Source organism: Oryctolagus cuniculus, chromosome 1 (assembly GCF_051225735.1).
Source record: "Oryctolagus cuniculus isolate XC-2025 breed Fujian yellow rabbit chromosome 1, ASM5122573v1, whole genome shotgun sequence".
NCBI classification, from domain to species: domain Eukaryota; kingdom Metazoa; phylum Chordata; class Mammalia; order Lagomorpha; family Leporidae; genus Oryctolagus; species Oryctolagus cuniculus.
The window spans coordinates 104,266,996-104,409,499 of record NC_142867.1 but is presented as its reverse complement, the minus strand read 5'-3'; the positions used below and the strand labels follow the sequence as shown (position 1 = coordinate 104,409,499).

General features: G+C 46.0%; 4 protein-coding genes and 1 long non-coding RNA gene across 10 annotated transcripts in view; 2 read left to right on the top strand and 3 right to left on the bottom strand.

The window, feature by feature from the left end:
* Positions 1 to 33,140: 33,140 nt before the first annotated feature.
* On the top strand, positions 33,141 to 35,446 carry LOC149128533 (uncharacterized). 2 transcript variants are annotated; one of them, XR_016213196.1, is made up of 3 exons: positions 33,141 to 33,209; positions 34,031 to 34,492; positions 34,649 to 35,446. It is a non-coding gene; the product is annotated as an uncharacterized LOC149128533 (long non-coding RNA). The 2 variants fall into 2 exon arrangements; XR_016213192.1 differs by lacking the exon at positions 33,141 to 33,209 and adding an exon at positions 33,223 to 33,511.
* Positions 35,447 to 50,547: 15,101 nt separating this feature from the next.
* PLET1 (placenta expressed transcript 1) lies at positions 50,548 to 62,059 on the top strand. Its single transcript, XM_008261353.5, has 4 exons — positions 50,548 to 50,789; positions 55,977 to 56,178; positions 58,055 to 58,116; positions 61,050 to 62,059. Exons 1-4 carry the CDS (start codon positions 50,603 to 50,605, stop codon positions 61,331 to 61,333), a joined length of 735 nt encoding a protein of 244 aa, XP_008259575.3. The 5' UTR covers positions 50,548 to 50,602; the 3' UTR covers positions 61,334 to 62,059.
* Positions 62,060 to 77,195: 15,136 nt separating this feature from the next.
* PTS (6-pyruvoyltetrahydropterin synthase) lies at positions 77,196 to 86,177 on the bottom strand. Of its 3 annotated transcripts, XM_070078329.2 has the most exons (7): positions 85,933 to 86,167; positions 83,190 to 83,269; positions 82,465 to 82,494; positions 81,772 to 81,794; positions 81,339 to 81,395; positions 79,101 to 79,171; positions 77,196 to 78,917 (listed from the first exon to the last, which is right to left on the bottom strand). In XM_070078329.2, the coding sequence occupies exons 1-7, from the start codon at positions 86,013 to 86,015 to the stop codon at positions 78,794 to 78,796; spliced, it is 468 nt and encodes a 155-aa protein (XP_069934430.2). In that variant the 5' UTR covers positions 86,016 to 86,167; the 3' UTR covers positions 77,196 to 78,793. The 3 variants fall into 3 exon arrangements, with proteins under 3 accessions (XP_069934430.2, XP_008259579.3, XP_089190231.1); XM_008261357.5 differs by lacking the exon at positions 82,465 to 82,494 and having other exon boundaries at positions 85,933 to 86,177; XM_089334105.1 differs by lacking the exons at positions 81,772 to 81,794; positions 82,465 to 82,494 and having other exon boundaries at positions 85,933 to 86,124.
* A 2,643-nt stretch (positions 86,178 to 88,820) lies between these two features.
* Positions 88,821 to 124,672, bottom strand: BCO2 (beta-carotene oxygenase 2). Its single transcript, XM_008261401.5, has 12 exons — positions 124,488 to 124,672; positions 118,662 to 118,872; positions 106,769 to 106,980; positions 106,442 to 106,557; positions 105,334 to 105,436; positions 98,143 to 98,268; positions 95,384 to 95,544; positions 93,919 to 94,086; positions 91,737 to 91,874; positions 90,692 to 90,874; positions 90,136 to 90,246; positions 88,821 to 89,057 (listed from the first exon to the last, which is right to left on the bottom strand). Exons 1-12 carry the CDS (start codon positions 124,573 to 124,575, stop codon positions 88,944 to 88,946), a joined length of 1,731 nt encoding a protein of 576 aa, XP_008259623.4. The 5' UTR covers positions 124,576 to 124,672; the 3' UTR covers positions 88,821 to 88,943.
* Positions 124,673 to 135,900: 11,228 nt separating this feature from the next.
* Positions 135,901 to 142,504, bottom strand: part of TEX12 (testis expressed 12) — a 7,182-nt gene continuing 578 nt past the window's right edge. For 2 of the 3 annotated variants that reach the window (XM_089334065.1, XM_089334074.1), the window contains exons 2-4: positions 141,075 to 141,153; positions 137,732 to 137,843; positions 136,671 to 137,632 (exon numbers count right to left, since the gene is read on the bottom strand). In XM_089334065.1, coding sequence (XP_089190191.1) covers positions 137,541 to 137,632; positions 137,732 to 137,843; positions 141,075 to 141,137 — 267 coding nt within the window. In that variant the 5' untranslated portion in view covers positions 141,138 to 141,153 and the 3' untranslated portion in view covers positions 136,671 to 137,540. Of the gene's footprint in view, positions 136,494 to 136,670; positions 137,633 to 137,731; positions 137,844 to 141,074; positions 141,154 to 142,504 lie in introns of those variants that run through there. The other variant, XM_051849408.3, reaches the window with a different exon arrangement.

Here is a 142,504-nt window from a genome sequence, read left to right as displayed (position 1 = left end):
GATTTCCTCATCCTGCTGCGGGAGACCTGGGATGGGCGAGGGTCCCCTGTTGAGACTCCGAGCTGCCAGCTCCTGCAGCCGCTCCAATCCACCTCTGCTTCCCCAACAGCATGCTCCCAGCTGTCAGCAGCTTTGTTAGAGGCATAATTTACATTTTCTGTCGACAACCTGCTGCCACATGTGGCAAAGGCAGAGGCTCAGCGGGCAGGTGCTCGCGTCTGGCAGGAGAGGATGGTGGGGAGGGGAGCAGGAACCCCACAGGACTCCTTTGCATGGGGACTGGGAGTGAGCCTGCCAGGGGCGCCAGGCAGAGGGAGAGCTCCTTCATTCTCCCCTCACTGTACTCAGGCCTGTCTCCGCCAGCTCATTCTCAACCCCCTAGGGCACAAAAATAAATTGCTTTTTGCTCGTGAGAAGGCCTCAGCAGCTTACTGTTCCTGCAGACCCCAGACTCCCTAGCGCACAAAGCAGGGGCCAGGCAGGCAGTGTTTGTCCACGGAAGCCACTCTAACCCTGCCCTTCATCACCCAGCCCCTGCCCCTACCCACCAGCCTGCCTGTCCTCCAAGCACAAACAGGCAGCAGCAAGGCTGCTTCTCAAACCACTGCGGGGCTGTGCTCCATCCCCCAAAACAGCTGAGTCTAAGAGTGTTGACCAAGCCCCTCCTGTCCACCAAGCAGCCATAACTCTGTGTCAAAAAGGATCTGCAAAAGGCTTCCAAGTCAGACCAATCAGAATGTGGCCCTTAACTCGCAGTGCATCCTTGGATGAGTCAGGACCCTTGCTGTCTTCAGCAGCCCCAGGACCCTTGCTGTCTTCAGCAGCCCCATCTGCACTACAGAGAGAATCGTGTGGACCTTGCAGAGTTGTTCTACAGTTCCAATGGGGTTGGGTCTATAGATCGCCCAATGCAGGGCATGGCACATGCTGGGTATTCAATAAATGCTTAGGCTCAGCTGTTTATTGAGATATGGCCTGGGATGTGAGCACCTTGCCTACCTCATCTCTCTCCCTGGCAACCTATGCGGTAGCAATCTTCATCATTTATGTGCAAAGAAAATAAGGCTCAGAGAGGTCAAGTAATCTGCTCACAGTCTCACAGCCAGGAAGCAGCAGAGCCAGACTCAACTCTTCTGATTCCAAAAACACCGGGCTTTCTGGTCGGCAAGCATGGCCTCCCCCTGCATAGTCACACCGCAGCACTGGGTGGAAAATGACAAATGAGACAAGTGGGAACCACCGGATTCTGGAGCCTGCACCAGCTATGGAAGGAAGCCCCGTCCAGGACCCAAAGGATCAGCCCCAGTAACGGAAGGGAAAGGGCCGCAGAGCTCAAAGTGCGGCTGCAGACTGGTGGAGTCTCACACCAGCTTGGGGACGGCACAGGTGGTGTGGGAAGGGTGGATCCACCTGGAAGACTGAGCTCGGGTGACACCAGCAGCAGGTGGTCAGCATCAGGGAGGTGCACTGGTCAAATGATCTTGCCATGCGGTTCCATACCCAGCTGCATCATCTGAGAGCTGGTCTGAAATGCAGGTTCTCGGGCTCCCAGCCCTGCTGAGTCAGGGTCTGATGTATGACAATACCCACAGGGGTTTCTTAGGTGCAATCAAGTTTGAGAAACTCTGAATCGGAAGGCAGCTGGTCCCATAGCTCTTCACCTTGGCTCTACCTTGGTGAATCACCAGGGAAACTTAAAATCCCAGTGCCCAGGCTTCCCCTCTGAAGATCACTTCAACCAAAATCTGTGGGAGTGCAATGCAGGCATCAGTATCTTAAAGGGCCCCAATGGACGCTAGAGTGTGGCTGTAAGGAAGAAACCTGTACTCAGGTGGGCCCAGGTGCAGCTCCTGACTCCACGTGCTGACCACGTCACCTTGGGCTCATCACTGCCTGTCTCTGAGCTCCAGGGTCCTCCCCTGGATGACAGTGACAGGAGCGACTTCGAGCCCACAAGGTTGTCAGTGAGGACAGAAGGCCCAGGAACCACGAATGCCCTCCTGAACTGGAGAGTGCATCGCAGCGGGCCCCACGCATTTTGCTTTTCAAGTCCCGTAGGCTCTGTGGTTTCAAAACCAAAGGAAGCGAAGCCACATTTCTTTTGGTTTTGTCATTTAATTTAACCCCGTTTCACCCTCACCAAGTCCCTTGAAGGCACAGAAAGAGAAAATCACCCACTGGATTTGCCTTACTTAGTATTAATGAGCCTCCTGCCCAGGGCGGTGCTTGTCACCTCCCTCCCAACACCCACAGTGCGCGTGACACACTGAAGGAGGAGGAGAAAGGCCATCAGGTCCCACCTCACAGGCTCTGCGGTCTCACGAACCACTCAGCACTTCCAGTTACAGTGCCTTGTGCAGGACACAGGTGCACCCAGTCATACTCACCAGGTGGGCCAAGGCCAAGAATTCTAATCCCACCCAACGTGGACCCTCTTCCTCTTGGCCAAGTCAGGAGGAGCCAACTGCAAACTGAGACAGGAGGGCTTTGGAAAGAACAGGCACAGGGAGGAGCTGTGCTCAAGTGCGAGCCCTCAGCAGGGCGAGAATCAGGGTCAGAATTCAATGCTCAATCCTGGCTCTGTCTCCAACTTATCTTGTGCCATTTGATGAATTGTTTAACCACTCTAAGTTCTCTGTCTCCTCCTAAAGTCAGGCTACAACTCCGTTAACCACTTGAGTGTTATTGGAAAGTTAAGAAAAGTTCATCTAACATCAAGTGAGAAAGAATGTTTTCTATGTATTTTTAACCATATTTAAAATTTTATTTATTTCTTTATCTGAAAGGCAGAGAGAGACCTCCCATTTGCTGTTGCATTTCCCAAATGCCCACAAGAGCCAAGGCTGGGCTAGGCCTAAGCCAGGTGCTGAGAACTCAACCCTGGTCTCCCATGTGGGCAGCAGGGAGCCAAGTAATTGTGCATTAACAGAAAACTGGAATCCAAAGCAGAGCCACAACTCGAATCCAGACACTCCAATATAGGATGTGGGTGGCCCCAGCAGCATTTGTCCTCTAAGTCTAACAATGGTCAACAAAGAAAATAGTATCCCTGAGGCCAGCACTGTAGCATAATAAGCCTCTGCCTTCAGCATTGGCATTCCATATGAGCACTGGCTCGTGTCTCAGCTGCTCCTCTTTTGATCCAGCTCTCTGCTACGGCCCTGGGAAAGCAGTAAGCTGCTTTCCAAGTAATTGGGCCCCTGCACCCATGTTGAGAGCCCTGGAAGAAACTCCTGGCTTCAGATCGGCCCTGCTCCAGCCATTGCAGCCATTTGGGGAGTGAACCAGTGGATGGAAGACTCTCTCTGTCTCTCCCACTCTCTGTCTGCAACTCTGCCTCTCAAATAAGTAAATAAATAAATATTATCCCCATTTTATAAGTTTAAACATTCAGATTTGGTTCATTTATAAAATTGTCCCCCCAAAAATAAAAATAAATCAAAATAAAATTTCCCAGAGTCTTACAGTTTTATATGAAAGAACAAGTGTCAAGAACCAAGTTCAGGACCTCTGATTCCTAGGCCAGTGCGCTCCCAACACTGCGAACTTCAGCTGAATCCAATCCTAATGTATTATGAGAAATACATTTCCATTTCTGTCACCATAGAAAACAGTAGTGGTGGCCGGAGCCGCGGCTCATTAGGCTAATCCTCCACCTTGCGGCGCCGGCACACCAGGTTCTAGTCCCGGTCGGGGCACCGGATTCTGTCCCGGTTGCCTCTCTTCCAGGCCAGCTCTCTGCTGTGGCCCGGGAGTGCAGTGGAGGATGGCCCAAGTCCTTGGGCCCTGCACCCCATGGGAGACCAGGAGAAGCACCTGGCTCCTGCCTTTGAATTAGTGTGGTGCGCAGGCCGAAGCGCGCTGGCCGCAGCGGCCTGGCCGTGGCAGCCATTGGAGGGTGAACCAACGGCAAAGGAAGACCTTTCTCTCTCTCTCTCTCTCTCACTGTCCACTCTGCCTGTCAAAAAAAAAAAAAAAAAAAAAGTAGTGGTGGCAGCAGTACCATATCCACTTGTGTTTGGTCCTGCTTTAGAACTGAAGGAAGATTTCCTTTCCAAATAAAGTCACTCCCAGAAAGAAAGTTTGCAAAATGTGGATTTCCTGTTAAAGAGTCTTTCTGATTAGTGGGAACAACTCCAAGGAAACGTAATGGGAGTCAGCTGGAGATGCAGGTGTGCAGATGTAGAAATGACTCAACAGTGATTCACAAGAGCCTCCCCGAGACCCGGCAGCACAATGGGAAAGATTGGTGCTCCACTCTACCTGAGTAACTGCACACGCCTGACTGGAGTTGTGGCCAGGAATCCCAGCTCCCCTCAGGACTGGGGCTCATGGGCTTATTTCAAAAGCCAAGTATGGTACGTACCTTCAGAAACCTGCTGCACTCATGATAAGCCTTTCTCTGAGAAGTGTTCTCCAGCTTTTGGTCGATCCAGCAATTGGCCTGCTACCACCTCTCTCTCTCTCTCTCTCTCTCTCTCTCTCTTTCTCTGTGTGTGTGTGTGTGTGTGTGTCTGTGAGAGAGAGAGAGAGACTAAAGGGGTCACCCAAGTCAAATTCTAGCTCTTCCTGGAGTCTGGAACCAGGAGGTAGAAGCATCCAGGCCATCTAAGCCAGGTTATTGAATGGAGAAGAAAACTCAGGAGCTGTGGGGCATGCACTTTGCACACACACATGAAGAAGCAGAGAGTCACAGGGACGTCCTGAACAGGCCTTTGTCTACAGTGACTGTTTCTTTATAAGGGGATCAGAGGAAGAGAATGAACCAGGGGTTTAGGTTTCTAATAGCTTCAGAGCTATTTTCATTTAAATTATTTAAATATTAAAAGTATTTCCAGCCCCAACTCTTAAAAGGCCCACATATCCTAACATTCTGTGAAATATTTTAGTGTCCCAATATTTTTTTCTGTATTGATATAGGATATTTCTGTTATTAAAAGCCCAAAGAGGCCGGCGCCGCGGCTCACTAGGCTAATCCTCCACCTTGCGGCGCCCGCCGGCACACCGGGTTCTAGTCCCGGTCGGGGTGCCAGATTCTGTCCCGGTTGCCTCTCTTCCAGGCCAGCTCTCTGCTGTGGCCAGGGAGTGCAGTGGAGGATGGCCCAAGTGCTTGGGCCCTGCACCCCATGGGAGACCAGGAGAAGCACCTGGCTTCTGCCATCGGATCAGCGCGGTGCGCTGGCCGCAGCGCGCCAGCCGCGGCGGCCATTGGAGGACAAAGGAAGACCTTTCTCTCTCTCTCTCTCTCTCACTGTCCACTCTGCCTGTCAAAAACAAACAAACAAACAAACAAACAAAAACAAAAAACAAAGAACCTTGAGTAAACTTGCAGGCAAGAAGAATTACCCACTCATTGATGACTAACATGATTACGTGCTACCAAAACTCACTCCCGTGCCCTCTTGGAGACTCGTGCAATGAGATTTTGCAAAGTATCAGAAGGTAATTTTGGATCCAGTGGACATTTCATGAAGTGGTTTTAGGTAACAAAGCACAGCAAATAAACTGCACTAGTTCCTTAGATTAATTTTAAATAGCACATAAAAATTTGAAGAAAAAAAATACGACCCACTTACAGTTTAAAATAGCACCTGGTTAGGAGTAGCTGATGAAATACCTCCAAACTTCTCCCTAAATTACTTATTATGAAGAAAAAAAGACAAAACATCACAGCAGGGGCTGGTGCTGTGGTGCAGTGTAGGCTAAGCCTCCACCTGAGGCACTGGCGTTCCATATGGGCGCCTGTTTGAGACCGGCTGCTCCACTTCCAATCCAGCTCTCTGCCATGGCCTAGGAAAGCAGTAGAAGATGACCCAAGCTCTTGGGCCCCTGTACCCATGTGGGAGACCTGAAAGAAGCTCCTGGCCCCTGACTTCAGATAGGCCAGCTCTGACCACTGAGGCCAGTTGGGGAGTGAACCAGCAGATGGAAGACCTTTCTCTTTATCTCTCCCTCTCTTTAAATCTGCCTCTCAAGTAAATAAACAAACAAATCTTTTTTTTTTTTTTTTTGACAGGCAGAGTGGACAGTGAGAGAGAGAGAGAGAGAGAGAAAGGTCTTCCTTTGCCGTTGGTTCACCCTCCAATGGCCGCCATGGCCAGCGCGCTGTGGCCGGCACACCGCACTGATACAATGGCAGGAGCCAGGTGCTTCTCCTGGTCTCCCATGGGGTGCAGGGCCCAAGCACTTGGGCCATCCTCCACTGCACTCCCTGGCCACAGCAGAGAACTGGCCTGGAAGAGGGGCAACCGGGACAGAATCCAGCGCCCCGACCGGGACTAGAACCCGGTGTGCCGGCGCCGCAAGGCGGAGGATTAGCCTAGTGAGCCGCGGTGCCGGCCAACAAACAAATCTTTAAAAACATTTCACAACAACACGAAAATGAAGACTAATCAACAATCTGTCACCAGAATCTGAAAAAGGACTTTTATTAAACTAAATAAAGCTAATAAAGCTTATATACACTAAGGCAAACAACTCGTGATGCACTCACCTTGCAAAATAGTGTCCCAGGGAAGGCGCTGTGGTGCAGCAGGTTAAGCTGCTGCCTGCAGTGCCAGCATCCTATATGGACACCAGTTTGAGTCCCAGCTGCTCCACTTCCAATCTAGCTCCCTGCTATGGTGCTATGGCCTGAGAAAGCAGTAGAAGATGGCCCAAATCCTTGGAACCCAGCACCCACGTGAGAGACCTGGAAGAAGCTCCTGGCTCCTGCCTTCGGATCAGTGCAGCTCCAGCCATTGCAGCCACCTGGGGAGTGAACCAGCAGATGGAAGACCTCTCTCTCTCTCTCTGCCTCTGCCTCTTTCTAATCTGCCTTTCAAATAAAAAAAAAAAATCTTAAAAAAAAAAAAAAGGAGTGTCCTCCACCCACCTGCCTGCTGACAGAAGACTTTCCCTTTCTGTCCTGCTGTCTACCCCAACTCAGAGAGAGACCCAAGACCAAAAACGCCTGGGCCTCTACCATCAGCGCTACTCTGGACGGGCCAGAGACCTGGTCTCTCCCCCAGTCTACCTACAGCCGTTCACAGAATGCAATGACCGGCAAACCTAAAGCAGGAAGAAGAGCACATCATATTCTGGACGATATTTGTTAGGCGGGAAAAAGGGCGGTTTGTGTCAGAGATTTTCACATACTCTATCAGTTCTCAGTGTTCGAGAACAGGCAGAAGAAGTAGGACGAGATGCCCTATCAGTTCAGCGGGGCTGCGCAAGAGGACCGCCCACCAAGCCAGGGAGGTGCTTAGGAGCTGTGACGCACCACTGGCCCTGCAGTGGCAGACCTAGAAACAGGACAGCGTGCAAAGCCACGGACAACCCACACTTCCCCTCCAGAGCTCTGCTTAAGGGTCACGAGGGAGGCGAGTAGGGTGAGGGTTAATCCTCAGGGGGCCTAAAACACACTGCCACGTACCGGGAAGGGAGCATCACCTGAAGACCAAGAGAGACAGCCCACCTCTGAAGATGATTTATGCTAGAAACCAGAAGACACTGTTAAGAAATCGGCATCTAGAATGCAACAAATGTAATATGGTCCCATGAAACTGAAACTGAAAGCCATCTAGAAAACAAACTGAGATAAACTGATAGCAGGATAAGCTTCAATGACTGTCACTGAAGACGACATTTTAGCTTGTTATAAAAAATACCATGGGAGAAGAGCTCCCTTGTACAGACACATGGGCTGAAATATAGTAAGAGCTTATCTCTCCCTTACAAAACAGCCCAAGGCAAATGTGTGCAGCTGACAAGAGAAGTCACCCAACCTTGGACACCCAGGCTAGCAAAGCTTCCGCCATCTTCATTGTGAGGTCTCCAGGGCTGTCAACGTCATTTGCTACTGCTCAGCTGGAAGGGAGGGAAGAGCATGATGGACAGCTCGTGGAAGGCCCTTGGGGGGAGTCCTGTAAGCCGCACACATTACGTGGATGCTATTGACATTCTATTGATACAGTAAATGTTAGGGGCCCAGACCTTTTGGGGAGATCAATGGTCACCACTAGGATACATGGAAAGGAAGCTGGTGTGATAAGAGAAAATATTTCCAAGCAAATAAAACTACTCAACAATGATTTATTTTTTTAAAAGATTGAAAGAGAGAGAGAAAGTCCTCCATCCTCTGGTTCACTCCCCAGATGGCCGCAACAGCCAGAGCTGGGCCAATCCCAAGTCAGGAGCCAGGAGCTTCTTCAAGGTCTCCCACACAGGTACAGGGGCTCAAGGACTTGGGTTATCTTCCACTGCTTTCCCAGGCCATAACAGAGAACTGGACCAGAAGTGGAGCAGCTGGGCCACGAACCGGTGCCCATATGGGATGCCAGCACTGCAGGTGGCAGCTTTATCTGCTACACCACAGTGCCGGCCCCTAAACAATTATTTAAAAGCATGTGTAAGAGCAGTAGTAAATGAATAAAATGGACAGAGCAGAAAATAAAAGAAGTATGACAGTTGGCAAACTTGAGAAAGGCTCTCAGAATGAGAAGAAAGAGGACAAAGAATTGAAACTCTGATTTCACCCATTCCAAGAGGTCTCGTTTTCCACACACTAACACTTCTGAAGCAGACTGAGTCTGACGCTCGGTGGATTGTCACAGTTGCGTGGGCCGGAGTCCCTGCCACTCATGTGGGAGCTGAGGTTGTCACCGTGAACTTGGGTAAGGGTGACCTTGGACTCAGCTGCTCATGCTGTACACACTTTGATTGAGTTGTGTACACTGTTGTGATTACATGTGATTTAACTGCCATTTAAAATGTCTTTTAAAACATTACATTACGGTTTGGCATTGAAACAAGAAGTTATTGTGCATGCAGAAAGGCAGGGGGATTAGAGCAGCAGGGTGTAATTTGATATTTCAGCAGCAAATACGCGTTATTGGAGCAGTGACTCAACTGCTTTTTATTGTTGTTGTTTTCAAGAAAAATCAAGTGCTTTGTGGGTCCCAAGAAAGGAAAGTGTCCTTAGTAGAAACTGTGTTATGTCTTATAACTGAGACGCACACAAATAAGTAACTAAATAATGGCCTATCCCCTACCAAACAGTGCAACCAGAGGTAGGAAACAAGAGAGGAAACATCAAAATAAGAGAGACGCTGCCATGGTCCCCTTACCAGTTTCGCAGGGCTATGATTATGGCATTATGTCACAGCTTAACTGGCAGCATTTTTTTCTTCCTTAGTTGTCCGTAAATAATAGTGCTCCCGAGAATCACTACTGGCTTAGAGTCACAAAAATGCATCTAAAGCAGCAGCTATGGAAGAACACGAATAGAGATTCAGCCTGCCTAAGAATGGTGTTGCTGAAGAAGAATCCCGAACAAACAAAAAGGGAGCAGTAATTGAAGATATAATTAAAACTTTCCACAAAGGAATGGAATAGGTTCACAAGTTCAAGGTAAAAGTCACCAAAAGAGACTCAAACCCAGGCCGGCGCCGCAGCTCAATAGGCTAATCCTCCGCCTTGCGGCGCCAGCACACCGGGTTCTAGTCCCGGTCGGGGTGCCGGATTCTGTCCCAGTTGCCCCTCTTCCAGGCCAGCTCTCTGCTGTGGCTAGGGAAGGCAGTGGAGGATGGCCCAAGTGCTTGGGCCCTGCACCCCATGGGAGACCAGGAGAAGCACCTGGCTCCTGCCATCGGATCAGCGCGGTGCGCTGGCAGCAGCGCGCCGGCCGTGGTGGCCATTGGAGGGTGAACCAATGGCAAAGGAAGACCTTTCTCCCTGTCTCTCTCTCTCACTGTCCACTCTGCCTGTCAAAAAAAAAAAAAAAAGACTCATACCCAGAAATAGCCTAACAAATCTGAAATTATCAACAAGCTAAAGATGCTAAAGATGTTGTCTACGTGCATCTAGAATAGAAAGAAAGGAAGGAGATGGAAAATCTACAAAGGAACAAAAATCCTGCTGGCCCCCTTATGCTTTTCTACAACAGCAATGGCTACAGAGTTTTGATGTGGAAAAAAATGTAGACTCAGGGATTTTACTTACCAATTGGTTTTCATTTTTTGACAGAAGACAACAAAAGAGTTCAGAATGCTTGCCACTCACATATTCTTCTTTAAATCACTTTAATACTATATATTCCAATTGCCCAAGTGAGGAGTTAAAATTAGAAGGCTCAAGAATGGGAGAATGGGAGAATAGGGCTGGCACTGTGGCATAGCAGATAAAGCTGCCACCTGCAGTGCCAGCATCCCATATGGGTGCCGGTTTGGTTTGTTTCACATCCAGCTCTCTGCTATGGCCTGGGAAAGCAGTAGAAGATGGCTCATGTCCTTGGGCCCATGCACCCACGTGGGAGACCTGGGAGAAACTTCAGGCTCCTGGCTTCAGATTGGCCCATATCCAGCCATTGCGGCCATTTGGGGAGTGAACCAGTGGATGGAAGACCTCTCTCTCTCTCTCTCTCTCTACCTTTGCCTCTCTAACTCTGCCTTTCAAATAAATAAACAAAAAATATTAAAAAAAAAAATGGGAGAATGAAGTACAAAAGGACAGGCAGTAAGCATTTAAGCCACTAAACAAAACAATGGATCTAAAATTATTAAAATAAAAAATAAAACAGAAGCATCAAAAATAGTCTAGTTCCAAAAGTCGTGCAACATCAAGAAAACCACTTAAGCTGTGGGCATCTGGTGCCACAGCAAGGTGCCTCTGGAAGGTCCACAGCTCTGTCCGAGGGCCTGGGCTCCAGTGTTGGCTCTGTGGCTGAGTCCAGCATCTTGCTAACGTGTGCCCTGGGGGAACGCAGATGATAGCCCAGACACCTGTGTCTCCATTACTCTCATGAGAGTCCTGCGCTGAGCTCCAGGCTCCTGGCTCCAGCCTGGCCCAGGCCCCATTATCACAGGCATTTGGAGTGTGAACCAGCAGATGGACAATACCATTCTCTTTCTGTCTCTCCTCTCAAATAAAATGAAAACAAATATTTCTAAATGATGCTACCAGTGTAGTCTGCTCCCTTCTGGTACAGGTTCCTAATACCCGGTGTGAAGGAACAGAGAGTTCCTCTGCACACAGGGGCAGCATCTCCCTGCTACCCACGGGACTCACGACAATCCACAAACCGCACTGGCCTGGTGCAGTCGCGTCTCTGATGCCGCTGAAAAGACGTGAATGTCCAGACCACGAAGAAGCCGTCTGTGGTGACTGCTGGCATGCACGCAGAGCACCGGGGCCTGAACTCAGTACATCCCTCTCATTGGACGCTCACAACCACCATCCCAAGAGGCACCACTTTCCGAGTTTTACACATAAGGAGACTGGGACTTGGGAAGATTATTTTCCAGGATTACACAGCCAGTGAACAGGTGGCAGGGAGGAATCTCCAGGCCAGAGATTCCTGGCTCAGAAGTTCATTGGACTGGCCGGCACCACAGCTTAATAGGCTAATCCTCCGCCTTGTGGCACCGGCACACCGGGTTCTAGTCCCGGTCGGGGCACCGGATTCTGTCCCGGTTGCCCCTCTTCCAGGCCAGCTCTCTGCTGTGGCCAGGGAGTGCAGTGGAGGATGGCCCAAGTGCTTGGGCCCTGCACCCCATGGGAGACCAGGATAAGTACCTGGCTCCTGCCATCGGATCAGCGCGGTGCGCCGGCTGCAGCACACCGGCCGCGGTGGCCATTGGAGGGTGAACCAACGGCAAAGGAAGACCTTTCTCTCTGTCTCTCTCTCTCACTGTCCACTTTGCCTGTCAAAAAAAAAAAAAAAAAAAAAAGAAGAAGAAGAAGAAGTTCATTGGACCTTACTCCACCACTCCCCTAATCCAAAGAGGCAGAAGCCACAAAGAAAGGAAGTGAAGAGGATGCTTTTGTAATGGATTAAAGTATTAATACAGGGGTAGGTACTTGGAGCCAAGTCACCACTTGGGATGCCCACTCTGATATCAGAGCGCCTAGGTTTAAGCCCTGGCTCTACTTCTGGTCCAGCTTCCTGCTGATGTGCACCCTGGGAGGCAGCAGGTGATGGCTTAAGTACTTGAGTCCCTGCCGCTCATGTGGGAGACCCGGATTGAGTTTTGCCCTCCTGACTTCAGCCTGGTCCAGCTCCAGCTATTGCAGGCATTTGGGGAGCGGACCAGCCAATGGAAGATATCTAGCTTGCTGGTTAGCCGGCTGTCCATCTGTGTGCATGTTTGTGTGTGTGTGTGCGTGTGTGTGTGTGTCTGCCTTTCAAATAAAATGTACATGACTTTAAAATTTTTTAAATAAAGTGTGAGTACAGATGCTGCCTCTTTCACAAATGGATACTAGCAGTGATGATGATGGTGATGACACAAACACAGAACAGATCACTCTCATCCAGACCCCCATAACCCCTCTCTACAACAGCCACGACGTAGACAGGGGCTGCTCCAGGACCCTGGGGATGCTCTGTGAGGCTTAATTAGCAAGTCCCAATCAATGCACCTTCAGCTCTCCTTGTCTTGAGTACCCTGAGCTAATCCTTCCTCTTGCCAAGAAGCAAGATCAGGGTAAGTCGCTGATTCAGCCCACGGGATCTAGTTCTAATGCAGGGCTCCTTCCCAGGGCCTTGAGGAAAGTACTGAAGCCAGAGGAATGCATCTCTAATAGTGGAATTGTAGGCGTCAGCCAGGGAAATATTTTTAATCCCATCCCCTCCCCAAAGTCTTCAGATCAGCCCTTACTGAGACAGTGGTTCCTCTGTGTGCTGAGAACCCTGACCAGCCCTGCTGTTACCCAGCTCACTATCTTTTCTCCGTCCCCCAGACCAGGTGGACCGACCAGAGGAAGGCGTCTCCAGCCCTGGAGGCTGGGCCAACCCCCCGGGAGGCAGCGGGTGGCCACCAGCTCAGAGCCCCCAGGGTCCACTGCGCATCCCCGCCCTCCGGGAGGTACCGCAGCTGCGGGCGGGCGGCTGCTGCCACCTTCTGGCCGCTCCCTCCCTGCGGCTGTCTCCTGGCCACTCAGCTGCCCCGCCCCAAAAAATCCTCACCATGGAGTCTCGGGTCCGTGAGAGCCCTGCCGGCCTCAGAGAGCTGGCGACTCTCCCTGCAGGTGCTTCCTACAGAGAGAAACGGCTTCCCTGGGGGTCACTCCCGCCGCCCACACAGCCTGGAAGAAGGCATGCGTGCATCCCGCACCGAACTAACCCCTGGGGGCCGCGGGATAGAAGCCCGGTGTCTTGTCCCAGCCTGGGGACAGTCTGACCCCCAAGCACACCGCATAACATCCAGGACCCCCAAACCTGGGCAGGCCTGCTCCCCCTGAGCCACGCCGGCTACCTGGAGGAATGCCCATTGGAGCAGAGATCCTTAAGCCCGGATTCAACGTCCCAGCCCCTGAGCTAGCACATCCAGGCTTAGGCCAGGAAAGCAGTCTTTGCCAAGTTCCCGCGGGCAATTCTGAGGGTCCGGCAGGTTGGAGGTCCACCCAGTTATAACATCCAGGAACAGGGCCCGCCTGCCCACGCCACAGCCATACACACTAATGAGCTGGGGACAAGATGGACTTGAGTGAGAAAGATGTCCCTGGGTCCGTCACCCCACCCAGTCCCTGCAACCTCCTTTTTCATAGTAGCCCTAGACCCCCAAAGCGACACCTGCTTGGTTTATTAAGTAGCTAGGCCCAGCAGAAGTGACTTGTGGGGCTGGCTCTGTGGGATAGTAGGCTGAGCCTTTGCCTGCTGCACTGGCATCCCACATGGCCGCTGGCTTGAGTCCTAGCTTTCCACTTCCGATCCAGCTCCCTGCTAATGTGCCTGGGAATACACAGGAAGATGGCCCAGGTGCTTGGGCCTCTGTACCCACGTGGGAGAACCAAAAGAAGATCCAGGCTCCTGGCTCTGGATTGGCCCAGCTCTGGCCATTGCAGCCATTTGGGGAGTGAACCAGCAGATGGAAGACCTCTTTCTCCTTCTCTTGCTCTCTCTGTAACTCTGCCTCTCAAATAAATAAATCTTTTACAAAAAATACTTAAAAAATAAAAAGAAGTGATTTGTGTCCTTAACAATTTAGTACTCACTGGAAAAAATAATGCATATGAGCTGGGAAAAATATTTTTAATTCATTCTTAAAGAACCACACTTTTTACTAATGGGAGCTGTGTATGTATGTGCATGTGTGTGTTGGGCACTGCACAGCTTGTCAAACTTTGTCTCAGACCCTGTCGCCTCCTCTCCTGCTCTGTGTTGATTTTCACATACTACTTATTTCTGTCACAGCAACTATGGAAAACCCAGCTTCGTTAGGATACAATGTTATCAAAAGACAGGGAAGGCAACCTATTGCTGGAACCACAAGCTATCCCACCCTAGTTAGTAGCTTGCACAGGGCCCAGGCACTGTCAAACATCACAGGAAGCCTTGAAACCACCCCCACGGAGCCCCCTCTGAAGCCCCTGTGGCACCCCAATCACCTAGGCTCCTCTCCCCATCTCAGCTCCTCCCATGTCACTAGGGTTCATGATGCTCCTGCCTGGGGACCTTCTCTCTTCCCTCGAATCTGCCCAGTGCTTCCTCCCCGCAGCACTTGTCCCCGCTGTCTTCTCTGCCAGGGGTGGCCCATCACAGCCCTGCTCAGCCCCCAGGGCTCGGGGTAAACACCACTGCTCTCCCTAAAGCCTCCCAGGCCTCAGGCCATGTCATTCGGTGCCATCAGCTTCTGTCCTTGTCCTAGCTATTAACACCACTGGGAAGGACAGTAGTTAGCTTGCTTATTTTCGGGCTTCCCACCAGAGCACAAACTTTATAAGAGCAAAGACTTGTTCATCACTGTTCCTTCAGAACCCAGAACAAATGCTGAGCCATAGTAGACAAGTGGGTCCAGCTGCTACACGCAGGGCAGAGATGGAATGGGGGCAGGTTGGGTTTTTCATGGCCCTTCTGCAGATAGTACAGGAGCAGGCGCTGTTGTGCAGTGAATTAAGCCACCACTTGAGCTGCCTGTATCCCATATCTGAGTGCCTGGAACAAACCCCAGCTATTCAGCAATTCCAACCCAGCTTACCGCTAAGGTGCCTGGGAGGCAGCAGATGATAGCCCAGGTGCTTAGGTCCCTATCACCCACATGGGAGACGGGATGGCATCCCAGATTCCTGGCTTTATCCTGGCCCAGCCCTGGCTACTCTGGACATTTTGAGACATGAACTAGTGGATGAAAGATATCTCTCTCTCTCCCTCTGCCTTTCAAATAAAAAAGTTAGAGTTCAGAACTATATAGTCTCCTCATTTAATAGAAGAAGAAATCGAGATTCAGAGAAATTAAGGCCATACCGCTTAAAGTGACAGAGCTAAGATTCAAATTCACGCCCACCTGGCCCGAGAGTCTACCTTTTATAAAACCACATTTGTCGCTCCCCCATTCGCAGAGGAACGACACCGGACCCTGCGCTATTCTTTTGTCTGCTCGGCTCTTCCCGGGTTAGCTGCCGTTCCCTCATTCGTGGAGGAACGATGCTATCCCGGGTTAGCTGCCGGCCCCTCCACCTCCGTGGAGGGGCGGCACCCCACGCCGCTTTCCCCGCTTCCGCGGGGGAGCGGCACACCGCCGGCCGGCTCTCTCGGGGGCTGCTCAGATGTTCCTGGTGCATGTTGTCTCTCTCCTCCTATATAGTCCTCTTCCACCAATCCCAACTCTGCTGCCCACACGCTGAGCACGCTGCTCTCCTCCAATCAGGAGCAGGATCAGCTCCTGCAGCTTATCAAACTGATGAGGCAGCTGCGTAGAGGTTGTTTGCTCCCTCAGCGCCATATCGTGGGAGAGCAGATGCATAGAATAAGTCTTAATTCCAGTAACTTAGTCTAGTCTCAGTTGCTCCCCACACACATTAATGTCATGTTGTCCACCTTAAACATACATAATAAAATTTACTTTAAAAAATAATGTTTTAAACCATATTACATCCTCTAGACTTCTTATCTGCCTAGAAAAGCTGAGACCAGAGGCCAAGTCCGGAGCAGAGACTGAAGACAATCTCTAGAGTCCTCCAGGGGGCGCCAGCAGAGGGGTTCCTCCTGGGAATGTCCTCACAGGCCGATTCCTCCACTTGAGGCTGGAACCATGGAGGCCTCACTCGCCCCAGCTTCTGGCCTGGCCCATGATTGTGGGCAGCCACAGGCAGTCGCCCCTTTTGTTTACACTTAAACATATGGATGGAGACATCCTGGCACAGACAAAAGGCTAAGGAGATTCCAGGAAGAGGCAGGAAGAACCTTATTGGGAACTCTCTGTAACCCCAAAAGTCTTTTGGATATGTAAATCTTTTGTGCGCCTTCTTGTATACAACTGGTCATGTTTAAATACTACTGGATTTGTTGAATAAATGAGCCTTGATCAGGATTTGTCTTGGCTCCATTCTTTGTGTCCTTGTCCCCGCATTCCCACTCTCTTGTTTCAGGAAACCCGGTTCATTGTGCTGCAGGCCGGCACACATGAACGACACATGTAACTGCCACACACCCATGGATCATCCTGACCAGCAGGGGAGAACCCTCATGCAGAAGCGACCAAGGACTTGACACGCCGCGCTATGTGCTGTGCGCTGCGCTGCTGTGAAGGGAGCACCCTGTTTCAGACAGTGCCTGCAGTTCCTGGGGAATTTGAGGGTGCCTAGCCCCCTGGGAAGAACCGTGCAGGGGACACACAGGCCACAGGTCGGGTGGCTGGACGCTAGGTTAAGAACCTTGTACACAGGAGAGGCAGTCAAAGGTTGAGGTGGAAAGTCGAGGGCCTGTGCTTGTCATTTCCACCTCCTAGAGCTTGGTTTTACCAGGACACCATCACTATTAAGTAAGGCGGCTGAAGCCAGAAGACAATCCACCCCTACTCCTCAGCCACCTTCCCCTTTGCCTGGTCCAAGCAACTCCTGCTTATTATTTTTTTTAAGGTTTATTTTATTTATTTGGAAGACAGAGTTACAGAGAGAAGTAAAGACAAAGAAAGAGAGAGACCACAGACCACAATAGCTGGAGCTGGACCGATCCAAAGCCAGGGGCCAGGAGCCTCTTCTGGGTCTCCCACATGGGTGCAGGGACCCAAGGACTTGGGCCATCCTCTGGGGCTTTAATCCACTGCACTGCCACGTCATCCCCTCCTGCTTACTCTTTAAGATCCACTTTTGTGGGGCCGATACTGTGGCCCAGCAGGCAGAGCTGCTGCCTGCAGTGCTGGCATCCCATATGGGCATCCGTTCAAATCCAGGCTGCTCCTTGCTAATGCACCTGGGAAAGCAGCAGAAGATGGCCCAAGTGCTTGGGCCCTGCACCCACTTGGAAGACACAGAAGAAGCTCCTGGCTCCTGACTTCGGCCTGGCCCAGCCCTGGCTGTTGCGGCCATCTGGAGAGTGAACCAGTGGATGGAAGATCTCTCTCTCTCTCTCTCTGTAACTCTTTCAAATTAATAAATACATATTTAAAATAAAATAAGACCCACTTTTGTGGTTCCTCCCTCAGGAAACCTGCCCTGATACTTCCCCTGTGTGCTCAAAATAACCTCACCTGCAAGTGGATCCCGGCACCTGCCACTGTGCCTTGTGACCATGCGGAGGAGGCCGTGGCTGCTCTGTGGTGGGAGCTGGGACCCTGACCCCCACACCTGGCATACAGGAGCTGAATACATATTTGGGAGCAGCGAGTTACTGCATTGCCAGGCCACATGATCTGACAGGCAGCCGGGACGCCAGCACCACCATAGTTGAAGTGTCAGTGCTGCTGACGTTTCCAAGAGCCTGAAAAAGACTACAGAGTTCGCCTAGCCTAGCACACAGGTGCCCGCATCCGGAGGTCCCTGCACTGAGAAGGGTGGCCCCCCAAAAGGTGACAAAGGCCAAGAGAATGACAGTCCGTGATGTCACTGGCCCCAAGCTGCTTCCATTTCTGAAGGCTCCAAGCCTGCATCACTGACTGTGTAGGATGAACCGTAGATGACTCACCTTCATTATCTTGTTCGCAGCCCTGACCCCCACTCCTCTCAGTTCTGCCTCTGTGCTCGCCTCCCCATGGGCTTGTGACATCTGCTGCATGCAGCAGCCCCAGATTCCTTTACAGCAAAATAGCTAGCCAGAAAAGAAACTGTCAGAAAACCAATTAACAAGCGGCTGGGTAGCAAGAAAGTCGTCACAGGCAAGATCAAAGGAGATGGTTCCTAAAGGCAGTATTTGCAATTGCCTGTCTGGGACCCGGCACTTTGACACTAAGAGACCTGAGGATGGGGCCTTTGCCACAGGCCAGTGCCCCTGGGGCTTCCCGGAGAGGTTCAGGGCACCCCCTTTAATCATGAGCAGGAACCGTGGCTGGTGGGAGCCCGCAGGGACCACCCGGAGCCGCTGATGAGAGAGAAAGGCAGACCGCATCTCCCCACGGCCTACAGAGGCGGCGGCTTGTGTGAGGCTGAACTTGGAGGCTGGAGAAGCGCGAGGGGAGCCAGCGTCTGCTGAGGAGCATCAGTGCAAGGTCACGGCGAGACAGGAGAGGCAGCGAACCAGGAGAGAGGCGGAGACAGAGCCAGGAGCACAGACAGACAGGCACAGGCCAAAAACTTAGAGAGGCATTTTTTTTTAAAGAATGCATTTCCACGATCCGTGAGAGTCATGAGCTGGCCCTGGAGAGGAGGGAGGATTAGGAAAGCGTGGCCAGAATGTTCTCGACCTCATCCCTGGCCACGACAAGGCCAGACCGCATTTCCTTCCACACCCAAATCATGAGCACCTAAGGCTGAGGTTCTAAGGGCCCCAAGGAGCCCCAGCAGCCTCCTCAGTGAGGTCCCACGCCTGCCGCATCAGGAACCAGCCCCTTAGGCAAAGTCCTGCCCTGCATGGCACAGCTGCCGCTGCGCGAGGGGACACCCGGCTTCAGACCCTGGTTCTCAGTTCTCCTTCCTGTGGGACCTGCGCCTTCCTTGTCTGCCTCTCACCCACACCCACCGCCCTCCAGGAGCCAAGTGTTGGTTACTGCAGAGGCAGCCGGACGCCCCCACGCGCCGCAGCCTGAGGCTGAGAGACGTTGCCTCACCCCACGCTAAGACCTATCCCAACAAACCAATATACGCCCTGGGTGGGCCCCTTCCAGACCACTTCCCTTCCAGAGAACACCACTTCCTCCCGCCCCAGATGAGTCCAGATGGGCTCAAGCCAGCAGCCCTGAGGTCTTACAACAGGATGTTACCCAAAGTCTGGTCGGTGCCGTCCAGAATCGACTTGCAGGGTCGGAACACCAAAGCTCAGCTCAGGTGAGCTCTCCCAAACTCAGTCCAGGGCCTTTGGGTCTCCTTTAACCAAAGGTCAAAATGTGGGGTCTCCATCCCAAGGTGGGCTTCCCTTTCACATGCAGAGGCCAAGGGATGTGCCTCCCCATTCACAGGAAGACACACCAGGACCCCTCTCTCTACCCCCTCCCCATCACAGTCAACCCTCCCCACCCCCCACGCCCCACCTCTAGGTCTGGAGCACCCTTCCCTGGCATGCCACTCACTCCCACACTTTGGTGCAGACATTTGGTCTCTGGCGAACGTGCCCACCCTCAATCAGCCAGGCCAGCCTCTGCTGTGTGCTGCACCCTACACCTGCGTGGCCTGCGTGGCACAGGAGAGGCGCGAGACGGCTTCTGGACCGGGAGAGTGCCTGAGGTGGGGCGCAGGGAGATAAATCCCACCCCGCGCTAGGGCGGCGATCCGCTTTAGTCACCACATCTCTCTCTTTGGTCAGAACGGGATTTTGTAGCTGGGCACTGGCTGTACAGGGCGACACCACACTCCCCAGTGTCCACTGGAAAAACGAGCACAAGCGACACCCACTTAACACACCTATGGGTGCGTCCTAGAACCGGAAGTGCCTGCTCCCCTGCTGCGGTCGGCAGCGCTGACACCCTGGGGGACGGCTTCCTGAGGGACGCTGGGAATCTACTCACCAGAGTGAAACAACCTTCCTTAAACCCTGAGGAATAACCCAGTAGGAATTTCCTGGCAGGAGCCACATGTGGTCTCACGCAGTGGGACAAGACCTGGGGATCAGTTTCACGCACTATAGAGGTTCTGCGCATGCGCTGAGCACTCCTCCTGCCAGCCAGGGGAGTGCTGTGGGCTGGAAGGCTAAGCCGCCTCCTGCAGTGTCAACATCCCATGTAGCCTCTAGTTGGAGTCCCAGCTGCTGCGTTTCCCATCCCGCTCCCTGCTCATGCACCTGGGAAAGCAGCCGGAAGGTGGCCTAAGTTCCTGGACCCCTGCACCCACATGGGTGACCCGGGAGAAACTCCTGGCTTTGGCCTGGCCCAGCCACAGCTGTTGCAGCCATCTGGGGAGTGAACCAGTGGATGGAAGACCTCTCTCCCTCTTGCTCGCTCGCTTGTTCTCGCTCGCTCTCTCCTTCTCTATCTCTGCCTTTAAAAAGGAAAGAGGTATTGCCTCTCTCTCCCAGCACCCTTAGTGACTTGTTTTGTATCTCCCCTTCTCCCTGCCCCCCTCAAGGCTCAAGAGAGAATGCAGGGGCTGGCCCTATGGCATAGGAGGTTAAGCCTCTGCCTGTGGCACCAGCATCCCACATGGACACAGTTCGAGTCCCCATTGCTCCACTTCCAATCCAGCTCTCTGCTAATGGACTAGGAAAGCAGTGGAAGATGGCCCAAGTCCTTGGACCCCTGCACCGGAGTGGGAGACCTGGAAGAAGCTCCTGGCTCCTAATCAGCACAGCTCTGGTCATTGCAGCCATTTGGGGAGTGAATCAACAGATGGAAGACCTTTCTCTCTCTGTCACTCCCCCTTTCCGTCTGTAACTCTGCCTCTCAAGTAAATAAATAAATCTTTTAAAAGAGACAGATGGGGGTGGGGGGATGCAGTAAGGACCAGCCCACAAGCAGTAGCAACACTAATCTGCTAACCCTCTGAGTGATCTTGAGACATTTGCCTTCTCAGAGAATGTTCTGCAAAATGATGAGCTGGATTAGACCAGGGGGTCTCAACCATGACTGGGAATCACCCAGGGAGCTTTTTCTTGAAAGATGTATTTATTTATTTGAAAGACAGAGTTATATATATATATATATATATAGAGAGAGAGAGAGAGAGATCTTCCATCCTCTGGTTCACTCTCCAAATGGCCACAATGGCCAGGTCTGGGGCAGGCAGATGTCAGGAGCCAGGAGCTTTATCCGGGTCTCCCATGTGGGTGCAGGGGCCAGGAACTTGGGCCATCCTCTGCTGCTTTCCCAGGCACATCAACAGAGAGTTAAATCAGAAGTGGAGCAACTGGGTTTGGAACAGGTGCCCATATGGGATGCCGGCACTGCTGATGGCGGCTTAATCCACTATGCCACAAGGCCAGCCCCACCCAGGGAGTTTTAAAAATCAAGATGGATCTGAATCATGTCAGACCCATTAAAATGAAACATCTGTGGGGTGGAGAGCCTCTAACTTGGGACTATATGCACTTAGATTGACTTCATCACACCATGTTGTTCTCATCGTAATTCAGCCCAAAGTAGCCTCTGCTGGACTTCGTGTCTTATATATAGCCCAACACCTACTACTCTAGCAGGCGTCACATACAGGACATGCTCACTTTTCCTTCTTAGAATACATAAATGGAACTTTCTCTAAGGGGGAGGGGAGACCTCTGTTTAGGGGCAAGGGTTGTGGGCCAGTGGGTTAAGCCACTGCTTGGGAAACCCGCATCCCATATCAAAGTGCCAGTTGTAGTCCTGCCTCCTTTTCTGAACCAGCTCCCTGCTAATGCACCTGGGAGGCATCGGGTGATGGCCCAAGTACTTGGGTTCCTGCCACCCACATGGGAGACCCTGATGGAGTTCCTGGCTCCTGACTTCAGCCTGGTCCAACCCTGACTATTGCAGGAATTTGGTGAGTGGTGAGTGAATTAGTGAATGGGCAATCTCCCCCAACCCCCACCCTCACACACACACTATCACTCAGCTTTTCAAATAAATTAAATAAAAGTTTCAGGGCTGGTGCTGTGACACAAAGGGTAAAGCTGCCACCTTGGGTGCCAGCATCCTATTGGGTACCAGGTCGAATACCATCTGCTCCACTTCTGATCCAGCTCCCTACTAATGTGCCTGGGAAAAGTAGTGGAAGATGCCTCAAGTACTTGGGCCCCTGCACCTGCATGGGAGACCCAGATGAAGCTCCTGGCTTCACATCAGCCCAGCTCCAGCTGTTGCAGCCATTTGGGGAGTGAACCGGCAGATAGAAGATCTCTCTCTCACTCTTGCTCTTGCTCTTTCTATAACTCTGCCTTTCAAATAAATAAATAAATCTTTTTTTAAAAAAGTTTCAATTAAAAAAAACTCAGTTTAGTTGATTTTTATGGCTCTAGGATGTTGAGGGGATTCATGTGGCAGAAAGAACATGGGCTCAGGAATCACTCAGTGGGTCTGAACCCCAGCTCTGCTCCCTCCTTCTCTGAGCTTCCTCTGGGAAAAGGGGAAGTTGCGGCACCTTCACCCCTCAGGCCCTGCCTTGAAGGCCTCCCCCAGCTCTGCTCAGTGCCACCAACCCTCCCTGACTCCCCTCCACCACCACCAGCTGATAGCCACAGGGAACAGACTCCCAAAGGGCCCAAGCAAGGCTCTAGATGTGGCCGCCGAGTGCAAGAGGGAGGGGTGAGTGTCAGATTTCTCTCTCAGGACACAGAACTGGGAGGTGACAAGAAAGCAAACCAGAGGGGAGGTGGGAACTGAGGCTGGCAAGTGCAGAGGAAAGAATGGAGAGACCACAGTGAGCTGGGGTCAAGGGAGGCTGCAAATCAGCAGAAGCTGTGATGCACTGAAAAGGCAAGAGTAGGACCCAGCCACTAGCAGAGACCGGAGGAGGCCTGCCTGGAGAGCTGGCCACCTTCCTGGCAGAGAACTAGAGCACAGATCCAGGGCTCCTGCTGCAGGGAGGCCGCAGGGCCACACTGCAGGCTCTGTGGGCATTCCTGCTCCCTTCTGCTCCCCGTCCTGTCACCTGCCTCCCCAGCTTCCCTTGAACTTGAGTGAAATGTGTAAACAGTTACATCACTGAAAGATGTTAACCCAACCTCTTAGCAAGTAGAAATGGACAGAGAGAGGATCCAATTAGTAAGGAAGCCACCTAAAAGAAGAATAGCTAGAGATTCTGAGAATAATACGAGTTGACATACAAGAAATCCTTTGCAAATGCTGGCTTAGGAAAAGTAGGCAAGACTTGGAAATGGAAGCCAAACACACTGTCTCATCAGCCATCACGGCATAAATCAGGGAGGGGAGCACTTTGAAGTACATGCTGCTGGCCACTAGAGGGAGCGGCTTCCTCGTGCAACATTGCCCAGCCAGTTCCCTTCCCACCTGAGTCACCGGATGCAAAGGGCCCGCTGTCTTTCTTCCTCTTTCAGACAGGTTGAGGCAGCAACCTCTCTGGAACCAAATGGCTCTTCCTCCTCCATTTTAGTCATGACAAGGCCATGTTTGGCAAAGTCCACGCCATCACCCAGAGTCCCTACACACGCAGACAACAGCCGTGTACATCTTAGGGCAGGGAAAGGTTGAAAGAGGGAGAACTAGGAGAAGAGAAATCCAATGCTGCCCTCAAGCTACAGCCAGGATCTGGGCAGGGACCGCCTGCAGCAGCAGAAGTAATTCATTTGTGGCTCAGGACAAGAAGAGCTCCTGGGAACCACAGCTGTCCACTGGCGGGTGGGTTGCTGGACAGAACACTGATGAAGCTGACCTTGACCATCTTTTGCGTGTGGTTCAGATGGGACACCCATAACGTCCCTTGCATCTCTGAGTGTCTGCAGACAGGAAAGGAGCCTGTGTCCCAGTCCCTCTGGGTGGGTCTTTGCTAGCCACAGCATCACGTGCCTGCAGGGGGTGGGGCTGCTCAGGAAGAAGCCACAAGTTTGAGGTTTCAGAACCTTACCCTGAGTGGTCAGAGCCCACCCTGTAAGGTCAGAGGACACCATGAGTCCAGTTTGGGTGCCCCTTGCTGTTCCAAACACATGGCTGTGGTAGGCAGTATATGAAATGGGCAAACCAAAGCTGGGCTGAAAAAATATGTTCAAACATCCTTCTAGATGGGCAATGGGAGAGAAGCCCAAAGCAGCGAGCAGCGCTGACGCCATGGGACCACCAGATGCAGGTCTGAAAGCTGGGAACAGAGCCGGGGAACCTCCATCTCAACATCACAGCAGGAGCACATAGAATAAAAATGCTGTACTGTTTAAGCTCAACCTGGACAAGTTTCCCCCAGTGCAGAGGGGAGGTGGAAAATACCAGCACAAGGCCAAGACGCTGTGGGCCTGGAGAGGTGGGGGACATGGTCACCCATGGAGCTACCCCCACCCCCACCCCAGTGTCTGTCACCACCATCTACCACTGTGTGACCTATTTCCAGACCACAAGCTCAGGGAGCTGAAAAGGAGCAACAGCAAAACCGGTCAACAGCTACAGTTGAACACCTAGGAAGAGAAGCGGGAAAAATTGCAAAAGTCTCCTGTTCTGCACGGCCTGAAAATCCAAAATTACAAAACACACTTTTAAAAACCTGATGCTAAGTGTGACAGCCAACAATATCAACAATCGGAGCATGAATCAGCCCAGATAAAATTGGTTTCAGGAAGCAGTCACAAACATACATCAGCACATCTAGGATATTCCAGAGATAGATGCAGGCACGGAGGCCGGCCCGTGCAAACAGGACTAACGGCTGCGGCAGCACCCACTGGGGTAACAGGGCCCCATGGCGCGCTACTCCTAGGGAAGCACACAGAGGTTTGGCACGGCCGCAAGGCAGACTCTTGGAGGGGACCCTGACTCATCTGAGGGACTCTGCTGCTATTGACGGGAACCGCTGGCTTCTGGCTAGAGCGGTCAGCGGCAGGGTTGCAACAGCAGGCTGATGTGGCAGAAGCTGGGCCGGCTGTTCTCAGCAGGAGGGGGACGAGCACGGCTCCGTGGGGTGGAGACTGGGGGCCCAGCTTGGTGGCTGCAGCTGTGTGACACAGCACCAGCCCGCAACTCGGGGAAGCGAGCAGGCCGTGCATGAGAGGCTCGGTGATGCCTGAGTGGTTCTCACCCTGCTTGCTCATTCTCCATCTCATGCCAGGCGCACCCAGCAGGTATGGGACCTGAAGCTTACATGGTACAGAGGGCCCCGCTTCCAGGAAAAGATTCCAGGGGGCCAGAATTGAGCCTAGCAGTTTAGACACCCACACTCCACAATCCCACATCAGAGTACCTAGTTCAAATCCCGACTCCAGCTCCTGAGTCCAGCTTCCTACCAATAGAGATTCTGGGAGGCAGTAGTGATGGCTGTAGCAGCTCGGTTCCTGCCACCTGCCAGATTTTGTTCCAGGCTCCTGGCTCCACCTTCAACCTAACCCCAGTCCCTGCTGGCATTTGTGAGTGAATCAGCAGATGGAGCTCTCTCTCACTCTCTGCCTCTCAAATTATAAAAATAAAATAAAGATTCCAGTACCGTATATCTATCTATGTATAAGTACAATTAATATGTGTCAACTTTTTAATATTTAAAAATGAATTAATTAATTAAAAACAAGAGTACCAAAAGAAAAAATTCCAAAATCACAAATTCAAAATAGCCCGGGACCAGTGTTGTCATATGGGGTTAAGCTGCCATTTGAAATGCCAGCATCCCATATCAGAATACCAGTTCAAGTCCCAGCTCCTCCACTTCCAATCCAGCTTCCTGTTAATGCATCTGGGAAAGCACAGAAGATAGCCATAGTACTTGGGTACCTGCCACTCATGTGAGAGACCTGGATGGAGTTCTGGGCTCCTGGTTTCAGGCTGGCCCAGCCCTAGCCATTGCAGGAGAAATGAGAATGATCTCTCTTCCCCTACATTGTTACTCTGCCTTTCAAATAAATAAATAAATATTTTTCAAAAAAGAAATCTAAGCCCTGGGCAAGTGAGGGCCCTTAAAGATTAAGCACAATTAGCTCCTTGACAACTCTGCTTCTTCCTGTACATGTCATGGTTTGCAACAGATGTGGTTCCTTTTCCATTGCTGTCCGTCTCGCTGGACTGGATGGCGCATGGAGGCTGAGGCCATGTTGGTCTCCACCTGGCCTGGTGCTCTCACATACCAGGTCCTCAATGAGTGCTCATGGGATGAATTAAATACTCATGAAAAAGCATCTGCCAGGGGCTGGCACTGTGGTGTAGTGGGCTAAGCCTCTCCCTGCAGCACCGGCACCCCATATGGGCACTGGTTCATATCCCAACTGTTCCTCTTCTGATCCAGCTCTCTACTATGGCCTGGGAAAGCAGTAGAAGATGGCCCAAGCATTTGGGCTCCTGCACCTGTGTGGGAGACCTGGAAGAAGCTCCTGGCTTCCGGTCGGCCCAGCGATGGGCCTTGTGGCCATTTGAGGAATGAATCAGTGGATGGAAAACTTTTCTGTCTGTAACTCTACCTCTCAAATAAATAAATAAGTAATCTTTTAAAAAAATGCATCCACCAGCCCCAAGGAGCATCGACAATGCCCCTGGTACCGGTCTCTGCTCTGTGGCTCAGACCTTCGGTCCCTCTGGCCCTGGGCTCTGGAGTCAGGAAGCTTAGGAATGGAGCTCAGGCCTCCCCTTGCACACCCGAGCCCTGCATCCCTTCTCCGCCTCCCTCACGCTCCCTCCACACTCCCTTCCCTCTCCACCAAGGCTCAGCTCCTACCTGAACATTCCCTGGGCCTTTTCACCTCTGTGACTCTGTGGCTGGCATTTTCCTCCCCAAACCACATGTCCACACCCAGCAGGGTCTGCTCAAATAGGTCCTCATTCCCCCCCACCAAGCACACACCAGAAGGAATCTCCCCTACATCTCAACTCCCATAATTAGAGTCTGGGTTTTTTTTTTTGCTTATGGCAACCATAACTCTGATTTATTGCTGATTTTATTGCTTTCTGTGTTCCTTAAACCCTCCCTGAAAGATCAGCTCCTTGAGAAAGGTCTGGCTCAGCTTCAGTTCCCTCCCACTCACCCATTCCCCAGGCAGAGAGCACCTCATGCTAGCTCATACTGGTTAAATGGAAGAAAGAAAGGAAGAATAAATGGCTACAAGTCTGTTCCAACAGACTGGTCATGCATTTGCTCCACAAAGCTTTATTGAGCATCTCTTATGTGCAGAGCATGGTGCTGGAAAATACAACAAGCACACGAGATACCGTGTTGCGCGGAGGCCTCGGAAAGATTCCCAGAGGCACTAAACCCAGTGGCACCGGTGGGCTCCCATGAAGGTGGGGAAGGCTCGGACAGCAGGGGTGGGGGATGCTGCACCGCAGGACTGCAGAACGCCACGCTGGGCTGCAGGAGAGGCCAGCCGCAGCGGAGGCCCCGCACCTCCCATCTCCTCCCTCCCTTCCGCCTTCCACACTCACCTCCCCACCAGCGCCGCAGACTGATCCAGACCCCAGAGCGTTGTGATGGGCCCTGTGCCTCCCCTCGCCATTCCTCAGGGTCACCGGCTGAGAGCGCCAGTGCCGCCTGCTCAGGGCATCCCGAGGCCTCAGCTCCCTCACCCACCCATCTCGTGACTTCTTTGACTGCCTTCTGCTGCATGCAGGACTAGGACGCCCAAACCAGGCACATTTCAGATCACAGTGAATTCTGCTTTGCCTACAGGTTGGCCTCAGGGTCCTGGCCACCAGAGCACCCTTCTGTGAACATTTTGCCAAATGCTTTGGCTGCCACTGCCTGTGACTGCTGAGGCAGGCCAGAGCCTTGAAGAACATCTCCTGGCAGGAGGCAGTGCAGGCCGGTCCCCACCTCTGGAGCTTGGTACCATCAGGAGAATGTTTTTCTTTCCACCTCTGATGCACACCAGGAGCTTGGCCACACCCATCCTTTGTTCAGAACACTGTGTTTGTAGGAGTTTGCCTTAAAGCACATGTTGGCTATGAAAGAAGTCAGCTCATGGCAGGTGTCATGGGCCACGCAGTGCCACCGGCCAACAAGCAGCATCTGGCTTGAGGGAGGAGGTGGAGGAAGCTGCTGTCTTCCCCCGGAGCGACAGCTCACTGACTCTGGAAATTCTGCATTCTCATTTCTCAATTTCTGCCCCAGAGTGTGACTCTGCTTTCTCTCTTCTGGGAGGAACCGTCAGGGATAAGGAGCCGGGGGGACGCTGGTGCAGGCAGCAGTGCGTGCTGCTCGCCGCTGCCTGATCAGACCCCTCGGGAGCTCAGGGATGGGGGTGGGGAGAAGCTGGCAAGGGCGGATTCCTGCAGGCATGTGTGCACCCCGTTCCTGCGTCTGCATCTTGTCAAGCAGCTAATCAGCTCAGCATTGGAGAATCCCCTCCGGGTCTGGATGCAGAGGGCGCAGAGAGAGACTCTCCCTGGAGACTGAGTTAGAAATGTCACGAGCTGGAACCAGACAGCAAGAGGAGGTGCAGAGAGAGAGGCGGTAGCAGCCACAAGATTTCATAACTAATCCATAAGGGGTTAGGAGGAGGAAGTGTAGGGTTTCTGCTGCTGCTGCCGTTTTCCAAGGAGGTGAAAGCAGTCTGGGAGGGAAGACAATAGCTGCCTCTAGGTGTGCAATGGGACACGCCTGGGGTCATCCCATGCAGATAAATACATGGTGTGGCACCAGGGGACAGGACAGGGCTGGGCTGGGGACAATGCAGGGGATTTCCAGGGACCTGCTTTCTCCACCCAATGGAATACAAATACAGAGTTTGGAGGGGCAGGTGTTTGCAGCCACTTGGGGCACCCACATCCTATATCACTGTGCCTGGATTTGAGTCCTGCCTCTGCTTCTGATCCAGCTCCCTACCAGTGTGCACCCTGGGAAGCAGCAGATGATGCTTCAAGTACTTGTATTCCTGCCACCTGCGTGTGAAGCCCGAATGGAGTCCCAGGCTCCTGCCTTTGGCTAGCCCAGCCTTGGCCGTTGCAAGTATTTGGGGAGCGAGACGGCAGGTGAGAGATCTCTGTCTCTCTCTCCTTCTCTTTCTAATAAATGAATCAATTGTAGAAAGCAGGATTTGAAGAAGTAGCTTGCTCAGACTTGTACAGTGGAAAGAACTGGGCTCAGCAGTGGGTTCTGTCTGGCGCTGGACTGCCTGGGGAGGTTGAAGAGGCAGAAGCTGCCTCCTGGGAGAAGCAGGGAGGATAGCCTACTGGTGACGCCAGTGGTCTGGGGACCATCCAGGCCTAAAGCAGCCCCCCTTCTCAGCCCCTAGTGTAGCTGAGCAAGCACTGGCTGAAGACACGTGAATCCTGCCATGAGTCCACTTATTATCTTGGACAAATCCCTTTTCCACCCAGCACCTGCTTCCTCAGTGGAAACAGACAACCCCCGAGGCCCACTAAAATTCTAACACAGGTGCATCAGCGACTAAGCTCTTTAGTTCTTTTATTTTTTTAACATAAGCCTTTTTTTTTTAACATAAACAAAGGATTCTTTCCTAAATGCTTGGTCTGTAGTTATGATATTAATAAACGTCTAAGGCAGCAAAACTGGAAAAACCCAGAGAAGGAAACACAAATCCCTACCACACCAGCACTTCAGGGCAGCACTGCTAGTGTTGTGCTGTAATTTCCCCCTTGTCTTTCTTTTACTATGAAAATATCTTTTTTTTTTTTTGTTTTTTGGACAGTAATTGAATAACATCGTCCTCTACCAACTCAACCTCGACTCCCTGCCAGGAATAGGACCAAGTGCTCTATAAACACATCACCCATCTTTATAGCAACCCTACAAGGGAGATGGCAATGTCCCCACTTAAAAATAAATAAATAAATGAAGTTCAAGAGTAGATTAAAGGGGCTGGCGCCGCGGCTCACTAGGCTAATCCTCCACCTTGCGGCGCCGGCACACCAGGTTCTAGTCCTGGTCGGGGCGCCGGATTCTGTCCCGGTTGCCCCTCTTCCAGGCCAGCCCTCTGCTGTGGCCCGGGAGTGCAGTGGAGGATGGCCCAAGTGCTTGGGCCCTGCACCCCATGGGAGACCAGGAGGAAGCACCTGGCTCCTGCCATCGGATCAGCGCAGTGCGCCGGCCGCAGCGCGCCGGCCGCAGCGCGCCGGCCGCGGCGGCCATTGGAGGATGAACCAACGGCAAAGGAAGACCTTTCTCTCTGTCTCTCTCTCTCACTGTCCACTCTGCCTGTCAAAAAAAATAAAAAATAAAAATAAAAATAAAAGAATAGATTAAAGGACCTACCTGTGGTCATATAACTAACAAGGAGCAACCCAGAATTCTTACCACCTGCTATAACTAAATTTTTATTTAGTTTTTAACATGTTCCCATTTTCAGAAACTTTTTTACCACATTATTATATATGGCGTCAGGGCCACACAGTCCCTCACTGGTTAACATTTAAGATGTTTCCAGTTTGCACTCTTATGGACAACACTGTACTTATCTTCCTTCTGTAGCATTCTTTCTACTCAGCAGCCATTATTTCTTCAGAGTAAATTTGTAGAGGGCAAATATCTTAGGCAAAGGTTATATGCATTCTTCTTTTAAATTTTTTAATTAGTCATTTGATAGAGAGAGAGAGAGAGAGACAAAGCTCCCTTCTTCTGCTTCACTCCACAGATGTCTGCAACGACCAGGGCTGGGCCAAGCCAGTGGAGAACCAGGAACACAGTCAAGGTGTCCCATGTGCATGGCACAGACCAAATTACCTGAGTCATCACAGCAGCCTCCCAGGGACTGTACAAGCAGGAAGCTGGAGTCAGGAGCCGGAGGCGGGAACGGAACCCAGGTACGCCTAGGTGGGATGCAGGTGTCAAACACAAGGCTAAATGCCTCTTCCTAAAGGGTATATATTTTCTTAAGGCTATTGACAGGCCCAGGCATTGTGGCACAGCAGGTTAATCCACCACTTGGGATGTCTTCGTCTCATATTGGAGTGCTGGTTTGAGGCCTGGCTGATCCAGCTCCCTGCTAATGTGCCTGTGAAGCAGAGGATGACAGCTCAAGTATTTAAGTTGCTGCCACCCACATAGGAGACACAGATGGAGTTTCTGGCTCCCAGCTTTGGCCTGGCCCAGCCCTAGCTGTTGCAGACATTTGGGGAGTGAACCAGCAAGTGGAAAGTCAGTCAGTCTGTCTCTGTCTCTATCTCTTATCTCCCTCTCTCTCTCTCTGCCTTTCAAATAAATAAATAAATTTTTTTAAAAAAAAGCTATTGATAAACACTGTCAAATTGCCTTCTCCATAAATTGAACAATTATTCTGCCTCAAACACATTTGCTTACAACCCTGTTAATATTGGAAATGATCTATTTATTAATCTTCTCTGATTTTATAAATGAAATTTCTTGATTATAAATGAAGGTGAACTCTTTTCTAAAGTCATTGGCCATTTCATAGTTCATTTAGTAAATCCTTGAGAGATAGGAGAGAAATAAAAGACTAAGATCCAAAAGAGAGAACATTAATTTCATTCCTTTAACGAAAACAAAGTACTTGACATAGGCTCATTATAGGCCCTGCAGGCATTAAAATGAAAAAAGAACAGGGCCGTGCTGTGGTATAGTAGGTTAAGCCTCCGCCTGCAGCACCAGCATCCCATATGGGTGCTAGCTCAAGTCCTGGCTGCTCCTCTTCCGATCCAGCTCTCTGCTATAGCCTGGGAAAGCAGTAGAAGATCGTCCAAGTCCTTGGGCCTCTGTATCCACATGGGAGACACAGAAGAAGCCCCTGGCTCCTGGCTTCAGATAGGCCTAGCCCTGGCCATTATGGCCATTTGGAGAGTGAACCAGCAGAAAAGAAGACCTCTCCCCCACCTCTTTCTGTCTGTAATGCTGCTTCTCAAATAAATAAATCTTGGAAGGAGGGAGGGAGGGAAGATGGGAGAGAGGGAGGGAGGGAGGGAGGGAGGGAAGGAACAAGCAAATATTGAGCACCCAGCTTACATCCAACATTAGACATCCTAACTCTCAAAGGAGTCACAGAAGGTAAACATGTATCCTCCCAGAAATGGAAGGGAAAGAGAAGACATTCAAGAAGATTGATTTGATTTGATTTGAAGCCAGAGCGAGACAGACACACACACAGGAACAGAGGTCTACCATCTTCTGATTTATTCCTTCAAATGACCACAGCACCCTGGGGGAAGGCCGGGTGGAAGCCAGGAGGGTGGAACCCTATCCGGGTCTCCCATATGGGTGGCAGTGACTCAAGTACTTGAGCCATCAACTGCTGCCTCCCAGGGCGTGCACCAGCAGGAAGCTGGAATCAGGAGCAGAGGCAGGACTTGAACCCAGGCACTCCGATATGGGATGTGGGTGTCCCAAGCAGTGCCTTAACTATTGCCCCAAATGCCTGCCCCAAGAAGATAATTTGAACTCACTTCCTCCCTTACCTTTTCTTTGGTGTAATTAAGTTCTGTCTCAATGGGTTGGTTGGGTCCACCTTCAACCCTAGTTGTTTGTCCACACACCCCTGTTTCCGGATCACCTGGGAGCTCCAGGGCAGGCATGATTCTTACTCATCGTCCTGTCACATCGTGTCAGTGAATGATTTCATAATCCCGACCTAATTATTCAGTGATGTAAATTATGACAGGTTGCCATGTCCTCTACCCACTCCCTACCGCCCACCCCTGCATGAGTCCACTGCATGCCTGAGAGCACCAGAAACCCAGAGCAGGAGATACCGGGGAGATAGGAATACACATTAAGTTAGCACCCACAGTCTTCAGCTATCGGCTTGATTAAATAACCAGCCACTCTCAGACTGCCGGAACACCAGGGACTTTACATGGCTGATTACGTGTGCATTCAGGGATGTTGTTGTTTGCTTTGTACTCTTTCTCATCACTTGCTGATGTACACATCACCCCCCTCCCACCTCCCAGAACCCCCAGACTTCACGATCATCACCTGCGCCTCATCTGGGTGTGTGGCTTAGAGGACCAGCAGCTCACACACAGGCGGATCAAGTTTGTCTCACCTGCAGCTGCTGTCTCATTGCTCCTCTTTCACCTGCTGTGCTTGCTCCAGCAATCTCCAGCCCAGTGCCTCTGGGCCAGCTCAGAGCAGTTTCACCCTCACCCCCTGCACGGCCTGCTTTTTTCCCTAAAGCCTATCTCCTAACACCAGGGACATTCCCTGAGTTTTCCATTTACTGTTCACTGATGTATTTTATCTGTGTTGCCCAAAGCATCTAGGATCAACACAGCTAAGTAAACGTTTGCTTAATTCACACTCTGATGAGGGCACACTGCTGATTAGAATTTCAAGAGAGCTTCAGATGAGTGGGGCTGGGGGAGCTGGGCGGGACAGGCTGCCAATAGCCAGATTTGAACCTGACTTGAAGCGTAAGTAAGATCCAAATCAAAATGGAAATGTGGGCAGGAGGGGCTGTGTTCCTCCCACTGCTTTCTTTCCTTTCCCCGTCCACCCACTTCTGAGGGGTCTTCAGCTGGACAGAGAAAAGAGATACCTGGACAGATGCTGCAGCAGGCCAAGAAGGGCCCGAGCTCCCGCAGGCGCACACAGGCCTCGCCGCTGACCCTGCCCCTTGCAGAGGAAGGAGCCTGAGAGGCCAGCAGGCAGACACAGCTGAGTAGGCTGAGCAAGAGGACAGGGGAGGATCGGAGCAAGAAGGGGGTTTCCAGAGGTGCGACATGGAAGTAACACCCAAGGAAAAGGGAAGAAACACTTTGCCCCATGCTCTGGGTGCCATATGCAGCAGCTGGTGTTACAATGCTTGGTGTAATGGGCTGCACTTGCACACCTTCCTAGAAGCCACAGGCATAGGCAGTGGGCTGCAGTGGGTATCCTGGAGCCCGCAGGCCCCTGTACCAGGTACCATATCCATGTGACCTTGCTGAATGCCACCAGGCACTGTGTGCCCGAGACCACCAGCTGGGGGTTCTTAAACTAGAGCGTACATAAGGACCTCCGTAGAGCTTCTTGTCTAGTTTCACCAGTGTGCAGTGGGGCCCAGGAGCATGTGTTGTTAACAAGCACCCCCGTGCATGGTGCAGATCTAGGCCCCACACTGACCTGTGGAACCAGAACCGTGTGTGTTCAGCCTGACCCTGGGGGGCTAGGAGCTACCCATTGGGCCTATGGGCTCCACCCGCCCCTAGGCCCCTGTCCCTACTGAGAGTCTCTCCTGCCATTGCCTCCACAGGACATGCCTCCTGCTGCTCCAGCCTCTCTCTCGCCGTCTCTCCTGAAAACCTCCCCTCCACTCCAGCTGAAACCTCTCTCCATAAGTTCCTCTATGTCTTCGTTCTTCTACCTGTGCCCTATGACCTTCAATGAAACCCAACTTTCTTGTGGAGTACACGGGGCCACCACTAGCCTCTCGGGACATTTTTAAAAGGTGACCCCTTCGGGTGAAGAGGTCACCTCCGTTGAAAATGTCCCTATGGGCAACCCAGCCATCGTGGACCCAAAGCATGGTGAATGCTTGGATTGCAGCCCCTCTCCTCCACAGGGCACAGACACCAGCTGCAGCCGCAAGCACCACTCCTTGTTACCCTCCCTGGGGACTGCCTGTTCGCCCACCCCCACTGGCCCCAGGCCCGGGAAGTGGGTTGATGTCCTCTTCACTCCAGTGCTAGCCCAAACCTTGACTCCACCTCTTCCGGTAAAAACCTCCGTCACTCTGCGCCTCGGTCAATAGGCAAATCAGCCTTGAATGTTCTTCATGACAGGGAGGCAGTGAAGACTGACAGCCTCTCTCTCTCCCTCTCTCTCTCTCTCTCTCTCCGCCCCCCCCCCCATATCCGCCATCTTGCTACAGAACTTCAGCATCCACAGCTTCTCCAACGCTGGAGCCGCACAGCTGACAAACGCCCTCAATCTGGCAAACGTCAGACCTCCACTCCTCCAATTGCCCCAGTCCCGCCACCTTGTCAGAATTGTCCCACACAGGAAATCTCGCGCTCCAGTGGCCCTGCCCTCAAAGCCATGCTCTTCCCACGCAGCCGTCTCCTGCCTCCTCACTTCTGCGCCTTTTCTAGGCGTCACAGACACCGCAGGCCCCCAGAGTCCTCCTTGTCTGGACCACACCGTTGACGACCCCAGCCGTTTTCTCACAGGCAGCTACCTTTACCTTCCACCTCACTCTTCTGAGCAAGTCCCGGGACCCCTCCCGTCCTCCTCCCTGCAGAGAACACCACAGAACTCCGCGCTGCCCGGGCGCCGCGGGGCGCAGACGCAGCCAGGCTCTCGGCACCTCCAGGCGAGGATTCCGGAGCCCGTCCAACCCCTCCAGCCCGCTTCGAGCCCCTCCCCCGCTCCAAACTGCCTCCATCTCCACAGACGAGTCTCTTGGTACTTTCATGAGAAAATTGAAGCTCTAAGATGAGAGCTACCTTAACTCGCCAGCTGCCATCTCCACCCTTGTCAAGCTCGGCTCAGCCCGTTCGTCCAGCTCTGCGGTGTCCCGGGACAAGGGTCCGAACTCCCGCCTGAGGCCGGGCCCGCCACCAGGTCTCCTCTCTTGGAACCTGACTCCGTCCCTTTCCACGCCTTGTCTTCCAGCATCTCCTTCTCTAGGGTTTCCTGCCTCTTAGTCTCAAAATATGAGAGGACTGCAAAGAGTTCATGGGAAATATGTATTATGAAAAAAAAAAAAACAACTATGCTTAGATCTCAAAATGTTTGTGCACTAAAAGTTATCTTTTAATCCCCTTGTTCCACAAACTTTTTGAAGTACCCTCATGTGCTCAAGTTTTGCAACATTTACAAATTAGCACCTCCCTTTCCATAGGCTTCCCACCCCCTCTCCACTTGCCTTCTCCACTTCCTCATCCCCCCTTCCCAACTCAATCCCCTTCCAGGGAGTAGCTGATATTGGCCACTCCTCAGTCACAAATCCCCTGGATGGCTTCTAGGCTGTTCGTGCTGTTGCGTTTGACTCTATTGCTCCCTCTCTGTCTTGAAACTGTCTACTCCCCTGTGACTGTGATGCTACCCTCTCTCTGTCACTGTGGATCCCACCTTGGACACTTCTTCCACCCACCCCTTAATCATTGGGATTCTCTGCCAGTCAGTCCTGGGCCCGCTTTTCACAATCCACACATTGCTCCTGGATAATAGAATCCATGGTTGATGTTTTCCTTGTGATCTATATTCTGATAACTCCCAGATCTATCCTCTCAGCCTGGACTTCCTTCCAGAATGTCGGATTTGCACATACACCTGCAGCTAGACATCTCCACTTTTTTTTTTTTTTTTTTTTTTTGAGGTGTTTCCACAAACACCTCAAACTAAACCTGTTTCGGCTGAATTCATCCCCACTCTAGCCCCAACTCCATTCCTCCTGTGATCCCTGTCTTAGTCAGCAACACCATCATCCACTCACGCAGGCAAGCCAGGGACCTGGAGTCATCCTTATCGCCACCCTCTCCTCAGCAATCTACCTCGAAGATCTGCTTTTTATTACCTTAATTTTCTAAATATGTCCTTTCCCCTTCAGCTCTACACCTGCTGGCCAGTTTGTGATAACTTATCGTCGCTGACCTGGACCAATGTCCCAGCCTCCTAACTCAACTCCTGGTTCCAGATTTTTTTTGCTTTCACATCCATTCCCCCGCATAAGCACGAAAGTGATCTATCTGAACCCAGATCTTGCCACGTCACTCTCTTGCTTTAGAATCCTGCTGCCTACAGGGTTTCGAATTCTTGGCATGATCTGTAAGATCTCCTATGACTTGGTCCCTATTCATTCAGCAGCAGCAGCAGCAGCATCTGTCACTTTGTCTAGAATACTACCTGTTAGTCATACCCGGCTCGCTCTGTGCTGTTCTTAGGCAACCAGTTTTCTCGCCCAGAAATACCCACAGCCAACCTCTCCCATCCTTCAAAACAGCGCCTCAGCCATTGACTCCATTCTTGCACTTCTTTTGCATTGCAAAGGCTTTCAGCACTTAACCTCTACCTTATCATTTATCCAGCATTTTGAAATTATCCCTCTATGGATCTATATCCCAACACAAAGCCAAAAGCTTTGCAAAGGGAGGGATCAAGCACTGGTCTCTGTGCCCCTCCTCTTATCCGGGCTCAACACAATATCTGACGTGTATTAGGCCGCCAGGAAAAATTGCTGATTTGATTAATTTTCAGAGCAAAGTGACAAAGTAGGGATTGCAGATGGAAAAGCTGAGACTCATACAGCAGGGAACACACTAGTAGGTGGGAGAGCACCAACTTGAAGCCGACTTTAAAAACCTAGGCTCTAGCCGGCGCCGTGCCTCACTAGGCTAATCCTCTGCCTTGCGGCGCCGGCACACCGGGTTCTAGTCCCGGTCGGGGCGCCGGATTCTGTCCCGGTTGCACCTCTTCCAGGCCAGCTCTCTGTTGTGGCCAGGGAGTGCAGTGGAGGATGGCCCAAGTGCTTGGGCCCTGCACCCCATGGGAGACTAGGAGAAGTACCTGGCTCCTGCCATTGGATCAGCATGGTGTGCCGGCTGCAGTACACTGGCCGTGGCAGCCATTGGAGGGTGAACCAATGGCAAAGGAAGACCTTTCTCTCTCTATCTCTCTCACTGTCCACTCTGCCTGTCAAAAAAATAAAAATAAAAAAAAATCTAAAAAAAAAAACAAAACAACAACAAAAAAACCTAGGTTCTTTCAAGTCTGAACTGGAAGACAGGAGTGAAGCCTAGAGGTGGAGGTGAGGATGAGACATTGAGACAGCAGCCCAGGTGCTGGTATGTGTGAGGATGCGAGGGAAACAAAAGGGGGTGAGAGTCTGGAGGTCAGAGGTCATGGACAGAGGTTTTGGCCTTGTTGGTTCTGAGCAGAACCATGATTTGCAGGCCTGTAGAGTAGCTGAATTCAGGTGCTGGGCCTAAGACAGCCTACATCCCCACAAATGCCCATGACTCTGCTCCACAATCATCTTCTAAGTCCTGTACTTCCTCAGCCACCTCTCCAGGGCACAGGCCTCCAAGAAATCCCTAATATAGGTAAGACAGGAAATATCCACAGAATTTCCAAGTGATATTAGAAGATAAATAATTATGGACCCATGGAGATAAGAGCTGCCCATATCTGAGCTCTGTGAGGTCCCTCTCCTCCTAGCCATCTTCCAGGGCCTCCCCTACACCTTGAAACAAAAAAGGCAGCCAATGAAAGAGGTTGAGAGGCAGAGGCAGCAGACAAGCCAAGGAAAATCCAGGCCCAGGAACACACAGAATGAAGAGAGCCTTCTGAGACAGTAGCAAAGAGGGGGCCTGCTAGACATCGCTAAAGGGCCCAAGCCCACGAGCATCACACAGGGGTCTCCCCTGCCACCTTTCTGCTGAGCTGGAATGTGTCTTCTCCCCTCCACCTCCTAGGCTGGGAGATGATTACTCCAGGACAAGGAAGACACAAGGACATAGGCTTGGAGAAATGCCAGGGAGTGACAACTAAAAATACCATCTCATGTTTACAAAACACAGGAGAAGGCAACACGGGTGCAGATACCAAGGGATAAAGAGAGGGTGCCCTCCCCTGGAAACCCCCATGGCAATGGTGAGGAGCCAGAATGAGCTCAGTAACAGGGAATCTGGCAGGTGCACAGGACGAGAACACCCCTGGCCTCACCTGGATTTCTGGGCACCAAGCCAACCGATCACCTCCCCCAGGGGGTTCTGGGAACAGAAGAGCTTGTATCCTGCCTAGGGGAAGGGGCCAGAGCAAGAGATTCCTGGAGTCTTCCAGTAGCCTCTGCTGTCCTCTCCTGCCTTCACAAGGGGAGACAGTCAGGCACCTGTTCTCCACCCTGTTTCTCCTCTGAATACTGAGATAAGGGCCTTGCATTCACCAAGTTCCACAGGAGATGGAATTCACTGTCCTCCTTTTCCGTCTCCCCCGGCCAGCTCCACCCCAGCTCAGCTGCAGTGGAGGGCCCCTAACCAGCTGGACAGGTCACATGCTGGAGGCCCAAGCAAAGCACCAGCAGCCCTGAGTCACCCTCCATTGTTCAAGGAGGGACAGCAGCCTGGGAAACTTGGAGTTTTCCCCCCCAGGGCGGGTGTGGGCAGCTCCCAGGCACCACCTCAGTGGAATCTTGCCAATAATAATAAAAAGGAAACAAGTACCAATTGAGTGCTTTCTCCATGCCAACCACTGTGCTTGCGTGTATTATCTCATTAAACTCTCCCAACAACCTTAGGAGGTGGGTGCTACCATTATCTCCATTGTATGGTATGAGGTCACAGATAGCAAGCAGAACACAGTTTTTCCTTAGGTGTTAGGCGATCTGGCCAAAGCCCACCACTCACAGGAGCCGCCCTCCTGGCCGCCACACAGACCCTCCTCCTTGCTGTATGGGCTCTGGCGATTCCCTTTGGATGCTGCTCACATTTAGCAAACTCTCCTGGTTTCCCTTTGACGTGTAAGCCTCCTGAGGTTAGGGCATCACATCAGCAGTGCTTTGGGAGTGACAGCAAGAGCATAAATGCTAACCGAACGATTGAAGTTTTCGAAACCCCATGAGTCATTTTTAAAACCATTAATATTTCCCATCCCAGGAAATTCCTACCCTCTAGAGCAGGGCTTTATGACCTCAGCACTACTGATGTTTTGAGCCAGAATCCCCACTGCCATGGGGATTCTCCTGTGCATGGTAGGGTGTTTAGCTGTACCCTTGGTCTCTACCCACCAGATGCCAGTAGCACCTCCTACTGGGTCGTGACAGCCAAAAATGCCTCCAGGCACTGCCAGATGTCCTCTGGGTAGCAAAGTTACCCCCAATTGAGCACTACTTCTCCAGAGTAAGCAAATAAAATAATAGTGTTTATTCCCTCAGAGTGAAACAGCAAGGAAGCTTATTTCTACTTACAATAAAACAGCATTCTTAAACCTCATAGTTAATAAAAGAGTCTGAAAATTACTTATAGAAGTCCCAAAGCACCAATTGCAAAGATCAAGATCATGTCTGTTATGCCTGAATTAAACCCCATTCTGCTTATAGAGTCTTTCGCAGCTGCATGTCACAGGCTAGTGGGAACCCACAGTCCAGAAGCTTGGGTTCAGGCGTAGACGTTGTGCCACAGCAGGTTAAGCCACTGCTTGGGACACCCCCGTCCTATATGGGAGTGCCTAGGTTCAAGTCCCACCTCTGTTTCCAATCCAACTTCCTGCTAATGCACACCCTAGGAGGTAGCTGGGGATAGCTCAAGTACTCCCTGGGGCTCTGCCACCCACATGGGAGACCCAAATGGAGTTCCTGGCTTTGTCCTGACCCAGCCCCAGCTGTTGCTAGCATTTGGGGAGTGAACTAGTGGGTGGAAGATCCCCTCCCTCCCACTTTTCTTTTCCTCTCCTTTCTCTCCCTTTCAAATAAATACAAAGATATAAATAAACTATTTTTTAAAGGCCTAGGTTCAAATTCTATCTTGCAGTCCCAAATCATCTATGTAACAAGGTGGAGTTGCATGAATATGCTAAAGTCTCAGCTCCTTTATCTACTAGTGTTGGGTCAATTTACTGAATATTGCCTAGTCCCAGTTCTAGAAAACAGGAGTGATCTCTCCTAACTACCAGAGTTTTTGTAGGGAGTCAATATAATAGATAGGAAACCACTGCCTAGGAAGGTTTGGCTGAAGAGGCTAAAAAGTAGTCACTTCTTTCCCTTCCCCACTTGGCTGCAGGCCCTTGAGGGCATCATACACATCTGATTTTTGTTCACCACACCTTCAGCAAAGCAGTTCTCGACCTGGCTGTTCCCATGAATACTTGTGGAGCTGGTATCCAGGCCCCACTAAATATCCACTAAATCAGAATCTCTGGCTTGACAGTATATATCGCAAGTGCTTAAATATTTATTCATTAAAAAGGTAAAATATTATCTTTCACATAATTTTATTGATGTCAGAAACATCATAGTAACATCTGTATTAATTCTAAAAATATATCCTACCTGCATCCATATCAGAGTGCCTGGCTCTGCTTTCCATCCAGCTTCCTGCTAGTGTGCATCCTGGGAGGCAGTGGTGATGGTTCAAGTACTCGGGTCCCTGCCACACCTGTAGGAGACCTGGATTGAGTTCCTGACTCCTGGCTTCACCCTGACCCAGTGCATTTGGGGAATCAGCTTTCTTCCTGTCTGTGTCTTTGTATCTATACCTTCCAAATAAAATTATTAATTTCAAAAGATACACTGTAAATAAATTAATCAAAATCTCCTCAAATGGCATGTATTATATTCTTAGGATATACATGTTTTATTAGTATTTTTAAATTTTATGTTTTAATTTAATAATAATTTAAAAATATATTTTATGTATTATCAAAAAACTTATCTTTAAAGTGATAATTCTGAATTGAATTGCTTGTTGATAGAATAAGAGTTGCATTAACTCACTGTTTCTCAATGTTTAAGGAAACAGTACTACAAATATTTCTGAAGTTAATATAACAATAGCAAATTACATAAGCAATAATTGCATTGCTACACAGGCCAGAAATAGAACCTCTTTCTTTTTTTTAAATATGTATTTATTTATTTGAAAGTCAGAGTTACACAAAGAAAGAGGTCTTCCATCCGCTGGTTCACATCTGCAATGGCCGGAGCTGCGCTGATCCAAAGCCAGGAGCCAGGAGCTTATTCCAGGTCTCCTACATGGGTGCAGGGGCCCAAGGACTTGGGCCATCTTCTACTGCTTTCCCAGGCCATAGCAGAGGGCTGGATCAGAAGTGGAGCAGCTGGGACTTGAACCGGTGCCCACATGGGATGCCAGCACTGTAGGCAGTAGCCTAACCCACTACACCACAGCGTTGGCCCCGAGCCTGTTTCTTATCAGGTGAGGATATACTGTCACTTGTTTCTGTTGATAGGAAAGGTGAGTTCTTATAGTATGCAATAATGATATCTAAATACTGCTTCATAGGATCAAATCAGTACAAGAGGAAAAAAATCACAGTTCACAATTAATAGCATAAAAGTTAACAAAATTTAAAGCAATTAAATGAATTAAGAGGTGTTACTATGGCTCAGCAAATAGAATGACATTGAATGCAAAGGTATGGGTCTGGATTGAGGGCTGGTTTTCACCAGCCATGCTGTGTATAATTAGGCCACCTGTTGGAAATGTCCATGACATCAGCACCTTGTAAAGTCCATGGGAGCAGGATTTGTCATCTTCTCCCAGAGCCTCCAACACACAGACACACTCAGAATCCAGTTTGAGACTATGAACCCTATGTATCTTTAAAAAAAGAAATATTAATGTGATTTAGTTTTCTTTTTTTTTTAAGATTTATTTTATTTATTTGAAAAGTAAAGCTACAGAGATAGGTAGAGACAGAGAGAGATAGGTCTTTCATCCACTAGTTCACTCCCCAAATGGCTGCAACAGCCGGAGCTGAGCTGATCCGAAGGTAGGAGCCAGGAGCTTCTTTTGGGTCTTCCACATGGGTGCTGGGGTCTAAGGACTTGGGCCATCTTCTGCTGCTTTCCCAGGTGCATTAGCAGGGAGCTGGATCAGACGTGAAGCAGCCAGGACTCGAAGCAGCACCCATATGGGATGCTGGCACTGCAGGGTGGGTTTTAACTCACTGCCAGCCCCACCCCCATCTGTACCTTTCTTTTCCCTAGATCCTTGATTTCTTACTTTTTTGAAACTTGTATTTCTGTAAGCTACTTCAAGTCCTACCTGAAAACCATTACACTTTTCAAGAATTGTTCAAAAAAAAAAAAAAAAAAAAAGAATTGCACATGGGGCTAGCACCGTGGCGTAGTGGGTTAAGCTGCTGCCTACCAACACCAGCATCCCATATGGCAATGGTTCTAGTCCCTGTTGTTCCTCTTCCCATCCAGCTCCCTGGTAACGCACCTGGGAAAGCAGCGGAGGATGGCTCAAGTGCTTGGACCCCTGCACTCACGTGGGAGACCTGGAAGATACTTCTGACTCCTGGTTTAGGCCCGGCCCGGCCCATTCCCCAGCCATTTCAGCCATTTTAGTGGTGAGCCAGCAGATAGAAGCTCCCTCTCGCTCTCTCTCTCTCTCTCTCTCTCTCCCTCTTTCTCCTCTGTAACTCTGCCTCCCAAATAAAATCAAATAAAAAGAACTGCACAGCAGGGAATCCCTGTGAGTGGCACATTCCCTTGACTGTGCCCGTGGAGTGATGTCTGTGTCACACGCTCGTCAGACGCCCACGCTCACTCGCAGCTCATCCTGTCTGTCCCGAGGCTCGCCCCGCTGATTAGTCAGTCCTGCAAACGTTTTCACTCCTGAGCTCTGTGAGTGAGCGGCAGGGACAGCGTGGTTAACTTTCTTGATAAACTCCCACCCCTTTCAAGGAACTAAGAAGAGTCCTTCATTCTGGCTTAGCTGTCTGCAGGGGCTTTCAACTGGCTTCCTCTCAGACGGAACGTTCTCGCCTCTCCAGGGAGGAAGCCAGATGGACTTGTCGAGACCGAGCCTGGCCTTTGGCCTCTTCTGCTGGGATGCCTTTCCCAGTTCCTCTTCTGTTGGGGATGGGGAAGCCCTGAGCCCTGACTTCCCTCCTTAGCTCATCTCACTTACCCCACCAACGCAGTCCCTCCCCAGACCAAAAAAAAAAAAAAAGGATGAGATCAATTTCCAATGGCGGGGAGCGTGGGGGGACTATGGATGTTAACGCTGGGAAGAGACGTTTAAAAGATCCAGCTTCCCACTCAGTGAGAACGAGGTCCTCACACACCCTCTGGAAACATCACTCTCCAGCACCCACTGCAGTGCCAGCCATCCCTGCTTTGTGGCACGGCGAAACGAGGCATTTCTGAAAGTCACCACGCAAAGTACATCTTCTTAGATCCCTGGTTTCCAGACCTTGGATATCAGGGACATAGAGGGTGTGCCAATATTTCATTTTTGCCAAATAGGAACATTAAGGAAACAGTTAAAAGGGGGCACATCAACGAAGCACACTCCAAGAAAGAAACCAAAAATCTGTAATCTCAGAACAAAAAGTGAGCCTTTAAAGTGAATAGATTTTGCTTGCTTTTTAAAAGACCTCACCATTTTGTCCTCATTGTGGTCACTGCAGGAAGACAGGTGAACAGTTTTTCAAGACAGCAGCCAGCCTGGAGTTTGGCAACAACTGAGATTGAGCAGGAATTGCTTTCCCCTGAGGCCATGTGACCTTGACCAACTTACTCCACTGCTTAGCCCCAGCCCACTGTCCGCTGCACACCGCACACCGAGCAAGGGGGGGGGGGGGGGGCATTGCATTGTGCTCTCCACACACAATCTAGGATTAATTGAAGCCACAGATGGATCAACCTAAAGTCCTGAACAAAATTATAACAATTAGCTTCTGCACGAGTACACTTCTCTCCATGTTCTCCAAAATGCAAATAGACTAAGCAGGAGTCCCCAAAGTACAACAAAGACTACACACAGCATGTTGAAATGAAAAATGCAGTGTATCTTGAAGACATCAGAATCTACAATGCTAAGTAGAGCAAATGTGTATTCACCAGATAGTGAGAGCTGTACAGAGGAGGAGAAACCCATCCAGGAGGGAGGAGGCCAGGATTCCAGCCCTAACTTTGCCTCTTAGTGGTTCTGTAGCCTTAGGCAAGTTGTTTCCTCTCTCAGCGCTCTGTGTTCTTAGAGCAAATGAGAGAAATTTGTTAAAATTGTCTCTTAGGGCCAGCACAGCTCGGAAATCCTGTGGTAATATGCAATTGTGTGTTCTCTTTCTGGGAATTTGTAAGGCCTCAGGGAGTGAGAAGGAAGGCTTGCATCTTCTAAATAGCTGACCACTGGTTACCCCTAAAGCACAGAAACCTCACTATGGGATCCTCAAAAGCCTAAGACCCCCTATGAACCCAAAAGCCAGTGGCACAACACAGTTCCCAAACCAACACATGTGGACTTGAGCATCCGCAGTGGACAAGGAGGAAAGAGTGACAGCTCTCCGGTGCCTCCCCTCTCTGGTGGCACTTCTCCCTAGAGTTAGCACGGTGACCTGTCATCGTGGTCAAAGGGACACTCAGGGAGCCCCAACTCCACGGCAGCCATGCTACGTTCTCTCTCTTAAACCTTGATGCCGTCCTGCAAGGTTGATATTACTACCTCCATAACACACACAAGAACAGGGAGGCTCGGGCGAGATAAGAACAGCCCAGGGTTACAGCCTGGGGATCAGGACCCAAACGGAGGCCTCGGGCCCTAAAGCCTGTGCTCCCGTCCCCAAGTGTGCTATGTTGCACCTGTCATACTTCTGACACACTCGGGAAATGCGATCCGAACTCCAGGGGTGCTCAGGCTGGTGAACCCCACATCCAGCAGCAGTCCCTTCTGGGGAATGTAAGGGAATCTCTGTTTAGACTCTGACCCCAAAGACCAGCTGCCCTCTCCTCTCTGGTGGCTCTCCTCCCCGGAGAGATCATGAGGTGTCGACATTCCTGCCCGCCTTCCACAGCATCAAAGCGTCCGTCAGTTAAGCTCTGGGTAGGCAGGCAAGTGTAGGGGTGCAAGGTTCAGTCACAGGACCTACTCTTTCTGGTTTTGATGCTTAGACTGACAGCCATTCCAGCCTGGCTTACTGAGATCAGCTGTTACACCCTTGCTGCCCAAGGAGTGGTCCACCTGTCGGCAACATCATGCTGCCAACCTGAGAGCCTGCTGGAAATGTGAAATCTCAGGCCCCAACTACAGAATCAGAAACTTCATGCTAGCCAGATGCTGCCAGTGATTTGAACACACATTTTAAAGGCACTGGTCCACAACCACTGCTGCGGATTTATCAACGCATTAATTTCCAGGAACCAGAGTCCAGACTTCCAGAGAAGGGGGTAGAAGAGTAGAGGAAGGCCCCAAAATGTGTAAGTTTGTGTGTGTGTGTGTGTGTATAGCTTTCTACTGGTCCTTTACCCTCAAGAAAAATCAAGTCCTTTCTGGCTGGAATCAAAGAACAACTTTGTTTTGTCAACAGCAATCCTGGTAGCCAGTGGACACCCCCACCCGCCTGGAGACAATGTCGGTGTCTTCTACAGGCCCTGTTTGGGCCGAGCTCCACATGACACTGAATGAATGGAACAGTTTTGCTGAAGTCTCCACACCCTCAGTTCCCTGTCTCCCAAATCACAGGGAGACTCAGACTGGCCCATATCAACAGGACTCCTTCATTTTATTTCCTCTTGATTCACTGCCTTAATCTAATACAAATTAGGAAGAAGGAAAGCGGGAGGGAAGGAAGGAAACTGACGTGTGTTAAGTAGCTACTGTGTTGAAGCAGGTGTTCGCCTGGTGGCTAAGACACTGCGGCTCTGTATCAGAGGACCTGTGTTCAGTTCCTGTCTGTGGCTTTCAATTCCGGCCTCCCACCAATGCAGGCTCAGAGGCGGCAGGTAACTGATCAAGTACAGTCCTTGCCACCCACATGGGAGAACTGGATTCAGTTCTTGGCTCCCAGCTTCAGCCACTGTGTGCATTTGGAGAGTGAACAGATCTCCAGCTGGCTATCCAGGAGCATTCTGTGTGTGTGTGTGTGTGTGTGTGTGCGTGTGTCTGTGTTTCTCTGTTTTTCTATCAAATAAATAAACAACAAAAATCTATACGTCAGACCCAACCCATCCCCTAAAACAGCGCATATTTTCATATGTGTCATTTAATATACATTGAATTATTCAAGATTGGTATTCTTTTTTTAAGGTTTATTTATTTACTTTGAAAGAGTTACAGAGAGGGAGAGAGACACATATAGAGATGTTCCATCCACTACTTCACTCCCCAGGTGGCTGCAATGGCCAGCACTGGACCAAGCCAAAGCCAAGAACCATGAGGCAGGGTCCCAAACACTTGGACCATTTTCCACTGCTTTTCCCAGGCCATTAGCAAGGACCTGGATCAGAAGCAGAGCAGCCAGGACACAAACAGGTGCCCATGGGGGATGCTGGCATCTCAGATGGCAGCTTAACCTGCTATGCCACAATGCCAGTCCCAAGATTCTTGCCCCAGTTGTCAGAAGTATAGACTAAAGCTCAGATACGGCAAAAACTCCCAAAGCCAGGATTCTGAATGGATCTAATATTGAAGTCTTGTCACATTCTTTAACTACCCTGACCTACTTACATGGCATATACTATAGATAAAAATATTTACTGAGGGGCCGATATGTTACAGCAGGAAAAGCTGCCACCTGTGATTCCAGCATGCTGGTGCCTGTTCATGTTCCGGCCGCTCCACTTCCTACCCAGCTGTCTGCTAATGGCTTGAGAAAAGCAGCAGAAGATGGCCTAAGTCCTTGGGCCCCTGCCACGATGTGGGAGATCTAGATGAAGCTCTTGGCTTCTAGTTTCTGACTGGCCCAGATCTGGCTGTTGCAACTATCTGAGAAGTGAACCAGCAGATGGAAGATTCTCTCTCTCTCTCTCTCTCTCTCTCTCCCCCTCCCCCGCTACTCTTCCAAATAAATAAATCCTTCAAAATATAGTTATTGAGTTTTATTCATATAGCATAAAATTCAACACAGTGATGTTTAGCATATGCACAAGGTTATGAAACCCTCACCACTGTCTACTTCCAGAACGTTTCCATCACCCCAGAAAGAAACCCCAAACCGAACAGCAGTCACTTCTGTTTGCCTCCTTCCCCTTGTCCCCAGCAACCACTTCCTGTCTCAATGGATTTGACTATGCTAGAGATTGCATACAAGTGAAATTATATCATATGTGGTCATTACATCCAGCTTCTTTCACTTAGCTTAATGTTTCAACATTAATCCATGTTGCAGCCTATGGTAGTACTTCATTCCTCTTACAAATGAATAATAACCTATTGTGTGGATATACCACTTTTTTTCCCAAATGTTTTTATTTATTTCTTTATCTATTTGAATGGCTGAGAGAAAGAAAGTGAGAGAGACAGAGAGAGATCTCCCACCTGCTAGTTTGCTCCTCAAATGCCCACAATAGCCACCGCTGGGCCAGGGTGAAGTCGGGAGCCTAAAACTCCATCCACTTCTCCCACGTGGGTGGCAGGGGCCCAAGCACATGAGCCATCATCTGCTGCTTCCCAGAATGCTTAGCAGGAAGCTGGATTGGAAGCAGAGTAATGAGGACTCAAATCAGCACTCCAATATGGGATGCAGGTGTCCCAGATGGTGGCTTAACTCACTGTGTCACAATGCTCACACCAGATAGATCACATTTTGTTCAGCCACTCATGAGTACATGAACATTTAGGTTGTTGTCATTTTTGGGCTATCATTAACAATGTTGCTATAAATATTCAGGCACAAGTTTTCCTATAGACACATTTTTAATTCTCTCAAGTGTATACATAGGAGTGGAGCTCCCAGATCATCTAGTAGTAAGTCTATGCTTAACTTTTTGAAGAAACACCAGCTGCCCCATAGTGACTGAATCATTTACATTCCCACCAGCAATGAGGGGTCAAAGGTCTCCATAGCCTTGCCTACATTTGTTATTATATGTCATTCTGATTACAACCATCCTAATAGCCATAAAGTAATATAATCATTGTAGTTTTCATTTTATTTCATTGAACATCTTTCCTTTTTTATATTTATTATTTTTTTTTGACAGGCAGAGTGGACAGTGAGAAAGAGAGACAGAGAGAAAGGTCTTCCTTTGCTGTTGGTTCACCCTCCAATGGCCACCGCGGCCGGTACGCTGCAGCTGGCGCACCACACTGGTCCGATGGCAGGAGCCAGGTGCTTCTCCTGGTCTCACATGGGGTGCAGGGCCCAAGCACTTGGGCCATCCTCCACTGCACTCCCGGGCCACAGCAGAGAGCTGGCCTGGAAGAGGGGCAACCAGGACAGAATCCGGCGCCCCAACCGGGACTAGAACCCGGTGTGCCGGCGTCACAAGGCGGAGGATTAGCCTAGTGAGCCGCGGCGCCAGCCATGAACATCTTTCCACACGCTTATTGGCCATCTGTACTCACATTTGTTTGGAGAAGGTATTCAAATCCTTGGCTCGTTTTTTGTTGAAAATAAACATTTCAAAAATATATTGTGGCAACGCTGGACACCATAGTCCCCTCCTTTCCCTGGGCTTGCTGTTTGTCTCGTGAACTCCCTGAGTGAATTCTATGAAGTCTATATTCTTCATCACATGTGACCCCTGGTGTCTGCTCAGTTAGCTTAGTGGTCAGCAAATGAATAAACAGAAATTTTCCTTAAATGTCTGGAACAGTAAGTCTCCCAATCTTTGCTAAGAGCTTCTGTGTGTGTGTGTGTATGTGTGTGTGTGTGTCGGGGCATACCTTCATGGGTCAAATAGGCACCCTACAACTCTGCATTAGCCTCCACTCCTGCCTGTGCAAAGCCCTAAGGTCAGTCAGAGGTGAGAGTTTAGGATGTTTCCAAGTCCTTCCTGGGCATGTGCAAAGTCCTGCACGGGCACTTGGCTTTGCAGAGTTTTAGAAAAACGTATGAGCTTTTCAAAGTTCCATATGCACATCTCACTCTCCATTTTTTTTCTTTTATGCTTTTTCCTCAGCCTCTTGTAAATTCCAACTGAACTCACTGCCTCAGCAAACTGCCATGTTTAAAAATTCCCCCTGACTATCTTGATAATTACCCTAGCAATAAGACTGCTCTCACAAAGGAAGTTGTAAAGTCAAATAAAGACAAGTTCTGAGAATGCAGTTTTACAGGAAACTCCCAAACAGGGATCCTCCTTTGGGGAAGAGGCTTTTTGGAAGCCTCCAAACCTGTTCTGTCCTCTTCCATTGCTTCTGATTCGCTGGTCTTCATAGCCACCAGCCTCAAGAGTGTCAGTTTCCAAGGCTACCGTGGAGCTGGGGTGGAGGGTGGGAGTAGGGCAAGCGAAAGTGCCACAGTGCTCCCTGTTCTTAAAGATATCCTTAAGAACACACTGAACCGTTTTTTCTTAAATACTCCCAGGTGATTGCAAGCGTTTGGTTAATTTGCACAGAGTTCTAAAAAATATTGATTTTGACCATTTTTTGCTAACATCCCCATTGCTTTTGTGAGGAAGTGGTTTTTTCAGAAATTATCACTTCATTATCCTGTAATTGCTTCTTTTGATGGAACACAAAGATTACCACAATTCACTTCCACAGTTTGTTTTGTTTTCTTTCTACTCACAAGGTACCATTCTTCTTTATTTTCTCCTTCAATGAGTAAAGTATAAAATTCAGAGGGGCGATATGAACATGTATTTTCTGATTTTTTAGCCGCTTCCTTGGGCTATGGTGATATGGAGGAAAGTGTGGGCCAGAGATGTTTCTTCTAAAGAAATAAATAGAAATCCAGAAGAATACTCTATTTCTCTACTAGTCACAGACTTGTGTGATTACAGAAGCCCTGAACAGGATACATGGTATTTCAAGGAACGGGGGCTTTGTTCCTGGAATTCCTGCAGGGAGCGGAGCAGAGCTCCTGAACAGACCAGTTATGTGGCTCTTACTCAACTCTGAATTTCACTTTGCTGGCATTCTCCCCTTTGACGGCTTTCTCCCAGTGGTGAATGCCGAGGTGAGTTTGATGCAAATAAAACCATGATCAGTGTCTTCCCTTTCTTGAGCAAAACCAGAATTAGTCAAGATACTTGGTGACAGGTAACGAGTGACTGTTGGCTCAATCCGGTGATAGCTTGAGCCAGATTCCAGGAGTCAGTGTGCTTGCAGGAGGGGTGGGAAGAAGATTTGCATGTGTGACCTCATCCAGGAGAAGCTCCAACCCCTGGAGCATATAAACAAGGGGAGAGTTGGAGGTTGTGAGTCGCACCCTGTTCCAGCTCTCCAGGCCCAGACCGCTGTAACTCATCAAGACCATGGCAGCCCTCTGCTTCCCACTGCTGCCCCTGGGGCTACTTCTACACCTTGGACTGCACTTGACTTCGGCCAGCTCTGTAAATTACAGTGACAACTGCACAGCCTTCGAAGAGGTTTCCATTATGACCAGCAGCCCAGGCATCGGGGCCTATCCGGATGTCTATGAAAGCAACACCATCTACACAGGTGAGTAGGAGCCACTCTCTCGGCTGTGTTTTGTTCCCTACAGGCAAGTGGCCCAGAACTCCAGAGCCTACCCATCTGCTCTTGCTTTCCATTACAAAAAAAAAATGTGTGTTTTAGCTAGATGGGCAGGGGCAGGGGAAGAAGGGGAGAGAATGAGAGTATGTAAGAGAGTGAATGTTGGGGGTGAGGGGTATTTCTGCAAGTTCCCTGTGCAGACCTGGGCACAAGAGGCACAAAGTCCCCATACCAGAGTGACTGTGCTCCAGCAAGAGCACACTTGGAGCAGCTTCTCTGACTTAGTAAAATGGGCATTTTTATTTTTAAGGAGTAATAGCGCATCCATTTGATAAAGCAATGCCAACACGGACGACTGCATACTGCACACCTCCATGAGGCACTATTTGCATCTGGTCTATAGGTGGAAAATCTGGTGAGGTAGACAGGAAAAGTGAGACTATCTCATCTTATATATGAGGAGTCTGAAGCCAAGAAAAGTTATTGACTTGTACGGGTCTCACTGCTAGTAAGAACCTGCTCTTAAAGCTTGGTCTTTCCTCTTTTTTTTTTTTTTTTTAAGATTTACTTATTAACTTGAAAGGCAGAGGCAGGGGGAGGGGGTCTTTCATCCACTGCACACTGATTCACTCCCCAAATGGCCGCAATGGCAGGAGCTGTGCCAATCCGAAGCCAGGAGCTTCTTCTGGGTCTCCCACATGGGTGCAGGGGTCGAAGGTCTTAGACCACCTTCTACTGCTTTCCCAGGCTATAGCAGAGAGTTGGATTGGAAGAGGAGCAGACAGGACTTGAACCGTGCCCCTGTGGGATGCCGGCACTGCAGGTGGCAGCTTTACCTGGGCAGTTCTGGCCCCCGTCTTTTCCTTCTTAATCCAAGGCTTTTGTTAGACTTATCTGTTGGATCAGCCAAACCCAACATTAAAGGAAGTTACTTTCTAATTCATTTCAAAATAGCAGCAACAAATAGCATTTCATAAGGCGCTTTAAACGTATGAATGTATGCAGTCCTCCTAATGATCTATTAGACAGATTATTATTGTTCCAGTTTTATAGATGAGAAACAGAGGCAGAGTTGAGAAGTGACTGGCTCAGGTCATAGAGCTACTTAAACAGTGCAGCTGGGATATGAGCCAGCATTGTAGCTTCAGAAACCCTGCCCTTAACCACTGCACAGCTCCTGATTCTAGGAGCTTAGCGTGTGCTGGGTACTATTCTAGAGGCAAAAGCTATCATCTTCCCCACTTTACAGATGAGAACTGAGGCACAGAGAAGTAAAAATTTTACCCAAGGTCACCAGGATGTAGCAGAGCTAATATCTGAACCTAAATAATACATCTAAGATTTTTCCCAGCTTTGCCCAGCCAGCCTGTAAGATTTCAGGACCTGTCTTCTTAACTGTTGTGTCATCCCACCTCTCTTAAATGTCCAGCCAGTCACACACTGCAGAGACCACAAGGAGAGTAATCCACACTCATGGTCTAGAGTCTAGACTTAGGCATGTGGCCAACCACAGCAGGCTTACACACACTCATGCTGGCTTGGCTTCTAGTTTGCCATGGGGGCCACCACCAAGCTCTTGAGCCCCTAAGATGGAGCTAACAATGCAATGTCTCACCCCCTCAGGCAGTGGATCTTGTCCTACCAGGGCCAGGAGGAGAGCCCTGCAATTCAAGATGAGCAGCAGGTTGAATCTATGTGTGACCTAGGGAAGGCCTAGGGCAAAAGAGATTACGGCCCCTGATAGCGTGTCATGAGGCAAAGGATCTGGCTACTGAAATGGAAGAAAGAGAAATCCATCATGTGAAGGTGCTGGGCGTGGGGGTGGGGGAGGAGACAGGGGAGTCTTGTGAAAGTGGGAAGACAGGAGAAGGAAGAGTCGAGATGAGCACTGGGGTGAAGGGGCAATCCTGGCAGCTACAGAGGCCTTAGGTGGAGCCAGGAAAAGGGAAGGAGAAGTGCCTGCACAAGTCTTGCACTTCCTCAAACTTTATCTGATTGCACCTCAGGGGGTGGGAGTCTGGCACAGCGGTTAGGACCCTGGTTAGGATGCCAGCTGGCTCCAGCTCCTGCCTGCGGCTCCCTGTCATGGGACCCTGGGAGGCAGCTGCGAAGGCTCAAGCACTCGGGTTCCTGCCACCCACATGGGAGACCTGGACTGAGTCCCTGGCTCCCAGCTCCCACCTCTGGGCAGCTGTGGGCATTTGGGAAGTGACCCTGTAGATGTAAGCTAACTTTCTGGCTCTCTCTCCCCCAAATAAATATTAAAAAAAAAAAAAATCCCATCTCCAAAGAGAAACATGTGAAACCTCTGTGTTAGACTCGCTTACCACAGGAAAAACTTCACTTGAAAGTCAAATCCCTGCCCACAGGGATGGGAAGTAGATTCCACACCTGTGATCACACGGCAGCTTCGGTGACTGTCATGTAGTGTCATCACACAGGGCTCTGAGTAATAGCCACCTAGGTCAGCCGCTCTTCTCAACTTTGGCTTTGAAATTCTCTTACATTTCAAGGTTATTTCAACACCGGTGATGCTTGTATGAATGGCTTGGTGGGTATCAGTAGATAACTGCAACTCAGGCGCTCTAACAGGTTCCCTGCGTCAGATCCATTTGCAGAACAAGGAGACCAGCTACCTCGGGAGTGGGAATGCAAACAGCAGGGGAGGCCAGGTTCTCGGGGTCCTGAAAGCCAGGTGCTGGGCACCATCATTAACAGAACAGAAGCAGAAGTAGAAAAGTACACGTGTTTATTTTTCTTAATGTTTATTTATTTATTTTCATCTACTTGAAAGGCAGGGAGACAGAGAGAGAGAGAGAATGTATTTCATTTGCTGGTTCACTCCCCAAATGACCACAATAGCTAGGGCTGGTCCAGGCTGAAGCCAGGAGCCTAAAACTCAATCTGATTCTCTCATGCGGGTAGCACTTGAGCCATCACCTGCTGCTTCCCAGGACACAGTCTCACAAAGCTGGATCACAAGTAGAGTAGCCAAGACTCCAACCGGCACTCCTGTATGAGATGCAGCCATCCCAAGTAGTGGCTGAACCTGCTGTACCACAATGCCCACCCCAAAAAGTAGAAATGTTTGGGTGCTCTGAAAGAAGGACACTTTAGGGTTTGGGACAGGAGAGGGTCCCGCTGACATGCTGTGTGATAAGTCTGCCCACAGCATGCTTCAGCGCAGCCCGAAGGAAGAAGAACCTCAGGCCAGAGATGGACAGAAGACAGGTGTCCAGGAGGGGAGAAACCAGAGTGAAAGGGGGCGAGCAGGAGACAGGCGAGCCAGCGCGCGTCCTGAGGACTGTCTGCGTGACACTATCCCTCGTCACCGCCACCGCACCATGACGCACAGATCTAGGCCAAATGTCAAGGGCTCACTGAACAAGTCAGGGCCAGCCGATCTTGACTGGCAAAGCAAACCACAGGAACAGAGAGATGTATTGTGCTAAAAATAACATGACAATGCAATTTAATCCAATATCCACCAGGTGTTAAAAGCTTTACATTCTCCTCTTTAAGCCTCCCAGGAACCTGTCCAGATAGGGATCAGGATCCCAGGTAATGAGGGATGACATCATCATCCCCAGACCTAAAACCAGGCTGTGTGCAAAGTGCACACTGAAGAAATGAAAGAGTGGGAGAAGGTGGACAAGGGGCGAACGGAAGCTCAGAGCTGACATGACTGGCTGCTCGGTCAGAACTCAGATCCAGGACCGTCTGACCCATGGTGCTGCATGATCCACTGTGTTTGCTTTGCAAAAAAAAGTCTTGGAAAGAATCTGGGGTGGCTCAGAGGGTCCTGGGGAGAACACCACCCCAGCTTTGAGGGATTCACTCACACGGGCCTTCTAAGGGAGAAACGAAGAGACCACAGTACTCTTAAAATTCCCTCCCCATTACCACTCTGAATGGCGAAACAAGGGTGGGGTGGGGCTCCCCTCTGGTTGCCTCAGTGACCCGCCCCTGAGTGGACAATGACCCTCAGGGGCCATTTGGCAAGTCCTCAACAGCTCAGACCAAGAGAATCAGCAGTGCTGGGACCCGGAGACAGGCTGTGCTTTTCCCTTCTGTTTGAGGAGCACTTGACCTCAGGCCCACCTGCCCCGTTCACACCGCCTTCCCCACACTGCCCCTGGGAGGAGGGCCATGCAGGTTGATCGCCCTCTCCTGGCAAATGGGCTCAGTTCCGAGAGTTTGAGAGTCACTGCCGGAATCTCTCCTTGGGAGCGAAGGCAGTGCCCGACCAGATCTCTGCCCACCTTTCAGTGTAGAAACCTCAGAAAACACAAATAGCACTAGGAAGAAAACAAAGTCTCCCGTAGTCCCACCGCCAAGAAATCAACACAGTTCATATCTTTCATTTTAGTTTTTTTTTCTTTTCCAATTTTATATGAAAGGCAGAGAGCCAGAGAGAGACAGAGAGATCTTCCATCTGCTGGTTCACTCCACAAACGCCCACGACAGGCAGGGCTGGGCCAGGTCGGAGCCAGAACTGGATCTAGGTCTCCCACATGGGTGACAGAGACCAAAGAACTTGAGCCATCATCCACTGCCTCCCAGGGTGCACATTAGCAGGAAGCAAGATCAGAAACAGAGGAGCAGAGACTCAAACCAGGCACTCATATGGGAGACAGGTGTCCCAAGTGGTATCTTAACCACTGCCAAACGTCCACCCCTACAGTTACTATCTTGAGTTATTTCTTTCCAGGCTATCTTCAACTTCTTAAAAATGAGACCGGGGGTGGGCACTTGGACTAGTGACTAAGTTGCTAGTTGAGATGTCCACATTGCACATCAGAGTACCTGAGTTTAGTCCCCACTCTGGCTCCTGACTCCAGCTCCCCACCAATGCAGACCCTGAGAAGCAGTAGTGTTGGGTCCCTGCCACCCAGATAGGGGACCTGGACTGAGTTTCCAGATCCCGACTTTAGCCCCTAGACCATTGCAAACATGTGGACAGTGAACCAGTGAACGAGATTGCTTGCTTACATCCCCCCACCCCCGTGCCCCTCTCTCTCAAGTAAATATACTTTAACTATTTTAATGTTTTACATAAATATATACCAGGACCATGCTACATGCGCACACACTTTGTGACTTCCTTTTATCACCCTCGGTGTCAATCTCCTGCCCCACGCGGCTGAGTGTCTTCTTTTCTCATCCTCCTAGTGTGGGTTCCTGTGAATAAAAACGTCAGCTCTGTGGTGCTGCGAGCCCTGGACAGTAACTACAACTCCGTGGGCTCCTGGCAAAGCCCAGACGAGCGCTGCAACGACAGTGCGCTGTACTACGTGACACCTGAAGACGACACGCCCTTCAGGGCACAGTGGACGGCTCCTGCTGCTGACAACGTAACTGAAGTCGAGCTGCAGTAAGAACCCACCTTGCTTTGCTCTTAAACTTCATATTGGGGTTTACAGTTGCACATTGACCTTGGAGGACTGAAAATAGCAATCAGATGTGATGTGGAGAAATCAGCAGAGGCACTTCCTTCCTGCCTCGCCTTCTCTCCGTCCTTCTGTCTATGGGCGCTTACACACACATGCACACATCCCAGCACACACGCCAGCTGTGCTCAACATAAATGGAAAGAACTGGGCACCATTTCTGTTGGACATTATATTCAGATTGCAGCGTCTTTTAAAAATATATACACAGGTTACATAGATTCAATTGGGAAGTGGCTTGCTCACAGTGTGAGGGTTGTGTATAAAACTGGCTTCCCAGTGTCCCGTGAAATGGACGCTCTCAGATTATGAGGGAGGCCACCTGGGGGCTTACATTAAACAGAACACCTTGCAGCTCTACTTCAGGAATCTAACACTGGGAGGGATTCATGTTCGCAGACCCGCTTCTCGTATTGAGGAGGCGGGTCTGACGGTGCGGCGGAGTCCACTGTGAACAGCCAGGTCTCTGTGGAAGCTGGTGATATCCACAGCGATGGGATCAAGCTCACCTGCCATGCCCTGGGCCTGCTCGGACTGAGCGTGCCCACAGAGACATGTCTGAGGGTAGTATTTACAGGGGCTGCTAGGGCCCAGCCTCGTGAGAACAGCAGGTGCTGAAGAGCCAGCCAAGGCTAAGGAGGGCAGAAACTTCCTCACATCTCACCCCCTGAAAGCCCACACCCTCCACGCAACAACTGATAAAGAAGCAAGCAGAGACAATCTGCCAGAGAATCGGCACAGTCCCGCTCACTGCGTGGGCTCCAAACCCCTCCCAACTGGCACACCTGTGACAATGTGCTGGCCTCAGCTGGCTCACAGTGTGTGCATAAGGCCACTCAAAGGAAGAGGAGCCCCACAAACTAATGGAGAAACAGAAAGCAAGGAACCCCAGTATGGTGGGCACTGTGCAGAATAGGGCACAAAACAGATACGAAGAGGTCCCTGTTCCTGGGACTTAACAGTGAGGCTGGGGAGGTAAGACCCAGACAGAAACAACTTGAGGTTAAATGTCACTTTCTTAGCCTTCCCTGAACGCTCAGATCTTTGCTGTATGTTCTCATGACTTCCTCAACTTCATCAGAGCCCGGATCACAATTGCAACCAATGGCTGAACTCATTAGTTGACCACTAGTAATCTCTCAGATTGCCAGGGCCACGGGGTTAGGAACCATGCCATTCTTGTTCACCCCCAAGTACAGTGACTGGCATGAAGGATCCTTTCATTAATTACTAGCTGAATGTGTGGATAAGGGGCTGATACTAGAATGGGCCTACTGCTAGAATCACAGCCCACCAAGCTGTACAAGTCATTTCATGAACATTACTCAACAATGATGTGTCAGGTGCAGTTGACACCAAAACTATACTCAAGATGCTGGCCCTCCAGTGGGAAGGGAAGCCTACTGCAATTCAGTGCAGTAGAGGCCTGTGGGAGATCTCTGGGTTAGAAATCGTAGGGAGAAGCGACTTCCCAGAGAAGGTCCCCATTGAGTCTATAGGCAGATGTGACCAGGACAGGCATCCCATGCAGGGGACTGGCTGGAACAAAGACCAGAGGTGTGAACCAGTTGGAAGGAAGTCCAGGGTGGTGACCTTGGTGAGCATGGTGGCTGCGTGAGGCTCTTCATCAAGACGATGTAGAAGACACTGATTTTTAATAAGCAGCCAATTGAGCCATGGGGAGAGGAAGCACAAAGGGAGTGAAGCAGCTGGGAGGCTCCAGAGGCAGAGATGTGACTGAGCTCACAGATCCCAGAGACGAGGTCCTCACCATCTCTCTCATTGCTTTGCCCTCCACAGAGCCTTCAGTGTGGATTTCAACAACACGGTCTTGTTTTCATCTCTGAAACTGGACAAAGGAGGTGAGTCCCTCTGCAGTCGATTGGCACTTTTGGCAGGAAACTCAGCCCACCTGGAAAATGACTGCGCGTGCCTTAGACAAGACTGTCTTCCTAATAAGTGTTATCCAGGTGTTGCTTGAGTCTCCCAGCACCTTGAAAGTGATGTAAGATTTGCCCAGCTTCATATCCCCTGCCCTGTGGGAAACAACCCCTCCCCAAGATTTCTGCAGATTCCCAGGGGCCTTGCATTCTCACAGTCACCCGCGGCTCCAGACTCTAGCATACCTAGGAGCGGTTCCCATTCAATACCACATAGACATGGATAGGAAAGTCGGCATCTTCCAGCTTGTAAACTTCCATGCGTATTGTGGCCTTTAAGTAAAGGGCTTTAAAGGACGTAGGTGTAGGGGGTGAGAAGTCACACAAAGAAGCACTGATATCATGGAAATCTGGACAATTTCATCAATTCTTAAAGTAGCCTTGTGTGATACAGCACCAGGAATTGCCACTGGCTTTTCAAAGGCTGTAGCGTCCGACCTCACACCTTGCTGAGGCTGCTGTCTCTTCCCCCTTCTCTGTCCCATTTCTTTCTCTTACCTCTCTCTGGGGGTTTAAAAGCAATATAAGAAATGAGGCTCAGAAAAGGCAGGGACTTGCCTAAGGACACAGAGAGTCAGTGGCAAAACAAGGACTCCAGGTCCATATCTTAAGACTTCTTTCACTTTTTCTAGATTTACATCAAAATTAAAAGGATGGTCTTTTTTTTTATGAAGTATTTATTTACTAGAGAGAAAGAGACAGATGCATAGGAAAGCTCCATTGTTGGTTCACTCCCGAATACACACAGCAGCTGGGGCTGAGCAAGGCCAAAGCCAGGAAACAGGAATCCCATGCAATTCTCCCATGGGGTGGCAGGGACCCAAGGACTTCAGCCATCACTTACTGCCTCCCAGGGTGCACATTACCAGGAAGTGGAAATTAGGAATGCAGCTGGCACTCCAATGTGGGGTGCAGGTATCCCAACCAGTGTTGTAATCACAAGGCCAAATGTCCGCCCCTAATAAGATTTTCAAACACAAAATTCAGAGGCCAACACAGCAGGTAAGTGTCCACTTAGGACCCCTACAGCCCATACTGAAGGGCTTGGTTCAAGTTCTAGATACTCTGCTTGTGATCCAGCTTCCGGCTAATGTGCACCTTGAAGGCAGTAAATGATGCCTCAAGTGCTTTGGTCCCAGGCACCCACATAGGAGACCTGGATGAAGTTCTTGGTTCTTATCTTCAGCCTGGCCCAGACCTGGCTCTTGTGGTCATTTAGGAAGTGAACTAGCAGATGGAAAATCTCTCTCTCTCTCTCTCTCTCTCTGCCTTTCAAGAAAAATGAATATAAATAACAAATAACACAAGACTTAACCAAGAACCAGAAACATTAGTCTTTCTTGATATCCAGATACCAGGGCTTCCTCATGAGCCCCAAACACTGAAAGACATCACGCATACTGCCTCTCTTCCTGCCAGTCATATATTGCAAAATGTGTTCAAAGAGGATCATTATTTTCAACAAAACACATCTTAAAGTGATGATGCCTAATGAAACCATGATATGATGTTTTCTTTCCACCTATGAAAAGACTGGGATGTTATTTTCTTTCCCATTTTTAAAAAATATTTATTTATTATTTATTTGAAAGCCAGAGTTACAGAGACAGAGGCACAGAGAGAGAGAGAGAGAGAGAGAGAGAGAGATTCTATCAGCTGGTTTATTCCCTAAATGGCCACAACAGCCAGAGCTGGACAGATCCAAAGCCAGGAACCTAGAGCTACTTCTGGGTCTCCCATGTGGGTATAGGGACCCCAGCAATTGGGCCATCCTCTGCTGCTTTCCCAGACCATAGCAGAAAGCTGGACTGGAAGTGGTGCAGCTGGGAGGTGCCCATATGGGATGCCGGCACTGAGGGCGGCAGCTTTGCCCACTATGCCATAGCACCGGCCCCCTTCTTCCTCATTTTTGAGATGGTAAATTTAGGTAAATGCTTGGACAGAGAGGAATAAATGTGCTTCTAATCAGGACTCCTTAGCCCCACGCTAATAAAATCCAGTTAAATGAAGAAACATGAAGTAGTTGTGTTTGGACATTCTGGCCCCACGGGATGCCAGAGAAACGTACATCTTGAGGAAATGTTAAATGAGATCAGACACTACCACCCAACTGGAAGGCTCCCTCCTGGTGGGTAGAAGACTGCGTGGGCCTGAGTCAACCATGAGACATCTCCCTCTTCCTCGTCCTTGCAGTTCCCTTTCTGGTCCACTCATAGCCTTGCAGGTACCGCTGCCCACCAGTTTCTCCAGGACTGGACAAGCCCCCAGAATTGAATTGTAGGCCTGGCTTTCTCTGCTTCTCTGCCAGACAACCTCCAAGAACCAATGTCTGCTCAGCACTCTGCATGTAAAAATAACCAGAGCCTCAGAAGCTGCAGAAAGAGAATCTGGTGTCTGGACAGGGCCCCTTTCTGCTACCTTTGAAGCAGGGATGTCAGTTCTCAGCTCTGGGTAACATCTAGTTCCCGAACAAGCCCCTGAAATTAGCAAGGAACAAGAAAATTGTGCCTTTCTGCATCATATTGGACTCATCAGTTTAATATGATATTAGGGACATGAAAAGATTCAAGCATAGGCTCTCTACCCCAACAACAGATTCAACAGTTACACAAATTCAGTAGGTCTCCCTTTATCCCATAAAACTGTGCAGACCTTAAGGGTAGAGATTTGCTTATTTTTGTTACTTCATACCCAGTTCCTCCAGCTGTCCCCCTGCTCTGCACATGTGTGGAGAAGTGTTTATTGGATTGTGCTCATGGGCTCTGGCTCCAGCATCCCATCAGAGCAGCCTTCATTCTTTAGTACCCACTCACCACCCAGAAGAGGTTCTGATGCCATGTTCTTTTTTTCCCCAGTGATGACTACAACCTTGACCTCCAAGAGTTCCACAACTGTGACCTCCAGGAGTTCCACAACCTTGACCTCCAGGAGTTCTACCGCCTTGACCTCCAGGAGTTCCACAGCTTTGCCCCCCAGGAGTTCCACCGCCTTGACCTCCAGAACTCCTGAGAACCCATTCACAACCACAGCCACCACCACAGCCCCAGCCACAGGCTTGGCCCACAGAGCCTTCAGCAGCCCCATCGCAGGTGCCCTTCATATCCTGCTTGTCTTTCTCACCGGCAAACTCCTCTTCTAAAGACAACTAGGAAAACAGTCCTTCCCACCTCCACCACATCCTCCTTGGTTCGGTTCCCAATGGGTGCTTGGACACATGTGAGAATGAAGGCCTTAGGTGGCCAATGGTACAACCCCACCATTGCTTTGGACCAAAATGGACACCTGGGGGCACCCGTTGGTGGGTGTGCGTCACACAGATGCTCAGCTGGATCTTCCAGGGCCCAGATTCGGTTTTTTGTAAATACGTAGACCTGGCTCGAGTGTAACCTAAGGTTCTGCCTCTCGGTTTAACATGTTGACGGCCAATTCCACTGCCCAATGATTCCCCCACACCCTCTGAGTGTCTGTGGGTCTGTGGGAAGAATCCTTCCCTGCTTTCAAGATGACCTCAGAGTTCTGGCCAAACCCACTCAGGTTACACAGAATGTCTGTGACTCAGGTGGCTCCACGAGGAAAGGAAAAGAAGAAATAGCTCTGGGGCTACCAGCGGCTTCCCATTTTATTTACAGAGCAGGTTCTGCAGAGTAAGAGAACAGGAATGTGCCTGTCTGTGCAGACACTGATAGGAAACCTTAGGGTATCAATGCAATATTTTTTTCTAATTCACACCACAAAAAATTATACTTCAGACAAAAATAATGAACATGTTAAATTCCAATAAAAGTCAAATGAGTGATCAACTTAAAATACAGAGATTATCTAATTGTATTCTGCTATGTGGGTATTAAAATCAACAAAATGGTGAGTGTGTGTGTTTTCTGGCCAGACCTAAGAGTAACATTATCCCAATTTTCATTTTCCTCAAGTACAAATTGGTCATTCTCCTCCCAGAGTAATTGCTGCTAAGAAATGGGCAAAATATAATATTTATAGTATGAAGTAAGTCAGAGGAAAACATGGTATCTCCAGTAATAACTTTATAATAAACAATGAAGTTTTCTTTTAATAATTATGCTAAATCCCAGGCTGCCAACATTCTTCTCAATCCCTAAAAACATGTGCCTTTTTTAAAAAAAGATTTTATTTACTTATTTGAAAGGCAAAGTTACAAAGAGAAAGGAGAGGCAGAGAAGAGAGAGAGAGAGAGAGAGAGAGAGAGGTCTTAGATCTGCTGGTCCACTTCCCAATTGGCTGCAATAGCTAGAGCTGCCCGATCCAAAGCCAGGAGCCAGGAGCTGCTTCTGGGTCTCTCGCAAGGCTATAGGGGCCCAAGGACTTGGGCCATCTTCTACTGTTTTCCCAGGCCATAGCAGAGAGCTGGATTGGAAGTGGAGCAGCCAGGACTCGAACTGGCACCCACATGGGATACACCACAGTGCCAGCCCCAAACATGTGCCTTTTAAGAGTTCTCACTGTTCTTCCCTCCACACCTTGGAGCACCTGACGTCATTCCCCACCACACCTGTGTCTGTAACTGAAGGAGGACTCCTATGCAGACAATCCAGTCTGCTCATAATAGATTCTTGGCTTAGCTAAGTACCTGCCATAGAGAAGGTTGGCTACGGTTCTTTTCTAGCATCCAGAAAAGTCTCTAGAATGAATTAAACAACCAACTTTCCCATTCAAGATCATCCCCTTTCCCACCGGGAGCTCACGCTGCCCCCGCATCCCCAGGTTGATTTCAACCCTGAAGGGGGAGCAACAGCTGATTCCTCCTGCCCAAAACACTGAGAGATGTAATGAGATGAGGAAAAAGCCACAAATGCCCATTTAATCATCGTTTGTTTCATGCTTCATGACTTCACATTAAGGTACCATAGGAAATACTCTAGTTTTTATCCTATGAAAGGTCTTACTTTTGTGAACATTTTCACTCTCTCTCCTCATGAAAAGTATAAAAGGAATTTTATCACAGGATAAGCAATCCTTTTCTGATTGTGATAGTGGCCATCTCCATCTGCTTCAGGTTCATTTAGCAACAAATATTTACTGAGCACCTACTACATGCCAGATACCATTCTGGGCTCTTTAGCAAAACAAAGGTGAGATTCCCCATCTCACAACCGCCTCACAGAGCTGCCAATTCTTTTTTTTTTTTTTTTTTTTTTTGGCCATTGGTTTATCTTTTTTTTTTTTTTTTTTATTTGACAGGTAGAGTCATAGACAGTGTGAGAGAGAGACAGAGATAAAGGTCTTCCTTCCGTTGGTTCACTCCCCAAATGGCCGCTATGGCTGGCACTGTGCCAGTCGAAAGCCAAGAGCCAGGTGCTTCCTCCTGGTCTCCCATGCGGGTGCAGGAGCCCAAACACTTGGGCCATCCTCCACCACCTTCCCGGGCCACAGCAGAGAGCTGGACTGGAAGAGGAGCAACCGGGACTAGAACCTGGAGCCCATATGGGAGGAGCATTAGCCAAGTGAGCCACAGCACTGGCCCCCAGAGCTGTCAATTCTTAAGCATCTTCAATGTGCTAGTATTGTTAGGGTCTCTCCTGCTCCATGCAAAATCCTCAAATTTAATCTTCACAAAAATGCATTACCCTGAAAGTTGACTGATTATTCTCTATATTTTCAAAAGATAAGAAAACGGAGGTTCAGAGAAGTCATGTAACTGGCCTCCATCACAGAACCAGTAAACGGCAGGGAAGGAGTACAGACCTGCCCGCTAGATGCTGCTTCCCCATTGAAGTACGAAGACTCTGAATCAGCCATGATCTCCGTCAGCTGAGTGCTGTGGGAGAGCAACACCTAGAGCCCTACTGAGCTGGAGGATGACAGTAACAGCTGCACTGAAGCAAGTAGTAATAACTATTCAATAAATGGTAGCCACTATGACGACGTGTCTTAGCGGCTCTGGGTTTATCCTTCTTGGAGTTTGTTGAGTTTCTCTGATGTATACACTCATGTCTTTTATCTGATTTGCTAAGTGTTCAGCCATTATTTCTTTCAATATTCTGTTTGCCCCTTTCTCTCCTCTCCTCCTCGTTTTCTCTCCTCTCCTTCTAGGTGTCCCTCAGGTCTTCATTTGTCTCCATTCTTTTTTTTTTCTTTTGTTCTTCAGGATGGATAATTTCAGTTGACCTATCCCTAAGTACCAGTTGTTATTCCTGCCCATTTCAGCCCTGCTGGTGAACTTTTCACTTCAGTTACACTTTTCAGCTCCAAAGTTTCTACTTGGTTTCTTGTTATCATTTCTCTCTCTTTGTTCACATTCTCTGGTCAGACATCGTCCTCTTAGTTTCCTTTGGTTCTTTGTGCATGGCTTCCTTTTGCTCTTCAAACATGTTTCAGACAGTGGACTTCAAGTCTTTGCCTAGTACTACAGCTTGGATACGAGTCTGGTTGTTCCCCAAAGGCGCTCATGTTAAAGGATTGGTCCTTAAACTCTTATATTAATGATTAATGGGTTAATATTAAAGGTTAGGGGTGGATACTTAATTTGGTCATGGCATCTGATGGTGGGGCTTTTGGAAAGTGATTACACCCAATTAGGTTGCTCTAAAGCAAATCATGGTGGTTTTATAAGGACAGACCACATATATGACTAGCGTGTCCATTTTCTCTCTGTTCACTGGCTCACCACGTGATCCCTCGTCTCTGCTTGTTCTGTCTTGCATAGCCATAATCAAATGCAGACTAATGGGGCCTCGCAGTCTTGGGCAGCAAACCTTCAAAATCATGAGCTGAAATAAAGTTTCTGCCTTCATGAGTAGCTTCTCTCAGACATTTCTTTAAGAGATTAAAAGCTGACTCACAAACTAGAAAGTACAATGACTGGAGCCAGCACTGTGGCACAGCAGGTTAAAGCCCTTGCCTGCAGTGTTGGCATCCCATATGGGCGCTGGTTTGAGTCTTGGCTGCTCCACTTCTGATACAGCTCCCTAATGCACTTGGGAAAGCAGTGGAGGATGGCCCAAGTCCATGGGCCCCTGCACCTGCATGGGTGACCCAGTGGAAGCTCCCGGCTCCTGGCTTCAGATCAGCCCAGCTCTGGCCAGTAAGGCCATTTGGAGAGTAAACCAATGGATGGAAGACCTCCCTCTCTGTCTCTCCCTCTCTCTGTAACTCTTCCAAATAAATAAAATAAATCTTAAAAAAAAAATACAATGACTGGACATTCCTCAACATTTCTTTTTTCTTTAAATGGATCTTACTTTCCTGTTTTCTTTTGTTGGTATTCTTTATAATTTTTTTGTTGAAAATTGAACATTTTGATCATTATAGTAACTCTGGACTTCTATTTCTCCTCCCCCAACTCAGGGTTTGCTATTACTGATTGTTGAAGGCTGCAGTTATCAACTTGGTGACTGTTCTAAATTATTTTTTGCAAAGACTGAATTCTGTCCCTTTTGTTATCTGAGCCACCAGCCAGTGACCAGACACATTTTCTTAAATTCCACAACTTGGCATCCTCTTTTTTCCTGAAGCATTGCCCTGGTAGCTGTAGTTTGTTTACTAGAGTCCAGAATTCTAAGAAAGTTGATTCCAACAGTTTTTGGCCAAATCAATGGTTGCATCAGTGGAGAGCCCAAGTCTTGAAGCTTCTTATTCCTGCAGGTTCTGTGACATCATAGCGTAGCTGCTATTAGTTTCTGCTAGGCCTTGTGCTAAGCACTCTTCCTGAATCACTCATTTAACCCTCACAACAACCCTGTGAGATTTGACTGTTTTACAGATGACGACACCGAGGTTGAGAGAGAGAGAAATCTTTTCCCAATGAATTCAGTGAATAAGTAGTGAAGCTCAGGGCCGGCGCTGTGGTGCAGTGGGTTAACGCCATGGCCTGAAGCGTCGGCATCCCATATGGGTGCCGGTTCGAGACCTGGCTGCTCCATTTCCGATCCAGCTCTCTGCTATGGCCTGGGAAAGCAGTAAAAGACGGCCCAAATCCTTGGGCCCCTGCACCCATGTGGGAGACCTGGAAGAAGCTCCTGGCTCCTGGCTTCAGATCGGCGCAGCTCTGGCCATTGCGGCCATCTGTGGAACCATTGGATGGAAAACCTCTCTCTCTCTCTGCCTCTCCTCTCTCTGTCTAACTCTGACTTTCAAATAAATCAATATATCTTAAAAAAAAAAAAAAGTAGTGAAGTTGGGTTCTGAAAACTGCCCTGTACCACTCACCATGGTTTGTTACCTCCAAAAGTCACACTGGAGTTTAATCCCCATAGTTAAGTAGTAAGAGGGTAGATGATGGCCGGCGCCGCGGCTCACTAGGCTAATCCTCCACCTGCGGCACAGGCGCCCTGGATTCTAGTCCCAGTCGGGGCACCAGATTCTGTCCCGGTTGCCTCTTCCAGGCCAGCTCTCTGCTGTGGCCAGGGAGTGCAGAGGAGGATGGTCCAAGTGCTTGGGCCCTGCACCCGCATGGGAGACTAGGAGAAGCTCCTGGCTCCTGGCTCCAGATCGGCGCAGCGCACCAGCAGCAATGCGCTGGCCATAGCGGCAACTTGGGGGGTGAACCAACGGAAAAAGGAAGACCTCTCTCTCTCTCACTGTCTAACTCTGCCTGCCAAATAAATAAATAAATAAATAAAGGGTGGATGTTTCATCTGACCACAGCAGTGTTTAGAGGCGAGGCCTTTGAGAGGCGATTGCCTTAGATGAGGTTATCAGGGTAAACCCCCATGATTGAATTCTGATGGCTTTATAAGAAGGGAGAGGAAGGCCAGTAGACATGCCTGTGTTCCCTGTCACCCACGTCACACTTTGCACTGCTTTGGGACTAGGCTGGAAGAAGGCCATTGCCAGATGTGGCACCCTGAAACCTCTTTTTATCACTCTCCCAGTCTGTGGTATTGTGTCATTAGCAACAGAAAACAGACGACACACAACCTCAGAGCCTGCCCCTTAACCAAGACACCCTGGAGGGTTCCTTATGGCTCTGGGATTCCCCAGAAAAACTGGCTCCCCTGGGTGAAATGACAAGGGGAAGGGATGAGTGTCCCTCGCTGATACAAGCAGTAGGCTGCATGTTCCCACAATGCTGCCCATGCCCTACTTATCTGCTACCACCTCCAAGATAAACTACATGAGTGCTGACCCAATAGGCTAGGAACAAGTTTCATGTTTCTCTTTTAAGGCCCTGCCTGGCTCTCACCTCAGGTTCAAAGCAGAAGGAGTAACAAACATTGACTTTGCCAAAAGTAAGAGCCCCAGCGAAGATACTCTGAGAAGAATGAAAATTTTTTAGACTCAAAGAAACCTGGGTAGCTGCCCTCGGATGAGCAGAACAGAGTCCGCTGAGCGAGGACACTGGGTGAGAAGCCAGAGCCTTGTGAAATTCCTGCTCTTCTACTGAACAGCAAAGCGACCTTAGACTGCTTGCTTTACTTTCTTCCACCTCCATGTTCTTGTCTGTTACAGGAGGCTTGGCCCAGTTGTCTCAGTTCTGTTGCAGGTCTCAATTTTAGTGTCTCTGAAATGCCCAGGCCTGGTCCCAAGCATCTAGTTGGGCATGTTAAGTAGCTGTCACTTTTTATCGCAGCTGGCCAATTAACAGGCTTCAGGTGCTGTGGCGTAGCAGGTAAAGCTGCTGCCTGCGGTGCCAGCATCCCATATGGGCACTGGTTCGAGTCCCAGCTGCTCCACTTCCGATTCAGTTTCCTGCCATTGTGCCTGGGAAGGCAGTGGAAGATAGCCCCAAGTCCTTGGGTCCCTGCACCCACATGGGTGACCCAGAGGAAGCTCTTGGCTCCTGGCTTCAGCTCAGCCCAGCTCCAGCTGTTGCAGCCATTTGGGGAGTGAACCAGCAAATAGAAGATCTCTCTCTCTCTCTCTCTGTGTGTGTGTGTGTGTGTGTGTGTGTGTGTAGTTCTGCCTTTCAGATTAATAAATAAATCTTTAAGGTGAGAAGGAAGGGTGGGTGGGCAAGCCTTATTCTGCCAGTGGTGTCTCCCTTGCACTCAGCAGGCAGGCACTAAAGCAGTAAAAGTTCTAGGCATTTGCCATCCTTGGTCAGCCCTTAAGAGAACCCAGGCAGCAGTAAACAGCGCAGACAGCAGGGCCAGAGCAAAGGGTTACCAAGGCAAGCACGTGCAGAGTTTCAGGGACAGCGACTCCTGACCCTCATCTTTGCAGTCAGTTTCTGATCCTCATACTTGGGACGTGATACACCCCACCCCCACTCCGAATGTAAAAACACACCTGCACGGAAGCCCACAGGCTACACCTCCTGCCCAGAAAGAAGAGATGAACAATCAACAGGCTGTGTTTCACTCCCACTCTCTTGCTCAACCTTGTTTTTCTACTTTTGTGTTTTCTTGCTTGCAGCTTTATGATTAATAAGTACAATGTATTATTACTGGTATAAGCACCAATTGCCTATCCATCCAAAGGAAGCAGTCATTCACTCTAAGAGAGTAGAAAAGAAAACTGATGTCTTCCAAATCCCAGTACCTACAAGATCATCACCTGTCAGCCAGAATCTCAAACCTAATAATGGTCCAACTATTACCCATAGAGCCACTATGGGGTGAAAGGAGAGGCTAAATGATTTCCCAAGAGCTGCTCTGGGTTAAGAATGGTTCTCTCGTCATGTTCAAGAGATGCAAGTGAAAACGGGAATCATTTTACTTCTGACTGTGAGGAGTCATATGGGTTAGTAGGTAGTCAGGGTGGTCCCAATGAAATTTTTGGGGTGTAAACTACTTGCTTCCTTCCCCAAAACGCTATTGTTAGCAAGAGTAAGCAGGCGCTCTTCCTGAGCTCACAGCTCACTGTGAAAACAAGTTACCTACCCTGCCCTTCTGGATGGTTTTTTGTTTTATTGTGAGCAAGCCAGATAGCATGGAGAATTGTAAATCAGGTCCTCTGGGTTTGGTCCCCACCTGGTAACTGCCAATCTGATTGTCAAGTTTTAAACCCGGAGTGCTACAGGGTCTTTTGGGTTCCTCTCTTAGAAGGCCCTCTCCATGCTGCTCCAGCTGGAGGTGACTCTAATAAACACCTTTAAATCTCTCTGCCGTCTGCTTGGAAATTCTTCTTCCATGTGAGACAAAGAACCGAGGTAATAATAATTTCTCCACCGCCGTTTTCCTGTAACATGATTTCTTTAACTGTTGCTCAGCAGCGAAATTGGGACATACAGACCACCCCTACCTTGACTTTCTGTAAACCACATCCATATAAATAGGTAAAATGAAGTTATGCATATATATATACACACATCTAAGTGGGAAATAATTTAACATATGCAAAAATTTACATTTTCTTCTGTACTTACATATATAGCCTATTTGTAAAAAATAACTTTAGGTCCAGATGCTTGAGCCCAACAAGCTCAAAAAGCCTTTAGCTAAAATAACAAAATATGTAGAAAAGACACATTTAATGGAGCTTGGGAAATCTTTAAAAATTGTTATTTTGATTATTCGGCCTGATGTTTGTTTAAGCTAAAGAAACTTAGGTTCATATCCCAGCTTTTCCACTTAACTGGATTACTTTGGACTAGATTACTAATTTCTTTAAACTCAGGTTCCTCATCAAGAAACCAGAGACGATTCTTGATTCCCAAGAGTCCATGTGACTAGCTGAGACACTGGACACATGGTGGCTGTTAATTCACCAAAGGCAAAGAATGCCAAAACCTGAAGTTAAGTAACTACACAGAGCCGGCGCCGCGGCTCAACAGGCTAATCCTCCGCCTAGCAGCGCCGGCACACCAGGTTCTAGTCCCGGTCGGGGCGCCGGATTCTGTCCCGGTTGCCCCTCTTCCAGGCCAGCTCTCTGCTGTGGCCAGGGAGTGCAGTGGAGGATGGCCCAAGTGCTTGGGCCCTGCACCCCATGGGAGACCAGGATAAGTACCTGGTTCCTGCCATCGGATCAGCGTGGTACACCGGCCGCAGCGCCAGCCGCGGCAGCCATTGGAGGGTGAACCAACTGCAAAAAGGAAGACCTTTCTCTCTGTCTCTCTCTCTCTCTCTCTCACTGTCCACTCTGTCAAAAAAAAAAAAAAAAAAAAAAGTAACTACACAGGTATCAACACAATCAGAAATGACTATAGAATATGTTATGCCCCCCAAAATTGGTTGTGTTGCTTTTTTTTTCTAAATGGCTATTTTCTCCTTCAAAAACAGAGCCTTGGTTTTCTCCTTAGTAGTCTGGGAATTGTTGAGGGCTATTATGGCAACAAACAGGCCCTTGTTTGCTGAAAAACACTATTGCCTCAGTGATACTAGCCAAGAGTTCAGCTCTACATTCCACAAGGCACCCGGCTCTGAGGCCAAACAGATGCACTGATAAAAAGCATTCTTTGCAATATCAGCTCTCTCTGCCTGGGGCACAGACAGTAGCTGCGTGCAAGCTTTCACCCTGATGTAAGGGAGCCCCTTGTAGGTTGAGCCCAAGTTAGGGATGTTGGCTAAGGTGTGGCCATGAAGACAGCTCCTGATGGGTAGGGCTTCAATTCAGAGTTCTAGCTTATCTTTACCTTAATTAGTAGTTGAGGACTAAAAGAAATGGAAATAAAAATTCTCGGGAAGATAAAATTAGCTGGATAAACTGGTTTGGAGGAACACTTAGGGGATTTTATTTTATGTTGTGTTTGTTCTCCAAGCTGAAGTGCCTAAAGAATAACATCTATCTGAAGTAGGCTCAAAACGTTTGGTATCAACTCTCAAAAAAGTGTACAACCCAGCTTCAACTAATGCTTTAGAGTCAGCAGTCCTATTCATCCACCACACCTTGCTGTGTGGCAGGCACTGAGCTGGGGCCTGGAGAAACAGGAGTAAGCAAGACAGAGCAGCTCCTGGCCCTCAGCAAGCTGACAGCCTCCGGCCTCGGACAGATGCATCGTAAACTGACACACAGTTCAATAAGACAAAAGGAAACAAATATGGGGATGCAAATAAAAGATAATATGGAGGGCCAGTGCCCTGGCATCGTGGGTAAAGCCGCCACCTGCAGTGCTGGCATCCCATATGAGTGCTGATTCGAGTCCTGGCTGCTCTACTTCTGATCCAGCTCTCTGCTGTGGCCTGGGAAAGCAGCAGAAGATGGCCCAAGTCCTTGGGCCCCTGCACCCACGTGGGAGACCCAGAAGAAGCTCCTGACTCCTGGCTTCAGTTCAGCTTAGCTCCGGCTGTTGCAGCCAATTGGAGAGTGAACCAGCAGATGAAAGATCTCTCTCTCTCTCTGCCTCTGCCTCTCTGGAACTCTGCCTTTCAAATAAATAAATAAATGTTTAAAATTAAATAAATAAAAGATAATATGAATTATCCATATGTTCTTGAAACCCTCTCATGCATAAAATGTTTAAACGGCAAGAGAGGGCAGTCTATTGCATTATGATAGAAACTAAGAAGATGTCTACCTATACAGGGTGACCAAGGAAGGCTTCTTCAAAAGGGTGATGTTTAAGCTAAGACTGGAAGAATGCTTACAGTTAAGAGGAAATAGGACGGCATTGTGTAAGAACCGCATACCAAGCTGGAGGCAGGAATGGAATTGAAATGCTTTAGCACTTGAGAAAAGGTCAACATAACGGAAATAGAGAATGGCTTGAAACTGGGAAAGTAGTGGAAGAGGTTCTCCGGGATAAAATGGGGGGTAGGGGAATAGGATCTGACTAACTCTTTAGCAAGACCCACAGGAGTATCAAAGAGAGAACCAAAGAGGAAGCAAGAGACCAGTTATGAGGCCAAGTCAGAAATGCTACTGGTTTGGGGGCAGGCGTTGGTTGTAACACAGTGGGTCAAGGTACCACTTGCAACACTGGCATCCCATATTGGAGAGTCCCAGCTGTTCAGCTCCTGATAATGTGTCTGGGAAAACAATGGAGGATGGTCCAAATATCTGGGGCCCTGCCACCCTCCAGGAAGGAGGTCTAGGTTCCTGGCTTTGGCTTGGCCCAGCCCTGGCCTTTGGTGTCATCTGAAGAGTAAATCAGTGGATGGAAATTGATCTCAATCTCTGTCTCTGCTTTTCAAATTCATAAATAAATCTTGTAAAGAGTGGTGGTTCAGGCTAGTATGGTAGCATCAGAAATGGAGAGATGGACAAAAATCATTATACTTTTTTGAGATAAACCCAATAAAATTTTCTGATAGATTAAATATAAGGGGTAGGATAAGGTCAGGGTCAGGGAATCAAGAACAATTCCCAGGTTTCTGTCTTTAAAAAATGAATGGGGGCCTGTCCTGTGGCACAGTAGGCTAGGCCTTGGCCTGAAACACCAGCATCCCATATGGGCGCCAATTTGTGTCCCAGCTGCTTCTCTTCCAATTCAGCTCCCTGTTAACGGCCTGGGAAAGCAGTGGCCAAGTGCTTGGGCCTCTGTACCCATGTGGGGAGACCTGGAGAAAGCTCCTGGCTCTGGATCTGCCCAGTTCCGGCCACTGTGGCCATTTGAGGAGTGAACCAAGAGATGGAAGATCTCTCTCAGTCTCTCCCTATGTTTGTAACTCTACCTCTCAAATAAATAAATTTTAAAAATAAATTAAATGAATGGATGGTGGTGGCATTTTTAAAGAAGGCTAGCAGAGGAACAGGTTTTGAAGGAATCAGAAATCTGTAGTTGGAAAAGTTAAGTTTGAGATGTTCATGAGACATACATCTCTGGATCTATCTACGACCAAATAAAAATTTTAATAGGTAAAAGACAACATCAACACTTCCATTTCTCCAGGTTGTTCCCAGTCATGGTGCTCATATCTATTAAGACTGATGTAGGGGCCAGCATTATGGCATAGCGGGTAAAACCACCACCTGCAGTGCCAGCATCCCATTTGGGCACTGGTTTGAGTCCCAGCTGCTCCACTTCTGATACAGGTCTCTGCTATGGCCTAGGAAAGCAGTAGAAGATGGCTCAGGTTCTTGGTTCTCTGTACCTGGGTTGAGGGACCAGGAAGAGCTCCTGGCTCCTGGCTTTGGATCAGCACAGCTCTGGCCATTGTGGCCATTTGTGGGGTGAACCAGCAGATGGAAGCCCTCTTTCTCTCTCTGCCTCTGCTTCTCTGGAACTCTGCCTTTCAAATAAATGAATAAATCTTTAAAAAAAAAAGATGGATATGAAAGGGCTTTGAAAACTTGGCTTATATTTAATATCCTACTAGCCTGGTAATTTTCACTGAATAACAAAGTGGTTAAATGTGGGTGAACTTGGGCTGAAGTACTGAGGACTGATTTCTCAGGAATATCATTACAAGCCTAGAACATAATTGCTTTGACCAGGAACTACCTAAAAAAAAAAAAAAAAAAAAGCAAGAAAGAAAAAAAAAGAGACAGAGAGAAACAGTATTCTCTTTTTAAAAATCTTTAATTCAGGGCCAGTGTTGTGCCATAGCTGGTAAAGCGGCTGCCTGCAACACTGTCATCCCATTTTGGGCCCCAGTTTGAGTCCCGCCTGCTCTACTTCCAATCCAGTTCCCTGCTAATGGCTTGTGAAAAACAGCAGAAGACGGCCCAAGGGTTTGGGCTCCTGCTACCCACGTGGGAGACCCAGATGAAGCTCCTGGCTCCAGCCTGGCCCAGCCCTGGTCGTTGCAGCCATCTGCGGAATGAACCAATGGATGGAAGATCTCTCTTTCTCTAAATCTGAATTTCACATAAATAAATCAAATCTTTTTTTAAAAAAAATCACTAATTTTTTTGTTTCAAAGGTTGTAGGAGGGGTGGGCACTTGGACTAGCAGTTGAGATGCCAGTTAGGCACCTGCATCCCATACTGGAGCTCTTAACTCTAGCTTCCTGCTAATACAGACCCTGAGGGGCAGCAGGTGTGGCTTCAAATGCTTGGGTACCTATCACTCACATGAGAGAACTGGATTGAGCTCCTGGCTCGCAGCTTTAGCCCAACCCATTTCTGAATCTAAATCAATCAATCCATCAATCTCTCTATTTCACCTCTCCTCCTTTCCCTTTCAAAAAAATAAATGATTCAGGACACTGGTGAGAGTGGATAGTTGGCTTTCTGAAGGAAGCAAACCAACTGATGAGTCACTTGAAAGCAGACGGCTGTTCTGAAATCCTCCAGAGCAAGAACCGCCTTCCTCTACTTTTCTTCCGTGGCAATAGAAGTTCTCTCTGCAGGTATGTAGAGACTTTACCAGTGTTTACCTGGGACACTTTCCAAAAGTGTCTTGCAGCAGAATCTTGCTATAAAGTTAAATTGTGTGAAACTAACAATGATTTTTCTGTATGCAAGGGAGGCCAGAAATATCCCAGACATAACAAAAGCAAAACGAGCACAATCTGTTTCCTGTCTTTAGGAGAATTTCAGGTCAAGTAGGAATGTACAAGTTTGGAGCTTGCAAAGCCAAATGGATCATGCACCATTGGTCCAGGGTGCACTGGTGGCCATATGTATACAACTGGGTCACAGTATTCTGGCCATTTTTATAATCCATTAGTGGTTATTACACCAATTAACACAATACAAATGAAACCTGAGCTCTGGCCATTACATTCACGAGGTATGATTTTTCTTAACTTCCCAGCTTAGAGTTAGTTTTAATTGCAAGACTTGTGCTTCTAAGGTTTTTGTATTGCTCTATCCATAAACCCCACAGCTCCCCTCTGTAACAATCACTGCTGCTCTGATACTGCACCACTGCAAAAATGATACCTGCCTCACTTCCCTGGCACCTTCCCCAGCCTCCCCTCCTGCCATCTCCACATCACACGCTGCACACGAGTAGTGCACCTGCAGTCCTCTCCACTTACATGGGCTAGACCTGCTGATGGCTTCCAAGGAATGAAATGTAGACAAGCAGGTTCGTGACAAAGGACCGTGACTTTGAGATCGCTGGCACTCTGCCTTGCCCTTACCGGCTCTCTCTGATGATCCAGGGGAAGCCTACATGGCAAGCAGCAGAAGGGAGGAACAGAGGTCTCAGTCTAACCACCCATAACTGAAGCCTGCCAACAACCACGTGTGACAGGAGGATCCTTCCTGGTCAAGCCTGGAGGAGAGCGCAGTGCTGAGCCATAACTCCAGCTGGCCCACAAAAACATAATAAATGTGTGCTGTATAAAAAAATTATACAGTTATCTTCCTTTTATTTGAAAGGAAGAGAGACAAACAGAGACTTTCCGTCTACTGATTCACTATCCAAATGTTCAAACAGCGAGGGCTGGGGCAGGCCAAAATCAGGAGCCTAGAACTCCATCTGGGTCGCCCACATGAGTGGCAGGGACCCATGTTCTTGGGCCATCACCTATGGCCTCACAGAGTACACATAAACAGGAAGGTGGATTAGAAGCAGAAGTGGGATTTGAACCCAGGCACGTGGGCCTACCAAGTGGCAGCTTAACTGTTGCACCAAAAGCCCATTCTGCATGCCATTTTAAGCCACTATGTCAGGGCTGGTGCTGTAGGTTAATCCTCCACCTGCGGCGCTGGCATCCCATATAGACACCGGTTCTAGTCCTGCCTGCTCCTCTTCCAGTCCAGCTCTCAGCTGTGGCCTGGAAAGGCAGTAGAAGATGACCCAACTCCTTGGGCCCCTGCACCCACATGAGACACTGGGAAGAAGCACCTGGCTCCTGACTTTGGATTGGTGCAGTTCCGGCCATTGTGGCCATTTGGGGAGTGAACCCACGGATGGAAGACCTTTCTCTCTCTCTGCCTCTCCTCTCTCTGTGTAACTCTACCTCTCAAATAAATAAAAGAAAATCTCAAAAAAAAAAAAGCCACTATGTCAGGACATAACACAGTGATTATGAGGATAAACTGTACAGTGGTTATGAGGACAGAGTCTTCAGCCAAATGCCTGACACACGGCAGGCACTGTGCACCCCCACTGTCTCCACCATGGTCCAGACACTCATGACATCAGGTTGAAATTCTTGCAATAGCTTTGCAATTGGTTTCTTGCTTCCCTCTGTCCAGCTGGTCATCTTTCAAAACAAACAAAACTTCAACAGCTCCCCACAATGATTTTTTCCCTTTCCTAAAATAATATTTGTTCATTAGTATTTAAAACCATCTGGATATAAAAGAGCTAGAAGGAACTTCAGAAAGCACCGAGTCAAAGGGTTCATTTTAGAGGTAAAGAAACTGAAGAGAAGAGATGAATAAACCAATTAAAGAGTAATAGCATGGGGACTAGAATTCAAGCCTCAAAACCTTCAGATTATTCAAGTCTAGAAATATTTACAGGTGCCCATTTTATGTATGTGTATAAAAAAAGCACTATATAATTTCATCAGTTTTTGCCGATATACCATTCATTTATTTAACAAAACAATATTGAGTGCCATTTACCAGCTATTCTGTTTAGAATAAAGACCTTGCCCAGGAGGAATTCAGTGTAGAAAAAAATAATGTTAAAGTGATAATTATAATATAGCTTGATACAGTATAATAGACTCTAGGGAGAGAAGAAGATCACCCATATTCTATTCAATGTATGTATATACATACATTGGATTCAAAACCCCTGACTGCTCAATACCCCATTTGTAATTTATTTGCTGAGTGATCTTTAACAAACAGCTTAAACTCTCAATTTTAATTTTCTCATGTGTCAAATGGGAACAATACCTACCTTGCATGCTATTTGTTGGAATTAAAACATCACATGCCTTAATAACAGCAATCTTGTCTTTCAAGTAATCAATACCAAATAATCTACATAAATCACATAAAAATTGTGGTGGATAACTAAAACACACTCGAATTTGATTATATGGGCCTTGGATTACAGTCAAAATATATAATGAAGTTCCTGTAGCTACTAATTCTTCAAAATAAAAGTCTATCTATTCCCTCATAAATTTCTCTACAATATTATTCACCATTTTTAAGTCCTTTTATTATTTTCAGGCAACAACATTTTGAGAACTCATGTGTACCAGTGGCTATGTGGAGAGAATAAAAACCTGTATTTAAGAGGTTTAGAATACAAATGAGCACACAGAGAAAACAGTTCTTTGTGCAAAGCAAGCAAGTATATCCTTGTAGATTTACTCATGAAGAAAAAAGATACCAGAGATGAATGCTAAGAATACAGCTCAGCTCATACAGGTAAGTTTAATAATCAGGAACAAAATGAATCAATTAGGAAAAACTGTACATAAGAAATGCTTTGCAGTGGTAGATCAATGTCATTTTCACTACTTTAACAAGCACAAAATACGTGATGACTCTGTGTTCTTCTGAGCTAAAATCATTCAAGTAGCCCTAAGGTCTGGAAATCCAGACAAATGTATACAAGTAGTTTACCGATATTCCAGGATGAGTTCAATGTGTTTTCCCCACCAGAAATCATAGCTCAGCAAGTTGTGCAAACTGCAATGAACTATGGGCACTAAAGCAGCATCTCCAACAATCTTTGTCCACCTATCTGCAACGCACGGGCTCAGATGACGTCTATGCCTAATTTTCACTGAATGAACGTGTGCCTTTTGCACACTCTAGAAGGCCCAATCAAGGGAATGCAATCTATTAAATATTTTGGGTTGGGCATTGTGACACAGCAGCCATAGAGCCACTGCTTGGGATACTCACATCTCTTATCAGAGTGACAGGATTCGAGTCCCTCTCTGCTTCCAATTCGGCTTTCTGCTAATGCATATTCTGGGAGGCAGCAGGGAACCTCTCAAGTACTTAGGTCCCTGCCACTCACATGGGAAACCTGGATGGAGTGCCTGACTCCTGGCTTTGGTGTGGCCCAGCCCCAGGCATTGCAAGCACTTGGGAGTGAACCACCAGATGCACTTGGTCACACACACTCTCTCTCTCTCTCTCTAGGTTGCTCTGCCTTTCCAATACATAAAATAAATAAATAAAAGCCTAAAATAAACAGTGTTTATTAAAAAATAAAGTCTATAGACTGTCTCCAGACTTGTGTGGTCATCTGTGTATTTTTTTTTTCAAGATTTGTTTTTTATTTATTTGAAAGGCTGAGTTACAGAGAAAGGAAGAGAGACAGAGAGAAATAGATTTTCCATCCACTGGTTCACTCCCTAAATGGTTGTAACGGCCAGGGGTAGGGCCAGGCCAAAGTCAGGAGCCCAGAGCTTTTCTTGGGTCTCCCATATAGGTACAGGGGCCCAAGCACTTGGGCCATCTTCCACTGCTTTTCCCAGGCCATTAGCAGGTAGCAGGGTCAGAAGTGGAGCAGCTGGGACTAGAACCACTGCCCATACGGGATGCCGGTATCGCAGAAGACAGAGGCTTAACCTGCACCACCACAATGCCAGCCCCAGAATTTTATATTTTATAGGATTCACCTGCTGTTAGGTGAATCTTATAACATTTTTATCATTTCTATGATACCAAGAAAAGATGATACTAAAAATGAGATAATGGAAAAAACAACAGAAATAGATTCCTTTTACTTTCTAATAATTCCACCTTAAATATTTCTCTAAAAATGAAGTGATTTTTAATTTACAGATAAAGGACTTATTAGGTTATATTTAGGATACACTACAAGTTTGGTTTTAAAACAGCTCTAACAAGGATTTCAACAAATCAGGAACCCCAGGACACTGTCTGGAAGTGCAACAATTATGTGACAACTGCTTAATATTCCAAGGGATTACGGTCTTGTTCAAATACGGAAAGAAATTCGTCTTTCTACGGAGCTACTCCCTCAGAGCTACTCTCCTTTATAGACAACAATGTTATTGTCAGTTTCGTACACTTTCACTTTATAAAGAACTCCCACGGGAAGAAGTTTCTGGAGGTTTTCCCAGATATAAACAGCTACATTTTCTGTTGTGCTGTAGGAAAAGAAAAAAAAAGATAGAAATTCAAAATGCAAATAAACAAAATTTACAGAGAACAGAAATTCTAGTTTTGAAAGAGAGCATTAAACAAAAACTTCAGAAACCACATAGCAATCAATGAAACGTTCAAAGTCAATTCTTCTCTCTCTCCATGTAAGGCAGGTCCGTGACACCCACCTCACAACACCTGTGAAGTACGGCACATCCAGGTCCAGATTCTTATGGTCCAGGGGCTTCAGAATCGCCTCCTAGGGACAGAGGGGAAAATCACTGAGTCTCTTTTGGACCCAAATCCCCAGGTGTTCCACCCACGCTTCTAAACCTCACTCTGTCATTTCACTACCAACTCAACACTTGTTAAATATCATACCCGTGACTTACAAAGCCATCTTAGAAAGTTTACAGTTATCAGATAAAGACAAGCCCAGCTCTCTGTAATGATTAGTCATCCTCGCCACTGAATTGAAAGAGGTGAGACACCCAAGAGTAGAGGAGCACTCCTGGTTCTTTCTTATAAGACATCGTACTTCGGAATCAGTTGAACACTTCCTGAATTCTGTCCAAAAAGTTACCAGGAACACTTTTCCATAACAGTCTCCCTTACGGGACAATGGACAAAGATCCAAAGAGCGTCACTTGTATGGAGCTGATCCACAACTACTACTATACTCCAGAACGACCTCTAAATGTCTGCTAGAAGAATGACTTAAGAATGATCTTGGGGCTCTTAGAAGAATCAATATACATATGGAAAGACCACTACTTCTTAATGCTTAGTTACACTGACAATGCTTCCCTTGTCCCGAGCAGACTGTAACTGCCATATTGTTTCTAGGTTTTTACTTTCAGCTATCCTAGAGTCTAAGCATTTGTGAAGCAATCTAGCTTTCCTTGTGATATGGTTTCAAGAAAGGTATGTTAACAATGATAGTAGTAGGAATTTCTTCAGCAAAACTAGAATCATTAAAAAAAAAAAAAAGCAAGCCCTAGATCAAACAGTTTCTAAAATAGATCAAATGAAGGACATTCCACATGGGTATTGAGCAAATCTCTTCAGCTCCAGTCCCAACTCTTCCACTGGAGCCTCTTCCACAGGGCCCTTTCTACCCTCCTTCTGGCCGCCATGGTGAGCCACTTTTACTGAGGATGGTGTGTGGTGTCCTCAGGCCAATAAAAGTGGGGAAAAGCAGAGAATCCCTCCTCTGCATTCAATCACATGTTTGTTGAGACCTCTCATATTGTCACCCTGCATATACAACACTTTGTATATACAAATTCTATGTCCCCAAGAAACAAAAAAATCCTGTCTTCATAACTTTCCTAAAGAATTGTGTTCACTCATTCCCTTGCCCATTTATTCAGCTAACAGTTAATGAACACTTACTATCCTTTACCTCCTAGAAAAAGTAATGTACAGGCTCTAGGGGCTACCTCTAATTCACCTTTGCGTTCCTAGTACTTTGCTCAGAAACTGATACAAAGTAGGCAAGTTGAATATATGGATAGGTAATATGAAAGAAGTAATGATTATTAATAAAATCATTTTTATGGAACAACATTAGAGTGCCTGGGTTCAAGTCCTGGCTCTGCTTCCTATTCAGCTTCTTAGTAACGAGCATCTTGGGAGGCAGGTGATGGCTCAAAGTACTTGGGGTTTTGCCATCCAGGTAGGAGACCCAAAATGAGTTCCAGGCTCGTGGCTTCAACCTTGCCAAGCCTTGGCTATTGTACCATTTAAGGAGTAAATTATCAGATGGAAGATTTCTGTCAGTCTCTGTCTCTCTGCCTTTCAAAAGAAAAAAAAAGACCTAAAAGGAAAGAAATCTACTGCAGACATCCTGGGGCAAGTCAGTTAATTGTTCTCATTTCTCAATCTCAATCTATGGAATGAAGAAGCTGGTGCAGATAATCTCTAAAGTCTCATTTTGCAAGAATTCTACAACAACACAATTGGTGAGTTCTTTACTGAGCACTTTTCTACATGTTTTCTCGGTGATAAACTGCTCCTGTGATATTAAAATAAAGCCAGAGTGAATGAAAAGGGGAGGGGGGTGTTAAAATCTATGACAAAGACACAAGGAATATTTAGATAAGGAACAGAAAGCTTCAAAGAGAAGGTTAGGTCTTAAAAGACGGGTAGAATTTGTCAAATGGAGGAAATCTGGATATTCCAACAAGGAACACAGGGCAAGCACATTACTCTGACTTAACTGTGAATCACCTCCAGTAAGTCACCCAACCATGCTAGGAGCCCACGAGAATAGTTCCTCCAGCTACTCCCCAGTTCCCACACTCAAGTCTACACATGAGGTCATGGAACCTCAAAAGACAACTGAACTGGCTGGGGAGGTGAAAAGGGGGCCCCCAAACACTACTTCAGGGATGGCACTTAGTAAGTACTTAGGATGGCATTACCTCCATGTATTTCTTGAGTTCAGTCAGATTCATAACCATTCCCGTAACGGGATCAATCTGAAGAATAAAACGAGGTGAATGTTACTTTAAAAGGCTCTCCATATTTAAACTCCCGGCAAATCATTACAGGCTGTGCAATATGCAGAGGCTGTGCCCACAGTGGCCTTGGTCCCAAGAGAAACCATCTCAGCACAGAAGCACCACGTACTTCAGGCACCCTGTTCATCAGACAGCTCTTCTACCCGTCACGATCAGCACACAGAAGACAGCACTGGGGAGAGGAGGGCCTGGAATGGAAGCAGCTCACCACGCACAAAGGCCAACAATGAAGCAATACTGATTGGAAGATTAGTTCTCAATAGAGAATCCACCGCGTTGGCTGAAAGAGGGCCCAGCAATACGCACACACCACACAAATATTTTCAGCACGTACCTCTCCATGTACTGTCACCACAACTACGGAAGAGAAAACAAAACACCGAAAAACCAGCATGACTTTCAACAGATTAACATCACAGCACAGTCAGCAACATAAAGAATTAGATCCTTGCCCCCCACCCCAAAGCAAGACTTACATTTTCTTTTAGTTAAAAACTTTTCATCAACCAAAACAAAACTCAACCAAGACAGAAGAGCTTAGTAGGTGCTTAGCTAATCAGAGGAAACTGGCCAAGGTCAAGAAGGGCATAAATTCTGCTCATGCTGTGGAGGCGCCAGGGAGGACAGGGATGCTTCTGGAGCTCGGACGAGGAACGTAGAAAACACGCAGCGCAGACAAGCTATGCACCGAACTAGTCCAGTTCTGGGCCGCACTTCCTTTTCGTTTTCTTTTTAAGTTTTTAGCATTTATTCAGTGTGAGAAATACACAGGAAAGGGAGGGCTTCGGTTAAGGGAAGAGAGGAGTTTAGAAGCCTAAGCTGGGTCCAGCCAGAGAGCAGGCCAGAAGCCACATGGAGCACAGCGTGCAGTTAGGAGTAGCCATACATAGTGTAGCAGGTGGGCAGGAAGGCAGAGAGGCCAGCCAGACAGCCACGCCCAGAGACGCGGGACAATAAGAGGGGTTGGGCCATACTTTCTGAGAAAGCAAAACCTACTGTTAGGCCTTAAACTCATCTCCTTACTCACATGAACATATACACAGTTCACTGTAACGCTCTGTAAATTAACAAGCACTTCTATGAACTATTTGAAAAATTCTGATGACCAGAGCTTTACAAACTAGCAAGTTTTACAAATGATTTTTTTCAGCTCTACACAGACACCATCAGGTACTGCATGGTAAGTGAGTGCACTGAGATTGAACGGTATTACAGATAAAGGAAGGATCAGGAACCAAGCCAGATACCCTGATCCTCTGACATCCTGTCTGGTCTGGTTCTGTCAGCACACCCACACTGTTACACTCTGTGGCTCCCACGGCTGCTAGTTGCAGCATCCACTATATCTCAAAAAAACTTTTTTTTTTTTAAATCCCTACACAAATTACTTCCTTGGAACACTGGCAAAGTTTCTGATCCAACCACTTTTCTGCCACACAGTACATTTCTTGGAAATATTCCCTTTTGTCAGTCAATATTTACTCAAAGAACATAATCTAATTGTAATATTAGCTTCAGCCATACCTAATCAGAAGAAAACACACGGTCAAAAAACATTTTTTAATACACACTCTACGCCCAGGGAAAGAAGTCTTTATACCATTCATTGTGCTGGACACAGCCCACCAAGGCCACAGATCCTTCACTGTGAAGGCTCCAAGCATTCTCACTCCGCTGTACTCACCCCGCCCGGATCTGCGAACACCTTTTGCTCTTACTGAAGGGCTACACTTTCATCAGCCTTTTGCTCACCTTTGTAATTGTGTCCATGGCCGTTGGGATTGTTGCATTTCCCAAACAGTTTCAAGTTTTCTTCATTACTCAGAGAGTTGCTGACCAAAAAAAAAAAAAAAAAAAAAATGACACATTCAGTCCCGCAGTTCCCTTCTCTGTTCCCTGTATTTATCATCTGCTCTAGTCTTTAGAAAAGTTTTTCAATTTATTGCTTTAGCTCACCAAGTGGGGAGTCATAAATCATTTTGATTTCATTCCCCAGCTATATGTCACGAACCAGCGTATGCTCCCTAATTAGACTACTGCACTGTACGAATTAGTATGAGCAAATCTTCAATTCAACCCCCCTTTCCCACAGCAAATTCCTACAGCTGATCTACACATGGTTCGCCTTGTTGCATTTCAGTTAACACTGAGTACCTACTATGTAAAAGGCAGGTGCAGAAGGAAACAAAAGCACCTAATGATAAATACAAGATTTTGTCTTCAAGCCAAAAACTCTCATTTCTCTTGGAAAAAAAATTACAGGAGCAAAATCTCCTCTTTAATGATCTCTCTCTACTATGTTACAACTATTGCCTACTGAAAATTTCATCACTCCATTGAGGATTTCAAATTAAGTGAAATTTTTAAAACACAACATTTAGCCGGTGCCGCGGCTCACTAGGCTAATCCTCCGCCTTGCGGCGCCGGCACACCGGGTTCTAGTCCCGGTTGGGGCACCGGATTCTGTCCCGGCTGCCCCTCTTCCAGGCCAGCTCTCTGCTGTGGCCCGGGAGTGCAGTGGAGGATGGCCCAGGTGCTTGGGCCCTGCACCCCATGGGAGACCAGGAAAAGCACCTGGCTCCTGGCTCCTGCCATCGGATCAGCACGGTGCGCCGGCCGCAGCGCGCCAGCCGCGGCGGCCATTGGAGGGTGAACCAACGGCAAAGGAAGACCTTTCTCTCTGTCTCTCTCTCTCACTGTCCACTCTGCCTGTCAAAAAAAAAAAAAAAAAAAAAAAACACAACATTTAGCTGTTGTTCCAGAGAGAAAACGATTTCCTGAGTGAATTTAAAACATTTTTTGCTATTTGTTGTATTTATTTGAAAGGCAAAGAGACAGAGAGAGACAAAAACAGATCTCCCATTCACAGTTACCTCCCCAAGTACTTGAGCCATCACCTGTTGCCTCCCAGGGTATGCATTAGCAGGAAGCTGGAATCAGGAGTAGAGTCTCGGCTTGAACAAGGCACCTCAAAATGGATGTGGGCATCCCAAGTGGTGGCTTAACCACTGCCCCAAATCCCTGCTCCCTACTGAATGGACTCGTACCTATCACCCAGTGAGCTTCATGTGTTCTATGGGGCCTGACCACTCTGTCATGTTTGAGCTTCCCCTCTTTCATTTAGAGATAAACTTTATTATTCCTACCTCCTCCTACTTTTCATAGAGTGCTACAGTTCACAAAGCTTTAGCACAAAATCCTCTCACTGTACTCCCCACAAAATGGGTCAGAATGCAAACTCCAAACAGGGGCAGTGACAAGCTGTGTGGATCACACTAGCATTCCTGTTACCTAGCACAAGGGTTCACAAGCATGAAACAAACCCTTGTCCAGGGAGTGAATGGATGACTCCTGTTACAGAAATATGACGGAAGAGGCCAGTGCTGTGGTGAATAGGGTAAAGCTGCCACCTACAGTGCTGGCATCCCAACCAGACAGCTCCACTTCCGGTCCAGTTCCCTACTAATGCGCCTGGGAAAGCAGCAAGATGGCTCAAGTGCTTGGGCCTGCACCCACATGGGAGACCGGAAGAAGCTTTCAGCTCCTGGCTCCTGACTTCGGATTGGCCTAGCTCCAGCTGTTGAGGCCATTTGGGGAGGGAACCAGCCCATGGAGGTGCTCGCTCTCTTGCTCTCTGTAACTCTACCTTTCAAATAAATCTTTTAAAAAAGAAATGACAGAAATAATTATCCTCATTTCTCAGACAAGAAAAATGGGGGCTGAAAGTGGAGCTTGCTAGTGAGCACTAAAACTCTCCTCAACTCTTAAGTAAGGGGGGGGGGGGGGACACATCCCGTGACTCCTCTGCTTTCCATTCAGCTTCCTGCTAATGCACGCTCTGGAGGCAGCAGGTGATGCAAGTCCTTAGGTCCCCACAGGAACGTTGGGTCCAGGGGTGGAGGGCCTGGCTCCTGGCTCTGGCCTGGCTCAGCCCTGGCTGTTGCAGACATTTGAGGAGTGAACCAGCGGATGGAAGGGGCTCCCTTGCTCGCGCTGTGTGTGTGTTTCAAACAAAATGAAAATAAAATCAAACTTGCCTAGGGTTCAAATCTCAACTGCGCTGCAGGTTTAGGAAACTGAATATATAAGCTCATATTAAATCCGTGTAATTAATGCCGTGTAATAAATGCCGTGTAATTAATTCTCCTCGACGCACAGTAGCTGTGCTCATGACATATTTTGGCCAACTTGTCAGGTACAGGGTGATCTGGGCGAGGTTAACTCGCTGAACTTCACAGCCGCCCTCTGAGAGAGGCACTAAAGCCCCCGCCTCCAGAACCCAGGGCGCCCCCCTAGTCAGCATGCCCGGTTACCCAGCAGACCCCTCGGTCTGCTCTAGCGCCGGGCCACGTCACTGAGCCACCACCCCGCGGTCGGCGCGGCCCCACGCAAGGCCTCGGGCGCGCGCACGTAGGCACGCCTCCCGGCCCCGCCCCCAGAACGCTCTCCGGCGGGACCAGTGCCCGCCTCTGGCCACCTGTGGGGCCCTCCCCACCTGTGCAGCCGGTGGCTCGCGCTGAAGGAGACCAAGCGGGACACCCGCGCCCAGCGGCGACCGCCCGAGCCCGCCGTGCTCATGGTCTTCCAGGCCCACGCCCTCAGCCGGCGCCGCTTCCCTCTGCGGCTGCGCAGTGCGGGCTCGTGCTGTCCCCGGAAGCGCGCCCCGGTTTGGGCTGCAGCCAATCCCGGCCTGGGGAGTTCTCCGCCCGCCTGGCCGCGTCCCTCGCGCGCGCGCTCGCTCTCTCCGAGTAGCGGGAGTTCGATGAGTTAGGCAAACCTTGGAGCGCGCAGACAGCGTGGGTGGGGACTTGGCGTCCTGAGACCACGCCATGCGGTTAGGGCCGCCGTGGGTACGCGGTGGGTCCTCGAGTGACCTCGTTGAACTTCCTCTCCCGCTCCTGGAAAGCCTTGGCTCAGTTAAAATGGAAGACTCCGGACGCTGCCTGCTCTTACCAGGTGCATCCTAGGACCACCGTCTACTTACAGCATAAAAGGGGCAGGAATTTGAGAGCGCCCGTAGGACCACGTGGCGTTCCCTCTCGTTGGACTGGTACTGAGTCCAACTAAGGGGACTCCTAAAGCCGTCCTCACCACCCCCCAGTGTGCATGGACCCCAGGTATCCCTATGGGTTGGTATAGTGTGAACACGCAACCATCAACACGTGTAAGCATCTCTCTGGCCAGTGAAGACACCCTGGAAGGAGAAGATCCCGTTTCCTCACATCTACTCACGAAGAAGGTTCACAACGTGTCCCCTCTTGCTTCCATTCATTCTTTGATTAAGTATTTATTACACACCTACCATGTGGCTGGCACTGCAGCAGGCCCTGGGGAGGAGAACTTGGCATTGTCCATGACAAAAAAAAAAATCAAATGAAGAGCAGGATAAGTCGTTTCTTGTGCATTAAGGAATGGAAAATAAAATCATGGGAGTGGTAGAAATATAAGGACTGGAAAGTGAGAGATATGGGGGCTACCTTGCCAGCACATGTCCATCTGGGAACTTTATAGCGACTCTTAATAGAAGCCAGCCTTCTGAGATAAAGGAGCGAGCACAAAGCTAGTAAGTGTTGTATGAGTGAAGTGGGGACTACATCTAAATGGCTCTGATCTCAAAGCACGGAATGCTAGGAGGACTATTGTTTGCTTATCTTCTTCAAGAACTTTGCAGAAGGCAGGGCCAAGACAGAATTCACTGGTGATTTCTCTGAATTGTTTCCTATCTCTAGCTACACACACAGGGTCTTCAAAAGTTAATAGAAAATGGAGATTATGAAAATGAAAAAAAAGCATGAATTTTAAAATTTTTTCTACCAATTATCTTTTAATTCTATTTTTCCACAAACTTTTTAAAGTACCCTCATATTGTTTGTTGTGCATTAAATTATTAATGTCATGTAGACAAACATTTTCAGGTATTTGTCTCATGTCCCTCATTGGGTTATTTTTAAAAAGACCTTTAAACAATTATAAACCTGGGGCCAGCACTATGGTTCAGGTTAATCCATGGCCTGCAGCACTGGTATTCCATATAGGCACCAGTTCAAGTCCCGGCTGCTCCACTTCTGATCCAGCTCCTTGCTAATATGCCTGGGAAATCAGCAGAAGATGGTCCAAGTCCTTGGGCCCCTGCACCCACGTGGGAGAACTGGATAAAGCTCCTGGTTTCGATATGGCCCAGCTGTGGCCATTGTGGCCATTTCAGGAGTGAACCAGCAGTTGGAAGATCTCTCTCTCTGTCTCTGCCTCTCTCCCTCTGTAAGCCTGCCTTTCAAATAAATAAATAGAGTTATAAACTTTTATAGATTGTTGAGATAGATACTGCTTCATTCCTCTCACTTAATAGATAAGAAAACACAGGCCCAGATAAACGAATTATTTATCCAGGGTCACTCAGAATAGAAACAATATTTCCAAAGAATTGATTATATTAGATAAATATTGTCTAGAAACCATTGTTACACAAACATTTCTCATTCCAAAAACAGTTTAAAGAATCAGAAGGTGAAAGGACAGAAGATATTTCTAAGAAGTTGCTTAGTCTCCTACTAAAATATTTCATTGCATATGCAGAGTTCTTATGCTAAGTTGTCTTATTAAAGGTAATCCTATTTAAAGATACTCACCAATTTCACTCTCTGGTCATCACTGATCATTTATGGGTTATGGATTGAACTGTGTCCCCCTAAGAAAAATTCCTATGCTGAAGTCCTAACCCGAAGTACCTGAGAATGTAACTTTATTTGGAAATAGTTCAGTCAGGAGGCAAGGGTGTTACTGAAAGGAAAGGGAACAAAGGATTTTGAGGGTGTGGGCAGGAGTGTGGTTTAAGTGGCAGCTGAAGGTAGCTGCTTCTGGCTATTGGTGAAAACTGGTGAGGTTTAGAAATATAGAGATTATGTGGTCTCTAGTGCCACCTGTTGCCCAATTACTGGCTTTTCATCAGTCCCTGAAGAGCTACACACCTGAAGACAAAATGCCTGATTAGTGATATCCCTCAAAACAGCCTCCACTCAAGGCTGAGCTGGGGAAGGGGGAGTGGTTGTGGGTGGTCTGCAGGAGCTTGGTGCAGTTGCAGTAGTGTCTGCTGTAAACAGCCAGTTTAGAAGCCTCCAGGGGTAAAGATGGCTGTGATGGAAAGGAGAAGATGTCTATGAGACCAGTACTCCAAGTCTGAACTTGCTTGTGCTCTCCCAGGACCTCTGTTACCTTACAGTCTGATGGTGGCAATGACCCAGTTTTAGTTTCTCTTTATGCATACTTACTATTATCTAAAGAAAGATATAGCCAATAAATGTACATTGATACTCTGTCAACAGGTTGTATCAACATTTGCTTAATGATTTCTAGGAAAAGCCTCAAGAAAAGATAAAACCATAGTCGTCTCATGAATTCTGTTTTTAATAGTAATGTAAAAATCAAACGGTTTGGAAGGTTATGATGCCCTTTTTTCTCTCTTTTGTACAAAGCGTACTGATTTTAAATCTGGTTCTTGTGGTTATCCCATCAGATGGGTATGAAGGTGCCATGGAATCCATAGGGTATTTGCACAGGTACCTCTGCTCTGCCCAGTTCTTCAAAGTTCTTGGCATCCAAGACTAGGAGGAAATTGCTTTCATTCTAGAAAAGGAAAGACAATACTGAAAACTCCTCTTTTTTTCATGGAAAATCTGTCTCTTCTACTGGACTACAAAATTCCTAAAGGAGAAACTATGTCTTACCTAGCACAGGATCTCACCTGTCTAACTCATGAAATGTTTGCACAATGATAAACTGGAATGAAAAGGAAATTATGGCTGAACAGATTTATACCTAAAGAAATTAAGTTGCCTATATCAGTGACCTTCATAGGAACTCTTTGATTAATGATCCTTATACTTGCTCCTTCCCAATCACCTAAGAAACATTTCCAACTTAGAAATACCTCCATTTTGTGTTACTTTGGAACTGTTCAAAGGGCAGTATTGCAAGACAGACTGAGATCTGTCCTGATCTAATTACAGGAGTGCCAAGTGCATCACGAGGCCTAACTCTTCCCAAGTCCATGCAGACATTGCTAACTGATCACAGCACTTGTCCCACTGAATTCCTAGAAGGCCTCTGACTCCTACACCCAAGGCAGCCACGAATAATAAATAATGAATATATTCATTTGGACCAAAATCTGTGCTCAAGGTGAATGTATTTGCCCCCAACAAAAATTCAGATGGTAAGTAACATTATTGAGACACTAGGTCAGGCTTATGGCCTTGGACTTTGAAGTCCATTGATTGAAATCATCACAGAGGGTGATATGAACATTACCTAGAAGCCAAAGCATGTAGATTTAAAGACTGGTTTTACCACTATGAGATCTGCTGCAAGTCTCTTTCAACCTCTTTAAGTTAAAATTCCATGTGTGTAAAAACAGTATCCCACAAAGTTGTTTTGATGACTAAATAATGATGAAAGTAGTTTGTAAATAACAAATTCCTATGCAAATGCAAATTAGTATTATGGTCCTACAAATAAAATTTTAAAACAATAATACAATACAGATTATAATAAAGAAGTAAATAGTAAGGAGAGGAAGTGAAGGGTACCATATTGGAATTAAGTAAACTATTAACAGCATCACTAAATAGAACCCTCAAGTGGCTTTACTGCTACTTTTCTCCCTGATTAGTGACGGCCAGGAATAACTGATCAATTGATTTACCTGGTTGGGAGTGATCACCACAGAAAGAACCACCCCATCATCTTCTTCAATGGCTCCTGGTACTGGCACAAAAATAGGTTCTGAGGGATAAAAGCCATCTTTTCTCCAAACCTGCAAGGTTCCCCAAAAAGAGTATATGATCATAAGACCAGTTGTGATCAGGAAGATTTCTGTAGCTTTTGTCACTCCCAGCATGAATTTAGCTATCAATAGAATAATCCAGCATAACATCAGGCTAAGTGAGTTGAATGGGATGAGGGAGGTTTCCAATTCGAGATTCCATCACCACCTAACACAATTTATGTAATTATAATTTCCCAACAATCTCAACTTACAGTTTCTCCCAAAATAACATTATTTTTCTGGGCTCTGGATTCATTTAGATTCTCCAGAGGGAACATACTTCCAACTTAGTGATTCTGTGGTTCTTAATCTTAATAAAAGATGGCTGAGCTACTTAAATAATCCTACGAGTTACCTTAAACCAAACAGTAACTAATTCAAAGAGCAGAAGAGGTCTTTGAAAAGTTCAGAAAGGGAAAGATATTTTAATCACCTTCAGTGTCTTGTTCACCACATCCACCTTGATCAGAGAATCCCCCACCAAATGCCGAAAACCACAGCCATAGAAGAAACGATACTTTTTGCCACTGAATTTTCCATAGTTGATCTGGGGAAACTCAATGCCTCCTTCCTCCATTAGGTCCTTGTGATGCAGACTTTCATGAGAGCACCAAATCTAAGAGATGCCAAAAGGATTTGCTTATTTGCTTAATTCTTGCTTATTTTCTTCTATGTAGGTCAGTGAGAGAACTAATATCCTATAAGAATTTTTAACAGGGCTTGGAAACTGAGATTCTAAATGATTTTTTAAAAATTATTCTTTCATCATGTATATGAATGCATAAAATACTATCATGAGGGTGAGCAACTGACCTAGCAATTAAGATGCCTACATCCTGTATCACAGTACATGGATTCAAGTCCTGGATCCAGCTCCCAATTCCACCTTCTCAGCAGATGATGGCTCAAGTAGTTGGGTTCTGCCACCCACATGGGAGCCTGGGGGTGAATTCCTGGATCTTAGCTCTTAGCTTCTGCTTTTAGCCTGGCCTGGCCCTAGGCATTGTGGGCATTTGGGAAGTGAACTAGTAAATTGGAGTACTCTCTCATGCTTCCCCTCCCCCTTAAACAATTATTAAAAAAATAATTTAGAAGATATGAAAACAAAAATTAGGTTTTGTAACCACTCATAGAATGACATAAGAGATGAAAATGAGCTTTTTATTCTACCAAAGCTAAGAAACTGACAGCTTTACAACAATATGCTTACTCAAATTACCTAAAAGATGGGGACAGTCAAGGCCAATCTGAAATGCTTAGACATCCCACAACCATTAGAAAGTTGCATTTGTCTGTTTCAAAACAAACAAAACAAAGTAAATAGTAAACACAGTGCTCCTTCCCATCCAGGTTCTGTGATTCTTGTTATCTGAATGCTACAAAGCCTACTGAGCATGAAACACTGTAGGGAACACCCAATGGATGAAGCAACCCCACTGAAGTTCAAAGTCTTTGTCTAACGTCCATTCATAGCATACCTTTCCGTCAGCCTGTTTCACAGCACTGGCTGAAGAATAGGTCAACGGACTGAGGTTCTTCCCCTCAGGGGCATTTATACTGACATTTAAAGGCAAAACAAACCTTCGAGGGAAAGATCTGGCTACTGAATTATAGACCTGTTGAGAGAAAAATGAAGCAGATGGTAAAAATTGTCATTCATAGGATAACAGCATGTCCTAACCAGTTAGAGCTGATCAACATTATTGGCATTCTTTGTAATTACATAAATGATAATTTCCATTTATTAAGTATTTGTTGGGTACCTACTTTAGGCCAAGCACTGTTTTTGAAATGGAGATACAGTGGTGAACAAAGTAAACTCTTTACCCTCATGTAATTTATATTTTAGTAATAAAAGAATCATAATAAGCAAACAGAAAAATTAGAAAATATTTGTTACTTAATTAGCATCAAATAAAAGATTAACTACATAACCAAAGATCTAAAGGATCGAAAAGGCACTCTCTTTTTAGGTTTTTTTTTTAAAGATTTATTTATTTTATTTGAAAGGCAGAATTACAGAGAGGGGGAGGGAGAGGCAGAGAGAGAGAGAGGGAGAGAGAGAGAGAGGGAGAGAGAGAGAGGGATCTTCCATCGCCTGGTTCACTCCCTAGGAGGCCATGACGGCTGGAGCTGGGCCAGTCTGAAGCCAGGAGCTTTTTCTGGGTCTCCCATGTGGGTGCAGGGGCCCAAGGACTTGGGCCATCTTCCACTGCTTTCCCAGGTGCATTAGCAGGGAGCTAGATTGGAAGTGGAACAGCTGGGACTCAACTGATGCCCATATGGGATGCCGGTGCTGCAGACGGCAGCTTAATTCACTATGCCACAGCGCCAGTGCACTCTTCAGGTTTGATCAGAATAGATGTTGTGCAGAAGAGGATCAACTTAGCAGGCCTGGGTTGTTCAACCCCTGCACACTTTCTAGAAGTTTTCATGACTTACCCTTGGTGGCTCTTGGGATGCTCGGTCTGGTAAGAGTGTTGGTGCATGTGTGAGGCCTTGAGTTACACTCCACCAGTTTATCCAGTTTATACTAACAATGACTTACAGAGAACACCCAGGCTCCCTTGGGAGCCTGAAACATCAGGCTGAGTTTATTAAAGGATGTTCTTCAAGCAGGAGAAAATATTTCAGTAAAAAGCTCAAAGAGTCAAAAGGAACTAACAGCATTAAACAAGGTATAGGTGTAGGCAAATGGGGTACTATGAATAATTGTGAATGCATAAAACAAAAATAACAATGCCTTGTCAGATTTAATAGAGAATTAAAATGTGTAAGAACAGTAGCATATAAATCAGAAGTAAAAGAAATGGAGTTAAAGTGTTGTAGAGTCCTTGTGTTGTCTACAAAAAAGTAAAAAATCAATTCGTAACATATTTTGATAAAACAAGGATGCATGTTGAACTTTCAAAAAATTGCTAAAGAATAATAAACTATGACTAACAAGCTAGTGAGCAGAGAGTAAGGTTTGGAGAAGGGGTGGAAATGAAATTATGAAATATATGCAACCAACCCAGAGAAGGCAAGAAAGGAAAACGAAACAGAAATTAACACTGATAGGAAGGAAATAGTAAGTGACGTATTGAAACCCCAATATACCAGCAATTGATTCACCTAATGTCCCAATTAATAGTCAAGAAGAAGCACAATAGATTTTTAAAAATATATCCTGCTTATAAAGTACACATTTAGAAAGAGTAAAAGTGAAAAGATAGAAAAGAGCATGTAAATACTAAGGAAAAAGTAGACTTCAGTGAGTGTTGTGACCCAGGTTAAGCTGCCTCTTGGGACATCCAAATTCCATATCAGAGCGCCTGATTAGAGTCTGACTCCTCTGCTTCCAATCCAGCTTCCATTTTGTTATTCCATCCAGGAAACTTAAGCATATACTTTTAATGTATTAGTATAATAAGGAGCTAATCACAGTGCTTCCAAACATGTATCTTGGCTGCCTTTACCATGCTTTTTATTTATTAGGTATTAAGTAAGTTACTTCAAATTATTTTTTAATAATAAATAAATGGCAAGGCTGTGTCTTCAATGCTTTAAAACTGGTCTCTCTCCTTTGCCAAAAAGGAGGCAGTTAATTCCAAAGGCAAAGCCAGATTCTGTCTAGTACAAGATTATTTTGATAACTCCTAAAAAGTCAGGGATGTTTACCTGGTCAAGGCCTTTTCCAGCTCTCCTGAGATTCTGTAGTTGGTAAACATCTAGGCTTTTTCCGTTATCTTGACAGCACATGTCAATTACAATACAGCCCTGGTCTTCAAAGGCGTTGATTTGATGAAAAGTAACAAAGGGTTCACTGTAGTACATCTCTGGAAGAAGCTATGTAGGAAGGGTGGGGGACACAAACAATGAAAAAGAAACTTCCCTTCCTTGCCTCTCCCCCTCCCCTTCCTGTTCCCCCCCTTTCCTTTCCATGTAAGGATTTCCCCCTACATGGCAGGTCAGTTCAGTGGTTGCAACAAAAAAGTAGAATCCAGAATGAAGGAGTAAATATGCTTTGACTTAAGCATCTTATCTCATACTGATCAGTGAACTGGGACTATTTGATATAAACCAACAGTTACAACTAATTTAAAAGTCCTTATGAAATATTGCACAATATTTAGAAAGATAAATATTCTAGACTCTGCATGGTTAAATAGAAAATACTGCTATTTAGCTAGCTTATGATAAAGGAATTACCCTCTCTTTGAAAAATGCACTCATTACTAAAGCTTTTTTTGCGTAATGAAGCTTAAGTAGAGTAAATTTAGGAGACTATGTCTTTAGGGAGGCAGAAAGTCAACAAATATGATAACGCTATCACTAATCAGATGTACAACAAGATATTCAACCAACATTTCTCTGATTTGGTGGGATTATCATATTCACTTATCAAGAGGTCTTAGAGGCCAGCGCCACGGCTCACTAGGCTAATCCTCCACCTGCGGCGCCGGCACCCCGGGTTCTAGTCCTGGTTGGGGCGCCGGTTCTGTCCCGGTTGCTCCTCTTCCAGTCCAGCTCTCTGCTGTAGCCCGGGAAGGCAGTGGAGGATGGCTCAAGTGCTTGGGCCCTGCACCCGCATGGGAGACCAGGAGGAAGCACCTGACTCCTGGCTTCGGATCAGCATAGCACACCGGCCGTAGCGGCCATTTGGGGGGTGAACCAACAGAGGGAAGACCTTTCTCTCTGTCTCTCTCTCTCTCTCTCTCTCTCTCATTCTCTAACTCTGCCTGTCAAAAAAAAAAAAAAAGAAAAAGAAAAAGGTCATAGAAGCAACTCATTAAAGTCTCATAGAAGTTACAGAGGATCTCTGCATGAACAGTATCTTCTTTTGCAATTATTATGAATTGGAAAAACCTATGCTCAGGTTTCTACGTGCCATTTTAATTGAATCAGACAATTAAAAAATGAAATCATTTCCCACAGTTCCCTAATAAGAAATAAGAAGAAGAAGAAGAAGAAAATCCTACTATACTAGTTACTAAGTAGCCAGCCCTACCTATAGAAGAGGGTAATATCTTTGATTAGGAGTGTCTTAGGCAAGTAACGTCCACTGAAGGTAAACAATAAACTACATGGAAATTTGCCTTTCTGTGCAACCACGTTCATGATAAATATACTCAAAATATGGCACCTGTCCAGTGTTTTTATCCACCACATGAAACCGTGTATTATACTGGGGTTCCCAGCTTATTCCATCTGAAATGGCTTTTCCCCGAATTTTAGAAGTGACAATTTTCCAAAGATTCATCTTCAGAGGTTGTTCAATGAAGATTATGTAGTTCCTTGTCATTCCTAAAAGGTTCCAGCAAACAATAAATAAAATATTATTTGGCAAGCTAGAGTTGTCTGAAATGTAACTGTTGTGGAAAGTTGTCTAATTCCTGGACATAGTGGGGACACTTCAAAATGTTTATGGGAAACTGCAATGGAAAGAGAAGTTTATTTTGGTACAAAAATTTTTGAAATCCATGCCTACAGGGGATTTTCAGAAAGTTTGTGGAAAATGCATATTATTGGAAAAAAAATCCTATGCATGGATTTCAAAATTCTTTGTACCAAAATAAACTCATTTTTGAATTTCATTTTTCCCACACACACTTTGAAGTACCCTCATATTACTGCTGACCTAAGCAAGCATCAACCAGAAAGACTTCTTCATTACTTCCCAGATTTGCCATAGAAATTTTCTGTTCTGACATAAAAAAAAAGGAACTGCTTTGAGTAGCTTGGGTTGAATATCCTGTTTGTTTTTATCATTTTTTAAATACTTTCTTTCTAAATATTTTTGGTTTAGGAACAAAGTAACAAGATTCAAATTAAAGTGTCATTTATGAACTGTACATTTAATCCTTTTGCTATTTGTTCTGGGGGTAAAGATCCAGGAGCAGTTTGACTGTAACAGTTTAAAATAGAGAAAATAAACAATTTGAAAATGCTGATGAGGATGTAGGAACAAAGGTCCCCTAATCCACTGTTGGTGGGAATGCAAACTGGTAAAGCCACTACGGAAGACAGTTTGGAGATACCTCAGAAATCTGAATATAGTCCTACCATACGACCCAGCCATCCCACTCCTTAGAACTTACCCAAAGGAAATTAAATTGGCAAATAAAAGAGCTATCTGTACCTCTATGTTGATTGCAGCTCTATTCACAATAGCTAAGACATGGAATCAACCTAAATGCCCGTCAACAGAAGACTGGATAAGAAATTATGGGATGTGTACTCTATGGAATACTACACAGACATAAAAAAAATGAAATCTGGTCATTTGCAACAAAATGGAGGAATATGGAAAAAATCATACTAAGCGAAATAAGCCAGTCCCAAAGGGACAAATATCATCCCTGATCTGTGACAACTGAGCACCTAAAAGGAAACCTGTAGAAGTGAAATTGACACTATGAGAAGCAATGACTTGATCAGCCCTTGTCCTGACAGTCGAGGAACAGCTTATTATTGTATTCTTTTTACTATTTTCTTTTCCTACTTAATACCATTGGTTGAACTCTTTAATTAACACAGAATTATTCTTAGGTGTTTAAATCCAATTGAAAATTGATCCCTGTAAAAAATAAGGGTAGGAATAAGAGAGGGAAGAGATGTACAGTTTGACACATGTTCCCGCAGACTTACAGCTAAGGGTAAAGCTAAAAACTTGCCAGGGGACTCCAAATCCCATTAAGTTGGCAGGTACAAATGCTATCTTACTAGTTAAAATGATCATTCTAAGTGCATAACTGATCATAAAGATAGGAATAAGTGCCAAAGGGATCACATAAATAAAACCAAGTGTCTGCTAATAACAATAGACAGAATTAAAAAAGGAGAGTATGATCCAACATGAGAAGCAGGCCACACAGGAGACTCATAGAATCACAAATGCCCTAAACAGCATTCTGGCCTCAGAATCAGTCCTTAAGGCATTCTGATCTGGCTAAAAAGCCCATGAGGGCATTTCAGGCATGGAAAGCCAAGACACTGTGGCAAAAAATTTCCTACATAAAAGATCTCTGTGAGTGAGATCCCAGTGGAAAGAAGGGACCATCAAAGAAGGAGGTACCTTTTTCTGAAGGGAGGAGAGAACTTCCTCTTTGATTATGGCCCTATCTAAATAATGACGGAGTTTTTGGACTCAAAAGGCTTCCATAGCCTTGGCAGCTCATGACAAGAGCCTCGGGTGATCACTGATGTCATAAATAAGAGTGTCAGTTGTTAAATCAACAACAGAGTCACTATGTACTTGTTCCCCATGTAGGACCTCTGTCCTTAATGAGTTGTACTATGAGAATTAACAGTAAAACTTGTCTTCAAACAGTACTCTATACTTTGTCTGTGTGAGTGCAAACTGTTGCAATCTTTACTTAGTATAGAGTTGATCTTCTTTATATAAAGGTAATTAAAAATGAATCAATGAAGAATGGGATGAGAGAGGGAGTAGGAGGTTGGATAGGAGTGGGGGTGGGAGTGCAGGTATGGAGGGAAGAACCACTATAACCAAAAGCTGTACCTATGAAATTTATATTTATTAAATAAAAGCTTTCTAAAAAAAACAGTTTGAATAAAAGTAAAGCCAACTATGTTTTAATTCAAAAAAATATATATTCCAGATATTTTCATGTATGGTTATTATTTTGGGGCTTCAATGTTGACTACAAATTTTCAGTTCTGTCAACTTTTTAGTAATTGTTTGTGCTAAAGAAACTATATCCTTTCAAGCAGCATATAAAGAGTTGGTGACTAAACAGAATCAACTTAACTAGCCTTAAAATGCAACACTGGCCTTGGTATCACCGTACTGTAACAAACACATCACTTGCCAACATTAATCTCTGTGCTACAGCAATGATAAGGCAGGGCCACTGTCATCTGCCCTCTCTCTGGACTCACCAAAGCTGTGGTAGTAAGAAGGCTTTGTCGATTCTGCAGGAGCAATAGAACATATCACCTCAGCACCATGGATCGTCTCCCCAACGTCTGCCTTCTCTGGAGGAACCCGAATAACATAACAGGAACCTGGAAGATGAAAACCTCTCTTAACTCTTTTTTATACATTCTAGAAGAAAGGGTAACCCTTGCTCTTGGAACTAGGCAAAAGCAGTTAAGAGATTTATGCAGCATGCGTGACCCTCATCTTTCATGAAGAGTTCTTTCAAACAAAGATTTGGATATAAAAAATACTAACTTTTAAAAAAATACTAACTTTATAAAAGCCATTAGCTAAGGTTTTGAAACAACGCAAAGTAATAAACCAATGGCTCATTGTATTTTAATGATCTCAATTATTTACTCCCTTAGTCCATGCAGATGAATTCCCTCTGTATTTCATGGAGAAAGATAAGGTATCAGCCAAGAAAACCCTCAAATTGTATTTGTTCCTCCCTTTCAGTCCCCTGTTCCAACAACTACAGTTTCCATGTGCACCCATACACCTACCCTTTGTACAGTCTTCTGGAACCCTGGGGTCACTCTGGGACCCCTCCCACCCTTCTCATCAATACATTCACACAATCATTCATCTGTTGATTCAAGAGTCAGCTCAGGCATCCACTCCTCAGGCAGCCTTCCCTGAATCTTCTCCACCCCAGAAGCATTTGGTGTCCTATTCTGTGCTCATTACATCCTACATAGTTGTAGCACTTACGCATTGTACATAGCTTTCTGCTTGTTTGTCTCCTTCCCTGTACAGGGTGGGAGTTGTGTCTGATTCATCTTTCCATGCTTAGTACCAAACAAGGACTTGGCATCTAGTAGGCACATTATAAATAGCTATCAATGGATTAACTAATAATATGTTTGTCAAACCACTCAATGAATGAATAAATGGTTGATCTTGAATTATCTTCCTAGTACTAGAATTGCCAGGGTAGGCTGTGGTGAATTTGAGTGACATAGAATTTTTTTTAAAAGATTTGTTTTATTTATTTGAAAGACAGAGTTACAGAGAGAGGTAGAGACAGAGAGAGAGAGAGTGGTCTTCCATCCGCTGGTTCACTCCCCAGATGGCTGCAATGGCCGGAGCTGTGCCGATCCTAAGCCAGGAGCTTCTTCTGGGTCTCCCACACAGATGCAGGGACCCAAGGCCTTGGGCCATCTTCCATTGCTTTCCCAGGCCATAGCAGAGAGCTGGATAGGAAGAGGAGCAGCCGGGACTAGAACCAGTGCCCATATGGGGTGCCAGCACTTCAGGCCAGGGTGTTAACCTGCTGAGCCGCAGCGCTGGCCCCGGAGTGACATAGAATTTTATACTATATTAGCTTATTTTAGAACAAGATAGCCACACAGTTTTCTATTCACTAATTCTACAACTACTTCTTGAGCACTATTATATTCTAGACATAGTACTAACTGTTCTAAATGTAACATTCAGGCACTTATATACAGCAGTATACAAAACAAACAAAAATCTCTTCCTTTATAAAGCTCAAAGTACTAATAAATCATATAGTAAGTAGAAATACAATTTATTAGATGATAATAAGAACTATTATGGACAAAAACAGGCAGTGAGGGTTGGGGTGACTGTATAAGGCTAGGGGCTCCTGTTTGCAATTTTAAACAAAGATTATTTGAAAGGCAGAGTTACAGAGAAAGGAGGGGAGGCAGAGAGAGGGGGAGAGAAAGAGAGAGAGAGAGGAAGGGAGGGAGAGACCGTCCATCCACTGGTCCACTCACCAAATGCCTGCAATGGCCAGGGTAGGGACAAGCCAAAGCCGGAAGCCTGAAACTACATGCAGTCTCCCATGTAGGTATCAGGGACCTAAGTACTTGAGCCATCTTCTGCTGCTTTCCCAGGTGCATTAGCAGAGGACTGGGTGGGAAGTGAACAGCTGGGATTTGAACCCCGCCTATATGGGATGCTGAGGTTGCAGGTGGTGGCTTAACCCGTGGCACCACAATACAGACCTCCTATTTGCAATTTGCAATATGGTGATCCAGGAAGGCTTCACTAAGTAGGTGATCTATGAGTAAAGACCTGAAAGAGGCAAAGAGAGCCTTGAGGACAGCTGGAAGGAATGCATTCCCAGAAGAAGGAAGAGCATATGCCAAGTTCTAAGCCAAGAGCAGTTTGTAGTCTTCTAATAACATGAGCAAGGAGGAGTGTCTAGGAGACAAGTTCAGAGAGGAGAGGTGGGTATGGGTTGAAAGGACAGCTCGGGCTGCTGCTGAGAACAAAGTAAACTAGGGCAAGGGCAACAGCAGGGAAACCGGCTAAGAGGCTATTGCTGTCATTTTAAGTGAGAAGATAGTGGCTTCACGTAGAGTACTGGCTAGGTAGGTGGTGTGAGTGGCTGGATTTTAGATATATTTGAAAGGACATCTGGAATTACATTTTGATCAGTGGGTGTAGATGTTGGGAAAGGGGTATAAAATATGACTCGAAAATTATTGTCCTGAGCAACTGGAAGGATGGGGTTAGCATCAACCAAGACAGGAAAGATAGAAAAGATCTTTGGGTGGCCGGCGCTGTGGCATAGTGGGTAAAGCCACATATGGGCACCAGTTCGAGTCCTGGCTGCTCCACTTCTGATCCAGCTCTCTGCAGTAGAAGACGGCCCAAGTCCTTAGGCCCCTGAACCTGAGTGGGAGACCTGGAAGAAGCTCCTGGCTCCTGCCTTTGCATCGGCACAGTTTCGGCCACTGCGGCCATCTGGGGAGTGAACCAGCAGATGGAAGACTTTCTCTCTCTCTCTCTCTCTCTCTCTCTCTCTCTCTGCCTCTGCCTCTCAAATCAATAAATAAATCTTAAAAAAAAAAAAAGGAAAAGAAAAGATCTTTGGGAAAAAGGATTAGGAGTTAATTTTGTAATGCCTATCAGACATCTAGTAAAAACACCGAGTAAGCAACTGAATATAAACACTGGAAAGGTCCAGGCTGGGGAGGCAGATGCGATTTGAGAACCCTTTATGTGTAGTAAAATATCATACTTTGTACAGTGATGACGATTGTGGGAAGCAACTGGGAGCAACTCGGACTAGACTGTTACTGGAATTAAGACTTATTCTATGCATCTGCTCTCCCACAATATGGCACTGAGAGAGGAGCAAACAGTTTCTACACAGCTGCCTTCAGTTCAACCAATAAACTGTAGGACCTGCTCCTGATTGGAGGAGAGCAGCGTACTCGGTGTGTGGGTAGCAGAGTTGGGGTTGGTGGAAGAGGACTATAAAGGAGGAGAGAGACAACATGCACCAGGAACACCTGAGGAACACCTGTGCAGCCCTCGAGAGAGCCGGCCGGTGGTGTGCCGCTCCCCCGCGGAAGTGGGGAAAGTGGTAGGGGGAACCGCCCTTCCACGGAGGTGGAAGGGTCGGTAGCCAACCCCGGAAGAACCAGCAGCAAACCCGGGGAGGGCCGAGCAGACAAAAGAACAGCGCAGGGTCCTGTGTCGTTCCTCCACGAAGAGGGGGAGAGACAGACGATAGCAGGTAGTTGTGTCGTTTCCAGAGTGCCCTACTTCTGTGTCCAACTGATTAGTATAGAGATTATATTTTAAGTGAGAATGGAAAGCAAATTAGATTGATAATGTTTAAAGGATTTTGTTAATCTTAAAAGGTTTTTTTAATATCTGAGAACAGAAAAACCCTTAAAAGCTTTTTGTTTCCTAAAGGTAGGAATTCTTTTATTACAGTGAGACACATTAAATTTCCCACAAACATATTCTAGGTAGTTGAGCTCCCTGTGGCTACATGTACATGGTTTCCAGTTCAGAAACTTCTCACTGAACCAAATAATCAAGTGAGAAAAAAGAAGTGGATTCATTGTTGGTCGGTTTAGGACAAAAAGAAATTCCTCTCTGTAACTGGATTAAGTGAAGATTACTCAACTCACTGAATCTAAACACATTAGTTTAATCACGTTTCAATGGCAAGTCTTTAAGACATTAGGCAAAGGCAAACAAACACCCAGGAAAAACTCAGCTCAGGAGTGTTCCAGAACAACTGCCCTGCCCTCTCCTGTGGCACTCTCCTGGAGTTTGTATAATACAAACAGCACACTGAGACAGAGTAACAGCCACCGTCTCTCATGATTGGCGGCTGGGTTTTCGCAGTAAGAGCCAAGGCCACTGGTGCCGATACCACCAAGAACCTTTAATGTGAGGATTCTTGGCCCCTTTTCAGTTTTACTGGACCAGAATAAAGCCCAGTAATCTACACTGCAATGGGCATTCCAGATGATCCTCAGGTGTGTGCACTAAAGGATAGGAATCACTGATCTAATGACTACTTTAGAATTAATTCAGAAGGGCTCAATGGTACTTCTCAGATTATAAATGAGTTAATAAGCAACTTTGTTAACAGAGTTAATTTATTAAGAAGTAGATTTTTTAATGATCAAAAAGATAGACCGGGGGCTGGCGTTGTGGCATTGTGGGTAAAATTGCTGCCTGCAATGCTGTCATCCCATATGGGCACTGGTTCGAGTCCCAGCTGTTCCACTTCCAATCCCACTCCCTGCTAATGTACCTGGGAACAGCAGTGGAAGATGGCCCAAGTACTTGGCCTGCTACCCACGTGGCAGACCTGGATAAAGCTCCTGGCCTCTGGCTTCTGGCTTTGGCCTAGCCCAGTCCCAGATCATTGCGGCTATCTGGGGAGTGAACCAGCAAATGGAAGATTTCTCTCTCTCTCTCTCTCTCTCTCTCTACCTTTCAAATAAATAAAATAAATATTGAAAAAAAGAGAGAGAGATGAACAAAGCACCACAGCATCAATGTATCCTTCTGCTGGAATATTTTACCTAGAAGGATGTTTGCTGTTTCCAATAATAGTCTAAGAATCCATTCTTATCTGAGATCAGTTGATGAAGAAGAGAGAGAACTGGATGATGGAATATACAGGGCACCCTCTCTCTAGAACCAGTAAAAAAACAAAACTGCAGTATTCATCCTGATATACATGCACATGTGGAAATATGGAGAGGTACAGAGGAGCAAATCACAAAGGTAATTACTTGGGGCTGAAGTTGTAGTGCAGCAGGTTAAGCCACTACCTGTGATGCCCAGATCTCATATGAGTGCCAGTTCAAGTCCTGGTTCCTCCATTTCCAATCTAGCCACCTACTTATGTGCCTGGGACAGCAGTGGAAGATAGTATGAGTATTTGGACTTCTGCCACCCACGTGGGAGAGTGGGATGAATTCCAGAGCTGTTGCAGCCATTTGGGGAGTGAACCAGCAGACAGAAAAGCTCTCTCTGTCTGTCCCTCTTTCTCTGTTACTCTGCCTTTCAAATAAATAAATAAAATCTTAAAAAAAGAGAAAAGGTAATTACTCATCAAAAGTCTACCATTAGTATATACAAAGACTTCATAGGTTGCAGACAATAAGCTGATTAATAGCCAAGATAGATCAGAGATATGTAATACTTAAACTTCCTTTGCAAATGAAGAGAGACACATGTACCAGGAACATGAATTTACATGCCCTGAGAGAGTGGGTAGATAGGTGAAAATTAACAAATGAAGCAAGAAATGTTGACTAGGTGCAGATTGGGTACTTAAAAATACCAGTCCAGGGGTGGGGCATTTAGCTTGGCAGCTGACACCACTTGATGCACCTCAATCACATATTGGAGTGCCCGGTTTCAGTCTCAGCTCTGGTTCCCAGTGCTAGCTTTCTGCTAATGCAGACCCTGGGAGGGGAGGCAGTGGTGATAACTCAAGTGACTGGGTCCCTGCCACCCATCAGGAGACCTGGATTGAGTTCCTGGCTCCCAGCTTCAGTTTAGCCCAGTCCCAGCAGCATGGGCACATGAGGAACAGACCAATGAATGGAAGGTCTCTGTCTGTAGGTATGTCTCTCTCTCAAAAAATTTTTTTAAAAAGTCGAAAAGGGGGCCAGCACTGTGGCACAGAGGGTTAAAGCCTCAGGCTGCAGTGCTGGAATCCTATGTGCACACCAGTTCAAGTCCCAGCTGCTCAACTTCCAATCCAGCTCCCTGTTAATGCATCTGGGAAAGCAGAGGAGGATGGCCCAAGTCCTTGGGCCCCTGCACCCACATGGAAGACCCGGAAGAAGCTCCTGGCTCCTGGTTTCAGATCAAATCAGCTCCAGCCGTTGCAGCCATTTAGGGAGTGAACCAGCAGATGGTAGACCTTTCTTTCTGTCTCTGCCTCTCTCTGTAACTGCCTTTCAAATAAATAAAATAAATCTTAAAAAAAAAAAGTAGAAAAGGAAGGAAAAGAAAAATATTATTTAAAAAGTCACAAAGGTATTGAACATTTGGGGTGGACTCTTTCCCAAGATAAATGATGCAAGTAACCTATAAATACAGTGTTCTATACTCAGTGATGAATAACTAATGAAACAATCTACTGACGTGGCTAACAGCAAGCTTCTGGGTGTGAGTAGGGCTGATGTCAGATCTGATATCAAACATGGAAGCTTACCTAACCACATGACTAACCATCCTCATGTTTCACTGCCCTCATTTGTAAAATAGTGTAGTAATAGCACCTTTCTCAGAGAATCAGTATAAGAATTAAATGAAAAAACAGAGAAAATGGTTTAATATCAACACATAGTAGGTAACAAACAAATGCTAGCTATCAGTAATAGCTATAGTACTTCCTGGAGCAGGTTGGCAGACAGGCATGGAAACACGTGGATGACCAGGAAAGAGACGTGTGGATGCAACCTCATTATGCCTTTTCTTTATAGTGCTTTACTCCCTCGGCAAAAATAAATTCTTTGTATGAGATATACAACATACCTTCTCTATCTTTGCTACAGCATCTAAATTTCTTATCCTCATGATATGGTACTTCTTAAAATTTCAAGTTTTAGAAATGCATAATGAAAATCTCTTTTGTAAGGCAAAAGCACAATGGGACTTAAAAATATGAGTTATGCTGAAAAGGAAAAGTAGAAAATCGGCTGCTAAGCATGGGTCCAAAAGGACCACACAACAGATACGTAATGATAAATCAGGTACCTTAAGTTCAGCAATGATACTTTGGAGATTTCCTTCTGAACCTTTCGAATTAAGCTTCATATGTTTACATCTTAACCATGATGCAACTCAGGGAGGACACTTAACTCCCAATTATTTCTAAAAATTCCTCCATCCCAACTTTATACCTCGTGGCCCATAGGAATTTCCCATGTTGTAGGCTGTTCCATCTGAGTCATAATGAGGGTGTGCAGTTGCTCCATTCACAGCAATAAATTTGCTCCAATCTACCTGCAAATGTAAAACCACTGGAGATGGTTTAATGTCACATGGGCTGATCTCTATTTGCATGAATAAACAGTAGTGATGTATCAAAAAAAATTTTTTTTAAGATTTACTTATTTATTTGAAAGGCAGAGTTACAGAGAGAGAGAGTGTGTGTGAGTGTTTGCACTATAGTCCCTCCACTGGGTCACTCCCCAAATGGCTGTAATAGCCAAGACTGGGCCAGACCAAAGCCAGGAGCCTAGAACTCCATCCAGATCTCCCGCATGGATAGCAGGGCCCAACCACTTGAGCCATCCTTCATTGCCTTCCAGGTGTATTAACAAGGATCTGGATCAGAAGTAGAGCAGCTGGGACTCCCAACTAGTGCTCATACAATATGCTGGCTTCACAGGCCGTGACTTAACCTGCTGCACAACAACGGTGGCCCCAAATATTTTTAAGGTAAGATGTGAAAACTATAGACTAAGTCCTAACTTCCAACCTCTGGGAAATCTATTTTACCTACCAAAGAAAAAGAAATTGAGACACAGAAACAGAAAACCAAAATTCAACATGACCAACAAAAAACCCCAAATAGATTTGCCCAAGACCACAGGAAAGTTCAAAAGAAACAGGAATTAAAATTAAAATTCTGATATGAAAATTTATTTTTTATTAATACATTGAGTGAAGGAAATCTAGGTCTAAACAACCTCTTAGCTAATGTTAAGTGTGATGAGGAAGACCATGAACAGGCCAAAGAACGTTGATGTTACTTTCTCTCTCCTTTATCCTAGCCTGAGATAACAGGAATAAGGAAGAAGTTGAGGGTTATCTTTAAGGAAAACTGACCCCCAGGCCATTCTAATCAGGACAAAGTGTGAAGGTAATCTGAACCAATGGACAACTTTGATTTTGTGTGGTTAAAACTGTAATTTCTTCTTCAGATATCTGCTACTTTAAAAAAACAAAAGTAGATGGAAAAAAATTTTTCGAACCTATTTTATTCATGGTGTAATCTATACGTACCTTTTCTGTCTTTTCCAGAGTTTCAATATCCACTTTATTCATAAAGTTGGTTTCTGTGCTAACATAGTAATCGCCCTTGTACTGCACATAGTTGACGTTGGTGTTGTCAGTTGTGGCTAAAAACAAACCCCAGAGTTACTTAAGTACCACAGCTTACAGAAGTAGACCCTAAGCACACCTCAGAGAGAGAAAGCAATTTCAACATCTTCTTACACCCAAAAATATCTATTTGAAAGATTTTTATTTCTGTAAACCATTCTATATAATAATCATCCAAATAATCATCACTGTCACCAGCAAATTCTGGGCATAATAAAGGCTGCTTACCAGTCGGCTCAAACTTTGACATGAAACGTTCAAAAACATTCTTGCATGGATCAGGGAGAGCCAGTGTGCCAAATTCTGAGATCATGATTCGATTGTGAACACTGTTGGCCTTATATGTATCACTCTGTAGAAACTTGCTCCTGTATGTCACTGTGCCCTTCTCCATCCTGAACTGATGAAGCAAAGCCATTCCATCAAACCAATGATTATACCTGCACATAGGAGAAAAAAGTAGAAAAAACAAATATTAGTAAGAAAAGTATGGTGTCGGGGCCGGCACTGTGGCATAGTGGGTAATGCCTCCGCCTACAGTGCTGGCATCCCATATGGGCACCGGTTCGAGATCTGGCTGCTCCACTTCTGATCCAGCTCTCTGCTATGGCCTGGAAAAGCAGTAGAAGATGGCTCAAGTCCTTGGGCCCCTACACCCACGTGGGAGACCTGAAAGAAGCTCCTGGCTCCTGGCTTTGGATCGGTGCAGCTCCAGCTGTTGTGGCCAATTGGGGAGTGAACCAGCAGATGGAAGACCTCTCTCTCTCTCTCTCTCTCTCTCTCTCTCTCTCCCTCCCTTCATCCCTCAGCCTCTCTGTGATTCTGCCTTTCAAATAAATAAATGAATCTTAAAAAAAAAAAGATGGTGCTTGCATATAAAAAAGTATGGTGTCGAAAGATGAAGTGATATATTTTCATTTCAAATAGAGAAATAAGGAAACAGGCTGAGTTGCCAGTACCATCTGATTATCCAGAGAACTTGCAATTAAGGAAGGTGGGCATTTTTAATATTTTACTATATCCTGGAGTACAAAAGGAAAGAGGAACTTATATTCTCCTGACCCTGACTCTATGATCCTTACCTCCTGTCAAGAAGCTCCCACTTTAGAGGACTCAGAAGAAAAACCCTACAGTAGTCAATGCTAAGAAAATTCTGATCTTTACCTTACTGCTAAGAGTACCACCTGCAATACCAGCATCCCATATGAGCACCATTTCAAGTCCTGGCTGCTCCACTTCCAATCCCACTCCCTGTTAATGTGCCTGGAAAAGGAGAAAAAAATGGCCCAAGTACTTGGGTCCCTGCCACCCACTTGGGAGATCCACATAGAGTTCTCAGCTTCTGGCTTTGGCCTGATGTAGCCCTGGTAATTGAGGCCATTTGGGGAGTCAACCAGCAGGTGGAAAATCTCTCTCTCTGACTCTCTTTCATTGTGCATGTATGTGTGTGTGTGTGTGCATGTATGTAACTCTACCTTTCAAATAAATAAATCTCTAAAAAAGAAATGATTGTTTTTATATCTTCTATGTATTAAATTTTCTACTTTCAAATTTTCAAATTTATCAAGATTATGTCTAAGTAAAAAATTAACATGACTGTCCCTCCAGGATATTCATGTTTGTCCTTATGATAACACTAGAAATGATCTACTTAAATGATGGAACATTAAAAAACTATAAGGAAAAGTTTGTGACTTTGCTATCAAAAGGATTTATCATATGATATTTTCTTTTTTTATGAGATTTACTTTTTATCTATTTGAAAGGCAGAGTTACAGAGAGAGGAGAAGAGACAGAGACAGAGACAGAGAGAGATCTTCCATCTTCTGGTTCATTTCCCAAATGGTCCCAAATGCTGGGGCTGGAACAGGCTAAAACTAGGAGCCTGGAGCTTCTTCCAGGTCTCCTCCGAGGGTTCGGGGGCCCAAGCACTTGGACCGTCTTCTGCTGCTTTCCCAGGCACATTAGCAAGGAGCTGCAACAGAAATGGAGCAGCTGGATTTAGAACCAGCACCCATTTGGGATGCCAGTGTCCCTTAAGCTTAACCTGCCATAACACCAGATGTTTAAGAAGCTTATTATTTTTAGCATAGATAAGCAAAGCTATTATCATTGTCTTAAAGGCATTGATTCCTGGAGGCAGGGTCTGGAAAAGATGTCTGTGCACCCATGGTCATAATAGCATTATTTACCACAGCCAAAATGAAGCAACCCAAATGATAATTGATGGTTGAATTGATAAACAAAATGTCTACACTGTAGGAGCTGGAGCATGTCACCCCAAAATATGCCACTTTGGCATACTGAATATTTTTGGTTAAAGGCACTTGAAAAATAGCTGCAAGAAAGGCACTCCGACCTTCATTTTTTTTCCTGAAAGCAGGAGTTAAAACTCCCATATAACAAGTGCCCTCCTTGTGGGCCGGCGCCGTGGCTCACTTGGTTTATCCTCTGCCTGCAGTGCCGGCATCCCATATGGGCGCCAGGTTCTAGTCCCGGTTGTCCTCTTCCAGTCCAGCTCTCTACTGTGGCCCGGGAGGGCAGTGAAGGATGGCCCAAGTCCTTGGGCTCCTGCACCCACATGTGAGACCCAGAAGAAGCTCCTGGCTCCTGGCTCCTGGTTCCTGGCTTCAGATCGGCGTAGGTCCGGCCGTTGAGGCCAATTGGTAAGTGAATCAGAAGATGGAAGACCTCTCTCTTTCTCTCCCTCTCTGTGTCTCTCTCTCTGCCTCTCCTTCTCTCTTTGTGTGACTCTTTCAAATAAAATAAATAAATCTTAAAAAAAAAAAAATAAAATCCTTTCACATGTCACAACCCAAATGAACATTGAGGAAACAAGCTAAGTGAAATAAGTAAGTCATAAGAGAACAAATATTACATGATTCCACTCATACAAGGTAAAGTAGTCAAATTCAAAGAAAGAGGAAGAACTATGGTTAGTAGGGGCAGGAAGGAGGGGTTGGGGAGTTGCTGTTTAATGGGGATGGAGTTTCTGTTTTGCAATTGAAAAAAGTTCTTAAAGGCCTTTTTCACTACAATATGAATATACTCATTATCACTAAACTGTACACCTAAAATAATCAAGATGGAAATTTTGTTATATGTATATTTTACCACAATTTGTATAAATGTGAGAAAAAAGAAAGAAAAAGTCTCACTCTGCTCCAATGGTTTGAGATGTCTCCTTCATCATACACAACATTTCTGTAACTTCTTGTGTGTATCTCTGGGCTTTTTATTCTGTTACATTTGCATGTTTGTCTCTTCACATACTAGTATCACAACATTTTAATTACAGACGGTTTTCAGTTTATTTTAATGTCTGGTTAGGCTAGGCACACTGAAATTTTTCATTTTTAGTGGTTTTATTTTTTTTACAATTTTTGCATAAATTTATTTACCTTATGAATTTTACCATCAATTTGTCTACCTTTCTTAAATAGCTGTTGGAATTTTTATTGATTGTATGATATTTATAAATTAACTTAGGGAGCCAGTGCTGTGGCTCACTTGGCTAATCTACCTGCAGCGCCAGCACCCCGGGGTTCTAGTCCTGGTTGGGGCGCCGGATTCAGTCTTGGTTGCTCCTCTTCCAGTCCAGCTCTCTGCTGTGGCCCAGGAAGGCAGTGAAGGATGGCCCAAGTACTTGGGCCCTGCACCCGCATGGGAGACCAGAAGGAAGCACCTGGTTCCTGGCTTTGGATCGGCACAGCACGGCCATTTGGGAAGTGAACCAACGGAAGGAAGACCTTTCTCATTGTCTCTCTCTCTCACTGTCTAACTCTGCCTGTCAAAAAAAATTAATTAATTAACTTAAGGAAAACTGCCATCTTTATAAGGTTGAATTCTATTCAAGAATAGACTATGGTCCTTCCATTTATTCAAGTGTTATTATTCACATTTAATAAATTTAAGATTTATTATTTTATTTTATTTTATTACTTATTTGAAAGGCAGAGTGATAGAGACAGAAGGAGAAAAAGAGCTCTTCTATCGACTGGTTCACTCCTCAAATGGGCCCAACAGCAGAGGCTGGGCCAAGCTGACACCAGGAGCCTGGAACTCCATTCATGTCTCCCACGTGGATGCAGGGGTCCAAGTACTTGGACCATCCTCTGCTGATTTTCAAGGCATATTAGCAGAGAGCCGGATCAGAAGAAGTGGAACAGCCAGAACTCAAACCAGCACTTGGACATGGGATGCCTGCATCATAAGCAACAGCTTAATGCTGTGCCACAATGCCAGCACCAGGAATGTTTTAGTTTGTACACTTCTTATTAAATTCATTTCTGAGAATTTAATCTTTGTTGCAGTTGTAATTACTGTTTTGCTCCTCTTATGTTCTCTAGCTGGTAACTCTTGGTGTCATATGATTTCACTATGTTCACTTGACATCCTGTTAACCTTTTATGGCTAGGCTTAGGGTTTTTTTTTTTTTTAATTTTTAAAATTTATTTGAGAGGTGAAGTTACAGACAGAGAGGGAGAGACAGAGAGAAAGGTCTTCCATCCACTAGTTTAGTCTCCAAACAATGCCTGGAGCTGGGCCAATCTAATTCCAGAAGCTTCTTAGAGGTCTCCCATGCAGGTGCAGAGGCCTAAGCACTTGGGCCATCTTCCACTGCTTTCCCAGGCCCTAAGCAGAGAGCTGGATTGGAAGAAGTGCAGCCAGGACATGAACCACACCCTTATGAGATGCCAGCACCACAGGCAGAGGCTGAGCCTACTATACCACAATATCGGCCCACTAGATTTAATTTACTGTTGATTCTCTGTGGTTTTCAGGTTTACTTTTTTTTTTTTTTTTTTTTTTTTTTTGACAGGCAGAGTGGATAGTGAGAGAGAGAGACAGAGAGAAAGGTATTCCTTTTGCTGTTGGTTCACCCTCCAATGGCCGCCACGGCTGGCGCGCTGCGGCCAGCACACCGCACTGATCCGAAGGCAGGAGCCAGGTGCTTCTCCTGGTCTCCCATGGGGTGCAGGGCCCAAGGACTTGGGACATCCTCCACTGCACTCCCTGGCCACAGCAGAGAGCTGGCCTGGAAGAAGGGCAACCGGGAAAGAATCCGGCACCCCGACCAGGACTAGAACCAGGTGTGCCAGCGCCGCTAGGTGGAGGATTAGCCTATTGAGCCGCGGCGCCGGCCCTCAGGTTTACTATTATATCATCTGCAAAAAGAGGCAGTTTTACTTTACTGATCCTTGTTCCTCTTCAGAATTTACCAGTCTCATATTATGGGATTTAACACAAAGATATAGACAGAAAGAGATGTAGAGATGGATATTTATCATATAAATGACACATATGCTAAGATTATATACATAATAGTGTAAATAAACTATTTTCACAAGAATCTATTTTCTTCAGCATTTTTATGAAGAAATTATTTTAAATTATGACAATAAAAATCTTCAAAAGTTATTTTCTTTTAATTGAAAGGTGGAGTGACAGGGAGATGGGGAAAGACAGAGAGACAGATCTTTCATCTGCTAGTTCACTCCCCAAATGGCCACAGCATCCTGAGCTGAGTCAGGCCAAAGCCAGGAGCCTGGAACTCCATCCAGGTCTCCAATGTGGGCGACAGGGACCAAGTACCTCCACCATCATTCACTGCCTTCCCCGAAGCATCAGCAGGGAGCTGGACTGGAAGCAGAGCAGCCAGGACTACAAGCAGCACTTGGATATGGGATTCTGCATCACAAATGGTGGCTTAACATGCTGTGCCACAACACTGGTCTCTTTTTTCAGGATTTATGAAGATAATTTTAGGATTATTTTTCCTGAGACTTATTAACACAGTATATTATGTGAACGGATTTCTTTATGATGTATCTACCTTGCATTCTTGGAATTAAACCCATGGGATGAGAATAATTTTTAATGTGGTGTTAATTTTGCTTGTTAGAATATTTATTAGTGCGATGTTAGCATTAAATACTTTGTATCTTTTCATGGATATTCATTAATAAAATCAGTCTATAGTTTTCTCTTTTGTAGTATCTTTATCATGTTTAGATAGCAACACAATACTTGTCTCAGAAAAACAATTGGGAAGTTTCCCTTTGTTTTCCATGCTCTAAAATAATCTATAAATTTTTGAGAATACCTCATATTTGAAGGTTTGATGGAATTCAAGTATTTCCTTAGTAAGTTTGTCTATTCATATTTCTTCTACAGAAATCGGTCTTCTTAAATTTTCTAACTCTATCAATTTTAGTAACCTGTTTTTCCCTAGAAAATTATCCATTTTATCAAAGTGTTCAAATGTTTGCACAGAGGTCTGCAATGTCTCTGGTAAATTTTTTTCTATTTCAATAATTCTCCATTGTGATTTTTTTTTTATTTTTAAATGTGTGTTTTCCCTCTTTTTTATCTTTTTTTTTTTTTTTTTTTTTTTGACAGGCAGAGTGGACAGTGAGAGAGAGAGAGACAGAGAGAAAGGTCTTCCTTTTGCCGTTGGTTCACCCTCCAATGGCCGCCGCAGCCGGCGCACTGCGGCCGGCGCACCGCGCTGATCTGATGGCAGGAGCCAGGAGCCAGGTGCTTTTCCTGGTCTCCCATGGGATGCAGGGCCCAAGCACTTGGGCCACCCTCCACTGCACTCCCTGGCCACAGCAGAGAGCTGGCCTGGAAGAGGGGCAACCGGGACAGAATCCGGCGCCCCGACCGGGACTAGAACCCGGTGTGCCGGCGCCGCTAGGCGGAGGATTAGCCTAGTGAGCCGCGGCGCGGGCCATCTTTTTTATCTTGAGAATGTTATCTAGTGGTTTGTCTATTTTGGTATTTTTTTTCAAAACTTTTAGAAATAGTTTAAATAATTTTTGCCATTTTGGGCTAAATCTCTTTTAGAACCGCATGACTTGGGGCTGGCATCGTAGCATAACAAGTAAAACCAACACCTATAACACCGGCATCCCATATAGGAGCTGGTTCAATTCCTGGCTGCTCCACTTCCAATTCAGCTCCCAGCTAATGACCTGGGACAAGCAGCAGAAGGTGGCCCAAGTACAGTGCCTCTGCCACCCACATGGGAGACCCAGATGAAGCATCTTGGCTCCTGGCTTCAGCCTGGCCCAGCTCCAGCTATTGCAGCTATCTGGGGGGTAAACCAGCAGATGGTTTATCTCTCCCCCTCTACATCTTTAAAAATTAAAAATTAAAAAAAAAAACACAACTCTAGGTGTAAAACCACATACTCAGCTTTCCTGTTTAAGATTCTTTGTTACTCCTTTGGAGGGGAGGGTGTTAGTGTCTCCCACGATTGACTCCCACTGAGACACTGAGTTGTCAGCCAAAACCCCTGAGTAATTTATAACACACTCTCCTGTTAAAATCACGTCTCTTTCATCTTTGGGTTCATAAAACTGATTTTCTTGACCCATATTTACCTTTAATAAGTGTCAGCTTGTTAGATTCTATCTCACAAGATCTAGTGATTCCACACATTCATGCATTCAAACCAACATTTCATGGGTCCTTACTCTCTGCCATTGATTGTGCCAATCTATATCTGATTACAGATACTTATATAACTATGGTACACAGTGATCACTGCTACAATGGAGAAATGTTAAAAATGTCACTTGTGCAAAGAAAGAGAAACAGGGTAGAAGGATGGGACGATCAGGAAGACAGAGGCGACATGTGGCTGGTACTTGAAGGACATTTGCTGGTGGGAGTCAGTTAAGGGCCGAGGTAACAGGAGCAAGGGCAGTGAAGGCATGTGTATGTTGGAGGAACAGCCACTTAACTAGTTAGCATTGGGCAGAGCTACCAGCAGCAGGCGATGAGGACCGGAACACACGTCAGCAGCAGACCTAGCAGCACTTAGAAGGCTTGAACACCTTTAACAGGAGTTTTGAAAACAGGAGAGTAAACTGTTAACATCTGCATCTTAGAAAAGTCACTCCAGACACAAAGTAGAATATGGGATACAAAAGCAGCATGCAGACTGGGAGAAATAAATGAGGAAAGCAGGCGATAATTCAAGGGAGGGAGAATGAGAGTCTAAACTGAAGCAAAGCCAGTTAACAAAGGGTCCAAAAAGTCATGACTGGAATACTGACTGGCTGGTGATCCTTTAACTGAGATGGAGAATACATGAAGAGCAAACAGTCCAGTTTTGAACAAGATCCTGAGTTATCGGTATAATATCAGGGTTTGGATGTTCCATAGTCAGTTGACAAAATACAGGTCTAGAAATAAAATATGAGTTTGGGGTGAGAGATACATGTTTAAAAGTATCTATGTAGGTGCTGACATTGCACAAGATGTGTTAAGTCACCACTTGTGATGCCAACATCCTATATTGGAGCACCTGGTTCAAGTCCCAGCTGCTCTACTTCCAATCTAGATCCCTGCTAATGTGTCTGGGAAGGCAGTGGAGGATGGCCCAAGTGCTTAGCTTCCTGCCACACATGTGGGAGACCCAGATGGAGTTCCTGGCTCCTGGCTTTGGCATGACCAAGCCCTGGCTGTTGTGACCATTTGGGGAGTGAACCAGCAAATGAAAGATCTCTGTCTCTCCCTCTCGCTCGCTCTCTCTCTCTCTCTCTCTCTCTCTGTCACTCTGCCTGTCAAACAAATAAAACTTAAAATATAAGAAAATTGTTATAAATTTTCAAATGAGATCGTGTCTATGCAAATGAGACCACAACTAGGCAAACGTGATGACATCTATCATCTACTGAACACCACTGTATGCTAAGTGGTTCACCACACCTTTTCCTCTCTGTGTGTGTGTATGTGTGTGTGTGTGTGTGTAAATATATATAGTAACCCCAATTTTCCTGTGAGGAACTTTTTTAAAAAATATTTATTTATTTATTTATTTGAAAGTCAGAGTTACAGAGAGGCAGAGGGAGAGAGAGAGAGAGAAAGAGAAAGAGAGAGAGAGAGAAAGTCTTCCATCCACTGATTCACTCCCCAGGTGGCCACAATGGCTGGAGCTGTGCCAATCCAAAGCCAGGAGCTTCTCCCAGGTCTCCCATGCAGGTTCAGGGGCCCAAAGACTTGGGCCATCTTCTACTGCCTTCCCAGGCCATAGCAGAGAGCTGGATGGAAAGTGGAGCAGTCAGGACATGAACCAGCACCCATATGGGATGCCAGCACTGCAGGCAGCGGCTTTACTCACTACACCACAGCGCCAGCCCCTGTGAGGAACTTTTATTCCCTTTTTACAGATATAGAAACCAAGGTTCAGAGCAACTTCCCCATGGTCATGGGGCTGATAAGTGGTAGAAAAGGGGGTTGAGTTTAGTGCTGACTCTGAACCCTGAGCTCCACAACTCAAAAAAGTAAGGAAACCTATAAGAAGTAATTTGGCAGAAGACAGAGAGATGATACAGCACGGTGTAGGGGGAAAGAGGCCACACTCTCCCTGACATGGAGGAGGAATAGGGACACACACTGGGCATATAGAGTGGGGAAGAGAGAAGTTGAAACAGTCCAGCCCAACAGCCCCCCAGTCACTGTGAAGCAGTCCAGTTTATCTGCTGAGAGGGGAAAGGACAAGGAGAACGAAAGAGGTTTCGGGAGTGGGACTGGCCCTGTGAGAAGCTGGGAGAAACAGGGACTGCTGGACTTGCCTGGCAGCACTGAGTACCCAGCTAGGGCTGGAAATCCCAGAATTGCCACCAGGCCAATCATCCAGTGCTGGGACGACTCCAGACGCACTCGGCAGGCCTGGGCGGGGAGCGAGGAAGCCGAGGGCGGGCTCATCTGGGGCTGGGCATGGTCAGAGGAGAGGGGTCAACCAGCAGGGCAAGGAAGCGAGGGCAGTGGTGAGAGCAAATCTGAAGTGACTGATGGCGAATCTGGACCATGGAGAAGTTGAGAGAGAGGATGGAGAACAGCAAGGAGGAGAACTTGATGGAATGAGACAGAAGGCTAACAGCAGTGCAGGACAGTGAGAATTAGGGTTTAGAGCACAGAGCCGGTTTCAGACCTCAAGATCTCAGGGGTAGGGCAATTCCTTTTTTTTTTTTTTTTTTTGTAAGATTTGTTTATTTATTTGAAAGGTAGAGTTACAGCGAGGGAACTAGAACCTGCAGCATCATGGGGAGTGCTTAAATCTGCTAGCCACAATGTGGGCCCCTCAAGGGACTCCTTAACACAGGGTAAGACCTTGTTCTATGAACTCCTCTTGCTGGCTCTCAGAAAACTCACTAGAAGGACACAGCTGACATCTGTTTTGACCCAGCCACAATGCCCACTTCTCCTCCAAAAATGTTTATCCTTAAAGAGGGCTGTGCCCCGCGTGGCTCTGCAGCTCGGCTCTAACAAGGCCCTGGGGCCCCTCCTCCTGCAGCAGCTGAGACACCACGTGCTTTCTGCAAGAGGCTGGACTGGGGGATTCCTCCCCCCGCGGTCCCCTTTTGCTTCCTTCTCCTTCCCCTTACCTCACGCTCTTGTTACAAAGTACACCTTCTATGACACGCAGCCATGTGACAGGGGGAACAGCAGAGCTCCTCTGGTTCAGCACTCACCCTCTGCCTCTGCACCTCTGAGCCTCCCCCCGCCGAGTCCTGGAGCCGCCCCCCAGCCTGCACTCTGGCTTCTAAAAGAATTTTTAAAGAGCTTCTGGCAACTGTTAGGAAAAACCAAAGCTAGAGAGAAAACAAAACAAAAACAAAAAACAAACAAAACAAAAAATCCCTGCATTTTATTCTGTTATTCAGTGAGGACAAAATGCAACAGGCCCAGTAAAATGTCTGAAATATATCTCAATCATGCCTCTACTTTTCAGTCTATTATATTACAACATGAATAAGAAGGATCACAGTTCTGTGAGATGTTTTTAAAGCAGGGGAAAGAGTTTGGCATATAATCTGACAGTGATTATTGCAAACAAATCTACAGAAATGGGGGACCACGGGCAAGAAGTGCAGCATAGTGCTCATGGAGGGTGTGTCAGGTGGCACACACTTCTCCTCCCCTCTTTTCTGTATTTCAGAAAGTTTTACACAGGCAAAAACTTCTAGAATGAAAAAATATCTTCTGATGTTTGAAAGGGTTTAAGACAAAGCAGATTCCTTCCTGGTCATTACTTCATGTCCCTAATAGAAAAATGACATATCAAGGCGTTATTGCTTGTTTTCATCGATCTATGTCTGTTTACTGAGCGCTGGCTAGGTGTAGGCCACTGTTGTGGACCTTGGGGAAAGGGGCTGAACTAGCCCCATCTTCATGGGAAACACAGCTAATACACAAATAAGCAAAAAGCACTAGACACTGGTAGTCGTGTGTAGGGAGCAACAAATGCTCGCATTTTTAGATTGGCTCACAGGGCATGAGATCTGAGTTGATATCTGAACAAGAACTAGACCTGGACAGATTAGGGAAGATAGGTGAGAGCTGACGCCCAGAGGCTGGGCAGAAATACATGTGTCCCGTTTGAGGAACTGAGAGCAGTCACTGTGTCTGTGAAGGGGAGTTAGGAGGTGAAGACACTGCCCTAATTTCAGGAACTTGTGGTGAAACAGCTCCTCTGTCCCGCAGAGAGCTCCTGACACCTCTCCTCTTTTCACGTAAACCAGGAGAGGGCTTCCAATGGACAATATTCTTTTTTTTTTTTTTAATTTTTTGACAGGCAGAGTGGACAGTGAGAGAGAGAGACAGAGAGAAAGTTCTTCCTTTACCGTTGGTTCACCCTCCAATGGCCGCTGCGGCCAGCGTGCTGCGGCCGTCGTACCGCGCTGATCTGAAGCCAGGAGCCAGGTACGTCTCCTGGTCTCCCATGGGGTGCAGGGCCCAAGCACTTGGGCCATCCTCCACTGCACTCCCGGGCCACAGCAGAGAGCTGGCCTGGAAGAGGGACAACCGGGAAAGAATCCGGCGCCCCGACCGGGACTAGAACCCGGTGTGCCGGCACCGCTAGGCGGAGGATTAGCCTATTGAGCCACGGTGCTGGCCGGACAATATTCTATGAAGTAGAAAAGAGAGGACATTAAAAGGAAATAATAAGTCTTCTTTTTTCACCTCCAGGTTACAGTTTCCTTGCCAGTCATCAAAGGGATGGAATGGCAACGTTAGCATCAAAGAAGAAGCGTGTATTAATGGCTGTCCTGTGGAAGCAGCCCATGCCGACAAATCCAAATTGTTCTCCAAAATCAAGGCTTACTTATCTTTCCCAAATTCGAATTTCCCAGGTCCAATTCGAAGTAGGTAGCCATTGAGCCATTCAGGAAGATGCCCTCGGACTCGAGCAGAGACCATCCCTGGCGTCTCCTCCACTGTGCTCACCAGTGGCTCAATACAAGGTAGATTCTGCCGCTGCCCCACGATGGCTTCCTTCTGATGAGGGCTCACAGTCCCCATGGACTTCTTCAGAACTGTGAGGGGGAAACCAAGAGCACAAAGCAATTTTAGCAAAGCTTCTAGAAGCATCCCCGTGTCTCTACAGACAATATCTTACTGTCTGGCAGCCTGAGAGTTATGTGAGCCTAACATCAAATACAGCTTCCCAATTCCTGTCTCTCCTTCCTCATCCTCAGACTGTCAGTGCTGTTGTTTTGTATTTTTGAAACACAACAATTCTAATTTTTTTTTGCAGGACTAAGAATTAATCAGGACTTTAATTACTACTGTTATCATTTCTCATGGTTGAACAATGTTTGTCTTTTTACAAGAATAAATCTAATGCTAACCCTAGATGTGCTAATAGCAACTTTGTTGTTATGACAAAAAGAATGACCATTCAATATTATCATAATTATATGGGTCCCAGTACTCAGGATACACCAGAATGTGTTCCAAAATATTTCTTCATTATTTCTGTGATTTTAGTAGGATGCTTAATTTAATTTATTCTATTTTAATGGTATTTACATTAATGTGCTTTTTCTAGGAGAAGGATGTCATATGTTAAATTATGCAGTGATACTCAGTCTGAAATTACCCAAGTCCAAAAGCCACAGAAGTAAAAGGACTTATTGTATAATCAGGAGCTGAACTTTGTCCCTAACATTTCATACTTGTTGACAAGGCAATATTGCCTAATACAGAAGGATGGTCAAATATATAATTGAGTAAGTAATATAAAACATAATTATTTTATGTCATAAAGATTTAACAATGATACAGAAGTCTACACTAGAAAAATGGGTTAACATATAGGAGCACAATTCCTCTGAAGAAGGTATTGTTTCAGCAATTTTACAATATTATACCTATTGTCTAATTTCTTTCAAAAAATTCAGTTTGGAGGACATGAAACTTTCTATTTCCTGCATGTAACAATTCAGTCATGCCTAACTACTTCCTGATTTTCCAAATGAAATTCACTTTCACCCTTAATGCCCTTTCCCAATACCTATCCTCTAGAGAATTCTGTTATTCAAGATCTATCTCAAATGTCATTTCCTGCAAGAGCAGCACAGTGTAACGTTTAAGAGTGTGGGCTCGGACTCTGCCTGGCTCCAGACTGCTTGGGTTCCAATCTTGCTCTGCTGCTTTGCAGACAAGTCGCTGTAACACTTAACCTCTCTGTGCTCCGTTTCATCTTTTTAAAGATGAGGATAATGGCTCTTACTGTACCTCAGGCTGTAAGTAATAAAGGAGTTTATGTAAAACTTTCAAAACATGCAATCATTCTTCAAAAAAATTCACAGAAAATATGTACTACAAAAAGCTAGGCATGCATTTCAAACTTTTTTGCATCAAAATGAACTCATTGTAACCTGTAATATGTCTGAACAAGATCTAATTTGAGGTACTAAGAAGGATAAAATATCAGTTTGGAAAGAGCTTCTATCAGAGCAACATTTTGGTAAAATTGAAATAAGAACATCAAATCCATGATGAAGCCTGGCAGGGTGGAAGCATGTGAAATCACTGATGCTTTACAAAAATTTTACAGGGATAATGCCCCAAGGAAATTAACAGTTTACAAACGAGTTAGTCATTTTTAGAGAAGATGAGACAATGTTGAACTTGAAGTCCACAGTGGCAGAAATTTATAAGGAAAAAATGGATTTTATTCATTCCGTAATCACTATTCCATGTAATATAATATAAACACATACAGGAGAAAAGGAAAAAGCTCATATTTTGGCCAGAAATTTGCTAGCAGAAGGAAACTGTAAGCTCATCTCCAAAGCCGCACAGGAGAGGATCCTTATTAATGAATACCCTTACTGTGAAATGAAGCTCAGTAAAAATGACAGGTTGCAGATACAAATCCGTATTCACACCAAGGAGAAGCCATACAGGTGCTCAAAGTGCAGCCAGGCCTTCAGCCAGAGGGAGGCCTGCAGCACAAAAGGCCCTACGATGAAAAACCTTTGCAGCGTGATGTTTGTGACTTGGTTTTAACCTAAAGGAAAAGCCAATCTGACACAAGATGACTCATTCCCAATCGCCTACTGGCAGAGTGCCAATTTTGCTTTAAGAAGTTTACAAGGATGGGGCCGGCGCTGTGGTATAGCAGGTAAAGCCACTGCCTGCAGTGCCGGCATCCTATATGGGTGCTGGTACAAGACCCGGCTGCTTGGCTTCCGATCTACCTACCTGCTATGGCCTGGGAAAGCAGCAGAAGATGGCCCAAGGCCTTGGGCCCCTGCATCAGCATAGGAGACCGGGAAGAGGCTCCTGGCTCCTGGCTTTGGATCAGCACAGCTCCGGCCTTTCTAGTCATCTGGGGAGTGAACCAGTGGAGGGAAGACCTCTCTCTCCTTCCCTCTTTCTTTCTTTCTCTCTCTGTCTCTCCTTCTCTGTGTAACTCTTTCAAATAAATAAATAAATCTTTAAAAAAAAAAAAAAGGAGGGGCTGGCACTGTGGCATAACAGGTAAAGCTGCCACCTGCGGTGCCAACATCCCTTATGGGCGCCAGTTTAGGTCCCGGCTGCTTCACTTCCGATCCAGCTCTCTGCTATAGCCTGGGAAAGCAGTAGAGGATGGCCCAAGGCCTTGGGCCCATGCACCCACGTGTGAGACCCAGGAGAAGCTCCTGGCTCCTGGCTTCGGATCAGTGTAGCTCCGGCCAATTGGGGGAGGGGGGGGTGAACCAGCAGATGGAAGACCTCTCTCTCTCTCTGCCTCTCCTTCTCTCTTTGTGTAACTCTGGCTTTCAAGTAAATAAATAAATAAATAAGAAAGAAAGTTTAGAAAGAATGATTCCCCAAAGTGCACATGCACAATTTCCATGGTGTAGCTGACAGCTACCAGCAGCTGTAAAGGAATTAAACAATTCAAAAGAGTTCATAGTATGAATCCCATGTTTGTCTTACCTGATCAGCATAACAGAAGTAGCCAAAAGTAACTTATGTCTCACAGTGCTTATTTGCTTACCTTTAGAGTCTGTAGATGCACATGCAAAAACAAACCAAAACAAAAGCTTACTTTTACCCAGAAATGGTGCAAAAGGTGGCAGCGGAACCCTCCACAACCTTGCAAACTACTACTTGTGCTGTGTCTTACAAAAACGGAGAAAGGAGTCACGGCTCTGTCTTGACCATGTCTGTGTAATGGAGCTTTATTAACATACTTGCCCATTAGGCCTTTTTATTTTATTGTTATCCTTTGAGTGTGTGTTTGTGTGTTTGCATTTATGCGTGCACTTGCAAATAATGGTTATTGCAGCTGGTTATTAAGTTAGACCAAAAGGAATCAAGATTTACAACTATTTCTTTACACATAAGGGTAAAAGCAAAAGTTTTTGAATCTCAAGCATAACAAGATAAATACCTGCTATTTTACAAAGAAGTAATAGTTTACCTTATTTAAGAGCTGCATACAACAAATGATTTTTTTAAAGATTTATTTATTTTTTACTTGGGAGTCAGAGTTATACAGAGAGAGGAAAGGCAGAGAGAGAGAGAGAGCTAGGTCTTCCATCTGTTGGTTCACTCCCCAGTTGGCTGCAATGGCCGGAGCTGCACTGATCTGAAGCCAGGAGCCATGAGCTTCTTCTGGGTCTCCCATGCAGGTGCAGGGGCCCAAGGCCTTGGGCCATCTTCTACTGCTTTCCCAGGCCATAGCAGAGAGCTGGATCGGAAGAGAAGCAGCCAGGACTAGAACCAGCGCCCATATGGGATGCCAGTGCTTCAGGCCAGGACATTAACCCGCTGTGCCACAGTGCCAGCCCCACAACAAATGATTTTAACATAGATATTCAAGAATTAAAAAAAAATTTATATACCTATATATGTTCTATACTCCATAGCGTGCAGTTGGCAGTCTATTACGCCTGTTCAAACTTTCTGAAGTACTTGATATTGTTGTCAACACTAACTTAAATCCCTCTCTCTTTTTGGCTTCATAGAAGTTTTACTATTCTAACTTTCCTGCTCCCTTACTGCTCTGTGTGTTATGCCAACTTCACTACCTATTAGCTGACAACTTTGGGCAAATTCCTTAATTTCTGTGAGCCTTAGGTTTTCTGATGATAAAATGGAGATAAAAGGAGACTAATGCTTCCTGTTCATGTCTATTAGTTGGATACTTTCGTGAAGCTGATTTTCTTATCATTTCATGAATGTGTTATTAAGGTCTGACCTTGGACCTGTACCTTAATCTCAGCACTCTACCTAGGTAATCACATCTGGTCTCTTAACTTCACCAATTACTTTTTTTTTTTTTTTTCAAGATTTATTTGTTTACTGGGGCCGGTGCTGAGGCACAGCGGGTTAAAGCCCTGGTCTGAAGCGCCAGCATCCCATATGGGCGCCGGTTCTAGTCCCGGCTATTCCTCTTCCGATCCAGCTCTCTGCTATGGCCTGGTATAGCAGTAGAAGATGGCCCAAGTCCTTGGGCCCCTGCAGCCATGTGGGAGACCTGGAAGAAGCTCCTGGCTCCTGGCTTCAGATCAGTGCAGCTCTGGCCATTGCAGCCATTTGGGGAGTGAACCAGCAGATGGAAGACTTCTCTCTCTGATTCTACCTCTCTCTGTAACTCTGTTTTTCAAATAAACAAAATAAACCTTTTAAAAAAAGATTTATTTGAAAGGCAGAGTTACAAAGATACACACACACACACATACATATATGTACAAAAGCCTCACAGATGGCTTCTCATTGTCCACCAAGTAAAATCTAAACTGCTTGGCCAGGCACTGATGAAAGCCCTGGACAGTCTCAGTGCTACCTCTCACTAATGCCTTCCACTCCAACCTAACTCAACCCCTCCCCATTCTCTTCTCTGCATCATAATCATACCATTTTCTTCACCTGGGATATTTACCATCTCCTTGAGGTAAAATTCACATATCCAAGTCACCCTTCAAGATACAGTGTCCACGTCACTTGCTTCACATCACAGGACACATTTATTTTCCGTGGTTAGAACCCACACAGCATGTGCTTGTAGCTCTCTGTGGCCCTTATTCTGTCTTGTGTGATAATAACGCATATACTTTGTAACCCTTACAACCAGCACTGGGTCTGGTTTTTGTCTTCTCTCTCCCTGTACAGCCTAACACACTGCCTTCTTTACTATAAGTACTAAGTTGTTGAATTAAATAATTTTTAAAATTTATAATGCCTATCAGTATGATTTCTGGTAGTTCTAAATCAGCCAATTTCAAGAAATAAAATCATGTAACAGTAATAATTGTAATAGAAAGCTACAAAACAATAAACACAGCTTTAAAGGCGGTTGAGCAGAAGGCAAATAGAAAAAAATCAAGCATGTACATTAGAATGTAAGCAGCAGTGATTTTCAATCCGGAAAAGTGTGAATAGTGAGTGTTCTTCCTACTGCAGAGCCAAGAGAATCCCTAAACCCTGAATTGTGCCCTTGTGTGCCATATAAAATACACAAACATGAAGACTGTTTCCCTGACGACAAGGAAACAAATCCTGACTAAGTCTCCCTTTACCTTCCGGCTGCCACACACAATGGAAAACTTCAGAACCCCTTTGTAACCTGCAGGAAACAGGCACAGAATTCTACGAAGTCCAGCCATAGAGGAAGTGGAGGATGAGAAAGAGGAACGAATAAATCTCCTACCTGAGAGCCGGTGCATTATCACAGAGAGGAAACCCACTGCAATGGTAGAAAGATTGCTGACAAACCCGAGAAAGATTTGAAAAAACATTTTTGTACTGAATTCAGCAGTGCAGATCTTGTGATTTCTAAAGCCTCACACTGATGGCCATCAAGTGCTACTAAACAGTGAACATTCAGAACTTCCTGGGCTGTCCCTGGCTCAGTGACAAAAAAAGGGTAGTCAGGGGAGGTAAAGGGCAGAGTTTCAAAACAGCTGTAATCTCTTCGGCTCATTTCCTTGGCAAGTATCCCAACAGCTATGTATGAATAATTTGCAACTTTGAAATATTAAAATTGGAATGCCAACAGTGATCTCCCTCTCTAAACTTCCTGTTTTTCAAACTGTCTTGCTGATATAGAGCCATTTCAATTGTTCTTTCTCGTCTCTGGAAGATTCAGATAAAGAATTAAATCCAAACTTAGATTGCTGATAAAGGACCGTACAATCTCGTAACAACATATCTTTCGTCCTTTGTCTATCATTTCATCCTTCTTCTTCTATCATAAATTTTACAAACTATTTTCTGACAATCTAGTATAAGTTCTTCTGAAGGTATGCTCTTCAAAAACATACAAGAATATATGATTTTAGTACTTTAACATTTTCTACCACCAATATTTGAAATATTATGCTCTAAGAAGAGCAATAAATAGCACCATTTCCCTTTGTGAATTCTCGTCGCAGAAAAGTGACTAACATATTCCATGTTTTTGTACTTTTTTGAATATGAACATACTTTTCCCTACCTAAAATATCTTCCCTTTCCTTTTCACAAATTCAATCTAAAATTTCTGTGATCCCCTTACCAAAGCTCTACAGTGACTCACATAGCACTGCCATAGAAATGCTTTTAATATAACATATCACATCTTCCTAGCAAAGTTTTAAGTATATTTCAAAAACAGAGTGGTTAAAATTGCCAGGAGGCTAGAGCAGGTATTTGGTGTAGCAGTTAAGACAGAGTTTGGGATGCCTGGTTCAAGTTCTGGCACTGCTCCCAATTTCAGCTTCCTGCTAATGTATACCCTGGGAAGCAACAGGTGATGGCACAAGAATTTGGATCCCTGCCACTCAGTGAGAGACTTGCATGGAGTTCCTGACTCCTGGCTTCGGCCTGAAACAGCCTTGGCTCTCGCAGACATTTGAGGAAAGAATAAGTGGATGGAAGATCACTTTTTCTCTAAATCTCTCTGCCTTTCAAATAAGCAAAAATAAAGACTTATATAAATAGGCTCATGAATAATTTTTTAAAAACTGCCAGAAGACAACATCTTGAACTATTATTTTCCACAGTGCTTCCCAAAGTGTGATGTACAAAGAAGGTTCAATATATATTTTGGTTGGTAGTCAATAAAAAACAATTTATAAACCCATGAAACTAAATTGAAATGATAGTGATATTAAAAGTATTAATTAAAAGACAATGGTAAGGCTTCCAAGATGGCAGAGTAGGGATGGAGTTTACTGCTCTAGTCTAGGAGAAGATAGTTTTTAAAAAATGGAGAGACTGCAGTCTCATGGAAGAGTGAAGGAGAAAACGGCAGAGGAAACTCTACAAAATTAGAGGGACACAGTGGTCCCACGTGGAGAGCGTGGATGCCCACAACTCAAGACCCCAGCATCCAAGAGCTTCTGTACCAGTGTTGGAGAGTGAGGTGAGACCAGACTGCAGCAGCACAAGCCACTGGCAATACAGTTGAAGGAAGAGCCTAAAGGGAACCCAGCATGGAGCACTGTGCAGGACAGTGTACCTGCCAAACTAGAGGAGAAAAAAAAAAGTAAGGGCACATTTCCCTCTCCCCAATCACCCTGCAACAAGCCGATAGAGCGGGCACCATTTTGAACATACATAACAGTTGCACCAGTTCATGTATGTGCCCAGAAACCATCCCAGTGGAGACTCCTGACTGGTGGGAGAACTAACAGGGAGCTGGGTGCTTGTGACTGTGGGAGGATTGTGTGCCAGGACTGTGAAAAAACTGAGGCTGTGCAGGAGGGCTCTGGCTAGGACTTTGGGTAGTCATTGTGGGAGACTCCACACGCTCAGGGCTCACTGGTTACCTGGTGAGGGACATTGCTGGAGAATCTGAGCTTACACTGAGGACTGCATAGATCCTTTGTGTGGTCCTTGGGGCAGAGTGGACAAATATACCCACTGGGGAGAGTGCTCAGGCACTGGTCTCCTTTGAGGAGAGGAGCTCATCTGAGTAAAATAAACCACCCCTCTGATTAAAAAAAAAAAAAAAAAGAAAGAAAAAGAGAGAGAGAGAGAGAGAGTTATCATGCCAACCCTGGGTGTGTCACCTTAGACATGCCCTTCACCCTGGAGAATTGAACAGAGCTCCCTGGCTACAACCATTACACACCTCTAGATATTCACTGAAAGCAGATACTCCACATGGTACAAAGATAAAAGCTGCCACAGTGAAAAAACTAAAAAGAAACCAACGAGTATTTCCACAAATGCCAAATAACAAACGCACCAATTCAAGAAACAAGAATAAGGAAGACAACATGATGCCCCTAAAAGAACACAACAGTTCAATACTAGATTGTGAAGATGAGATTGAAGAAATGCCAGAAATGGAATTAAAATAATTGATCATAAGATTATATAGAAGTAATCAGAAGCAAATGCACGAACTATTGAAATCCATACATGACATGAAAGAAAATTTCTCCCACAAAATTGAGATATTAAAGAGAAATCAAAATGAAATGAAGAATTCAATAGAACAAATAAAAAATGCAGTGGAAAGCCTTAACAACAGAATTTATTAAGCAGAAGAAAGAATATCTGACTTAGAAGACCAAGCACAAAAATTATACAGTCAGACGAAAAACAAGAAGAGGAAATTAGAAAACTAAAAAACACTGATGGTGATCTATAGGATACTATCAAATGACCTAACGTATGGGTTCTAGGAGTTCCTGAAGGCATGGGAAGAATGGATTAAAATGTACATTTAGTGAAATAATAACAAAAAACTTTCCTAATTTGGAGAAAGGGACATCCAACTACAGGAAGCACATGGAACCCCTAACAGGGGGCTGGCATTGTGGTGCAGTGGATTAAAGCCCCAGCCTGCAGCACCGACATCCCATATGGGCACTGGTTCGAGTTCTAGCTGCTCCTCTTCCAATCCAGCTCTTTGCTAGGGCTTGGGAAAGAAGTAGAAGATGGCTCAACTCCTTGGGCCCCTGCACCACGTGGGAGTCCCAGAAGAAGCTCCTGGATCCTAGCTTCAGATCAGCTCAGCTGTGGCTGTTGCCGTCACTTAGGGAGTGAACCAGAATGGAAAACCTCTCTCTCTCTCTTTCTCTCTCTCTCTGGCTCTACCTCTCTCTGTAACCCAGTCATTCGAATAAATAAAATAATTCTTTAAAAAAAAAAAAAAAGACCCTATGGCTGGCGCCACGGCTCACTTGGCTAATCCTCTGCCTGTGGTGCTGGCACCCCAGGTTCTAGTCCCAGTTGGAGCGCTGGATTCTGTCCCAGTTGCTCCTCTTCCAATCCAGCTCTCTGCTGTGGCCTGGGAAGGCAGTGGAGGATGGCCCAAGTGCTTGGGCCCTGCACCCACATGGGAGACCAGGAGGAAGCACCTGGCTCCTGGCTTCAGATCAGTGCAACGCGCCAGCCATGGCGGCCATTTGGGGGGTGAACCAACGGAAGGAAGACCTCTCTCTGTCTCCCTCTCTCACTGTCTAACTCTGCCTGTTAAAAAAAAAAAAAAAAAAAAAAAAAGACTCTAACAGACATGACCAGAAAAGATCTTCACCACGACACATTATAATCAAACTCATTCAAAATCAGATTTTCTGTCTGGTTGATCCAGCCATTGCTGAAAGTGGGGTATTGAAGTCTCCCATTACTATTGTATTGAATTCCATGTCTCCCTTTAGATCCCTTAATATTTCTTTTAAATAACCAGGTGCCCTGTAATTAGGTGCATATACATTCATAATAGTGACATCTTCCTGTTGAATTGATCCCTTAATCATTACATAATGCCCTTCTTAGTCTCTTTTAACAGTTTTTGTGTTAAAGTCTATTTTGTCTGATATTGGGAGACTACACTAGCTCTTTTTTGGCTTCTGTTGGCATGGAATATCTTTTTTCATCCTTCCACTTTGTCTTCGTGCATCTTTGTTGGTGAGATGTGTTTCTTGTAGGCAGCAAATAGGTGGGCTTTGTTTTTTAATCCATTCATCCAGTCTGTCTTTTAACTGAAGAGTTGAGGCAATTTACATTCAAGGTGACTATTGATAAGTAAGGACTTTGCCCTGCCATTTTGCCATAAATATTCTTATTTTTTACTTTGGATTTCCTTTGTACTTTTACTAGGAGATTTTCTTCCTTTACTTTCTTTCATAGTGATGACCATGTTTCTGTGTTTCTGTGTACAGCACATCCTTAAGCATCTTTTGCTGGCCTGGATGGGTGGTGACAAATTCTTTCAATTTTTGTTTGTTATGGAAGGTCTTTATTTCACCTTCATTCATAAGTGAGAGCTTTGCAGGGTATAGTATTCTGGGTTGAAAGTTTTTTTCTCTGACTTGGAATATATCTCACCATTCTCTCCTAGCCTGTAGGATTTCTGATGAAAAGTCCATTGTGAGTCTAATTGGAGATCCTCTGAAAGTAATCTGACATTTCTCTAGTGCACATTTTAGAATCTTTTCTTTATGTTTTACAAAGAAAAAGCAGTGTTAAACAAACAACCTGGTTAAGAAATGGGCCAAGGACTTAAACAGACATTTTTCAAAAGAGGAAATCCAAATGGCCAACAGACACAGAAAAAAAGTTTAGAATCACTAGTTGTCAGGGAAATGCAAATCAAAACCACAATGAGGTTTCACCTCATCCTAGTTAGAATGGCTTTCATACGGAAATCAACAAACAACAAATGCTGGTGAGGATGTAGGGAAAAAGGTATTCCAATCCATTGTTGGTGGGAATGTAAACTGATAAAGCCACTATAGAAGACAGTATGACAATACCTCAGGAACCTGAATATAGACCTACCATATGACCCAGCCTTCCCACTCCTTGGAATTTACCCAAGGGAAATGAAATCAGTAAATAAAAGTTATCTGCACTCCCATGTTTATGGCAGATCAATCCACAATAGCTAAGACATGAAATCAATCTAAATGTCCATCAACCAAAGACTGGATAAAGAAATTATGGGGGGGGGGGGGGCGGTGCTGTGGCACAGCTGGTTAACACCCTGGCCTGAAGCGCCGGTATCCCTTATGGGCACTGGTTCTAGTCCCGGCTGCTCCTCTTCCAATCCAGCTCTCTGAAATGGCCTGGGAAAGCAGTAGAAGATGGCCCAAGTGCTTGGGCCCTTGCACCCATATTGGAAGGAGCTCCTGGCTCCTGGCTTAGGCTCTGCACAGTTCCGGTTGTTGCGGCCATCTGGGGAGTGAACCATCAGATGGAAGACCTCTCTCTCTCTCTTTCTCTCTGCCTCTCTTCTCTCTGTGTAACTCTTTCAAATAAATAAATAAGTCTTTAAAAAATTTAAAAATAAAAAAGAAATTATAGGATATGTGCACTATAGAAAACCACACAGTGGTAAAAAATAAAATAAAATCCAGTCATTTGCAACAAAATGGATGAATCTGGAAAAACATCAAACTTAGTGAAATAACCCAGTCCCAAAGGGACAAATATCATATGTTCTCCTTGAACTGTGAGAACTAATAGAACACCTAAAACAAAATCTGTAGAAGTGAAATTGACACTTCAAGAAGGGATGACTTGAGCTGCCCTTGCCTTGACTGTTGAGGAACAGGGTTTTTTGGTTGTTGTTTTTTCCTTTTTTTAATATTAGTTGTTGAACTTTTTTTTTTTTTTTTTTTTTTTGACAGGCAGAGTGGACAGTGAGAGAGAGAGAGACAGAGAGAAAGGTCTTCCTTTGCCGTTGGTTCACCCCCCAGTGGCCGCCATGGCCAGCGTGCTGCGGCCGGTGCACCACGCTGATCTGAAGGCAGGAGCCAGGTGCTTCTCCTGGTCTCCCATGGGGTGCAGAGCCCAAGCACTTGGGCCATCCTCCACTGCACTCCCGGGCCACAGCAGAGAGCTGGCCTGAAAGACGGGCAACCGGGACAGAATCCAACGCCCCGACTAGGACTAGAACCCGGTGTGCTGGCGCCTCAAGGCAGAGGATTAGCCTATTGAGCCACGGTGCCAGCCATTTTTGTTGAACTCTTAACATAGAGTTAATCATTTGTGTATAAAGTCAATTGAAAATAGATCTCAGTAAAAAATGAGTGGAAATAAGAGAGGGAGGAGGAAGTTTGTAAAGCTATATAGTCTGCATACATTCCTATGGACTTACTTCTAAGGGTACAGTTTAAAATCTTGTCATGGGACTCCAAATCCCATTAAGCTGGGTGGTAAAAAATGCCATCTCAAGTGTTAAAGTGATCATATTAAGTGTTAAAGTGAATATACAGATAGGGTTAAGTGTTAAAGTGATCATATAAATAGGATTAAGGGCTGGTAATAATAGTACATAGAATTTTAAAGGAGAGAATGTTCCAACATGGGAAGCAGTCCACACAACAATCTCAGAGAATGACAATCGCATTAAGCAACACTCAGAATCAGCCCATAAGACTCTGGTCTGGCTGAAAAGCCTGTGAGAGCATTTCAGGCATGGAAAGCCAAGACACTATGGCAAAATATGTTCTACATGAAGGATCTCTGTGACACCCCAGTGAAAAGAAGTGGCCATCACAGAAGGATGTACTTTTCTCTAACGGGAGGAGAGGAATTCCACTTTGCTTGTGGCCTTGTCCAAATACTGACAGAATTTGTGGACTCAAAAGGTTTCCATAACCTAGGCATTCCTTGTCAAGAGCCTTGGGTGGTCACTGACATCATGCATAAGAGTGTTAATTTTTAAATTAACAATAGGAGTCACTGTGCACTAAATCCCCATGCAGGACCTCTGTCCTCAATGAGTTCTATTATGAGAGTTAACTGTAATACTAGTTCTCAAACAGTTGTTGTGTGTGTGTGTTATGTGTGTAAATTGTTGAAATCTTCATTTAGTACAGAGTTGGTCTTCTGTGTACAAAGTTAGCTGAAAATGAATCTTAATGGCAAATGGGACTGGCAAGGGGAGAGGAAGCAGGAGGAGGGGGAGAATATGGGTGGGAGGGTGGGTATGGTGAGAAGAGTAACTATATTCCTAAAGTTGTGCTTACGAAATTTATATTCATTAAATAAAAAGTTTCTTTGAGGGGAAAAGAATAAATCAAACTTTTTTTAAAAAGACAATGGTATTTCCGCAAGAGCAAATTTCCTGTTGGGAAATAATTGTTCTTATTTATGTGGATGGTACCAAGGTCATCAAAATTTGGTTTAAAAAAAAAATAGACGGGATGGGGGGCTCCAGTTGTGTGGCACAGAGTTAAGCCACCACCTGAAATGGCAGCATCCCATCTGGGCACTGGTTTGAGACCCAGCTGCTCAACTTCCTATCCAGCTCCCTTCTAATGCACCTCAGAAAGCAGCAGAAGATGGCCCAAGGGCTTTCCCCTGCCATCCACGTAGGAGACCCAAATGGAGTTCCAAGCTTCTGGCTTCAACCTGGCCTACCCCCAGCTATTGCAGCCATTTGGGGAGTCATCCAATGAATGGAAGATCATTCACTCTGTCTCTCCTTCTCTCTCTCTCTCTCTCTCTCTCTCTCTCTCTATCTCTGTTACTCTTTCAAATAAATAATCTTAACAACAACAACAAAAAAAGCAAAGCCTTAAATATTAGGCTTTCAAGCCACTTTTATTCTGAAAGGTAGCTGTTCTCAATAGGAATCACACTGACTTAAAAGCAGCCCCTTATTCTAATTATATCAAATGAAATTATCAAATCAGTTTTCTGAACTTCCAAAAGGAAGAACCAGATTCTGAACAGTGGTGATACCTAATATAACAAGTACATTATGAAATTCAGTCTAAAATATCTGTTGGCCTTATTTTTCATGTTAATAACAAATGCTTGAAAAAGTAACTCAAGAATATTTCATGATCAGTTAAGTCATTTTTGTATTTTGAACACTAGAGAACTCTGTAAGGTAAAAATGTCACTCAAAATCCAAGGTGATACATCATATTAACTCAAATAGATTCTTGCTGTATTTGGTTTTTGAAAATTCTGTTTCTGGGGCCGGCGCTGAGGTGTAGCAGGTGAATCTGCTGCCTGTAATGCTTGCATCCCGTATGGGCACTGATTCTAGTCCTGGCTGCTCCACTTCCAATCCAGCTCTCTGGTATGGCCTGGCAAAGCAGTGGAATATGGTCCAAGTGCTTGGGCCCCTGCATGAGCATGGGAGACCCGGAGGAAGCTCCTGGCTCCTGGTTTCGGATCAGCCCAACTCCAGCTGTTGCAGCCTTCTGGGGAGTGAAGCAGTGGATGGAAGACCTCTCTGTGCCTCTGCCTTTAAAATAAATAAAAAAACTAGAAAAAAAAATCTATCTAATAACATTTTGTTGACTTCTAACCTAAATATTATTTTATTTTACTTTTATCATCCTTTTCTTGTATATATATATAGTGTGGTATTTAGGCTTTAAAATAGTGATTTGGTGAAATAAGTTTTACTTAAAAATTTTAGAAGACAGGGACCAGCTGTGTGGTGTAGCAGGTAAACCCACAGCCTGCGGTGCTGGCATTCCACATAGGTGCCAGTTCCACTCCTGATTCAGATCCCTGCTAATGTGCCTGAGAAAGCAGTGGAGGATTGTCCAAGTCCTTGGGCCCCTGCACGCCACGGGGAGACCTGCAAAAAGCTCCTGGCTCCTGGCTTCAGTCTAGCCCAGCCTTGGCTGTTGAGCCATTTGGAGAGTGAACCAGTGTATGGAAGATCAATCTCTCTCTCTCTCTCTCCCTCTGTACTTGTGCCTTTCAAATAAATAAAATAAATATTAAAAAAAAAAAAAGAATTTAGAAGACAGTCAGGCAAACATGCTAAAACATGCTATTCCCCTTTGGAATATCGATCCCCTGCAGTACTTTTTGCAAGTATGTCCAAATTCGTGACTGCTTACTGGGAAAAAATGCATCTGAGACACTGAGCACTGTAATTTAAAAAAAAAAAAATCTGATTGAGGGACCCATGTTGTGGTGCAGTGGGTTAACGCCCTGGCCTGAAGCGCCAGCATCCCAAATGGGCGCTGGTTCTAGTCCCGGCAGCTCCACTTCCCATCCAGCTCTCTGCTATGGATGGCCTGGGAAAGCAGAAGATGACCCAAGCCCTTGGGCCCCTGGACCCGCATGGGAGACCTGGAAGAAGCTCCTGGCTCCTGGCTTTGGGTCAGCACAGTTCTAGCCATTGCAGCCAATTGGGGAGTGAACCATCAGATGGAAGACCTCTCTCTTTCTCTGCCTCTCCTTCTCTCTGTGTAACTCTTTCAAATAAATAAATAATGATGATGAGCAGCTTAATATGTTATCCCTCTTAGTATTTTTTTTGTTTGTTCTACTTAATACTTTTGGTTGAATACTGTAATCAATACACAATTCTTAAGTGCTGAAACTTAACTGAAGTGATTGCTGTTAAATATGAGTGGGAATAAGAGAGGGAAGAGATGTGCAATTCGGGACATGCTCAAGCTGACTTACCTCAAACAGTAGAGTTAGAAACATACCAGGGGATTCGAATTCAATCCCATCGAGGTGGCATGTACCAACGCCATCTCACTAGTCCCAGGGATCAATTTCTGTTCACAATTGATCGTAATGATAGGACTAAGAACCAAAGGGATCACATAAACAAGAATAGTGTCTGCAAATACTAGCTGATAGAATCAAAAAGGGAGAGAATGATCCAACATGGGAAGTGAGATACACAGCAGACCCATAGAATGGCAAATGTCCTAACAGCACTCTGGCCTCATAATCAGCCCTTAAGGCATGCGGATCCGGCTGAAATGCCCATGAGAGTATTTCAGGCATGGAAAGCCAAGACACTCTGGGGGAAAAAAAACCTAAATGAAAGATCTCCGTGAGTGAGATCCCAGTGGAAAGAATGAGTCATCAAAGAAGGAGGTACCTTTCTCTGAAGGGAGGAGAGAACTTCCACTTTGACCATGGCCTTGTCTAAAAATTATCAGAGTCAGTGAACTCAGGGGGCTTCCATAGCCTTGGCAGCTCATGACAAGAGCCTAGGGTGATTACTGATGCCATAAACAAGAGTGTCAATTTAAGTCAACAACAGGAGTCACTGTGCACTTACTCCTCATGTAGGATCTTTGTCCTTAGTGTGCTGTACATTGAGATTTAATGCTATAACTAGTACTCAAACAGTATTTTTCACTTTATGTTTCTGTGTGGGAGCAAACTGTTGAAATCTTTACTTAATGTACGCTAAACTGATCTTCTGTATATAAAGAGAATCGAAAATGAATCTTGATGTGAATGGAAGGGGAGAGGGAGTGGATAAGGGGAGGGTTGTGGGTTGGAGGGACGTTATTGGGGGGAAGCCATTGTAATCAATATTCTGTACTTTGGAAATTTATATTCATTAAATAAAAGTTAAAAAAAGAAAAAAAATCTGATTGATGGAGTAATTGCATATAATAATATAGCTTAAAGTTTTCAATAAAATCATAGCAGTACATTACATTAAAAGAAGAATTTTTTGGGCTGGTACTGTGGCATACCAGGTAAAGCCACCGCCTGTGATGCCAGCATCAGCTGTGAATGCCGGTTCAAGTCTCAGCTGCTCCACTTCTGATCCAGCTCCCTGCTAATGTGCCTGGGAAAGCAGCAGAAGTTGGTCCAAGTGCTTGGGACCCTGTACCCACGTGAGAGAACTGGAAGAAGCTCCTGGCTCATGGCTTCAGTCTGGCAAAGCCCTGGCTATTGCAACCACTTGGGGGATAAACCAGCAGATGGAAGACAACTCTGTCTCTCCCTCTTTCTCTGTGTAACTCTGCCTTTCAAATAAATAAAATAAATCATGAAAAAAAGAAGAAATTTTAGCTAAATGAGTATAGATCCTCTAGTCCAAATTCAAGTTCTAAACTGTAATAGAAGTTACCTGTCAAAGTTATCTTGTGTAAGCTAATCTCTTTACTTCTGCATCATTAATCTTTATCCCACACCACGCTATGGTTAAAGCTTCTGAACATAATTAATTAATTACACACATTGATGTGGTTGATATGTAAAAAGCCAACTCATACAAGGTTCTGGTTCGTAATTCTAATTTTTATTTTACTACTTTTACCACAATAACTTTAAACCAAGAAAATTTAAGTCATATATAACAACTATTAGTAAAAATGATACACTGACAGTATTGAATAGCAATAGTACACAGCTATATTTTGCTATATATCAAGAAACTAGACAAATTAGCTTTAAGCTTTTATTGATCTTTTGAAATACTGGCCATGAAAAACATCTTAAAATTATCTCCAAAGGTATATGCTATTTAAACAAATGATTCTAAAAGAAAAGATATAATATTGTTAAACATAATCAAATAATTGAGTCCTCTTTTAGAAGCTTAAGGATATAAAATATAAGGGAAAAAAAGAAACAAAATAATCCACAAGTGACTTAAATAATTGACACTTTTATAAAATGCACCAAATAATTAAGCCTCAAAAGAAAAGCCACATAGTTCATATCAATGTGCAGCTTAAGGCCCCTTTTAAGATCTAGAAAATAAATTCAAGCAGTTGCTCTTTCCCTGCTGTAGTCCGTTTTCCTTAATAAGAGAACTTTCAGAGCACAAACATCATCCTTTTATTACAACAATAATGGATTTAAATTTTCAGTTTATTTTAAGTACACATTTTATCTGTGCAGTGTGTTTGCAATCACTGTAAACCTCTGTCTCAACAGCTCTCTTTTTTGTATTAGAAAATTTTCAATAACATTGGCTTCTTTGAAGAGTCCATCTATCTCGTCAATATAAGATGCATCTACTGCTGCTCTCTCACTAATGAGAAAAAAAAAGTTTTACATTAAACCAAATAGTTACAAAGTCTAAACACACCATCACAATTATGGTCTTTGTTATAGTATATTTGTTAACTACTTCATTTAAATGGCTTTGGGCACCAGTTTCATTAATTTACCAATACTCTTCAGGAAAAAGATAAATTAGTACCACAGATTTATTTATTTATTTATTTATTTATTTATTTATTTATTTGACAGATAGAGTTAGTGAGAGAGAGAAACAGAGAAAGGTCTTCCTTCAGTTGGTTCACCCCACAAATGGCCACCACGGCTGGAGCTACGCTGATCCGAAACAAGGAGCCAGGTACTTCTTCCTGGTCTCCCATGCAGGTGCAGGGGCTCAAGCACTTGAGCCATCCTCCACTGCCTTCCCAGGCCACAGCAGAGAGCTGGACTGGAAGAGGAGCAACCAGGACTAGAACCCGGAGCTCATATGGGATGCTGGCACTGTAGGCGGAGGATTAACCAAGTGAGCCATGACGCCGGCCCTGCCACAGATATTTTTGACACTCAAAAAAATCTCCTGACATAGCAGGAAGTATATCTTAAACATTATACCTTTAATATTAAGTTATATACATTATTTTTACAGCAATATAAACCATTATTCAAATATGACAGTTCAATATTTTAGAAACCATGATAATCTCAAGCCAATAAAATATTTAAATTCAGCCCTCAAATATATATTGATAAAATGCTAGTATATAAAATATGTATCTCTAATATCCTATTATCATTAGTTTCACCAAATGATAATTTTCTCAAAGAAGTGTTTACATAAAATTTAAAATGTGATGTCATCTAATTAGAGACAAAGGTATATCCAGTCTAGTATTAACTCTGGCAATAGCAAAACAAAGAATGTTTAGTGGGAAAATTGAAGTTATTTTCTGAAAACAACTAATCTATTGTAAGAAATTGAAACAGAATATAAAAATCCCAAAGTTTTAATTAGTGGATCAGTTTTGCAGTATGGAATTAAACTTTCCATTACAGAGTTTTTAGAAGAAAACCTTTATTTCTAACATAAAGACCCAAGAGAATATACTATCAGTACTTGCCTTAAGATCTTTGCATATGTAGACAACATTAGATTAATTTCCTTGCTCATTTCTGTTAAAAAAAATCATTGTTATAAAATGAAAACTTTAGAAAATAAAACTTTCTCATGATAAAATTGATGTATAGAAATACAAGCATTTTATACACCACCATTCAAATCTTTCTCCAGGGCTTCATCTTTATAAAATAGTCCAGAACTCTCAGAGCAAAGTGAATCTGATTTTCCAAGAGAGGACAGCTGTGGACTATCTGGCATTTGAGGCTATTAGAACAAAGTAAAAATAGGTATGTGGTCAATAAGATCCTTAGGACATATATATTGTTTATTAATTTTTAAAGGCAAATAAAAATATTTTTCAGAAAAAAGCAAACATGCTAGAAACATGTATCTCATGATCTAATTAGTCGCTTATAATTTTATTTCCAAGAAAACTTTTAGACCCAGGAAGCACACTAATCAACATACTGAATTTCATTTGGGTTTTAAATTAGAGTTCAGATATTATTTTAATGCCTCAATGAAAAAATTTTATTTTGAAGCAATAGTTGTTTTCACAGTAATACATCAACTATAATTTTTTAAAGGATTTATTTATTTACTTGAAAGGCAGAGTTACGGAGAGAAAGAAGCAGAGATAGAAAGAGAAAAGATGGCTGGCGCCGCGGCTCACTAGGCTAATCCTCCGCCTAGCGGCGCCGGCACACCGGGTTCTAGTCCCGGTCGGGGCGCCGGATTCTGTCCCGGTTGCCCCTCTTCCAGGCCAGCCCTCTGCTGTGGCCAGGGAGTGCAGTGGAGGATGGCCCAAGTGCTTGGGCCCTGCACCCCATGGGAGACCAGGAAAAGCACCTGGCTCCTGGCTCCTGCCATCGGATCAGCGCGGTGCGCCGGCCGCAGCGCGCCGGCCGCGGCGGCCATTGGAGGGTGAACCAACGGCAAAAGGAAGACCTTTCTCTCTGTCTCTCTCTCTCACTGTCCACTCTGCCTGTCAAAAAAAAAAAAAAAAAAAAAAAAAAAAAAAAAAGAAAGAGAAAAGATCTTCCATTTGCTGGTTCACTCCTTAAATGCTGTAACAGCCAGGGCTGGGCCAGGCCGAAGCCAGGAGCCAGGAGCTTCTTCCAGGTTTCCCACCTGGGCACAGGGGCCCAAATACTTGGACCATGTTCCACTGATTTCCCAGGTCATTAGCAGGAAGCTGGATAGGAAGTAGAGCAGTTGGGACTCGAACTGGCGCCCATTTGGGATGCCAGTGCTGCAGGCCATGGCTTTAACCCTCTGTACCATAGTGCTGCCCCTGTAATCTTTTTTTTTTTTTTTAAGATTTATTTACTTGAGAAGTAAAGCGACAGAAATAGAGGGACAGAGATCTTCCATCTGCTGGTTCATGTCCCAAATGAGCACAATCACCAGGTCTGAGCCAGGAACTCATCCTGGTCTCCCACATGGGTGCCCAGGGCCCCAAGTACTTGGACTGCCTTCTGCTGCCTTCCCAGGTACATTAGTAGGAAGTTGGATGGGAAGCAGTGACCCAGCCTAAAACTCACACTTTGATATGGAATGCCAGGGTTGCAAGAGACAACTTAACTTGCTGTGTCACAACCCCAGGCCCAGAAACTATAATTTGGACAACAGGCAGAGGCTTGCAAAATTTTTCTGGGTAACATAATGTTCAAGGTAGAAAATAATGTTCCAAATGCAACAGATCAGTTGCTGGAGACAGTAATTAAAGACAAGATCCAGTGTTCTTAAGATTAATAACTGGGCCGGCACCGCGGCTCAATAGGCTAATCCTCTGCCTTGTGGCGCCAGCACACTGGGTTCTAGTCCAGGTTGGGGCACTGGATTCTGTCCCGGTTGTTCCTCTTCCAGTCCAGCTCTCTGCTGTGGCCCGGGAAGGCAGTGGAGGATGGCCCAAGTCCTTGGGCCCTGCACCTGCATGGGAGACCAGGAGAAGCACCTGGCTCCTAGCTAAGGATCAGCGTGGTGTGCCGGCTGCAGCACACTGGCCATAGCAGCCACTGGGAGGGTGAAGCAACAGAAAAAAGGAAGACCTTTCTCTCTGTCTCTCTCTCTCACTGTCCAACTCTGCCTGTCCAAAAAACAAACAAACAAAAAAGATTAATAACTACAGTACCTATGTATCTTATCAAAATAATCATTTTTTAAAGATTTTTAAAATTTATTTTATCTAAGAGGTAGAATTACAGACAGTGAGAGGGAGAGACAGAGAGAGATCTTCCTTCTGCTAGTTCACTCCCCAATTGGCCGCAAGGGTGGAGCTAGGCTGTTCCGAAGCCAGGGGCCAGGTGCTTCTTCTGGGTCTCCCATGTGGCTGCAGGGGCCCAAGGACTTAGGCCATCTTCTACTGCTTTTCCACGCCTCAGCAGAGAGCTGGATTGGAAGAGGAACAGCCAGGACCAGAACCGGTGCCCACATGGGATGCCGGCACCACAGGCGGAGGATTAACCTACCGTGCCACAGCGCTAGCCCCATTATCAAAATTATATCAAGCAAAGTAATTATATCAAGTCCTTTGTATCATAATGTGTTGACTCACTTACATCTCTGATCACAAGCTAGCAAAAAAGAAGTCTCCCAATAGTTTCTTGGAGAGCTATACTTAGTGAAAAGCAGCCAGAGTCAACACAGTTCCTTCTAGAATAATCCCAGCTCTGGAAATATGAAAACATTAAATTCCACTCACTAATACAGCTTTCTTAAATGGAAGAAATTTAAGCATATAAATAAAATAAAAGATTAAGCAGGGTCGGTGCTGTGGCATAATGAGCTAAGCCTCCATCTGCAGTGTTGGCATCCCATAGGGGCACTGGTTCCAGTCCCAGCTGCTCCTCTTCCAATCCAGCTCTCTGATACGGCCTGGGAAAGCAGTGGAAGATGGCCCAAGTGCTTGGGACCCTGCAACCACGTGGGAGACCTGGAAGAAGCTCCTGGCTCCTGAGGTGGGATCGGCTCAGCTCTGGCCATTGCAGCCATTTGAGGAGTGAACCAGCAGATGGAAGACCTTTCTGTCTCTCCCTCTCTCTAACTCTACCTCTCAAATAAATAAATAACATCTTTGAAAAAAAAAAAAGATTAAGCTGGCTGGCGCCGTGGCTCACTAGGCTAATCCTCCGCCTAGCGGCACCGGCACACCAGGTTCTAGTCCTGGTCGGGGTGCCGGATTCTGTCCCGGTTGCCCCTCTTCCAGGCAAGCTCTCTGCTGTGGCCAGGGAGTGCAGTGGAGGATGGCCCAGATGCTTGGGCCCTGCACCTGCATGGGAGACCAGGAAAAAGCACCTGGCTCCTGGCTCCTGCCATCGGATCAGCGCGGTGCGCCGGCCGCAGCGCGCTGGCCGCGGCGGCCACTGGAGGGTGAACCAACGGCAAGGGAAGACCTTTCTCTCTGTCTCTCTCTCTCACTGTCCACTCTGCCTGTCAAAAAAGAAAAAAAAAAGAAAAAAAAAAAGATTAAGCTACCAGGAGCATAGAGCTTACCTCCGTTTCTCTTGGCCTCTTGCAACTTCTAGTATCAGGTTTTACAAGGTGACTTGCCATCATATTCTGGAGGCACAAACTGTAAAATTTAGAGCAATGCCAAATTTAGATAAAAACTCCATGCTATGGCTCTATTGAAGTCTTTTTTTTTTTTTTTGCACTTCTGCTGCTGTTAATTTATGCTCTTATTACCTGCCACTTACCTACATTCAATTTCTCCCTTCTCTTACTCATCCTGCCAACTGCTATTTAATAAATCTTTGAAAACTTTGACTACTGCATTGCTCCTTACCTCAAAAACCCTCCACTGACTATTCACTGCTCCAGAACAAGTTCAAATGCCATGCTAAGGGATCCTAGATCACCTAGAGTCAACCCCCCGTTCTCATCATCTTCAACTATCCTCTATATACACGCAACCAAACTAGTCTTTTTGGCACTTCTCTTTGAAGGACTAACTCATTTAAGATCCTTCTATCTTCACAAAATATTTTTTCTAAAGATTTATTTATTTATTTGAAAGTCAGAGTTACACAGAGAGAGGAGCAGCAGAGAGAGAGAGAGAGAGAGAGAGAGGTCTTCCATCCGATGGTTTGCTCCCCAGATGGCCGCAATGGCTGGAGCTGTGCCGATTCAAAGCCAGGAGCCAGGAGCTTCCTCAGGGTCTCCCACATGGGTGCAGGGGCCCAAGGACCTGGGCCATCCTCCACTGCTATCCCGAGCCATAGCAGAGAGCTGGACAGGAAGTGGAGCAGCCGGGTCTCGAACCAGCGCCCATATGGGATGCCGGTGCTGCAGGCCAGGGTGTTAACCCACTGCGCCACAGCGCAGGCCCCAATTCACAAAATATTAATGTTGAAATAAGATGATAGTCTATCTCATTCCATCTTATTTTTGTTACAAATGAGAGAACAGAGACACAGATGGTTGCCCAAATTCAAACCAAGAAATACTGGGACAGGGCAGAAACACGATCTCATTCTTCTAGTCTGAAATTATTTCTACTGTCCAGCCATGTCTTAATATGGCACCAAATTACTTTCCCATAAACTCTGATGCTGTTTTCCCTAGGAATCTGTTGAATTCAGTTTAAACTTAAAAGAGTTGAAACCTAGAAGGGTATAGTCTCTACATCCAGAGATGAGGAGTCCTGTCCACATTCAAGTTGTGAATATCCTTTGTTTTTTAAGAACTATGCTGAGTTGGATACCTTCAATGAATCTGTTTATTTCTATACAATACACATATACGTAACAAACATGAAGATGTTTGTTTTATGAACTCTCTAAGTATGTCCACATTCCCGCCATCGCCCTCGTAGGTTTGAGTGCTATTAATAGTACAGGCAGAAAATTCAACACACGCATAGCTGCGCTTGCTAACTTTGCCTTGAGTGGAAAACCTTTGCAAAGAGGCTACAACTCGGGCTT

What these genes read in the sequence shown, in the direction of transcription:
- PLET1 (XM_008261353.5), top strand. Translation starts at nt 50,603, where the DNA reads ATGGCAGCCCTCTGCTTCCCACTGCTGCCCCTGGGGCTACTTCTACAC. An exon ending in AAGCAACACCATCTACACAG is followed by an intron (nt 50,790 to 55,976) that starts GTGAGTAGGAGC and finishes TCATCCTCCTAG; the next exon opens with TGTGGGTTCCTGTGAATAAA. An exon ending in GTAACTGAAGTCGAGCTGCA is followed by an intron (nt 56,179 to 58,054) that starts GTAAGAACCCAC and finishes TGCCCTCCACAG; the next exon opens with AGCCTTCAGTGTGGATTTCA.
- PTS (XM_070078329.2), bottom strand. Translation starts at nt 86,015, where the DNA reads ATGAGCACGGCGGGCTCGGGCGGTCGCCGCTGGGCGCGGGTGTCCCGC. An exon ending in TGGTGACAGTACATGGAGAG is followed by an intron (nt 81,396 to 81,771) that starts GTACGTGCTGAA and finishes TTTATTCTTCAG; the next exon opens with ATTGATCCCGTTACGGGAAT. An exon ending in TACTTCACAGGTGTTGTGAG is followed by an intron (nt 78,918 to 79,100) that starts GTGGGTGTCACG and finishes CTTTTCCTACAG; the next exon opens with CACAACAGAAAATGTAGCTG.
- BCO2 (XM_008261401.5), bottom strand. Translation starts at nt 124,575, where the DNA reads ATGTTTTTTCAAATCTTTCTCGGGTTTGTCAGCAATCTTTCTACCATT. An exon ending in TGGTGAACAAGACACTGAAG is followed by an intron (nt 90,247 to 90,691) that starts GTGATTAAAATA and finishes GGAACCTTGCAG; the next exon opens with GTTTGGAGAAAAGATGGCTT. An exon ending in TGGTGATCACTCCCAACCAG is followed by an intron (nt 89,058 to 90,135) that starts GTAAATCAATTG and finishes TTCCTTTTCTAG; the next exon opens with AATGAAAGCAATTTCCTCCT.